The 138,208-nt window shown below is 30.8% G+C and overlaps 1 protein-coding gene across 1 annotated transcript; it reads left to right on the top strand.

Annotated features, from left to right (window-relative positions):
- Positions 1-36,050: 36,050 nt before the first annotated feature.
- On the top strand, positions 36,051-119,514 carry LOC121118695 (potassium voltage-gated channel protein eag). Its single transcript, XM_040713281.2, is given in 6 exon segments — positions 36,051-36,448; positions 101,105-101,380; positions 116,788-117,215; positions 117,217-117,462; positions 117,464-118,702; positions 118,783-119,514. Coding segments are annotated over 5 exon segments (2,712 nt in total). The 5' UTR covers positions 36,051-36,448; positions 101,105-101,136; the 3' UTR covers positions 119,338-119,514.
- The last annotated feature ends 18,694 nt before the right edge of the window (positions 119,515-138,208 follow it).

The following is a 138,208-nucleotide window of genomic DNA, read 5'->3' on the forward strand; positions in this document are numbered from 1 at the left end:
ATTACTTTTTATCAAGCATTTTCTTTTATAAAACATAAGTTCCAGCTTTTCTACCTGTGTTGGAGCTGGTTGTATCAAAACACATACCTTTATTATTGTCTACTACTCCCCAATCTTAAACGTTTCAAAAATTGCAGTAGCTTGCACTTAACATGTACCTGATGGAACCTTGCAAACACAAAGTATATCTATATTCAATTCTCTTACTACGAATAGTTCTGTGGTTGAGATCCAACTCATTAATGTCTTGGCCCTTACTCTTAATGTTGCTAATATAAAAACACCTTTTCGATTAGAAACTTTTCTTTGATGAAGAGCTGATGCAACTTCTTGAGTAATTACAGTTTTTCTTCTTCTTTTAAAATTTGATTGAGTAGACCCTAGTTCTTCTCAATCATTAACATTTTTGTTGTCTAAATATAATATACAAGTAGCCAATACATGCCAAATGGATTTAAGTTGTAAAAGAAGGTACTCCAGATGTACAGGGTTCAGAAGCAAATCGTGGACTGAATGACTGAATTTAGAAAAATGCCAATAATTGTATTTTTGGATTAATAATTTTGAAATTTATTTTTACAAAACTTTGATACACGACCTTAATGAACATGTTTACTCATATGCCCCCCTCAACAGCAATCACAGCCTCCGCACGATTGCGGAAAACCTTGCAGGAGTTGATGATGAACTTCTCGGACAAGTTGTTCCACTCCTTCAGAATGGCAGCCTTCAGGGAGTAAACGTCCGAGTGAGATGCCCCGTTAGTCTCCCTCTCCAAAGTGCCCCACACAACAAAGCACTACGGGATCAAATCCGGCAAAGATGATTGCCACATGCCGTTGGGCCAAAATCTTTGGCTTGATTTTCTTTTTCAGGTCCCCCATAAACTCAGAATCCCTTTTCAAGTTGTGTCCCCACTTCCTTCTTTCCTTGAGAGGTATTTTCCATCCTTTTTCATATATGGAGCACTTCACAATGTGCATAATCTCTGCCACCTTCATTTTGGCAGCCAGAAGTTCTGAGATCCTTTGCCTTTTTGTTTCTTGCTCACTCATGATAAAAAAATTGAGAAATTGTTTACTTATGCAGAAAGTACAGGAGATTCGGAGTATGCAGGAAAACCCCACAAAACCTCTCTATTTTAATTACATAATCAGCATTTATGAGCAGTCTACGGTTTGATTCCAAACCCTATATATATCAGAAATTATGTTTCATAGAGGGCGCTTTGATATTTAGGACACCATTGTAGGACCGATAAATGGGACTAATTTAACATTCCAAAAAAAGGACCAATACAATTATAACAGAGAATCATGTCTTGCGGAAGGGAATTAGTAAAATATTTTTTTCTCAGAATAGCAGTAATATATCTTAAAGTAAATTAAGTCATCTTTAAAAAATAAAAAAGATATATAAAACTTCATTTTGAATAGTTTTCACGATAATCGAGGAAGAAGAAATTTAAAAAAAAAAAAAAAAAAATGGAAATTCTCAATACTTTGAGGTCATTGAGCTATCTTTAAATATTCCTCGTTTTCCCTGAAACTTTGCCGAATGTATTTTTCTACCAATAGGAACGGATTTCATTTCAATAAAATGAAAAATAAGAAACACCCTACTGTTCATGGCTTGCATAATCACTAGCCTGACGTCCCGGATCTATACACTTTTCAGTAGGGCAAATAAAAAATGTACACTCCCTCCTCAACGGGTTTCCCAAAATATACCCATTATCTTGGGTCACTGCGAACGAGAGGAGACAGTACAATCCTTCTTTGAGTTACGTTCATAGTTAGGCACAAGTCAATATTCAGAATTGAGCATCATAAATACAACCCAATATTTTCGGACTCCCAAAACCTGAAAAGTCCCTAATCAAAGGGTTACTATGCTGAACAACATTCCTGCAGACGCCCTGCCCTGTATTTGTATGTTAATTGCCCTGAATGAGATTTTTGTATAGGAAACCCGATACTTATTCTGTTAGCTGAAAAATATTGGTATCTTAACAACACTATAGGTACCCCCCTTTGATATACTGTTGTTATTTCTACGGACTTGTGTAATTTATTTTTTGTTAAAAGTGATTCCTTGTTCTTGTGTGTTACTGTATTATAATCAGAATTGAGCATATCTGCTATGGAGAATCTGCTTTTTGACGTATTCAAAAATCGAATATACAGGATGGGGATTCCAGAACCAGTTTAGAGCTCAATATCTTGGCAACCCTCAAATCTATGTTTATGAAAGTGTATTCATCAGATTCAAATTACAAAACTGTATAAGAAAAACTCCAAAATTCTTGAAATGTCCCCCGAATACGAACTGTATCGAATACGAACTTGACAGGTGCACGCCCAATGATACAAATAACTCATTAGATATTGATACTGGAGAGTTTAAACTGATGTTTACAGATCCGGTGTCATGCTGGAATTTCTAATTGTTGTATAGTCCAAATCGAGTAATAGGCACTGGATTTATTTCGGATAATCCAATATTTTTAAGACATTTATATTTTGGGCAAAGGAAATGTGGCCTCCTAGTTCGCTTGGTCCGTTTGGATTATTATGTGCGGGGGCTTCTAGAGAGAGTATCCAATAAACACGCACTTAACACTATTGACTCTTAGTGGACTTCCATTCTTGAGGCAGCAGCCAATATGGACAAGGAGTTCCTCATCAAGGCCTGGACGAAGTTCAAGGTCAGGTTGGAGGCTGTTATTGAAGCAGAAGGTGGACGATTTGAGTAATGGACTTCACTATTGTGAATTTCTAAATTAATTTTACAAAAAAAAAAAAAAATGCACTTTAAATCATCTTTAAATTTTCCTGATATAAAATCACAAACCTGTATTTAATAACTTAGTATTTTCTACTGATTTTAGTAGACTAATACTCTTAATAGTGATTAATTTACAAAATATGAAGACAAAGTGCCCTTGACAGAAAAAATATCGAACAATTATTTACCTGAAGCTCTAGAAAATATTAACAGCAGGTATATTAAATAAAGAAAAAATCAAAAAATTGACATGGCTGTTAGCATTATTTTTTCCTTCTTGAGGAAGGAACATCCAAGTAGAAATTACGTGTGTGTGTGCTCATCAATGACAAAGAGTAATACTATTTAAGTTTCAGCTCTTGTTGGACTCAAAGTAGAATGTAATTAAACGTCTTGACAGCAAAACAGCTCTTCTCCAAATAATTATCAAAATAGTAAGGGTTAACACGTCATTTTTGGTTTCTTTTTTTCTTTTTTAGCACACCGCCAGATCATATTTTCTACAACTCTATACGTACCTATATCCTTGATAATTTTAACTGATATACAAACTAATACATTGAAGAAATACGTACAAATTATAAAGTTGATTGAGCTTTTTTTTTTGTTATTTATTTATTTAGACATTTTGTTTTATTAGGGATAATAATAAGTCATTGTATGTTTGTACAATAAAAAGTGCCTTTCATGCATACATTTTCTCCTATTCCCTAAAATCTTGATAGTGAGTTTACATAGTCTTGATTTTCTTGTAGAAAAGGTTCATTATTAATTACTATTACATATTGTTCCAAGATTTTATGATAAAAATTATAGGAGCAGCAAGTAATGGAAATAAATATCTAATTACTTAAAACATGAATGAAGGTTTTTACGCCATTTCTATATATTATATATGAAGATGAATATTACATACTTGAGATACTTGAGGATTGAGTATTCGCGTAAAGCATCAATTCCTTATTTTACTTTGCAAACGCAACATCGTGAATTGTTTTGGACAGAGATAAATTAAATTCCTAATAATTTTTCTTCTACATTACTTCCAAAAAGTTTTTCATTAGGCCTTCTTTCAAATAAAGAAGTGCAAGAATAATTTATGAGGCATTATTGGGAAAACAGCCTTTACACTTTTTTGCAAATACATACAAGTGTTCTATGACACATGTTATACCTTTCGTTTTTACATTGACATTCTTAGAGGTCCTTCTGAAAAAAAAACTTTAATTTAAAATATTTTATGAAATAATGTTAGAATTATCTTTCACACACAAATGTGGACTCACTGATGTCCTCTATAGCGGCTGCATGGGACAACTTGTACGAGTATTTTTGTCTTCAACTCCTGCATGGCCCTCTCCAAACTCCCATCTAGAAAAGTCCAGTGGGTTCAATCTGGTGAGGAAGGTCACTTTGCACCAGAATCGAACCATGTTATCTGCGCAGAACTTTTGGCACTTGGCGGAGGTGTGAGATATAGAGCCGTTCTGAGTACACACGTAGTTGCCCTCCGTGCAGTTGGTCTTCAGGAATGGCAAGATGGTGTACCTAAGCACCTTATAGTAGGCATACTGACCAATTTTCGGTCCAGCCTTGAAAAAGAATGGAGTCATCTTCTTTCCATCAGAGGCTACAACGCCGAGGACCATTGTTTTGGCCGAATATTTGGTGTGGTAAACCCCTTTGACCTGTTCTTTTTTTATTATTCAGTGGTCGTTCTAGTAGTTGTGGAATTGATCAACTGTGAAAATCTTCTTGTCCGAGGAAATCTTCACAATTGAATCATTTGTTTTGATCCGTGTGAGGATTATCTTGAACCTCTCGAGCCTCCTGGTTTTCATGCCCTCTGTCCGAAGGTGGAATAAGGTCCTTGTGATAGAAAGTAATCCCAAGTTGTACTTTATAGCCTCAGATAAGTTGTTGGCGAGGTGATTCATGGACTTAGTGGGAGCCTCCTTTATAATCTTTCCCAAACTTAACAAGAACTTCGTATCCCTCTTTCAATTATGCTCTCCACTTCCTCACATCCTGGAGAGGTGTTCTCCATTTTTTTTCATATTGCACAACTTAAAAACCTGGCTCCTAGATCTATGAGGTCTGAGATGCGCTGCCTTTTTGCTAGTTGCTCGCTTATGATGATGAAATGACTAAATCATGTTTTGTATAGTTTATTTATATAAAAAGAACAACGGAAACAGACTATTTGCCAAAATCGGTTTTCCTTCCCAAACAGTCGGTACGATACATTAAATTGAAAATTCTAGCAATAGTGACGTCATAGACTATGAGTGATTGGATGTTTTGTAATAATCTCTTTGTCTTGCCTAGCAGTTGGTACGGTACATCAAATTGAAACTTCTAGCAAGTCCGACTATATAATGATCTGACCTTTTATTTCTATTAATCTTGCCTGAGTCAAACAATCACAAAACTGTAAAAAGTTTTTATAGCTAAAAATCTTATCTTTCATACACGATGCAGCGTTAAGCGATCGCAGTAATACAACTAGAGACACCCATTACTCAAGCCATATCTAGGAAAATTAATGGATATCTTTTTACTACACTTATTATATACTAACATTGTCAGCTGAATGAATAGTGAATTTTTCTTTTCCGTTCTTCACCGTATCTTATCACTGTAATTATTATCTATGCTTAAACCTTTACTGTCTTTCAAAAAACTCTCTATTGCCATGTGTTATTATATTTCGGAGCCTAATATGTCTATAAAATATTTTCTTACATCATTATAGATCATTATTTCCGTAGTATTGATAAAAAATTAACTAGTCAATGTTCATCCCTGGCATCAAGAAGTATTTGATACAATGTCTTTATTTTTATTTTTAAAGCCTTTGGATGGAATTATATCAAGATTAATTGGAAATGCGTACAACTGATACAATTAATAAATCTACTCCAGGCCTATAAGAAGACGTCGCTTAACTATGATGCAATCTGTGATGTCCGTGAAAACGTTTAACAACCCTCTAGAAGATTTTGAAATTCCTAATTAACAAGTAACCAAAAATTAAAAACTAAATAATAATAGATGAAGTAATTGGGAAAGAACAAACTAAACCGTGTGAGCAAAAAAGCATCATAGCGGGCAACATCAACAAAATTATATAGAACTCAAACGTGATTAAGGTTACCACCTTGAAATTGATTAACTAGTGAAAAAACAAATCTTCGTTCATTAAATTTAAAAAAAAACTCCACCTTTAGCCTCAGTTCCAGCCTCTACACGAGGTCGGAAGGCCTTGCACTCTGATGGAATACTCATCAGACATGGCCCTCCATTCTCGCACAATGGATCCCTTCAGCACAACGGTATTTTTGGAGGGGAAAGCCCAATCCTTGGCCTCAATGGTACCCCAAACCCTATAGTCAAGTGGGTTCAAATTTGGTGAGGAAGGAAGCTACAATGTCCTGGGTCACAAATCGCCCTTCATACAATTTAGTTGTTTTTTTGCCCTTGGTCAATTTGGTTACCTTTACCGTTGCTTTTATGGGCTGGTATTTTTGGCAAACCTAGTTCTTGAGGCCCGTGTCTTTTACAATATTCTTGATCGTCCATTAACTAACATTGTACGTTTTTGCAATCTTGTGCATCAAAGTTTGAGGATTTTCCTCAATACTATCTCCCCAGGCACTCATGAACTCATTCCATCGCTTTATGTTTGGTCCCAATCCCAGGTCTCCGTTCATAGTTACCATTAGCATCAAACGCTTTCCTGTTCCTCAAAACAGTCGACTTGTTAACTTACCACAATCGTTACCACATAACAAATAGGAACTCACTCGTGGAGCAAATCATGCACTCGACATTTCTTCGACAACATCACAAAAGTGAATTCGTTTACAAAAAATTACTTAAAAGTAAAAAGAAAGGTCTCAAAACTTTTATTTCAAAATGTGTATGCTTCATTGCCCTATGTTAACTGGTTTGGAATTTATTTAAGTTTTAAGCAAAAGATCTCATATTTAATATTAAATATCATATAATATACGAAAATATGAAAGTATTGAATCCTTAAACGATAAATATGATTTTTTTCATGAATCTAAAGTGTGTCATAATTTAATTTACATTTTGTACATTCAAATCAAGCAATATAAAATCTTTATGTATATAATATCATTATGTGCGTGCATTTATTGGCAATTTAATGAGAAAGTCTATAATATATATTATTGGATAGTAAATTATATATTTACGTAGAATAGTTTCTTTATGTGCTACGCTATGCTGAATAGGAATGAATCACTATTATTTCATCAAATTAATTGAGAACATTCTTCACAGAATATGTTCACTTCTCTTATAGGAACCGTATTTAATGTCATGCTTACATTCTAATGCCATGTCATCTAAAAACGTAGTTACGTAAATACATACATTTTGGTGAAATGTCAAAATCATGAATAAGTGAAAAGATTGAATAACTTGCACGCAAGAAATGATATAAACGGTGACAATTGATGTATTGGTTATTTTATTTACATATAACTGTCCAAAAAAATATTTTACAACAACAAGTAAAAACAGCTCAAAAAACGGATTTAAATTTAGAGAGTGAAGATTTTTACTGGAAAAAAGAACTGTATTTTCGGAAATTATATGTGCATGGAATTCCAAGGGATAAGCCAATTACACATTCTGAAAATCTAACAATTTTGTTTGGTACACCGCTACTATAGATAAACCGGGCACTTGACACATTTTAAAACAGTACTATATTAAATTTATATTGGAAATGGTACTTAGAAAGCACTATGTAAAAAATATTACTGTATCACTCCTTTTTTTTTTTGAAGTTGACTTTATTTTGCATTACGTAAATTAAAAATTAAAAACTATAATAAACTACCTTGGTACATACAAGATTAAATAATTAATAAAGTTTGATGTAGGTGTAACAACATAATTAAGACACAAACACACAAGGCCCAGAACGTATAAATTATCCATGAAACATTTTCAACTTGATCAAATGGGCAGATAATGTTCTATAATTCCAAAGATTTTTCCTATATGAAAGGGATAGATTTGAACTACTTGTGATAACATTATACGTCTTTGTTTAGTCATTTTATCAATCATATTATATTATTTATAGGAATATACGCAGGATTATATTGGCTTGGTTCATGTAATTTTAAAAATTCCCAAATTAAATTCAAATGTATAAACTTTTCGAAAAAAAAATTCATAAATCCACAGCTATTCACAAAAACGAACATTTATTGGAAAAAAATTTCAAAAACCCATATTTATTCTCAAAAAGTTCTTTTTATTTTTTGGGCTGTTATTTGCATTTTCGACATTTATTTACATTTTCCTGCCATTTTTACTCACAAAAATATTCATTTATTAAAGTAAAGGGAGGAATGAGTGCAAGTAACGGAGGAGGAAGGGAAGAAGAGGAAAGGATGAATCCATTCCCACCATGAATAATAAAGGAAAAAATACTCGGATATTCACAAAGATATTATATCCATCTTGCCACCATAGCTATTTATATTTTTATAATCCGTTTTTTATCTTCTGGATGCCCCCGTACAATTTATTTTCAATATATCGACATTCATTCAAAGTGAAATACAATCTTTTTTAAACATACAATGCCTAAGATAGTAGATCACTCATTAAGGAGCTCGGTGCGCCAAGATTTTGACTTTTGGGGCTGAAGTATTTGTTATACAAGCCTTGTAACTTAGTGCTAAAACCAGCAAGAACTATGTCATTGAAATCTATGAACAGTGCGCCAAGCACAAAAAGAATGTAGATTTAAACAACCAAGTAGACAATGCTATACAGAAGGTGCTCAATGTCATCCCCTCTAATGATAACAGCGATGGCGTCTTCAATACTGACCTAGTGAAGACCTTGGTCTCTGTTAATATCTCCCTTGCCAAGATCAACAACAGGGAGTTCAAAGACTTCTTAGAGAAGTACTCTACAAAAACAATGCCTAGCCACAACACCATGACAAGTACAATGGAGAAAATAAGTAAGGTATTGGAGGTAGTTGACAAAATCAAGAAGATACTTAAGAATAAGTTATAGTTTAACTCCATTGATGAAACTAAGACAAGCCTGGGTAGGGCCATATGTGGTGTGCTGACAGGATCTTTGTACGATGCATACCTGGACAAGCCATACTTGATCAACGTGGTCAATCTAGGTACCACTAACAACCACACTGCGCAGCAGTGGATCAACTCTTCTCTGTTTGAGCTCCTTGGAACCGACTTAAACTGTGATAAGTTACTACTTTTTCTCACAAACGGTGCTCCCTACTTTGTAAAGGTTAGAAAAGGTCTGAAAGAGATGTACCCTAACCTCATCCACTGCCTTTGTTTCTCCCATGGCCTCAACTCTGTTAGCGAATTAGTTAGTTACAATTTTCAAAATGTGGACAAACTCATTACTGAAGTGAAGAAGACTCGTATTAAGTGTGCCCACCGTAAGTTGGAGTTTCTTGCCTCCTGTAATGTTCACCTCCCTCCAGAGCCTGTTCTTACAAGGTAGTGAGCATGGTACGAGGACGCCTTCCACTACTGCGAAAACTTCAGTACTATCAAAGAGTTTGTCCAGCGAATGTCTGAAGACGAAAGCAGTGTCATCGATGAGTCTAAGAAGCCGTTCGAACATAATACCTCTCCTTAATCAAAGTTAATTTCAAGTTACTAAAAGAGAGCATCACTCAAGTTGAACAAAGGCTACTACCTCTTATACATGATAATTGATAATATCCGCGAGAACCTGACCTTCGCTAAGGTGGCCACAAACTTGAGGAGATACTGAAAAAAAATCGAGCATATGAGATGAGTCTGATTGGCTCAATGCTCTCTGGTGATAATGTGTCTGGCATGAAGGAGGGGTTTAACACCATAACAAGGTTCAACTGCGCCCCGATGACATCCATGGGCTGTGAGAGAGCCTTCAGTCTTTTCAAAAATATTCTCCCTAAAAAATACAAACTTTGCTTTCAGGGGCGTAACAGGATTATTTTTAAGTGGGGGGTAATTTTTTTTTTTTTTTTGTAAAAAAAGTCCAAAAATTAAAATTTATAGGAAAACAATATGAAAAATTACATTTTTTGAGAAACATTTTTAAATATACAATTTTAAGTTTAAAATATTTAAAAAATCTACAACTAATTATAAAAAATAAAAATAATAATAAAAAAATTTCAAAATCTCTTAGCTCTTCTAAAAAAAATAATTTTTTGGAGAAAAATTTCCAAAATCCAAGTTTCTTGACAGAAAAGAAATTTTTTTGGAAAAAAATTTCAAAAATCCACAGTTGTTGTTTTGAAAAAAAAAAAATGAATTACTCAAAATAAAATTTTTTGAAAAAAAATTCAAATATCAAATGTTTCCGAGATAAATTAAAATATAAATAGATATGCATAGAAAGTTACATTTTTCCAGAAAAAAATTAATTTAATTTCAAATATTAAATTTTCTTGTACAAAGTAAAAAAAAAAATTTTTTTTCTTTGAGGGGCTATTTTTTTTTCTTCATAACATAGAAAAGTAATAAATAAGAATTGAAATCGTAAATTAAACATTTTGTTCCCAATACCGATTCTAAAAAAATCACACCATTTTCCGCATCCGAATGATTGTCCCATCACTATTAAATATACATGTTCTATAATCTATAGTATCTATTATTTTATATAATATACGGTCATATGTAACAGCTTAATATGCCATTTTTAACGAAATAATTTTATGATGACAATAAGACTAAGAAAAGAATGAGATGCTCATTATTCAGTTTTATAGCAGATATCTTAAAGGACTCAAATTTATTTTTAGGCACATTGTATATGACTCTCAGAGGTCAGCTAGACCATGAAAAAAAAAAACTAACTAACATAAATTCCAAAACTGTTAGAACTATATTTACGTAAAGCTCTTTTTTGACTATAAAAACATTTTTTTTTAAAAGTATGTAATACTGTTTGCTCAATAAATTACTTTACATTCTAAATAACATAATAAATTGAGGATTTACTTTCACAATATTAGTTCCACATAGTAAAAACTAATTTGATCAAGCACGAATTTTTATGAAAATAAGGAAACCTAAATGGGATGTAATTAAAAAAAGTTGTTTCATTAATTTTACATTAGAAGCTTATAACAAAATACTATTTAACACCTTCAGTGAATTTAATCATGCGTTTAATTAACTTTTATATTCTTATATAAATAGACACAACCTCAAATGTAAGAAGTAAATGATGCAATTTTAAAATGTTAATATTATTATCAAACTTTACCAGATTAAGAAGCTTTATTGCAAGATTGATGTTATTTATTTTAAATGATTAATTGACATATTAAGATATATTAAGGTCAGACTGATGCCTTGTATTTGTCCCAAAAATTAAAAACTAGAGATATTTAATACAAATATTTACACAAAGGGTTCTCCTTGCCCGGGAAATTGTCATTGAGCGGGATCTCGGGTAAATAAAGGGATCCCTTAAGTAAACAATAAATACTGTGAAATTTAAGTAGACCTTTTTATATATTAATCTGAAATGATCAACCTTAAGAGACCCTACTAGGTGTGACGCTGAAATCTGAACACTAAGCTACTGGCAAATTGAGAGGTTATGCTGAGTTTTCAGAGACGGACAAAAATAAAGTGATGACCTTTGAATATTTCGTAATACTTTGTTGAAATTTCATTTGTTTATCGTTTTTTAAGTTATCAAGAAAATTGTGTCTGAAAGGGTTCGGGCTGACTTCCCAGATGATAATTTGGTCCTGAAACAAGACTGCTCATACTGCCAAGATAGTTGAACATCAATTTCCTTGCAAATGAAATATGAACCCGTATTCACATGACAGCACACTGGACTACGCCTTCTGGACGCATACAGAGTCCAGGGCAGCTACCCTTATGCATGAAAACATCATTGCCACGAAGGCCACTGTAAACAAAGAAAGACCGAAAAGTCCATAGAGAATATAAGAAAGACTAATCATGCCTTCAAGAGGCCATCGTGGATGTCAGAGGGGGATTCTTCGAAGAATAGAGGAGACTACACAACGTTATAGCTGGTCTCCAAATATTTTTTGTACATGTCTAGTAGCTAAGGAAATATTTCTAATTAAAGCTAAAAGTATTGATTGTTCAGATTTCAACGTTGCATCCACTCCTAGGAAAGAAGTGAGTGCCGGCTAAACTTATAAAGAATAAAAAAAAGAGCAGAATTCAGGGTAAATAATGGCTAACCATTTGTGCGTTGGACAAAACTAATAACTAATAATGTTGCCTTATGACAATCGTATACTTTAAATTACTGTTTCTTTTTGAGCTTCTAAGGAAAGGTGCAACAGTTTAAATTTTAATAAGATACAAAACATGTTTCTGAATTATTTTAACTTATTTAGGCACCTTCATCCAAAACGAACAAGAATGGGGGGCGTTTGTAAAAAAAAATAAAAAAATATATGTACTCGATCCGAACACTACAAAAAAATTTAAATAATAAGTGATAGAGGTAATTTTTGATAGAGTTGAAATTTGCTTTGATCTGGAAATCATAAACCATAAAAACTGTATACCGAGTCGTACTTTATTTAGAATATATTCAATGTTTAATTTAATGAACTGTGTATAATCAAATTGAGCTTATACATTAAAATAATTATACACAAATTTTTTTGGTTGTGTGGAACCCTGAAAATTTTTGGGGAAAAAGGATCCAAGAATCTTTGTGGATCTTGGCATTTTTAAAAATTTGATTCTTTTTTTTTTTTTTTAATTATAGTTTTTACTTGAATTTGAAATTGATTTTCCAAATGCTATACTTATTCCACATTACACCAGATATAGTATGAGTATAGGTATAAACAAGTCCCAAGACAAGATGTCAAAAGAAGAAGATTGGACATTCTATATATTGAAGAAAAATGAAGAAAATTTAGACTCCCCTGCAGGTTAATAATTTGTGTTTTAACCCACTTTTTTTTTTTGGTATCAGCGTGTTAAGTAAATCAAACTTGACAGTTTGTATCCCTCAACAGTTTTTCTATCAACACATCAATTCAAGATGGTGACAGATCTTCACAACGTACAACTCTCAACTGGAGATATTTTCCATATGGTTTCCTGCTCCAAAAGGCTTGAGGCTACTCTTAAGAAGAGTATAAAAAGTTTTCAAGGGGAAGCTGGTCGTAGCAAATACAACAAATACAAACTGATAAGTTACTCGCCAGTTTATTAGCAAATATAATTATGGCCAAGTCAACGACAAATCTACAATCCCTAGCCAAGGAGCTCCAAGTCGATGCACAGACGATTTGATCAGTTGAGAGGGAGTGAGAGAATACATCTACAGATTTCGTTGTGCATGGTGCTCAAGTGCCTTGCAGAGGCAATGTTGGCTTTAGAGAAGGGACATTTGAAAAAATGGTAATCTCGAGCAAAAATAATTATTGACATAATTTTTGTGGTTTATCAGAATCAGAGTGTTAAAGTTAATAGGGAGAAATGTTTCAAATTTAGTTACCAACACTCTGTACAATGTACATACATATATATAAATTATTAGATACATTCAAACATCAAAATGTTATTTTTATATATTTTTGTCAATTTATCAAAAACTTTCTCGGGTTTATCTTCAAGATTATATGTTAATAAAGTTGACCAAACATATTTATTGGGCCCCTACACAGTTATAACATAAATTAAAGTGCTGTCTATTAAACTTGAAGAATGTATTAGGCACCAGTCTCACTCAAACCTATATATTAGAGTGACAATAAAATCTTTTTTTTTTTGAAAAAGTAAAAGGTTTATAGTAATTGAAAAAATGGTTCCTAACTGTCAAAAAAACACTTAAAAAAGTTTGTACAGTTTTAAAAATATTTTATGTTAGCTCAAAAATTTTACATTTAAAAAAAATCATCTGTGTATTTGCTGATATAGTGTCTATATACCTCAAATTAAATCTTTTTTGTAAATACAATAAATTGAGCTCATTAAAATAAAATATATTCTTTAATTATTTCAACAAAAATAACATCTATATGTTCAAAATAATGCCAATTGAAATGGATTAAAATTTAGCTTTTGACCCTTCTTGTATTTCTTTAGCATATTGCAACCCAACAGTTGGAATGATATGTATGAAAATTTTCAATTACTTTTAATTCATATTAAATTTAGAGAGTTTTTATATATAATCATGGGCTGCATGACCTTTTCACGGAAAGTGACTATTTTAATTTAATTTTAACTCATGAAACCAGTAATAAAAATCGAGGTCATCCTAGTCGAAGATAGTACCTACGAAAAAGAAAAAAATCATTTGGCTACATTTTTGCTCTTTTTCCTTGATGATATGTCAAATAAATGAACAAATACTTAATTTATTTAAATTTACACATTTAGGCACAAGATTTATTCAGTTCAAATTATTTCATTTTTTAATTAAATTTATTTTCAGATCAGTAATCTCGTATTTGTATTTTCTTATAAGCAATAATTTGCTTATTTTTTGCCTAGTAATTTTTCAAATAGAACACAAGCTCTATTATTTTTACTGGTATTTTAATTTTTAATGTCAAAAAACATTACTTAGATGTTCTGTTTAATATCTTATTCTTTAATTGCTTTAAATACAGAATAAGATTGTTCTTTTTCTATCCCAGATAAAAGTTTGTGCTCCAATAATTGTTTAGAAATTCAATTTCCTGAAACTAGCACAGGTAATCAATCATTTTTTTCAGTTATATTAATATTTGGAATAATTTTTCCATCCCAATATATGTATGTATGTAAATAAGTTCTAGTAAAAGTTCATCTTCTTCCAAATATTCTTCAAATTAAGTGAGGTGCCATGTTAATTTTCAATTTTTATAAGCTAAAAGTGCTTATAACATACAATTCGATTTATGAACAATGACAAGTATTAGTATATAAGCTCAAATGACATGGAGAGGAAGAGATTTGCATGTTGGGACACGCCGTGCTGCTACTAAACAACCCTACTAAATATCCAGAAATGTGTATCTAGCACTACAAAAATACTTATACAAAACATATTTGCATTAATATATGTAAATAATCCGAGAAAATTTATGTTACACCTTATTCTAAATAACTCATAATTCATAAAAATACCTGTAAAAATGCCTATATATATATATGTAGCTATAAATTAATGAATAATTGATGTTCATAACTTTGAAAATCTACTTGCCAAAAAGCATAATATACATTTATACGAAATTTTACATGATATGTATACAGGTGTCTAAGATGAGTAAAAAACATTCAAAACTTGTATAAAAATGCATCTTTTGCTTAAATGTAAAAGTTTTACTAGGCGTATATAAATTATAAATATCGGTGGATCCATATCGTGATCTGTAACATTTTTGCCTTTGTTAGTTTTTACACATACATTTAACCTATCGGAGTTTTTGCCGCAAATCCCCGTATTTTTATATTTTTAAACAACAGGTCTGAACTTTACCATTAGTCTTTACTATTCTATCTGAGCTATCTGAAGAAGAAGAAAATAAAGGAAAAAAATGAATTAATAAAGAAAGAAAAGTGCGTATAAGGAGTCACGGATCCAACTCATTGTGATGCAGCCAATTTTCCAAGAGAAGAAATCCCACAAAGTTTATGCTGTAAAATCGAGGCAAAATTACCAAGAGCGAGATAAATATATATTTGAAAGTCGTGCATACCATAATGTGTTGTCCATTGAGCAATAAATGAGTATTTAGTTTATCTTTATGCGTTGATGGATATGCAACACTCTTTTTCGACTTTTTTTCTTAAAATTTACAACTCTACCAAATAATTCGTATAATATGATAAATAACTATAATTTTAAAATATAATTTGTGGTTAAAAACGGTATCAAAAGACAACAACGATACCGATGTTCATTAGAGAAAGGAACACAAATTGTATAGGGGAGGTCCGACAATAAATATTCAGGGGAACAGCTTGGTCTATTTTGATCAAATGGGATGGAATGTGGGAATTTTGTTTTTATTGAAAAAAAAAAAAGTTGCTGTGTTTTTATATTGGTGAGTAATATTTTATCAAAAGAGTAGCAATACATTTGGGTTTGTATATGATACCCAAAATATATTTATAGAAATTGTATTCCTGTCCTTTTGGAAACGGAACATTAATATATATTATAATTTACAACCATTTATAGAATATAAATGAACAAACTACCTCACAAAAAATTAGAGAAGGAAAAATGGTTGTTGCGTGTGCTCATTCTTCTTTCTTGTATATTATTAAGTAGGGCTTTGCGGTGTTAACTTGTCTTTCTGGTGTAAGCATTCTCGCCCATCTAGTTTTAATTCTTTTAAAAATGTATAATAATTAAATATATTTGAATTTAATTATTATTACAATATTTTGCCTGTACTAATTCTATTTTAGATTTGGAAGGTTCTCCTCTTTAAAACAGTAATTCATTTTTGCTCCAAAATTATATAAGAGGCAGCTGATATTAACAAGAGCCTTAATTCAAGTGTATCAAATGTCTCGCTTTCGCCTACTCCTTGCCCTCTTTTTTTATTACAAACTACTTTACTTGAATTATAACTTTTTATTCTGTTTCCCATATAAAGTATCCGGTTCACATGGTCCATTATATAATCTTGGTATACAAAAATTGTACAACCATTCAACGTCCTTTTAAAAGTATATTTATTCTGCACACTAGAACATCGAAAACTACGTTCCATTTTGATTGTTTATTTTTATCTAGAATATTGAAATAAATAGTATAACTATGAAATAACATACTTTAAATTCATTTTATTGTCATATACATATCTATATTTAAACTAAAAAATAGAAAGATATACTTTTGATAGGCAATAGGATTTAAATCTTTTTGCTTGTTTGTCCCATTTTGACATCCAATATTTCAGTATTTTTCTTATATATATATTAATGAAACTGGTTTTCATTATTATTAAACTTGGTTTTTTAACAAGGTTTTGTTATAAGTTTATTAATGTTAAGTATTTTTTATTAATCAATTAGAAGTGCCCTTTTTTTTTTTTTTTTGTCATAAATGATGTACAAACTAAGTTCATAAATATACGTGCAGATTTTTACAGGGAACAGATTTGTTGACATGCCAAGATCTTTGAAGTTCATGTGAACACTGTTACTAACATTAAAAAGGAATTTCAAGCTACTGGAACTTTTAAAGCTGGCGGAGTAGTGGAAGACACCACATAGTCCTTACGTAGGCCAACATAAAGGAGATACACTCTATTATTCAATATCATCCTTCAACTAATATAAGTAAGCATGGAAGAGACAATACCATCGCTGCGAAGGCATAAGGGACTGGACAAGGAAAGATTTGGATTAAAAAAAACCTTAAAAAGTGCTAAATCCGAATGGGTACTATTTTACAACAAAAAAGAGTTGAAAGATGCCGGCGGATTTTAAACTTTCTCAAAAATAAGAAAATACAAAAGAATATATTTAGTGATGATAAGATTTTTGTCGTTGATAAGGTCTTCAATTCTCTTACAGACTGGTATCTATACACATAAGCCAAGGCTGCTAACCAAAATTAAGGTATGTGGTAAAGTCCAAACAACCTGCCAGAGTTATGATGTAAGGCTATGTCCGCATTAATGAAAAAGTTTCCCACCCATATTTATTAAAGACTTATTAAATGCATTCACAAAAATCACCACATCCAAAAAGTTAATCTAATCCATGAGGCTACCTATGTCGTGGGCAACTCTATTTAGATCCCGGATGATGCTGTTGCACATACCAGCAACACAGTTCAAGCCTATTTGATTTAGAACCTGAAGTCAAGTGGATTTTGGTGAAAGGAGTTCTTGCCAGCATCAAATCTAAGCCTGAATCCAATTGACTCCCTTATATGGAAGCATGTGGGGAATTGAGCCTGTCACATTTATCATCATAATTTCACCAGCCTAAAGTTCTCCATTGCAAAGCAACGTGTCCAAAAGTATATCTGAAAGTATGCAAGTCCTTTCACCCAGATTGGAGGCTTGTATTGGAATTTATACTTAAAAAACTGTTTATAAAAATAATTTAGCAATGTAAATATTATGGAAATGATTGATTGACATCATTTGTAAAAAATAAAATTATAATTTATTGGAAGCATACAAAAATTAATTTTTCGGTTTTAAAAGAGTTGCAATTGTATATGCGTGCTTCTGTGTAGTGGGTCTAACGACGCAGAAATATAGAGTTATATAGATAAACATTTTTCTAAAGAAAAAATTACTACAATGTATAAAATTAAGAAATTTTACACGTTTTAATTTGTACTTATTACAAAGGTATTATCTACTTTATAGCTCCTCTTTATCAGTGTTCTGAATGTTAATTTTGTTGAACTCACATAATAGGTACCTTGTCAAGTAGATAAGTACCAAAAACATCTTTATAGACGATTCCGATTCTGTATTTTGTTTAAATAATTACAGCATGCGGTAATTGTTTAGCAACGAACATTGAGCGCCTGTGACTACTGCGCATGCACAGGTAGGACGTTGTTTGTTGTTTTTGGTGGCTAGTTGACGCCAGTTTAAAAAAATAGCATTGATCCACAAAGTATTTATTCAACAATCGTGGAAAAGGCTGTTTCCTTGTTGGGATCCGGCCAGACGAGACAAACTTCTTTAACCTGGACATGACATTTGTCTGGAGAGTAAGGAAGGAACTGGAAGAGTCTGGATGTGACAGCAAGACTCTGGTCCATTGCAAACTGCAAATAAAACGTTGACTTGATCGTCTTTTATATTTTGTTTTATTTTGTTGGATCCAGTGTTAGGCCTCCATGCTCACCGGACCTCAACTTCATGGACTTATTTGTGCGTGACTGATCCCCTTGTAACAAAAAATCCGAGCTGGTGTCCAGGGTCCCGGAAAAATTCCAGAAATTTCTAAAGGAGACTATAATCAAGACATACTCCCTTTTCCAAGGTCGAGTCGAGTCCTTTATTGACATCAATTGCAATTATATTTATATAATTTGAGTCAGACTTTGAGAGCCACATCAAATACATTGAGAGAGGTATTTAGAAGGCTCTCATGTTTTAATTTATCATTGTGTGATCCAAAAGATTTTCTTCTGGATTTCAATATTATTATGCATCTTTGAAATCCTGTAATGTTATTGATCAATCGTTATTAATTTGGATTTCCGTCTATATGTGCCTCTGAATTGTACAAATATTCTAAAAACGTTACTTTTTAAAAAGGCTCTTAAGACCACACTTGGATCTACTGAAGATTTTAGAAGTCATGCTCGAGTTATACGACTTACAATAAAAATAATAAATGCAGATTCATGTTATGACTTGAATTTTATTACCCGGGTCTATTATTACGAGTCCCTACATAAATGATACATATGTTATATAAAAATTGAAGAGAAAATAATTTTATCTGAGGACCCTATAGGCGGAAGCACCTGGGGTTACTATGATCCACACCTCCTGTTATTGTTTCACCATTTGAAATAATAAGATTTAGAAAATTAGAAATATATTTTATTCTGTTTGCTTAAAATCTAATATAAATAAGTAGGGTAAGTTACGCATCGTCGGACACATCAAAGAAGTGTTTACGTTTATGTAATTTGTATAGACATTGTTCGTTATATTTGATATTTTTTTAAATAAATACACTAACAAAATATGTACGCAGGGCAATCCCTCATTATTTGGCAATCCTTGAGATGAAGTATCTCTTATTATTTTATGAGAAAAAATGGGGGAGGAATATACAAACGGGAAATAAATTATAATAAAAAGAAAAAAAAATCCTCCGACCCTCACTCATTGGTCGTATTAATATAATTTATTAAGGATCATATCTGTGTTTCTAACTTTGTCTTGAGAAGGAAAATAATGGACCCAATTCTGCGATATGATCCCATCTATTAGATGGATACCTCCAATATCTGCGTAACTGTTAAATTTCTAATTGGATTCAAACTTAGGAAAGTATCGCATGGAGTCTTTCCGAGTAGCTTCACTTTAACTTGTTTAACCTCTAGAAAATATTAACTTTTCAATGATGTGCTATAATTATTGGGTCTTGTTTGCTCTTATTGTCAACTCCAGATAGTTAAATCCTCATTTACAATAGTATCTTATATTTCATTGAGGCTCTTATATTATCCTGATAATATGTCCGATCAATTATGAAGAGGAATGGTCTTCAACTCTAAATCCTTCATTAACTTTAAAAATAAAGAGTTATCATTTGTATTCCGATAGATGATGTTGAAGGTTCTATTCTTTTACAATCTTTAATTTCATTTATCAATAATAATAATTAATTAATACACCTTTGTCTCCTTTATGCATCATCTTTGCATTACCATGTTACAAAATTCAAGTTGTCCTCTTTGTTAAGAAAGGTTTCATTAACTAAATTGGAAGATTCATGTTCGATTTGGTTCGACTTATTAATCAGCAAGGAAGTCAATGTATATCCTTAGAAAAAGTGACTCGCATCTTAATAGCTTTTAACAATATAAAATGCTTGGCTCCTTCAGGATTTAGGAACCAATAACTTACAATTTACCACTCCGTTGCTGCTAAATTCAATTTCTCATTGATTTGATAATTTAAGATTTCATTACTAGTTGTCTGATTTATTGTTTTGTTAATAAATTAATGTAATATTATATTATAAAGTTCATATATGAATTAATTTGAGTTCTTAATTGCATAATTATTTCGAATATATCGCCTTGAATGTGCAATACACCATTGGGAGAGGTGGAGCTTAATATTGGCTAATAATCATCTGCCACCTTCTCATATCTTTCCCTCAATAAAAAGTATTCATCCAAATTACTTCAAGATTCAACTCCACACATTGACAATGTTCAAGTAGAATTGTCGCATATATCGGTCAGACATGATAGGTATTATTCGTATGAACACCTGTAAGGAGATCCAAAACAATTTCTGAAGGTGATCAGTTAAATGCCATGGACTCAGAGGCATAATCTTATCGAACTGAATCCGTTATTTTCCTCCTGAGACCGAGTTGGAAGCACGGATAATTTCCAGTTTATTAATACCCCTGTGGTGTTGGGGTAAAAAATGAAGTTTTTATGTACCGTGCATCTGTTCCTCATTTTATTCTTCCTCATCAACAGCTATTTCAATGATTTTCTCATTGGTGTTTAGCTTTTTATTCACCTATTTCGTAAGCGATTATTTATTCAATTTAAGACACTGTCTGATAATGTGAATTTCTTAGTTGTTTGGTTTATATTATCAGACAGCCATTATTTCGAGATAAAAATGCAGCAAATAATTTAACTTACTTATGTCCAAACTCCTATCGAACTCGGACATGGCAATTTTGTTTCTAATATAACGAAATGAAGACGAAATATCTCCACATTATCACACACCAAAAAAATATAGGGGGTATTGAATTTTAACTGAAAATTATTAGAACCTCAAACTTTATAGTTTTGTTCCTCAAAAACTATGACATTAAACGATTTGAAATTTTACCAGATTATTTAGAAATCTGTGAAAATTACTTTTCATATCCTTGGTTGAAGTACTAAAGAATTGTTGTGACCTAAACATTTAGTGTCAAACGATGTTTAACTTGCCCGATATCCCTTTTAATTTCATTCTCCCCCTCGTCACATCTGATTGTAGCTGATTTAATGAAACGTCATAGTAGCTAAGCTGCTCTTCTCCAAAAAAATCTTCATATTGTCAGGTTATCATGTTGATTTTCGATTTCTTTTTTTTAACATGCCCAAAATCCTCTCTATTAGCATCACTGTGTATAAGTGGAATCGTTAGTATTGAGCCAATACTTCAAAAAGGCCGATTTGGACAATCTATTGTTAAGTAAGTACCATATCCCTATTATTATATAAATAACAGTCCAACAATTGGATGGAATGCTGTAATTTGCCACATGATTTTAAAATTTATTTTGATTGTTTTTTCCAAAAATGGATGAGATGTGACGTCATCAAATTTCTGAGCTAGTCCTCTCTACCTACATAAAAAAAATCCGGGAGACAGCTCTGTTAACGTTTGTGAATTGCCTTAACACCATTTTGTTTTATATTCTTATTTGAAAAAGTATAGAAATACCGGAATTGAAACCGATTTGATAAAGAAAAGGATACTGTATATTTGGTCAGCTGTCCATCTGTCTAATTTAACTCTTACTTGTGCTTTATTGTTGAAGTATATCTTACATTATTATCTCCTTGCGGATGGTGGCTTTATCCTTGGCTTTGCCAACTCTATGAAGTAAGAATTATCGCCTATCTTTGGCGTTAATTGATTTAAAAATGCATAACAAAATAAATATATATGAATTTAAATATAGTTATAATATTTTCTATGCATTAAGGCTATTTTAAATGTAAAAAGTTTAAATACTGAGAAAATTCAAATAAATAAATGTATGTAATGATTACTCAAGATATAATTGTGCAATTCTTTTAATGATGCTACTTATAATTATCTATAGTAAATCTTTTTATACCCTACATATTATATAAGTGATCAAAAATCCCAAAATCATTAAATATGTTAATTTCATAAACAACTGCCAAGAATAACTTTTTTAATCAATATTAAATACACATTCTATTTTATGTAAAATATATATATACAATATTTTATTATATATTTTAAAGTTCACTAAGACAATAATATGTTTTATATTTACTGATTTTCACTCTTTTATATTATAATGAACTTTGCATAAATAAATAAAAATTACACATATGTATCTTAAGTTCTATGTTAGTTCTTTGCAAAACATATTTAACCTTTGTTCATTATATTTCTTTCATGATAAGCCAAAAATGAGTTTAAAAAATCATTTCATATGTTGTGTACATGTTATGATGATAAGTTGTAAGACAATTTCTTTGTCTTAAAATGACTTATTTAATGACAACATTGGTCAATCCAATTACCAACTATACATTGAACCTATCATTTCATTTTCAAAATTACAGAATTATTATGTATTTATGAGTAATATAACTGTGTCCCTTTGAACTTTATAATGTGCCAATAAATACTTATATTTTAGTAGTTTGTAGTAAAATAGCCAAAAATAATACCATTAATATATCGATCATCCACGGAATATTTAGTTATTGTATGAGCCTCATCCCAAGTAACGCAAATCCTTCATTTAAAATTATTCACCTCATTTTTTGTTTGCAACTTGTACAGCTTGATTATACAAGTTACAACTTGTACAGAACATATATACGGGGTGTAACGGAAGAAATTACGTTACACCAACTTTATCTACAACAAAGAGCCGTAAGAAAAAATATATTGGAATTGACAATTTTTATCAATATATTTTTTAAAGTCAGGACAAACATGAATTTTATTCATTTGATATCGGTCCAATAAAATGCTCAGACATCCTCCAATCTCTTTCTGAAGTCCTTAGAGGCAGTCTTGTATAGATTCGGGATTATGGGCCCATTACACATTGCGTGTCACCTTCAGGGCATCATTTTTTGGGTTCCAAAGTGTACCAGATTTCCCCTGAATTTTTGTCTAAAAAGTTTAATCCAGAAGTTCTAGATCGAGGCTTCAGTGGGTCAAATTAACACACTCTGAAATGGCCGAGTATCTTTCAGCAACTTCTGGGCCACTTTTGAGGTGTGGGCTGAGACATCATCTTGCTATATGTCATAGTTATAATTATGGAATGATTTTTGTTTCAATTTAAAAGTCCTTTAGCACTTTGGAGATGGACATGTTTAATTTTTGGAGTAAGAAGGGGTCTTTCCAACAACACGACAATGGTTTTTGCGTGATTTTAAGCTTTTCCTTGTTATTGTCATCTTCGAAACGTTGAATTCATCTACATAGACACACATACTCTTCCGTAGGCTGGCTTGATTGTCCCTTTCACAAAACAGGATCTAATTTAGGCTTCCTTCCAGGAAGTCTACCCTTGCCTCCTCGGCTTCCATCGTTATACAGAGAGAGGACCCAAAACTTGGAGTTACATATCTAAATTACGAACAATGTGATTCTTATGACAACTCAAAGCAAATTCCATTTCAGATGAGACGTGCAGCAGACATTATTCTCAAAGAAACCCCAAACTCTAAGGTCAAAGGTGTTGAGGCCAGGGCTGGAGGTGGGTGACATTGAGGCAGGCCAGAAGTCAGCCATATTGTTGCTCCATAATTTTTGTTCTTCTTGGCTGTAAGGGCCTATAATGCACTTCTTGATGTTGTAGGCAGTCCGGATGAAGATGTCAATAGTCTCTGCAGTTTTCTTGGCACAGACACCCGCGGAAAGGAGATTGCACACGCGTTACCTTCTTTGTTCCTCCTCCAACATTTTACACTTAGAGACAAGTTTTGGGTCCTCTCGCTGTATATAAATATAATGCAACTGTTCAACGATTTGAAATGATTTGTGTGAGATGACTTTCTTCTATGAAATCCACAATTTCCACCTATTCAGTCATAATTAAATTTGAAGGTCTTCAATAGCATTTTTCTTTAATGTTGTAGTATCCCTTTTATTTGCTGAACAATTTTGAAATGTCCCAATAAGACATTATTATTCTAATCCATCTATAAAAAATGAAATATGAACCAATATTTATCATAAATATGTTAAAATACTTAGAAAGTTCACATCAAAGAATTTCGACGAACTATGTTTTAAAGGAACAAATAATTACTGATTGGGGATCATGGTGCCAGCTACTACTTCAGTTATATATGAAAGATTTCTCTCCAAATAATTGATATTGGCACAAAAATATCCATATCTGTAGAGTCCTGATATACCGGGGCGTTTCTAATAATTATGACGTCATATATACTCACACAACCTTTTAATGTAATTTAATTTATAAATATATATTAATAATGTTAGTATAAATATATTGGCGATGAATGGCCCCTATCGTTCAAGTGCATAAGGTTATAAGTGTCAAATAGAAACAAAAAAGGAAGGAAATAATGTAGAAACCCAAAGTCTATTATAGAACAAACAGGATCCTCTAATGTAGATAAGCCTGAGGACCGTAAGGGATATAACAGGTCTGGGAGTTTAAATGTTGTCACTTGTAAACTTATGAATCCTTGCATTGAAACGAATTTGACCAGTTCTATAGTGAAGAAGAAACTGTATAGCGATTCAAGAAATCTGACAATACAAAGGGTAGTAACTCTTTTTCAATAGTGATAGTCAGATTTTGGTTGTTAGATACAACAGTAGCTGCTATATGTAACTCTCTTTTAAAAGATATTCAATTAATAACACTTTAAAATGAGTTTAATATCCAAAAAGTTAAAAGGAAAACATAGAAGTACAGGAAAGTTATTATGAAAGAGGAAGTAATGTAAATAAAATGTATTAGTTTTGATTGCAAGATTGACCTGAACAACGTGGTTAAAAGTTTGAATATCAAGAGGGAAAAGGACACCTTTAGATCAAAAATATCTTTCTCATAGAAAAAGAGTATATTATATGTACATATAACTACAAAGAAAAAGAAAATTGTTTAAATTTTTATTCAGTATATATAATATACAGGTCTGAAACTTGTAACATTCATGTTTTGAAACTCGAAATTAAAACTAACAGTAATAACCTTTCTCATTCTTTTTTTAAATTTAAAAACTATATACGAACAAGTTCATGTTAGTCTTTTTTCAATTTAAGAGCACTGCCATAAATATATAGATCATGTTTCACTATGAAGTGAAAAAACGGAAGATAAGTATTATCTCTGATAGAAATTCCCTAGAACACCAATTTAGTAATTTGGTCCGGAATAGTAAGTAGGCTTGAACTTTTCCTTCAATGACTGATGTGTGAACTGTTTATGAATGCATTGACCTTGAAGACGTTATTCCAACAAATATATAATGGGCACTAAGGGCCCAACAGGAAAAGCTATGAATACAGACTTGATAAAAATTTCAATTGTTCATTTGAAGGCAGTTCCTGTAATGGTAAAACAAATAAGATATTTTGGTATATTTCAATAAAGACCAATGATCCATTTATGACATTCCCTTCACAATTCATTTAGATAACATGCTTCCTGATTTCCATTTGCCTGTTATGTCAACAGGATCCTTGTACAAAGGTAAGATGACTCACTGAAGCTCCTAAAATTTTGAGATATTTTATATAAGAAAAAAATTCAAAAATCTCTTGTAAATAGTAGAAAATATTCTAAGCTTTTACGCTCCGATAATTAAATTTCAAGCAAATTGCTTTGAAGCATTTCCAGTGTGAAATTTCACTATCTTGACACATTGATCAAGATCTGGTCCTTATGATATAAAAAGTACAAGTAGAAATACATTCTTTGCTTACCGTGAAAACATATTGTGAGGATTCCAGAATTTGTAAATATACATTAAATCAGTTAGTGAATACAAAAATGCAATATGACCAAAATAGATTATTTATAGGTCCTAATGAAATTAACTATGAAAGGAATCCTTTTATGAGCTTGATTAATCGGTCCAAGACAATAATCTAAATGCCTCATATATTGAAATATTCCTCTGATGAAAAACTTATGATTATGGAATTCGATAAATATCCATGTCGTTCTCAATCTATAGAGAGGGCAGTAAAACTTGTTTCATAGGCTTTCTGTAAGGTTTACGAATAGAATCAAAGACATGCATTCATTTTGTCAACTTTAAAATGAAGAACATAGTTTAAAAAATTCAAAACAAATCCAGAGTATCTGGTTTGATTTAATTATCAATATCATAGAAGTAGAAATAATATTCATGCTAGATTAAGGAAAAATTATACATATTTGCAAATTGACGTGGAAGTTAATGTAAAATGTAAATTATAGATATATACTATTTAATATTCATAAATGTTCATTTACTAAGTAATATGTAAAATAATCTACATATACCTATATTATTTTTTGTGGGTGGGTCTTTGGGGTAGGGCAGATACAAAGTGCACAAGCTTTGTACATTTGTCACTTCTTATTCATATTAATAGATCAAAGTCTGTTTGACTGGATGGAAAACAGTCACGTGCCACATTGTATATAGTGCCCCCTGATGTATATCATATCCATATTTTAATCTAAGAAATGACAATATAGTATTTTTTGAAGGCGTGTGCATATAACATGGAACGTATATCCATGGTACACTGAATATAGTTCTCATTGATGTAGGTATATAATTTACACATTTTAATACAAGAAATTTCAATGTAGTCGTATTACCGTAGCCAGGGACGGTTATAAGAATTAAAATAATCAAGTTTGAGTTAAAATTTTAGAAAATTAACTAAGCAATACTGTTTGATGATTGGATAACCTTTCAAGCTGTTGAGATATAAAAATTTCAATGTATGATAATAGATTAAAATATAATTGTGTATATTTAATTAGAGTCCTCTGGTATATGCGAGTACCCTTTTAAATGCACAATTAATTAATTAAAAACTGCGTTTATTCATTTAACTTTTTAAGTGTAATGCCAAACCTATTTCATAAAATTATTTATGTACTCTACATAATTGGCAATGACTGGTTCCAATTTTCTTCATTCCACTTCTTCATTTGTGTAAAAATCTTTGACCACTGATACATTTTTCACACTTGGGAACATGAAATAATCCCAAGGTGGAAAATATGGCGAATAGAGCTTATGAGGTAGCAATTCAAAATTTTAATTAATTGATTTTGGCCATTGTAATAAGGGAAATGTGAACTAGTAAAATGTCTTGATGGAACAACGTTTTCTTCTTGGCCAATTGTGTCCATTTTTGCTTGATTTCTTTGCTCAAAAGTTGCAATGAATAACCATAATACTCAGCATGGATCGTTTTTCCTTTTTCAAGATACTGAATAAAAATTCTCGAATGTGCATCCCAAAACCGACGTCCTTATCTTGCCAGCAGATGAAACGGTCTTCCGTTCTTTAAAAACTGGTTGTCTCTTTTGATTCCATTGTTTTGGATTTTCTTTTGTCGTAGGTATGAAATGATACGTACACTAGGGCTTAAATGCATTAACTTAGAGGTGAATCAAATAAATGTTGGTGAACCCGTTATTACAAAAAGTCAATTTATGTTGGTATTTATTACTATGTGTCTAAAATTTAAAGCGATAAAATTAACGCATCATTGTTATTCTTCGATATTCCGAGAGGCGAAATCTCATTACTCTTCTTCTTTATGAAAAAATTGTATTTTTTTTTATACAATCATATCATTAATGAATCCATTTTCAAAGATTGCTTATCAAAACAGATACTTAATATGAAAATGCACAAGCAATAACAATTTGACTCAAGTCCTTCGTTTGAAAGAGGGATGGAGCTTTACATCATCAATATATGCTAGCATAATTAATTAAATACATGCATTTATTCCGTACAATGCGTAAACAAGTGCATGTTTACGCTCTACTTATGTACATACAAACAATATCTATGCTCTTTTTAGTTAGCAAATAATACTTTAATATATGTAGGTATAATTGGCAAATACAGTCAAACCTGGTCCAACGACCCTTTAATAAATTAGAGGGTCGTTTACACCGTTTCGACGCAGGAATTAATAACATGTGAATTGTGTCCCTGCAATCCCCGTTCAGAAGCCATACAAAATTATGTTGTAGTTACTACATCTGTTGATAGATGAACTTGTTCTTAACAGTCACTAAATTTTTAATTTTCATAGATTTTTGAGTACAAACAAGGATGGATTTTTTTTGTTGTAGTACGATTTGGAGATGTGAAAATAGCTGAGGTCCCAGGAAGCATAAATTCAACCAAAATAATATGTCTAGTTTACTGGTAATTGATTATAATCCCTCCTTATTTTGAAAATTCAAACGTACTATTCAGCAAGCAAGGATTACTAAAGTTCATTGTGATTTTTCTCAATAGACATTTCTTTGATCGGCATTCAAACCGACACGCATATTAATTTCAGCTATGGAAGTTTAGATGAAAAATACATATTTAATAAGGCACAAGAAAACTAACAATTATATATATTATCCGTAAGGTGATGTGACTCAATGTAGCTGGGTATAGTATGATAAGTATTCATAAGTTACGAGCGCTACGTCAACTGCTGTACGCTCCCGCTGTATGCTTGAGATGTTTTCACTTAATTAACAGATTTAATTTATAGTTATTCAAAGAATATTACTTATCAATAATCATATTTTCAAATTGCAATATTGTAATATTTGTAGCTTGTAAGTTAGGGATTATTATAATTTATATTATCTTGTGTTTTCTTTGGTGCTCGAGAGGAGGATAATTGTGATTCACTTCATATGAAAGTATATATCTTAAATGACAAATTCCTCTGAGACGAGAATGCGTTAATAGTTCACTCTGGAGGCCATCATCATACTCTGTATTATGTGAACAACTTTTAAAGTCAAAAGATTTTCGAGGTGCGAGACAAACTCTAGCCTCCATGGGAGGAAAAAGATACTGCCATTTGTAACAAGATTCAGTCCCAACCCTTTTTCCTTGCTCAAAATCAAGTAAAAGTCTAGTTGAAAAAAATCATCATTTGATCAAAAGGGGGCAAGTTTAAGGTCTTTAAATCTTCGTAAAGGTATTTTAAGTCCAACACCGGACGAAGATGGTCAATCGGACATGCTCACCACAAATGATCAATTTACTTAAACTACTTGTACCAAAAAAGACCTCCTTCCACCGATATTCTCGATCCAAAACTTTGTTAACTATCGATCAGGTAGATGAATAAAGTCACTTCAAATGTATGTATTTTTCTCTTGGACCGGCTATTGATCATTTAAGCTATAAATATGATTCTTTAACATGAAAAGACGAGTTGTTCTTTACACTGATGAAGTTACATTAAAATAAGGATGATCTTGAAATTGGTATTATGTTTAAAATGCCCCATAATCCAGTCGGAAAAATCTTTAAAACATGCTTGAACTTTATGTATTATCAATTTAAGAAAATTGATATTTTCTCGCCAGATGACATCATAGACCTCTACATGCCAGAGTACTTTAATTCAAAATTCCCAAATACGAGAATGATTTTGGATACCACTGAGGTCAAAATCAACAAAACAAAAATGCTCCTATCCATTTCTAATCAAATATTTTTAAGAACTGTTGAGATCCTCATAATCACATTTCAATTTCATCATCCTAAATTATAAAATTATTTGCATATTGCTCTCCAGGAAACACATCTAATATACTTTTCGGTCATAATCTACTTATTTAAAAACACTGAAATATAAAACTGGTTTAATTTTTCTTCTACATTAATTGGACTGTAAAATAAGGAATTCAGGATATTTAATGGATTGAACATTATTTGTCAGTAATTTGAAGTTCCATAAAAATTAAACAATAACCTTAGACCATGCATGGAAATTTTTTTTCATTTGCAGGTTTACAATATTATTTGTCTTGGTCTTTTTGGTTTTGTCGTGTTATCTTTTAAAGACTAGCTCCAGGCTAGGAGTATATAGTGCATGGACAATGAGAAAGCGTATTCATTAAAAAGTCTTCTACTTCCAGTCTTGAGGCCCCAAAACGTTTAGATTGTCATAGAACTATGACTCATATTGTTTACACCATTTATATGAAGAATGGGATTGAAGGGTCAGGGAACGGAATGATTTATTTATAATATTTGAACATGTTAAGATTCATGTTGTGAGGTTTATCACTACTAGGCTACTGATGCATTTAAAATGGTACTTCCTAAATTAATATTGAAATACTAAAAATAAGTTAACTATGAGAAAAATCTAATGATTACGTGTTACTCTATAATTTTACTCTCTATTTTATATTTAGACTTGTTTACTCTTAGTAAAACTGAAAACCTAAAGGAAATCACGTTTCGAAAACTTTGCTCTTTCCATTTATTACTTAAGTGGCTAAACTTCCAAATTTACCAAGTTAATTTATTTTTAGGTACTATATAGTGTCATTCACTCATTTAATGTTTTATAAATAATCAACAATTAATTGATTTCCCAAATGGGAACAAAGGGCATTTGTATATTTATATTTTTAGAAAGGAAAACCTATTCATATCAAGATTCATAGATAGAAGTGTATGAAGTATGTCCTAGAAAATAGGAGTAGCTCTCTTTAGTTGGCAACCTGAACAGGCTTTTTTATTTCCAAATCTGCTAGAATTATCCCAATACACATGAAAAGAAGCCATAAGGATGTTTGTAATTACCAACCGTTGGAAGCCAAATCTCTTGTCTAATGAAAAAGGTAATCAATTCTTTTTTGATAAAGACAATTAGATATTTCCCAGATAACATGAACTCCGAAGTGGAAGGTATTGTGTTACAAACCTGTTATCATTCTGGGATGATGTCCCTCGAAGTAAGGACTCCTCACTGGATACATATGTCTTATTCTTTGACTTCATGAAGACGTTCGACAAGGTGCTGCATGGTTGACTCAAACACAAACAATATTGTATTGGGATTGGGGATGAACTATTGTAGAGGATTGCATCTTGGCTCAGAAATCAAGAACCACTACTTCTGATAAACGGCATTGGATCAGCTTCAATAGCTGTCCCATCGTCTGTACCTCAGATAATTTATAATGTGGAGTGACTGTTGGAGAATTCATGTAAATCTTGAAAGAAGCTCCTTTATGATTTTTCGGGAGTGGTGTTGTTGACCTTGGAAGAAGGAAGAATGTGGGTGTCTTTAAGGATCTTGGAGTGCTGACATCTTTTAATATGAAATTCAGCTCTCACATTTACAATATTGTTAGAAAAGTAAATAGAGCGCTTAGGTTTATTAAAATAAGTTTTAAAACCATAAATATGAAGCTGATGAAGAAGCTTTATGAAGAATATGTTATGCCTATTTTAAACTACGCCTCTAAGTTGTGGAATCCAATGTATAGAAAGGAAATCAAAGCTCTTGAAAATGTACAGAAACGCTTTATTAAGATGGTATGAGGTGATGTATCCTATGAGGTCGTTTCATATCTTTTCTGACTGTTGTAGCTTGAAAAGAGGAGGAAACTTCAGGATGTGGTTATGATGTTTAAAATTATAAATGCATTGACTAATCGTAACATCAAGCCCAAATTATGTAGTAAGGTGTACAAAACTAGGTCGTTTTCCAATTTTTAATTAGTCCAGCCATCGGTAAATACTAATTACCTCCAACATAACTTTTTTAATCGAACTCTTCGTATTTGGAACTTCCTCTACGAAGATGTGAGAAGAACGTCGTCATTTTAATGTTTTAAGATACTTTAAAAAAATAATCCACATCTACTTTAATTCCACACTAGGAAACTCACATAACATTTTGTTTTGTTTATCATTTTTGCTTTTATCACTAAATACTAAGAAATAATTTTACTAGTCTATTTTAAAGCACAATTTCCCCTTATTATTTCATCTTATCTTATTCATTTTATTTCATTTAATTCTACCAAATTATGTCATTTCATTTTACTGTATTATTTAATCAGATTTTATCATATTTTTTAAACATAATCTATCATAATGTTTTATAATATTTTATCATGAGTCGACAATATTGGGCTTCTTTTTTGGCACTAGTCGAAAGAAACAAAGAAAAACTATATCTGCTCGAGATCTTAATTAATTTTTTTTGTATAGTCAGTCATAGTTTTTATTCCTCTCTCTGCCATTAATCCCCCGAATATTATGTATCATGTAGTCTTCCTTTTCTGACCATGATGAAACAAGATCTTGAAGCCTATTTTACCTTATATTCAGTACGGCTAAAAAAAGATATAATTCTGGACCAATAAGATAATATAATTTAGTTTTTTAAGTTCTTAATATTGGTTTTCCTTTTCTAAAGCTATCAGGTTTTTTATTCAAATATGTCATTTTAGGGTTATATTCCTTTTTTATCATTATGAAAAATATTTCTGAATAGAGCGAACAGAACCATCTCCTGTGTCAAATACTGCATGGGATTATGAATCTTTTTCATGACGGCCTCTGCTAATTATTTTCATTTTTTATGAGCAATAGCATGTCAAGGTAAAATTTCAAGTCATTGACGGGAGCATCCATTGGAAATGCTGAAGTCATCAACGTTGGTGTATAAAACACCTCCAGTATATGGTACCTACTTACTAGATAAGATATTTTTTTGTCTACAAGCTTAGCGGCCCTATTTGAATTTCACTATTACTGGAAGGTGTGTCAAAAAACAAGAGAGTAATCCTATCCATGAATTTCCAGTTCTAGAATAGATCTATTGATGCAAGAAAAAAGTCACTCTTCTTTCTTTTATGCCCCCCTTCCGTTCCTTTGTACCTCACATGTCCGATATGCTGATCATGAAGTTTTACAAATAGTTACAAAGATTTAATCATTTATTTTCTTTGTCTCTATTCTAGTGCGATATCTAGTCCAGGACCTGTCTGATGCTTGTTTCCATGCTGCATTTGAAGATTTTTGAATGTTTCACTTAAAACCATCAAAATTCTTGCGTTTATTCATAATATAATAACAAATAAGTAGTCTTATTTTGCAGTAGCTAACAATGTTGCATTCGCAGTATAAATCAAGAAGTACTTTTCCCAACTAATTTCATTAATCTTTATTAAGTAATAATAACAAAAAAGAAGCTAATCTAGTTTGATAATAACAAAATCCAATGAATAGTAGATGTAAGAGAAAATAATAATAAAAAACGGGAGTATAACTACCATTTTAGTATTGCTATCCAATCACCAAGCTGCTTCTCTTCACCTTCTTTGTACTAGGCGATCTTGATACTTAGACAATAAAATATAAAAAAGTATTATTTAAAAATGATTAGATGTTAGTTTAATGTCTTTTTTGACATTCAATCGTGTCTTTTATATATTTTTTATTTTGTAAAAAAAATACCTAAAATCATCATAAACTGTATTTTGGTAAAACTTTAAAACCGATAAGACAGGCTATTTAGTTCCCTAAAAAAATGATTTTTGAGCTTCTTACATCGTAGTATGGGAAAAAATGCGGGAATATATCAAATTTCTAAAAAGTGTATTTTTGAATAGGTCTAATGATTGATGTATCACTATCCACAGACGTATTTTTCCCATCAGGAACATGCCATACTTCAGAAAATATATACAATAAAGAAAAAATGTTGACACGTATACAAATATCATTTGGATCATTTTGAGCTGAAGTATAAAGGAATAACTCATTGTAATCAAAACTAATAATATGGATCACTAATGGTTTTTTTAAGAAGAATTTGTTGATAGAAAGGGAGGATGACACTGTTCAACAGCAGACATCTCACAAAAAACGAGTTATACTGAGATAAGGCGAATTTGATACTTGATTGGATATATCCTCAGTTTAGTCTTTAGAAAAGGCAATATTTTAATTAGTATATTTAAGATTCAATGGTTTTTAAACGATTGTTTTTAAAGATAGAAATACATTAAATGAAATATTTAGAAGGATTTTTAAACCTTTTAGAAGGTATCTATCATGCTTAGAACTCAAGTTATCGTTCTTTAAAGTTGAAAATCAGTGCCTTTTCTTCAAAGGTTTATAGCTGCAGGAAGAATAAATCCAGGCAGTGTAGAAATATCTCTTTTCGTAGTTGAAAACAAAACCATTAATTTTTTTAAATACCCCCTTCAAAGGTGCTGTATATCGTTATCAATTTGAGATAAGGCCATAACATTATTTCTTTAATAAAGCTAATTTTAAATTGATTTTATAAGGTAAGTCTATTTCTTCAGCGGGATATGGGAAGAAAAGGGATGCGAAAAAGAAATAAACACATATGCTGAAACAGAAATAGTGAGATAAGGTGGGATAACTTAAAAGTTGTAATTTAAGGGAGTTTCTTTTGTGGAATCCCCAATCTTTGATCCGTGTTCATCATTGAATAAATTAAGTTTCATAATTGACAATTTTAAACTACAAATACCTAAAAAAATGGAAACTTCACAATATGGGTTTCTTTACTTAATTAATCTAAAAAGCCAAATATTTCATCAGCATATAGGACATTTTGGTAAATTATTAATTTTACATTCAACCTCCAGGAATGTCTTGATAATATACCCAGGGATATTAGCTATAGTTAAGAGCCTTCATTTTAGTTATTGTATTTATTTGACTCTGATATGACCCAAAATATAAAAATATGATTCAGTTACCATGGGAATTCCAATCGTTCATTAATTTTCTTCCACGGCATGGACATGGCTGACCTTCATTTTGTCTGTACGGATATTTCTTTTGCATGCTTCATCCTCGGGTCAGTCTTTATGGTCCTGGAGACTGTTGCATGGACTACTTGGCACTTTTTGGAAAAAGGGTTAATTGAAGTGACAGGATATGTTGAAGGACCTTTTCAGGCCTACAAGGAATCTTGGAGTACGTTTTTTATCACTCCAGCACTTATGCGATTTTCTCTTATGTGCCCCTTCCTCCTTGCAAGGGTTGTAGATGTCGTAGACAGTGCTCATTGTAAACTAAATGATATTCTTGATTAAAGCTGGACTGTGTCCCGGGCAAGTAAATTAAAATGATTAGTGTACCTCCGGGTTTACTTCTTCGTACATACTTGTTTGAATTTAAAGTTGTGCAACTAACTTAAAGCTAACGCTTAATCCTTTCTTTGGCTTTGGCTCTTTCAGCATGATGTGTGTATGTTTCTTACTTAGGTTTTCTCTGTATTCTTTCCACTAGACTTTGTAGAAGAAACCACACATCACCCGCTTAATGAAGCTTTTAGGCACTCCAACCAAGTCAAAACAATTTATTCTATAAAAATATTTTTATTTTGTATATCAATACAAGTTTGGACTCTGAATCCAACTTGTATATCATAAAACTAGTATAGTTGAAACAATGGTATCTAAAGGTGTTACATATAACCTTTTCTATCCTAGATATAATTTCAAGTTCCTAAAATTTTATACAACCTTAGTTAGAAAGTATTGCAACTCTTTTTCCTCTATCTCACAGAGTATAATATATCCTTCATACCTCCAGTTATTTTCTTTATTATCCTTATAAAGTAAGTGATGATATTCCCAGGTATATGATAGGAGAGTTGTAGTACCTTTCAGAGGATGATGAAATTAATATAATTCTCGGATTTGATGGATTAGAAAGCAAGTATGTAAATTATCTGATCAACATAATTATGTAAGTATATACTTATAAACAGTAAGCAAAAGAGAACATACATACTAGGCCCTCTCTAAAATATATGAGTCTATCACTTTCTTTGGAGGAATAATAAGGATTTTCTTTATGTATTTAACATAAATGAAAAGCGCTGTTTATATGTAAAAGTAGAATGAAAGAACGCTCTCTTTTTTTTCGTTTTACCCCCCTCCCCTTTAATTTTTCTTTAGTTGTTCGATACGAACCGTTACATCATGAACTTCCTTCGATTGCAGTTTTTATTCATGTGGTTTTATGTTTAGTGGGCTTTTATTTGAGTGAGAAGTGAATCGTCCTTGACGTAATAAAGATTTTTATCATGAACATCATCAGCATTTCAAATGAAAATATTTTAGTTTGTTATTTCCATTAGACCATACGGTAAACGAGGATTTATAAGGTAAGCAGGACAAACAAATACATTTGCTCTCATTATGTAACCAATTATAGGTAAATATTAATTAAATCATCTCCCTATGATTGAGGACAAAGCTCAACCAATTCCAGAACCATAGTAAGGCATAGAATTTGCTCTCTAAAAGTTATGTAAGTGAGAGGTGAATGAATCTATTATTTAGAAATAATGTTGTCAATATTTTTTGTACTGGTTCCGCTTTCTAAATTGGTATAGGTTTTTTTTGATACTTTTTCTATAAAAATAATAACAAATTATTTTCCAATAACAGCAATTTTTGAAAATAATAAATATAAGGTGTTGTAATTTTGTATCAACTTATTGATTCTTTAAAGTGGATAGAATTGTACTATATTGTTTAGTCTAATAATTCTATGACGTCATTGCATCCTAAGTACCAGTTATAATACACATAGACCCGGTTGCACTAGCTCGACTTATGATTTATACTTTCCCTACATTTAAGTTGTTTTAATTTTAAGTCGAGTTGGTGCAACCGGTCCATTTAGTAGTGTACCTCTTTCAATGCACCAATACCCGGGCATCACTAATGGATCGGTATACCGAACAATACTTTTACGAAACGATATAAACACTGCCTTAGCCTCTCTGGCTAAGTAAATAAACTTTAACTAAGAAAAAGGAACTCAAAACAGATTTAAAAATAATGATAGTGTTCCCCCATTCACAAAACCTCAATCAAAAGGAGGTTAAACTTTTGTCGAGCACAATGAGATAAAAATTGTAATTTTTTTCAACTAAAGTATCACCCATAAAAATGACGCAAAAACAACTGCATAATTAAGTATGGGACAGCCAAGTATTTAAACTTATCCGAGTTGAGTGTGAAATTTATGCCATTGATGAATGCTTGTTGCATCAATCCTCATAGTATCTTTAGGTATCTCTTTATTTTTTAATAAATTTATAAATAGGGGTTTAAATTCTAAGAATTTTCTTGTGTGCGATATTTTTAGTAGTTGGCATTCGGAGCAGTGTTTTTTTTACTCTCCAAATATGCTACCATTTAATCCTTGACGAAAATAACATCAACATATAAAGTAAATATAAGTACGTGCCCTCTTGAAAGACGGAGAGAAATCCTAAGAAAATTATAAGCGTAAGTCCTGGTTACACTCACAAAAGAATTTAGGATTGACAACAGAGTAATTCATTCATATATTCTTGCTAGATTCCGTGTAGGATTTGTTCCTTCTCTCATATCCGCTGCTAGATAATCTAATGGAAAATCATAACAGCAAAGCTGCTCTCCTTCTAAACATCCTTCAAATTGTCAGGACTACCATATCCTTTTTCGGTTTCTTTTTCTCTTACATACAAAAAAACGCTTAGATTGTTACAATGTACATAGTTCATGACAATTAAAAAGCAAAGTAGAAGTAGGTAGAAAATCAATAGAGGTAGTAGGATTGTGACAAGGGCTTATCCATCATTTATCACGAGACCTTTCCTATGTTTTTTTTAACTTTATGTACAAGTAATGGAAGAATATGTAAATATTAGTGTTAAAACTATGGTTAAGACCGAATTTTTTTTTATCAGTTCAGTCTTTAAAATCGGTCCACGTTTGAGAAAGATTACATTTCGCTCTGATTTATTGAGCGAAATGTAATCTTTTTCAAAACGTGGACTTATTTTTTCAGTCTTAATATTTAGTCCGATTTTTTAAATACATCAATCTATGAATCGATTTTCTTCCTTATCCTGATTTATGAGCTGTACAAATGTAATTAATATTCATATGACGTTATTGTAGGTCGATGTTCACAATTTTGGGACACAAACAACATCATCAACAATTCATCAGCAGAAACAGTCTTGACCGAATTTTAAATAAGACCGATCCATACCAAATGATTCTTTAGAACCGATTTAAACCATATCTCTTTAAAGAACCAAATTAGTTTGGTCCACTAAAAATCATCATCATCTCAGAACAGAAAGAATTTTCAGAGCACTTTTCATCATTGTGAAACCCTAGACGTAATTATATACTTTTTTTACAAAATATATTTCTAGGGAATTTGATAACATTTTTTTTTTTAGAAAAGACATTACGGGATGATCTTTTAAAGAATATATTTCTTGATAACCTTGCAGACCTGATTTGGAACCAGTTCTCTAGGACCTTCTCGTAATATAAACGATTATACATCATGACACAAACTTTCTTATATTATACAAATGTGTACAAATATTTTAGCATTTCTTCCAGAAACTTCGACTGTTTCTTAGATGATTATTGCAATATAAAATATACTATAATACGTTGTTGTTACTATGCATCAAATACTAATCAGGATTTGATAACAAATCAAATGGATTAACATGACTCAAATATGTATATAAGGAAAACAAAATGCCTTATAATCTAAACTGTATTTAGTCCTTTCACGAGGTAAAGTGTTCACATCCCAATTTTCAACAGCAATAAATATACAAAGAAGCCTTTTGAAAAAAAGATGTGTTTTTTTATTTCCAAATAAAAATATAATATATAGAAAATAATCATAAAATTTGTCATAAACTACTGGCAAAAATATGCCATTTTAACTTTGTGTCTTCTTTATATATACGAGTGTATACATATTTATAGGAGGCGTAATTAAATTTAGAGATCATTTACCTTTTAATATATAGATATTCGTTTTGTAACGGTCGATGCTGTGCTGATTATAGAGCAAGGAAAGAGAAAGGTTTCATAGGAAGTGGTTCTTGAATGAACTAACATGTATAAATCGTTAGAACGCAAGCTTTCACATAACAATGACTTGCACGCAGATATTTAATTAAATTTGATGACATGAAACTTGTACATACAATGTGGGGATTTTAAATCCGGAAAATTTAAGGATAATTTATATTACTATTTATTTCGCAAAATCAATTAATCACTTCAAAAATCTTTTACTCTTTCATGAAAGAGTCATAGTGAAGTTAATCAATCAAACCAACCATCTCCAACTTCACTCACTGCCTCAAAACTGGTCATGAGCCTATCACAGGCCTTGATGAGGAACGCCTTCTCCAGGTTGGCCACTGTCTCTTGAATGGAAGGTCACAAGGAGTCAACACTTTAATGTACACGTTTATTGCACAATCTATCCTAAACACTCCACACAGTTTAGTCCTAGGTCATCAGATCTGACAATCTAGGAGGCCACATTTCCTTTGTACTAAAGATAAAAAGTGTTAAAATTGCTGGCTTTTCTGGAGTAAATAAGTGACTAATTACCCGATTTGGACAAACTGGACCGGATCTGTTAACCTAAATTTTATCTATCTAGGATGATTATCTATTGGGTTATTTACGTCCTTGGGCGTGCGCCTGGTACTAAGGCACACTATAATGTCCACTCGGTGTTCGTATTGGAGGGCATCTCAAAGATTTTGTTTTTATTTATCATCACGTTTTGTCAGCTGAATTAGATGTGCACATTTTCATAAACTTAGATCTCAGGGTTGCCAAGATATTGACTTGTTCCGGATTTGAAATCCCTACTCTGTATACTGTACAGTGTACATACTATATGAATTTATCTATATAACTCCCAGGGAAATTGAGCCTGTTAACACTTTTTATGTCCATTTATGAAACAAATCTGTTCAGTCATTAATATCTTTTTGTTCATTTTTTTAACAAAACGACGAGCAAAGGATTTTTGTCTTCGTTTAGTTGGTTTAAAAGAATGAACGCCATTTATTTTTTGCTCAATATCTAAGTTTAGTATTTTCATTGTTAATGTACGTATGTCTTAAAACGGACTTGCCGAAATGTTGAAAGTTTGGACTTGAAATTGAATGACTTGACAAGAACTTAAGCGAAGTATTATATGAATCTTCTTGATACAAGTTACAAAATATCTGTATTCAAGAATCGAAAAATTATATTTATTTGATGAGGAAGTAATTAAAATAAGAAATTGCAAAAATGTTAACTATGTATATTTATATGTACATCAGAAGGCGTTTACATACACTTGTCTACAGGTATATATTCAATTTTTCTATTTAATGGATGTTTTCTTCCATTATTGTTTATCCTTTTATATAAAAAAGTACATTACTGTAGTTTTTGAAAATTAAAAAATTAATTAAATACTTAATTATTGTTTTTATATATCAGATGTCAGTCAGTGTCCTGTTACTGTCTAAAAAGTGTTTGAAGTTATAAACACATTCAACAAAAAAAAAAAAATCAACTAATTACCAATCGTCCACAAGAACTGGCTTTTTCAGTTTTTAGTCCTTTTCTCCAACAGTCCTTGCATTACTCCATAATTTGTAAATCGTCATGTTATGGCGATATTACGTAAAAATACTCTATTTCATGTATGATCATTAATATAGCTTTCTAATAATCCAATATATTAAATATATATTCATTTATAAAAATGAATTGCCCAAAATTATAGATTATATATATATTTGATTAGCAATCCTTTTTTTCTGTGGGATTGGAATGTCTGAGGGTGCAATATTTAAGATAATGAACTTACCTATATGATCTCTCTTAAATAAGATATAAACTAAATTGGGGATATTTGATTTCCAAAACTCACCTTAGGTAATGATGTTTTAAAATTTCATGGCAGACTATTTATCAAACCTATACATTACATTATGTACAAGGTCAACATGTGCGGCATTAACTTTTTAACTTGTAGGTGTTGTAAATAAAAATCACATCGATGATTAATGTATAATGACTCAATAAAACGTTTTATTACACTTGCAATTTGATTAAGTATCATTTATTAATTATCGTTCAAATATAAATATAATGCAAAGGAATCACCGTTAAATAAACTCAACCATGACTAGAGTAATAACTTAAGCTAATAAATGGATGAAAAGGAAGGGTAGAAGTTGTTGGTAGTTATGTGAGGAGATAGAAGAGGATGATGTGCATTTATTCCTAAAGTGTTCATATTCAAGGGTGGAAGAATGAGAATTAGACAATATTTGGGAGCCGACGATGAGGGGGATATCTACTTGGCCTAGGTCTAAAATTTATAGACCATTATAAATTTACCAGAAACCCAAAGCTTTGACTGGAAGTTTAATTGACTTTGCATGGTCTATTTTAAGTTATAAACTAGTTTTAGATTTGTAAATACTTTAATTCGGCATTTTAAAGTCCATGTTATTTTAAATATCTCTATGTTGATTATTTTCGAGGTTCGTTTGGTTGTTGGTTTTAGAAGATAATTGTGCTGCTGTTACTATATGTGTTTAATTTGAGGATAATAAACCACCCGAACTCTAGGCCAAGAAAAAAATATATATAATCATTTTTTAGATTTTAAAATTTAATTGTCCAGGATCTAAGTATAAATTGGATGTTCATCAGAACAATTTTCTAAATAAAAAATTACAAATATTACTTGTTAAAGGTATTACAAAAAAATTAAGGCTTAATCACGATGATTTTTTTCATTCCCTAGTCTGGAAATGACAATTCGACAAGGTCTTTTTTTGAAATATGTTCAACGCGCCAAGAAATCTCAATCCAATCTTTGGTTAAGAGGCCTTATGATTTCATAGACATAATAACTCAAAGTCAATACAATAGCAATGAATTGCCGATATTTTGTCTTGAATTAATTATGATGTGCACATGTTTCAAGAACTACAACTGAATAAGGATTAGAATTTATGATTTCATTATTTTATTTTTTTTCTTGGTACTATTATGAGATATAAGTCTCTCTCGGTCCTCAACACATCAAGATGTCTACTATATGGAGCCATATCAAGAACTGGAAGTGTTCCTTTTCTGTGATTTTGATTCTTAGGCTTCACAACGACGTCAAAGAACCTCAAAGAGATTAAATGTTGACTGAGAGAAGATTCCATTTCCTTGAAATAGATAAAAATCTTCATTATCGGAAATATTAATTCCTGGAGTCCCAAAGCACGTACATATTAGATGACAAGAATGGATAAAATCAACGACAAATTAAAAAAATTGTAGATGTGAAAAATGTAGTTGTGAAATGACGTCATTATTTGCCATCTGGTATGTTTCTGTTCCCTCCCCATTATAGTAATAACTATTAAAAGCTCACTGAAAGGATCTTAGATGAAAAGAACTTGCCAAAATAAATATCTATAAAAAAACTTCGTTATATCGAGCCTCGTTCAAAAATCTTCGCTATAAAAAGTGGACACTGTTTAGTTCATTTTTATTACTTGTCCAAGTGAGAAGTGTCTATAAAATTATAACTATATATTTGTATTAAACTTATAGTTACACTTGCAAATTGTTTAAATAAATACTATTATTTTCTATCATTATATATCGATTCTATATTAACTTCTTCCATCGATTGAATAAGTTGGTACAAAAAAATATAAACACAAAAAGGGATATTACTTGCTGCAAAAGAATTAACAACTACGATATGAAGAAGTCAACTACAAGTTGAAAACTCTTTTAAGCTTTACAAAAAAAAATTTCATATGTCAATCTACCAGCTGAGTTATTTATCACAAACAACTAAACCTACTCTCCATTAACCTTGGTGAACAGCATGTCTTTCTTTGATGACATTTGAACATTAAAAAGCAGGGGTAGTAATATACGTCCCTCCAAAAAAAGTAAAAATACATAAATTCAAAGTTAAACATTGACAAAATTAAAGAGTGACCAATGTTCTAACGTTTTTTTTTTTTGATAACTCTAGATATAGTTTTCAACTAATTCTGAGTAAAATTAGAGACTTAAGTGATACAATTGTGATAAAATATATTCAGTAAAATAGATCTTAAATATATTTCTTTACAAATGTTGGAAGAACAACGTCAATATTTGTTTTTGTTTTATGAAGAAAAAGTATATTTTTACTTAAAAATAGTCACTATAAGTCCAAATAGCGAAATTTATTAAAAATAAATAATTTTACAAGAACAAAGGTAAGGTGAAAAGTTCTCGGTCTGACACAAAGATAAAGCCGAAAATTGGCAACAAATTATGTTCCCTACCGGATGCAAGGGCCATACGTTTTTATAACTAGTTTCAACTGGTTTGCTCAAGTCGTTTGTTTAGAAGCACTGTTCCATTGAAACATATATCCAGCTGTTGTTAAAATTGAATATCGTAGTTATAAAATGCTCCATTGTGGATGGGTAAACCCATAAGGAAATTCATAACTGATTTTTTTTTTTTTTTGCTGAATCAAGTCTGTGGAAACTAAATCCGGTATATTTTTTAACTGGCACGTTTTCTCTTGTTGTTTTTTTTGGAATTAGTAGTCTGAAGAATGAATTTTATGTTCCTTAGCAGTTGTCATTACTATTTTCTTTAATTATATTTAGTATTTACTATATAGAATGAGTAATTGATGATTATTTATGGAATATGAAGAGGATCGATCTATAATTATACTTTAATATTTGTTTTCTTATATTGATTGTACAATGTAGGTAACATTGACGAAAATTATAGCGGCCTCATTCATCAGTACACATTTAAGTTTAATATTTTTCTCGCCTTAGACGAGACTAAAGGAAGATCCGAACAATAACCTAACAATGACCAAATAGAGGACCAATCAATATTGTAGCCATATATCATAGTTTCGTCCAAGACAAGAAGAGTATGATTTGCTACAAGTTCTTTCGTAATCTTTGATGACACTACTTTACTTAGGGACTCTAGTTACTTTATGATGGTGTAGTGAGAAGGAATCGCATTGCCAGTATAAATTTTACATTATTTAGATGACTATCAATATGGAGTGAGACATTGCAAGAGACATGCATCTTGTTCATATCCCACATAAAATTAGAAGTTTCAGGACTTGATTCATATTTATTCTTTTAATAATATCTTTTTATTAATTTCAATATAGATTTCTTTTGCTGTTGAAATCCAAATGTCCTAAAAGTTTGGATCACAAAACCACAAAGGCCATGTGACAAAAACCTTTAAGCCTTGTCATAATTCTTTACTTTTTCTCCTTTTATATAGGGGAAAAGGAATTAAAATGATATATATATATATAAATATAATGTTATAGAATAAATTTAATAGTTATATTTATTTTTTCTTGTTACATACATAATACTATATTTAAAAAATGTTAGAATGTTCATATGTAATATTGAAATTGTAGGTCCAATACATTTTACAATAAATACACTTAAAAAATAAAACTTCCAATAACATACGCGTTATATTTTATACAAATAAAAAATTGTATAAATTTTATCTTGCATTAAGGAAGAAATGCTATTAAATTAACATAATTTTTTATTTTTATATTTAACATCATATTTATTTAAATTTTTAATGAAACGATAATATCCATCACATTTATACATTTTAACAAATTTGAGGGGGGATTTGATGATGATGATGGAATTGTTCTTTGACGTCCGAACAAATAATTAATTAAAAGAATTAATAATTATATAATTTAAGAAGCTCTTATAATTTCAATATTTAGAAGACATGGCAGTTTAATATTGTAATATCAAGGTTCCATATCGTCTACTCTTCTCATACTTTTATTGAGAGTTTTACCATTTTAGGAAACAAATGATTTAGAACTGGATCCTTTTCTTCAAATTTGAACATTTGATAAGACAATCAACCTTGATAAAAAATGCGTGGGATAATTGATTAATATTGTAACTATTTTTAACTATATAACATTGCTTGGGAGGTTATAATTATGCTTATAATATAAAATCCTTGTTGGACTTGGACTAGAGTTTAGGAACGACTCCAAAGTAATTTTTGGCAATGTTTTTACAATAGATACAGAGTAGGATTTGTATTTATTTCCTTTCCTACCCTCTCAGAGCTGCTCACAGTATACTTCCCGACAGCTAAGCTGCTCTTCTCCCAAAAAATAGATTTTTGTTAAATTAATATAAAGGTATTTTTATAATATATATACGAGCATAAAGTACTTATATTGTGAAGCTATTTGATTCCCTTTTGATGTTATTGCATCATGCCACAGAACTTTCTTGGCTTCTTTTGTTTCTTTGTCTTTGAACTACAATTTTCTTCCATATTTTCTCATAATCATATTGATATTGTGTGATGTAATTAGGCTTGTAAATCCTAAGCATTTTTAATTGTGGAAGTTTTTTAATGTTGGTAACCTAACCAAGACAATTTGAAGAATGTCTTGAAAGGAAATAAACAAATAACTCTGTTGTCGATCCTGAGTTCTACTGTAAGTCCATCAAGGACTAAAATTCTTAACTTTGCACCAAATCCCCTGGAATACTCCTAGTTTTTTATGAGCACACACAAAAGTTCAATCAAGTTTTGAATATAATGACAGTATTAGAAAAAGAAGTTCACTCCTCAGGAGTTAAATAATAATTAAAGCAGCTGAGGAATGGAAAATTCATTCTTCGGCTTAACAATTCCAAGCTTATATGCTTGCTTGATAATAAGTGGAACTTGTGTTTATTTCTTTCCCTTTATAGCTAAACGTCTGGACAGCTAAGCAGCTCTCCTCAAAACATTCTTTAAATTGTCAGGGTTACCACGTTAATTTAAGGGGTTTTTTTACATACTGAAAATTCTTACGATCTAGACATTGCATATATCCATATAATCTCTTATAAAGAACCCAAAACATACGGATACATAATTATAATAAGTAAATACGTATTTTTACTGAAAATTATATATTCGAGCAGAAGTGTTGTTATTTCTTTTTTATCGTACATATTTAATAAACTTATATATATAAATGATTATATTATGGCCTTGATAATTTTTGGGCCTAAGCACTTCCAAATGATGAAAAGCTAACAACTCCCCTGTGTTTGAGTATGTTAACTAATTTTTATTAAAAACTATAGATAAAAGCTAATGGTATTTATTTGAGAACCATTTTTATCAAATTTTTGAGTGTGCAAATACTAAACACAATCCACAAACAAAAAATCGCAAAGGTGTGTTGCTATAATTACATATTTGAAAATACAATAAACGCCCAAACTCCAAATATTTAACATACTACAGGTTTTGTTTTACAAAATTAGCTCCATATTATTTAGTTAATATCCAGCACTCATTTTTAATGAAGAGGGTTTTCTTAAAGTAGGAAGGGTACAATATATCTGTATGGATTAAATTGACTAAGAACTCATCTTCAAATTGTAACCCCCTGCCCACTATTTATAGGTAGGCCTATTATATATAGACAGTTTGATAATAACTAATAGTTGACCTTATATTGCCCAACCGACATTTTATTACCTAAAAGTACAAAAACAATATGAACTAATTTTTTAAATTACTTAACCTTTGAATGCCTATAAGTAACTGGTAATTTGAAAATGCTTAGCAAGTTTTCCTCTATATTTTTTCACACCTAAAAAGTGGATTTTATAACTAAATAATAAAAGAAAAACCGTACACAACTGAACTTGTGCTGAAACAATTCATATTTAATGTGAATTTTCCAATATGGCTTGTTTAATTTTTATCATAATGACAGTATCCTTCTACAATAAAGAATCAAATTTTGTAATAAGAAAATCTCCTTAGATTAAAAAGGATTATATGACAAGTGATTATAAAAAGCCGTATCTAAAATTATAAATATCATTTATTTTGTAAATTGTGTTATTAAAACTTTTTATTTGTGAAAATGTATTTTTATAATAAACAATTAATGTTTGTGATAACAATGCCTCTTTATTTTGTAAAGTAAAATCATAACATGTTACAAGTCCAAATTACAAACGTCCCTTATTATGTATAATTTTAAAAGGAAGTAGAAATAAATAAAGAAATGAAAGGAACGACCATTTTAATAACTTAAATTTTCTTAATTTTTACACACGCTAAGAAGCATATTTCCACTGAAAATATGGATGAATTTGTAAAAATCCCCTTTATTATTATTATTTATAATACAAAATGAGATATTATAACCTTAATATTTATAAAAATGCTCCTTATTCTTTGAATCTAAATTTTATTGCCAATATGTTTCATTATGATCCTGACACATTCAATTTCAATATGTAATTCTTTATATATGTTGATAATGCGTTGTTAAGGATTTATTTATCTTTTTAGTAATTATTAAATTAAATTAAAGTTTAGTTAATATAATAACCTAAAAGGCTTAAGAGCAAAACAACAAACAAACAAAACAATGGATCATTAAATGGGAGGGGGGGGGAGGTATGAATTTTTATTTAAGACGGAGGGTCTTAAATAAGAAGTTCATTGTATTGTTGTTAGGTTATTGCTACATCAAAAAGTGCACAAATCATGTGTTTTCTTAAAATGTCAAATCTAATTTAGAGGTGTTACTTTGAGAAAATCAATTATTTTTTTAATAAACGCCACCAAATACAGTAGTTAATAATAAAATTTTAGTAATTAAAAATAATAATTTAAGGCCAAAACTCAGCTATATGATTTAAAAAATGGAATAACAAAAACAATTAGGTTCATGGAAATGGTTAAGGACTTTCGTTGTGCAAGAAATTAGACAATTCTGACAGCATTATAAACTAGCGGGCGTCATAAGATTTAAATGCAATCTTCTGTATTTTTTTTATTGTTTCAACTTCAATCAGAAAGAACCCAAACAATAATAATAATTGAGTATCATTTTTAAATACAAAAATAAATTGTGATTAGTTGACTATATTGATGTATAATTGTAAAGATAAACCAATATTAAAACCTCTGTCAACGAAGTTGAACAGAGGTTATGTTTTTGCCTCAGTTTGTTTGTTTCTTGGTGTCCAGGATTACGGTAAAGGTTATTTTGTTTTCGTAATCTATTTTGATTTATCTTGGTCACTTCTCATGAGGACTGTTCGATATAGCCTTGAGCTCTTCTAGCAATATGTAATCTCCTCAATCATTGCAAATATCCGTTTAACACATATATTTTTTGTGTTTTTGGAACAAGAAAAAGTCAATTGGTCCCAAATTCAGTGAATATGTTTGCTGAAGCATGCCTGCAATGTTGTTTTTGGCCAAAAATGCGACGATTCTTTGGATCAAAGTTAAAGGGTTTTGAAATAAACTTTGCTGACACTCGACTCATGCCTAAAACGCTCAAAAAAGTTTTATATGACGAGCCAACCGATATGAATCTTCAACAACTTCTCTCATAGTGATTCGACGGGTTTCAAAAACAATTTTCTTCACTGCTTCGATGTTTTCATTTGGTGTTGACGTGCTTGGCAGTACAGAGCGAGGCTCATCATTGGCGAATTCCATGTCATCTTAAAAGAGTTTGTATTACTTTTAAGATTTTTTTTACTCAGAACAATTTCATTGTATGCCATTCTCAATATTTTAACTGTTTTGGAGCACTTAGTTTTATTTTTTATACAAAATTTGATGCAAATTCATTGATTTATGTTCTTCAAAATCGCCGAACCCACAAAATAATTCTAAACATTACGCCTCTCACAAATAAAATAAATATATTATATAGCTGAAACAGTAAACATATGTTCGTGGCGAGTGTACAAACATTAAAAAAAATTTAAAAAATCGAGCATACAAAATTTACCTTGTCTGCAAAATTTGAAAAGTCTCCGAACTTTATGAATATACCTTGTATATGGTCACAGTTAGAGCTCATACAATTTTTAGAGGCCAAGTTCAAGGTAGCCCAAAACGTCGCTCAAATTGGTGTCTATCTGTAGGTTTATTCAAGATGCTTCATATAGAAAAATTACCAAAAGGTGGAGGCTGCCCCATTCTAGTCAAAAAAATAATTACGGTAGTCAGATACCCCAGGAAAATAACAAAGGGTTAAAAATCATAGGTCATGTAACTGTAATTTTACTTTACATTACGTTGATAAATGGATGCAGTGCCTATACTTATATATATATATCTAAATGTATTTTTAGAAATGAGGATGATTTGCATATGTTTTTAGTTCAAGCACGCATTAAATAATATGTAAATTATATATGTGGGAATAAACATTTTTGAACCTAGCACTTTTATTATTCAGAATAAAAATAACTATATAAATATATATGGCCCGCTTACACAAAACACAAAGGAAAGCTGGAAAGATTTTTCTCAACATTAAGCCGTTATCACATTTGTATTGCTCGACGAATTATTGTAAGTTTATATCAACAAAAACATATCATTAATCCTTTGGAGGTGCTTCAAATCCCATTTCAAGTAACCCAAGTTGATTGTCCAAAAAAATGTATGAAAAATTGGTAGATTATATTTTTAAGTTCATATCGGACCAATAAAAAGACTCTTAAACTATAACTATAGAATTTTTTTAGGTTGTCTCAAATTATCCCAGAAATTTGAATATAATACCTATACAAAATTATTGGGATTTTCTCTTTTTGTTCAAGATTGTTTTTATATTGACGTGCCAAATATGTGAAACTATATTTACAATCCATAGTTAAGAATGGCTGAACATTCCCATTTCAATGTATGTAATAACATTTCTCTTTCGGGATCCTGGGATTTATCACCCTGTTCATTATTTAATGGGTGGATCAGGGTTATTGAATAGAAAAAAGGGCATCTTGTGGAGTCTAAAAATAACTGCACACTATTAGTGATAAAGAAAACATGAAAAACATGAGAAAATTTAAGAATCACTAAATTGGATTAGTTTTTCTCAAAGTATAAAAATAAATTCTTGAATTTCACTTTATTTAATATTTTCTAACGGAATCCCGATATTTCCCTGGATACTTCCTTTTTAATTTAATCCCGCAATTTCCCGAACAATGAAAGACCCTTGTACATACATACCTACACACAAGGAAAATGAACGTGTTAATAAGATTCACAAATGACGCATTTTCTGATAACATTCTTTTATTGAAAGGAAATATATGATTATTTTAGAACCATCTCAAGTACAGTAAACATAGCGACCAGTAATTTTCCCAAAAAACCTTTTCGCTGCCAGTGAATGAGTAAAATATTTTTCACTCTTGGTGATTTTGCCAACCTTATACTTTTATATTGAAGTAAGCACTCACGTCCGGGATCATGAGTCCATTTCAAAACCATTGACTTGTGTTACTTTAGTTACAGTCATGATCGTAGTTGATGCCTGAAGAAAGGCAATGAATAATTACTAAATTATTTACTCAAGGTAAAGATTTAATCTATAAAAAATTAAAAGATGGTGAACCTGTCATGCCACACAGTTTTCCTTCATGACTCTTTCCAAAGAATCTGTATGTATATACATAACTAGAATGTACCTGTTTTATATATTTTATTACGAAATATCTTACTATGCACATACTAAGAATACTAAGAGAAACTCGCTAATCCTCTTCTTTCCCTTCATTACAAATTATGTTATTATGCACATAGTAACATAAACTTACTAATCCGACGGAAAGAAAGACACACAGTATAATATTATACCGTTGGGGCAAGGAGGCTGACACTTTGTATTAGTGCCTCTTTTAAACTTGGTTAGGCTAAGACAGGGCTCCCAATTTACGGGGGAAGGGGTTAAATGGGGACTTATTCTATACCCAAAAAATGTATATGAGAGGACAATGAGACTAGATCAAGGCATCTATAAATAAATAAAACTATATGCATAAAGAACTTTTCTAAACTTATTCAAAATCAAAAAAATTATGGCAAAATAGAAAAGAAAGAAATTGTTGAAAATTGCACTTTCTTTTTTTTCTGGTGAAGAGAAAAAAATTGATTTCCAAAGGAATATCGAATTCCTAAATCTAATATAAAGTTTACAAAAAATCACTTTGTGATTTGTTTGCTAATAAATTTGATATAAAGAAATTGATATTAATTGAAATAATTTTTAATTTTTGTCTCTTTTTTTTAATCAAACGTCAATTTTCAATTAAGCAAAAAAAAAAAAAAACGATGCATTTTGGACATAATATTATCAAACCTAACATTTCAATAAAATATTTTCAATATTAGAACATTTTATTGCATAATTTAAGTTATCGAGAGTTATTTTTTGACGACATTAGTCTCCATAACTTTTTGTTTTTGCAAGTACGAAAAATTTGTAGGTTTTTGTATCACTTTACAATGGCAATAAATAATATTTAATACTTTTTATTGTGCAAAAGTAGTGCAAAAACAGTTTTTACATCTCTCTTTACGAATTTTGATTTTGCAATTTTTTGGCAAAAATAAAAGATAGATTTCTCATTTAGACATTTTATTTCCTAGATATATGTTGCTATGTTATTTAAAGTTTTTTTTTTTTTAAATCATAATAATAAATATATATATTTTACAGGTGCGATATTATAATGCTCGCCCACGCCAAAGAAATATAAACATTAAAAAGAACTACATTGATCATTGTCAATGTGATTTCCTGCTCCTTTCTAGGCCTCATCAATGCCGGGTAACACTTTGCTAGTACTCATTAAATAACTTTTTTAACTGAAGTATATTTTTTAGAGTAGAAAATCTGCCGCATTTTAAAGACAACATTACTCCATCAGCTGATGTCTGATCTGTCTGTTTTTGGTGTTAAACATTTTTCTGCGCCATAGGCTTTAGTTATTGTCTACCACTGGTAGCGATAGCATCATTTTAAGTGCACAAGAAAAGTCATTATGTTCAATGAGAGAGATTGTAGGTGCGCAGCTATTCAGATTATGCCTAGTGATCACATGAAATTAAGCAATGCTGACATCTCTGGCCTTCTGTCCATGCCAGTTAGAAAGGTCAGAAGTCTCAGAAAGCAGTTAGAGTTGTAAATTCTATGCATTTTCTAGCGAGTGAGTTTTGTAGTAGTGTCAATCTGAGCCATATAATACTAAGTTATCTTTTTATTGTTTTTTTTTTAAATTCCTGAGCTGTTTAAGTGAGAACATTTTTCTAAAAAAAGCGTGTATTCTTAAAAAATGGAGGGTTACACTGAGGGTTTGTTGGGAAGTTATGATTCTTTGTTGAAATCAGAGTAGAATATAGAATCAATATTATATTGTCCTAGCTAGATACAGAGTGGGATTTTTGTTTATTTCTTTCCCCTCACGACAGCTTGCAGCTGGTGTAATGAAATGTCACGAGAGTTAAGTAAGTATTAAATGCCTACGTGTTCTTCAAAGACTAAGATCAAACTGATAATTTATTATGGAGTTATAAGTGAGAGTCTTTGTTGAAGTTGCCAAGGTATAAATTTTTTCTTATACCATATTTATAAAAAATATTTAAAAAGTTTCTTTCAATACTTTAAGACAATCATTACACAATTATTTTAATACAATATTATTTTTTATTTTATAACTATTCTACTAATAGAAAATATCTTTCTCTATCTACAAAGTATTCCATGTTTATTCCTTGTATAAAAACCTAAATGCTTACATAAATAGTTATAATAGGATGAAGGAATAGAAAGTAAAATGAATTATAAAATGGTTCTGGATAAAGTAAGTTCTTAATATTGTTAAATATAAAGTTAGACACAGACATATATTTATATGCACATATATTAATACTGTAGTTGAAAATAACTTTAAGTTATATGTAATTTTCTCCGCCCCATCTCTTCATAAATAGATGATTTATAATGATACAAGTTTGTTAACTTTTTTCTTTTCATATTAGATTTTAAATCCTAATTCCTCAAACCGTATATGTAATTTATTCAGAGACATACCGAACTGTTCAAAGACTGCTGCTACTGCTACATAACATTTATATATACATATACTAGAATAGAATAATACCCGGAGATTTTATAATCTTTTGAAGAACAGTGTTTTATTTTCAAAAGCTACTTTCATTAATTTTTCAGGGCTGTACTTTAATTTGTTTACTTGTCCTACACTTTGAAAAGTTGTACTTTATGCATAAGCGAGAAATGATGACGCTAGATGTAAATTTGTTATCATGAAGCAGAAGCCAATGATTGTTTCATAATAGAATTGTGTCAAATTTCAAAACGAACTTATTTCGCATAAATTGGGACCACTTGTCCGTTTGGACTGAATATAACCACACTTTGTTAACCTGCCCCAAAGAAAGATTTACCTTATTCCGACAAGTGTTAATATAAAACCCTATCTTTAATTCTTGAGAAAAGAACATCCAAATAGAAAGAGCGTGAGTTCATGAATGACAGTGACTAAAACAGGGATTCAAAAATCCATAGCCATTTAGAAAAAATTTCTAAAATTCATAGATATTCACCAATAATTTTACTTTTTGAAAAAAAAAATCATATATTAGATTTTTTGGAACAGAAAAAAATATCAAAAATTATAAAAAAATATAAATATTACATTTTATGAAAATAGTTAAAATATTAATTTTTTTTTTTAAATTCAAAAATCCAAAGTTATTCACAGAACATGAAATTTAAATATTATATTTTTTTTATTTCAAAAATCCATATTTAATGACAGAAAATTAATTTTTTGGATAATATTTCTTTTTTATACACCCCCTCCCCCAGCTAACCCCCTGGAGACGTGTCTGTCGAAGGTATTATCGTTGTATTTATTTCCTCGTTGTGAATGGATATTTATTTATACAAAAAATCACAAAACTTCTATAAATTGAAATGTTTTTCGTGAATGTTTGAAGTTCAAAATAAGCATAGTGGTCTGTTTGAAAATTTACTCCATAAAATAGCATGTTGCCTTGTGTAAGTCCATCTTAAAGATCACGATACACTACCATTATTCATTTTTGTCATTCAACATGAGATCCATTCTCAAATAGTATTCCCTCTTAATTTTAATAAGTTCGAATAACTCTTAGTTGATATAGATCAACATAATTACATTTTCATAATCATGTAAATGTCTCATTTCGAGTTATAGTAAATTTACTATAAATATAATTATTTATTTATATTTGCCTCGGAATGTAAATGAAAAAAAAAGCTCTTCATTTGCAATTTTATTTCACATAGATGACGTCACATAATCATTTTTCCTCGTTACATATGCCAATTTTGTTGTTGTGGAACTTACTTTGTAAATTTATGGGGGCACATAGTTAGTTATTAAATCCTCAGTGCACCTAATGGGTAAAAAAAAATATTCTTGTAGTCAATTAAACTGAACAATCACTTTATCACTTAATTGAAGCTTTTTTCCAAAAAAAATAAAAAAATAAACATACTTTTCCAATTAAACCCATAAGTGAGGATGCTCCCATTCAGATTCATTCTTAATTTTTGCATACTTATTGGGACTGTTTGTCCTCCAGGACAAGTTTTCTGGAAATATGGGGCGCCAGTATTCTTGCAAAACTCAACAGGATTTTAAAAGAAAGGCAGAAGATCCTTCGAAAATATTATAATTTTGATGGACCTGCAAACAGGGACTCGTACTCCTGCCAATCTAACATTTCACACAGGGTGCTTTGTTTGTAATAACAACCCAGCCAAAGATATGTACTTTTCACATTGAAAGTATCTCCCAGCACCAGCCCCCCCCCCCTTCATTTTTTCGATAAAGATTATTGCTGTAGTTGTTTTAAAAAGTGCTGAATAGGACAACACGAGAAAGTTCGTACACTGTACACAATATTTTATTCCCTTGGCAGACTTTTTATATCATTGTCTGACACTAGGTAGTAGAGTAATAAATCATACAATAAGAAATGTCATACGTTTTGGCTGCAAGGAATCAATTTACATAATACAGGGTCTCACAGATAAATTAGGACTGAATTTATCTGCTTCTAGATCAATAAAGGTTGCAAGTCGAAAAAAAGTTTCACGATTCAATTTTTTATATTTTTATTGACAATTCAATGTGATCTTCACCTTTAGCAAGTATTCTCTCAATTCTTGGCCTGAAGGCCTTGCACACCTTTCTCAACTTCTGCAGGATCAATAGCTGCCAAGTGCTTGGTAATAGAGGCCTTCATTTTGTTTATGCTATTGTGGCTGGTAGCACAAAACTGTTTCTCTAATTTCCTCTAGAAGTAGAAGTCCAATGCTTGTGGCTCCAAAAAAATGTATATTTTATTTTATAATAATTAGAGATAGGATTTTGGTAGAGTGCGAGGAGAGGGCAGGGACAAGACTTATAGTACTACTGAAATAATACTCTTGTTAACTCCAGCTATTTTATTTTTATTTTTGGGGGAATATAATAAATAACAGCTATAGAAGAAGGATTTTCCTTATTTAAAAAATACATTAGTATAATGAAAATATTGTAAAATTGTTATTAAATTTATATATTAATAATTTATTATCAATTTTTTTTAAAGTGGTAATTAAAAATTATTTTTTCAGAGAAAGAGTGATTTTAATACCCCGACATAGAATGAACAAAAAACTGGGGTTAGAGTAAACTCAAATGGGCTAACAACCATAGATCATGTGAAACCTCTTTATATCGATCTTAATTAAGGGTCACCACCATTTGTTGATATATTTATATATGTTGTGTACAAGTTGCAACCAATAAAATGAGATAAATAATTACAAATGAAGGATGTACACTTACAGTACTTGGGATAAGGATAATGCATTAATTGTATATACGATCTATATATAAGAGGTTTAATTTTGTCTATTTGAATACAAATAAATGATATATAAGTATTATGTAGCCCATTATAAAATTCAAATGCTCACAGATATAATACTCATAAATACATAATTTGTATATATTTATAAATTTAATGATAGTATCAATCAATAGTTGATATTGGAATGCCCAATGCTTTAATTAAATAATGCATTTTAAGATTAAAAAATTGCAACTTGTACAACTTTCTAATACAAGTTAAAACTTGTACATACACTAACATGTATACGGCATATATAAATAGTGAGGAAGAACGGGGAAAGCATACGTACCAAACATTTTTCTTTTTTGAATAACAAAATTGTTTTTTTTTTTTTTTTTTTTTCTCTACAAAATCCGAGTCCTAATAATAATGTATTATTAGGGCTAGGAGGAACAGTATTTCAATTCTTTCAATTTATTCGGGTAATTAGCACTTTGGAGGGTCTTGAAAGTAGATGGAAGTGAGAGATGATTTATCTACTGAGTCATGAACACGGAGTTGGAGTGGATTTCTTCTTATTGGCTAATACTAAACATATAATTTATCACTGCTCTATATGATATCTTCTGTTGGGATCACACTTCTCCTTTTCCCATAATATATTGCTGAATTCGATTGACAAAGATATATTCTAATTATTAAAGGGTTCTGACAACTGAATTTCAACTTTCCGCATACCCTGTCCACAATTTCAAGATAGAAGGATAAACTATGACGTTTGGGCTAATTTGTAAGCCATACTCATGGCTTCAACTCAATTATTGTAGGCATATGCAGAAAAAAAAGTATTTTAAATTATTAATTAATCGTAAAAACAAAGAATACAAATAAATACCTACGTTTATTAATGTATTATCCGATTTTGTAGATCGATGGAATGAATTTTTAATAAAACAAAGGAATACATTAATAAGAGTAAGCCTTTACATATAGAGGAATTAGAGCGAACAATATATGAATATAATGTACAGGGTGTCTGAAATCTCGTTGCAAAATCCAGAGAACATGAATACAATGAAATATCTATTAAAAAGAAACCTTTACTTCCTCATGCTATCCCCCCTCTGCCCTCTCCGAATAAATCAAATATAACTTCAAAAAGTAATAAAAACTGTTGACATGGGCTGAAAAGTACCCGGTTTAACAATAAAAACAAACACTTTATTTCGATCAAAATTGTCTTATTCATCAATATAATGAAAACAATACAATAATTCCAGCACCGCTCCAAGATTTCAATGTCACTTTTAAAAAACGTCTTATGTTTTGCCTTAAAATAGTCCTCAGTTTCAGCGATTACTTTTTCATTTAAGCGAAATGTATTAAAAGCAAGCATTTTTTTAGACCTACAAACAGTCTGAACAAACTGGGAGCCAAATATGGAAAGTAAAGTGGATTAAGAAATTATTTTAAGTTCCATTCTTGTGGTTTTGCCATTGTTTTGATTGACTTGCTGCACAGTACGGTTATCCTCCTGAACCAGCAAAAATGAACAATGGCTCGTTTTGAGACATTAATGTGTAAGGGTTGAACACAGACTTGGAACTTTTAAAAGAACCATATTCAAATTTTACGCCGCCCAACTTGTGTTTTCACTTTTGTCCAATAGAAACTGTAAAATAACTGTATTTTCTCTTTGTTCGCGTCCATCGAATCTGAGTCAAACAATTTTAAAACTATCTAAAAAGTTTTTTATCACGAAATCTTTCAAACTTTTGAAACTTCATTAAGCAGGTTTAAATTTCGAAAATTAGCCTTCCAGAGCGTGGTGCATCTTTCACATCAAAACGGAACTGAAGCGACAAAACAACACGTTATTGGATATTCAGGGCCATAAACACTCTTTACATTTTCTGCCACGTGGCTGGCATTTTCGCCTTATTTGAACAAGAACTGTAAAATAGAGGTATTTTCTATAAAACTAATTCAGCTCTAACTTTTTTGATGAGGACTTGAAGGAATGGGAAGCATGTGCTACATGAATAAGTTTTTACATTATGGAGTTATGTATCAGAAAGAAAGTGAAGAGCTCAAGACTAAAGGACCACCAACGACTAAAGACATATCTTTTAATAAGGATAATAAAAACCACTAAACAACAATAGCGATATCCTTAAGCATGACAAAAACATAATAGGTATTTTATGCATATGAAAAAAGTATTTTAGTATTATGTCTGAATATCATCTGTTTATCTTCCTCTCTTTCAGATTGTGATTGGCTTGTATCACATTAAAGAAAATAGGCCCTTATCTCTCCTCTTAAAATAAAAGGAGAGTAGAAATAAAAAGAAAATTTGAAGCAGTTTATAGGTACCTACATAGTACTATTATATGGTGTTTTTTTTCGAGGGGGGGGGAGGGGGTAAATGAGGATTAACATAAAATAAAGGACCTTATATTGTATGTACTTCTCGCAATCGCGCCAATGTTTGTTTTCATATATGCAAATTGCCCATTTGAAAAGGAAACTTCATTCAGTGTTTTCTATCTATGACTTAATGTCATCTGAATAGGGAATGAGCAAACTAAAAATAAAAAAAAATGTCATTCACAAGGAAGCGTCAGAGTATGTAGCCTGTTAAAAAAAAATGGGGACTGCTCAGAAGGATTTTCACAACGCTCTCTATGTGATTAACATACACTATGTTCTTTTTTGCATAATATTATCCTTCTGTGAGTTGTATTCTTCCCCAGAAGACGGCACCACTCTCTGTTGCTTTTCTATTCAAACGAATATAAGTAGACACGCTCATGCTTCATTATTGACTAGTCATGGAAGTATAGATACTTGGAATAATAACATCATTTTTCCTTTTACCAAACGAGTCAATTTTCTTTTATTGAAGAAGAAGGATCCAGCACTCAATTGAAAAAAAAAGGATATTAAATATACGTCGATAGACTTCCATTTATCTATCATTTCATTAAGAAGTTATGTCTCAACTCAAACAGTTATTGACTTGGTTCGACAATTCCTTGACTCGACTCTAATGCTGAGTCGATTTTCAAAATTGAAAAAAAGCACATTTGACTTCATATTTTATTTAGTAGTCAGATTGAAATCATTAAATCTCATCAAATGTTCAAAGTTTCGTGGTGCTTTCCCTCAGTGAGTTTTTAATGAGAAGACAGATTCAAAATATACATTCTATGGTTTTATAACACATTGTACAATTTAAAATTGACAAAATATATATATATATATATTAGTCGCAGAAGTACTTGAAAAATAGGTAGGTGGCGCATAAAAGTACACATTGAATATAAATTAATTAATAAATAGGCAGTGGAAATGCAGTAGAATATTCTTAATGTTTTTCTTTTATTTCATTTTCTAATTTAACGACTCAGTTGTATTCTATTCGACTTAAGTCGACATAACTCTCTCAGGCTTTCTTTCAAATAGAAACAGAAATAAGGCCCAACATGTGATGATTGTTAGTTTATTACGTCGAATAGATAGGGATATTCATAGTGCTGATGGACTTTGGTCTGGAAATACTAGACAAGTCTCACACTGTTATAAATTTTGTTTACCCGAACAAGTTTGTTCCTTTAGAGAAGTTTTGCTTGGATCTGTCTCATATGCTACGGCCTTTGCTCGGAAACATCAAAATACCTAGTATATTTTGTTGTCATCGTTCGATTCCCTCGTTTACATGGATACATTATGGGTATTTCATAATTTATTATTTCTCATAAATAAACAAAGTAATAAACTTATGCTTTACTTATACTCCGTTTCCAAAAGAACACGAATACAATTTTTAGTTGATGCTTTAACTGTATACCTAATCCAAAATATAGTAGTACTTGTAAATAAAAGCTAGCACCTGTTGACAGTTACTCACCAAAATTTCTGCCATATTAGACCTGTAGTTGTTGTGTAAAAGTCATTGTACAATTTAAAATTTACAAAAAAAAAAGTGAGTTGATGTGAGTGGTGTTGTGAAAATGGACTAAATCGAGTATTGAGCTGTCATTAAATAATTGTTTTTATGAATGAAATCTTTAAATATATTCGAGCAATAGTAGACATATAAAAAACTTGTTGTTCTATCTTTGTTAGATCTGGAACTTTTCCGACAACGCTCGTATATTGGCTATTTTATTATTTCTATAAAGCAATTTGGTTATCATACACAAATGTATAGATAAGATTTTAATAAAATATTATTACACAATTTTATCATACTGTATTATCATTCTCTAAGAAAATATTATGTGATAATTTAATATTATGATATACATTTATGTCATTCATATTTCAAAATAGTGGATAATTAATACGACAATTATAGCCTCGGATTACTTAAGAGATAAATATCGGTTGGTATGATTGACTTATTTGTCTAACTACCATATGATTTTGGGCCATTTTTCTATTTCATTTTTGAGAAAAGAGGGTGTGATACAACCACGGCAATGACGTCGTGAGAAACGAAATGAAAATGGATAGTTCATCTACAGGTTAAGATAGTATAATCTCACTGTTCTACTTACGTCTTTTTATCAAAGAAATAATAGAGATTTTATATAAATTTCTGTATTGATGATCATTTCGTTTTCATTTTACATACTTAGGGATTCGTATAAGGAAATAAAGGATCTAAAGGCAAGCCTCAAGGTATATATAATTATTCATTTTAATTCTTTTAAAATTAAGTATAATTTTAGAAATATCCTTATATTTTATACAAGACGATCCAATACAAAGAAAAAATTGATTTTAACCCATTAATGCATATCGTGATCATATGAACAATGTAATTATCTATATGCTTTCATCAATGTCCAATTAAATTAATATTTGTAATTTTAAAATATAAAGTACTGTCATATTTTATATTCTACAACGAGTATTTGTGATAAATTTCAACAGGTTTTTAGTATATTTTCCGTTGTGTCGATTTTTCCCTAGACTTTATGTTGAACTATTCATAAATCTGAACCAAATTTACTGAAATGCATATAGAGTCTTTTTTTATTGGTATACATTCATGTGTAATTTTTTTGTTCTATTGGTTAAAGTATTTTTCTTTTCCAAGGATGACTAATTTCGGGGGAAAATATTTTTCTCTTTTATTTGCACCATCATAAACCAAGTTAACAATTTTCATTAAATCATATTTGTAGACTTTAATAGGTTAACGTAAAAAATATGATCTGTTATTATGGTTTTATTTTGTTTTGAATATATCGTATTGGTATTTCATCTAATTAACATTCAGTTACTTTTTTGAGCACATCCGCCAGTGAGAAGTTGTTTGTTGTTTTGACGGCTAGAAAAATCTGTTTATTTGTGATTTGTTCCACAAGTGTGAAAAAGTAATATTGTCCTAATTGCGACTCACGCCGGGCGACACAACGTTGAAATTACAAACTTCTTAAAACTGAACATGTCCTTTGTGTGGACAATATGTAAGAAAGCTGGAAGGTCATTAGTCTGATCCGTACCAAACTTCAAAGAAAACGTTGACGTGGTCGTATTTTTTTTTTTTTTTTTGGACCAGTGATTGGCCTACATGCTCTCCGGATCTCAAACCCATGGACTTCTGTTTGTGTGGGTAGTTGAGTGACACATCAACAGATCCTCCTCCAATATAAAAGAAGAGCTGTTCTCCAGGATCTGGGAGGAATTCCAGAATCTTCCAAAAGAGACAGTCATCGAGATCTGCTTCTTTTTGTGAGGTCGAGTAGAAACTGTTATTGGCGCCGAATCCAATTACACTGAATAATAATAATTTTTATTATTCAGCTTCATTTGGCATTTGCTCGTATTCAAATTAAATTGGATGATAAGCTAAGAGAAAAAAAAATGGTAGTTCATTAGATGTCGCACCCTGTATAAGCATCAGTGAACAAATCAAATACTAGATCACCAGATATATTTTATACATGTAAATCAATACGATATCCTGAATAAAGATTTTATGTTTGATACAAAAAATTGGGTTTAACTTATAAAAAGTATAATAATATCCATAAAATAAAAATAAATTCAAACCTAAGTAAAAAACCTGATTTAATAATTAATCAATATGTAAAATCCATATTACATTAGGTAATTAATGCATCAAGTACCAACACACTTCAATTATGTAAAAAGATTATCCCCTTATCATTATATACATTTTCACATAGTAACGGTGAATATAGTCGTAAATCTGAAGCATTTTTGGTATGTATAATAAAATCAAAAAAAAAGAAAATTTGCCCTGACAATTTGAAGAACATTTTGAGGTGAGCAGCTTAGGGTTCATGACGTTAAATTAAATCAGCTTCAAGTATTTATTGCAGGATTGGAGGAGGAAAGAAATTAACATGGATATTGGAAGGAATTACTCCGATCCTTATTGTCGATCCAATATTCTACTCTTAGTCCAACATGAAATTACACTTAAAACTTAGCAATAAATTATCAGGTTACTCTCAGTATTTGATGAACACAAAGTCATTTTATACTTATTTGGATGCCATGACATTTAATTAGATTAGTTGTGAACAGCTATGAGAGGAAGGAAATAAACACAAATTCCACTCAGGTTTTAGCAAGGCCATATACAGAAATGACTCCATTCTACTTTGAGTCGAATAAAGACTTACTCTCCTCTCTCCTCATTTGTTGCTTAATAGTTATCTCCTTAAGAACTATAGAATAAGGATGACACAATTCTTGATGTCAACTACAAAAAAACTCGTACGCTCAATAAAGCTCAGATTTACAACTCTAATGATGAATATAAAAATACTTACATGTAAATAAGAAGTATGAATATTCGATTAATATTTGTTAGGCATGAATGTATGTAATATAATTATTGATTACAAGGATTTGGAAGTTAATTTTGCAAGAAAGAAAATGCATAATAACAAAAAATGGACCAATTATGGCCTTCACAAAGTAAATATACTAAATATGTACGCTGTACACTTATGTACACAAAAATGTCGTTAAAAAATGTATTACAATTGAATTATATTATTGCCTTTAAAACACATATGCACTTGAAATATGTTAAATCGGATATTTGGATAAATATTTTTTTATACTCAGAAAATGCTTTGACATACTACGTTCACAGTATTATATTTATATATCATAGTAATATTTTTACATCTCTCAACTTTTCTTCCAATAAGAGAGAGGGAGGAAATCACGTCAAACTCTTACTATTTTCAATTCATTTAATAGGAAAATGGCATCAAGTTATAATTTAAACTCAAGAACTAAACATTTATTACACTAATAAACAATAATGTACCAAGATCGATATAATTAAGTCGGGCAGTAGAAAATAAAACAGTACGATAATGACGTCAGTGGCGTAAACAGTTGGGAATATGTTACAAAATGAAATCGTGCTGAGTATTGAAAAGGAATGTATTTTAAGAAAATATTATTTCGGGAAAATAAATATATTTGAACCAACTTTTATTGTAATAATACATTCGAAAATTTACAATATATTCCCAACTTGATATCTCAGTGACGTCAATACTATATAGTTCACATTGCTAAGAATCACTGTTTTCTTTGCTACTACCCATACTTTATATATATGCATTGGGATGTACTCTGTTCCAATTAAACAGTTCTGGTCTCGATGTAACAAGAAATATGAGTTACTGCCCCAATAACCCCGATTATTAAATAAAACTTAGCTGTCATACAATATATTTTAGTTGTTTGTCACAAGACCATGAGTTTCATAACACTATTTGGCTAATCCATACTTACATATAAATAATACCTAACAATTTATACTAAAATTAGGCTATTTAGGGATACATAATATTTGTAGAATATGGGCCTATATCTTATAAATATAAGAGAAAGACACACAATGCAGGTGACGAAGATAAATAAAATTAATTTTCTTATGCAACCTTGTACCACAGATTAACATGAATAATTAATATATGAAACCTAATAATTATTTTATTATAAACCCTAATTTAATCATATACCTTAAAAGCTGCCTCTGAATATGAGCATCTTGCAATTTATTGAATCGAGAGCGACCAGCAAAATTTTTTGGTATTTGTTTGATTTCTTCGGCTCTTTTTTTAGCAGTTTAAGAACCAAAAGCACCGCTAGATCAATATCAATACAACCATAATAATACAAAACAATAATAGACAAATTGATAGCTGATATTTCAATTAGATAAGAATCAAGTCCGTGACTACGGGTGTGTGTGGATAAGAGTTGTTGATATTTGAGGATACCATTGTCATAGGTATGTAAGTGATCTGCAATATAAAATTAACTATTAAAAAAAACTGAAAAAATAAAAGCAATCGATTTACATTATTTATAGTGTTGAAAGTCGGTAATTTATAAATACACATATTGTCATCCATAATTTATATATAAAATGTATCTAAATTGAATTTAATGTGAGATTGATCTAGACAGAACTTGTTAAAAGGACCAAACTAGTTCGGTCCAACAAAAATTATTACTTTTACTAAATGGAATATCCACTCTTCGTTTCTTTCTTTTTACGGCCTTAGTTGAAGTATTAAAATATTTTTTTAAGATTGATGCATTTATTTTTTGTCGTCAAAATAATCTATAAAATAAAACAAAGAATGTCTGCATATACAAAAAACGAGTCACTCGGTATACTGTACGAGTATATCCTATAAACATATTTTCATCTGAGAAACAATAATGTAAGAAATATTGCAGGTGTGTGTATATAGAATCGAACTTGATTCTCGATTCTTTCATTCTTGAGGAGGGAACACGTATTATGAGTATTATTGTATTGAGTTGTTACGTGGGAGTATGCTCATGAAAAACAAATTCCGTTACTACCGCTTTGTAATTAATAAAGATAGTTATTTGAAATCCTTAAGTGCACTATTTATTACACGAGTGTTTCAACTCAATTCCCCCTTTCATTTCATAATTATTCTACAAATAGAAAAAAAGAACAAAAAAATATTTTTAATTGGTAAAAAAAGGTATGAAAAAAGGAGTATATATGTTAGAAATAGAGTATTCCTTATCTCCACATAATAACCTTAACAATTTTAGACTAAAAATATTGAAAAGGAGGATAATAAGCTTTTATCATAATGCAATTAATTCTTCATTTCAACTATATTTTGACCAAGATTCATTTCCGCGCAATATTGCTCTAAAGTTGTAACTGCGTTCAAATATATTTGTGTACATACTATATCATTTACTAAACCATGGTAATATTCATTTTTTTCTTACTTGTTAAATGATCTCTATATTTTATACTCTATCTCAGTATAATATTCTAGTACTTACAGTAGATAGCATTGATTTTTGACTGTTTTGAGAATTTTCAAAAATATTTAATCTATACTAAATACTAAGTAACTGGAATGTTGAATTGAAAATCACGATACTTCCTCCCAAATTAATTAATCAATAACATTGCATGTAGTCATTTTCTTTTAGAAATCACTGTACTTTGTTTACTTATGAAGGTACTCTTTTCTATATATAGATTCAATCTTTGAAGAATTATAATTATGGAAACATGAATAAAGAGTTAAAATTGGATTTCCATATACAACATAAAATTTCTGCTCATTTTCATACTATAATTAATTTTATAATAATCAAATCATAGTTAAGCATAATTTTTTAATTAAATAATTTCATTAGGATTTTTTTCCCAAAAAGGTTCTTTAGTTCATTTATAAAAAATTGTATATTCCATTTGATACTCGTATTTTTTAGTTCTACACATTTTTGAAAGTCTTACTCATTTTGTCATAATATTTGACAAACTTAAATACCATTAAAAAAATGGTTTATTGAAAGTGCTCTTTTTGTATTAAATTCAAGATATGTAAATTATTCTTCTCTATTAAATTAAGTTTTAATCATTATAGTTTAAAATGTGTAGCATTTTATCAACGGGATAACATTTTTTTCGTTTTAAATAAAGTTGTGTTCAAAGCAGCAATATCACTACAAACTACACAGCAAAGCTTTTTGTTCCCCTTCATTATCAATCACAGTCTTTACACATTGCCTGAAAGCCATGCAAGAGTTGATGACAAACTCCTCTGACAAGTTCTACCATGAAGAACCTATGAAGGACTTCAGTGACTCCACATTTGGGTGTAAGGTTATATAGGTTTCCCTCTACAAAAAACCGGATATACTTATACAGTTCAGTGTGCTTAAATCTGGTGAGGAAGGGGCCATATCTCTTTGGACCAGAATCAAACCATGTTATCTTGGAGAACTTTTGGCACTTGACGTACGTGTGAGAGAGGGCACCATCCTGAGTCTAAACGTAATTACCCTCCGGGTAATTGATCTTCAGCCATGGTAAGATGATGTACCTAAACACATGGCCGATTTTCTGTAGAACCTTTAAAAAGAACGGAGGAATCAGACCATAACGACAAGGACCATTGCTTGGGCCGAATATATGGTTTGGTAAGCCCCATGGACCTCTTCTTTTTTCCTTTTTTTTTAAATCCAGCAGTCGTTCCAGCAGGTTGTGGAATTGATCAACTGTGAAAATCTTCTTGTCCGATAAAATTTACACAATTAACCCATTTACCTAAATCCATGTGAGGATTTTCTTCTACCTCTCAAGCCTCCTGGCTTTCATGCCCTCCCTCATAAGGTAGGGTGGGGTCTTTGTGAAAGAAAATAATCCCAAGTTGTGTTTTATACCCTTCTCATGGTCCTAGGAGCCACAGAGTATTCGTTGGCGAAGCGATTCATCGACATAGTGGGATCCTTCTTTATATGTTTCTCCAAAATAAACAAGAACTTTGTATTTCTCTTTAAATTATACCCTCCACTTTCTGGTATCCTAGAGAGGGTTTCTCCATATTCTCGCTTCTTGGCCAACTTAAATACCGGGTGCCTAGATCACTTTACAATGTCTTTAACCTTCATCATATCAACTGCAGCATCTAGGAGATCTGAGATGCGCAGCCCTTTTGCTTGTTGGTCGCTCATGATGATGAAATGACTACATGATTAGTATGATTTGCTTATGTAAAAATGACAGTGGAAACAGAATATTAAAAAAATAATTACTAAACTTCTTCATAACAATGAGAAAATAAACATTAATTAAGAGACCATGTTTTGCTGCCCTACCCTGTGTATAGTGTAAACATAACTTAGAAACTAGTAGACTGAGTGAATTGTTATAGCAGATGAGTACAAATTGCATCAGTTTGTCCACAAACGAATCTACACCCTTGTTTAAGCCATAAACTTCAAGTGATGTATAGTTTTGACTCATGATACAGGTACATTTTTAAAAGAAGAAGCATATGCCTTATTCAATGCACACGTCTACATCTTCATCAATCCTAATTTGTTTTTTCGTAAAAAAAAAAGAACAAAAATTGGCCGTTACCTTCCTTGAAGATGGATGGATGATTACCTTTCTACATTCCATCATTCTGTATAATAAAAAATATCCAATTCATCATCATTGTCAGTTTATTTATAATTAATGAATCATATTTACAATAACTACTACACCACTGTAATATGTAAAAGCCTTGGTAAGTCAAATTAGAAAAGTATATTATTCAATTAGAGTTGTAAATCCTAAGCTTTTTATTGGCAATCAGATTAGTGTTGTTTTATTTTCTGGAGCTGTTATTATTATTCTTTCATTCTTGAGGGGAAAACATATAAATATAGTTTCATAACTAGTGTGTGTGCTGCTAAGGAATGACGGAGAGTAACTCTGAAGATTGATTGGGGAGTTATAACTATGTGTAAGACCTTGTTAGATTCAGATTAGAATTGAGGATAGACATGGGAGTATTTTCTTGCCTACAGGGTGAGGACCCAACATTAGAAAATTCTAAAACCCGTTTTCATTTTTACATAATTGTATATTGTCCCGTTTAAATGGCAAACTTTTGATGGAAAAGTTGGTAATTCAACAGTTTTCTACACTTTTTATTCAATATGTCACCCTCCATTCTGAATGCTGGCCTTGATTAAGTCTGATGAAGTCCTCCAAGACGCGCCAAACAGTGAAGTCCAGGGGGTTTACGTAGGGGGAGGACGAAAGCACCCATGTTCTCCCTGCAGAAATACTACACCTTCTTGGACGTGTGTGCCAGGCACCGTCTTGGGTGCGCACACAGTTGTCCCTGGGGAACGTTCTCTTAAACAATGGCAAGATATGGTACCTGAGGACCTTGTAGTAAACGATTATTTTGACTTTCTCGTTACCCTTGATGAAGAAGGGAGGCATTTAGCTGCCGTCGGACGCTCCAACACCGAGGACCATGACATGAGCTGGATGTTTGGTTCTGAAGGTTCCCTCGACCTGAACTCTTGATTCAGCCAAGAAACAATCCTTTTTTCTGTTTAGAACAGCATCCACTATGAAGACTTTCTTTTTGGAGATCGTGTTGTGCGCGGAGGAGACCGCAGAGTCTCTGCCATCTGCTTGTTGCTCGGACATTTTTGATTGTACAAAAACAAAACAAACATCAAATTGTAGATTTTTGTCATTTCTTTTGAATGGGACCAAGTACAAAATTGTAAGCCTTTTAGAACTGAGGCTAGAAGGCTTCAATGAGGAAACTAATTTGTGTGTCCCCACCGTGCGTATTCTTGATGATACGCAAAGGGATTATTATAGCATCTAGTAGCCATGTCATTTTTTGGTTTATTCTTTTAGGTAGAGGAAGGAGAGAGTTCTTTGAACTACATCGTGAGTTATGAAACTTGGCAAAGCTTATAGTAATATACTATGCACATTAGTTATGATTACTATTTTATTAAATTGTTTAAATTTCATCTCTAAACTGAATGATTAAATATAAACAAACATTGCACTAATGGAAGATTACATTATCTATTTGAGTAGCATGGAATGTTTTGTAATATAAGACGCAATTTACTACACATCAATTTAAATTAGCAAATAATGACATAAAAAGGGATATTTTCTGGTACCTATTTTAAAACGTCATTAATTTTTACTCAATATTAATGTTTGAGAGGAGACATGGATATTGTTTGCCCCAGGGTCCATTTTTGAAAGAATCCACATTGGATAGATTTTTTGAAATTTAATTATCTTATTCCTTTTTTTAAAGGTATAACAAGGGGAAAATAAAAGAATTAATATTTTTTCTTAAAGGGTGATTCAATAAAATATACAGACCATGTACTAAAAAATCCGTATGACAAAATAGTATATGTAAAAAAGGTCAAATTAATGGAAAAAAAGGTTTTGTGTTTAATTTCAAATCTATTAAACAATTCTTCATTTGTTTTTGTTCCAAATAAGCTCAAATTTTATAGACGGACAGAAAGAACAGAAGTCAGCACATTTATCTTTCCCTTAATCCCGTGCTCACGCTAAAAACAGCCCTGACTTAAGTTCAAAATATTGCTAAGGAAATAAATGTTTGGGGTCTTCAAAAAAATTAATCTTATAATTCCAATGTACTTTCCTTACAAATGCCTCTTAGGGAAGACTCTCACAGGTTGACTATCAGCACAACTAAACTCAATGAACGGTAGTTTTATACGAGCTTTTACTGAAGATAGATAATTTTCATTCTCCTTCCTTCTTTTTTTTTTTTCATATTTTTCATAAAAGTAGATGAGAAACATGGGAAGAGCAAAAATAAACAAATACATTAGTCATCATAAAAAAATTAGCTAGGTGCACGTAATAAATTATAGAAATTGTTTCAAACAATGGATATTTTGAAAGCTTTTTAACAAATCAGACCAATAATAAGATTTAACACAAAAACTGGGTAAAATACATAAATAGAAAAATAAATTATTTACTAAATTTCGACTTATATTTCGTATACGTAGAAAACCTTTCTTATTAAAGTTGTTTAACCTATAAATTTGCGTTAAAGGATCCCTCTTTTCTGTAACACAACTTCTTATTTTCTCAGCAATGACACTTGTTACGGAAACTATTGCCAAATGTGTAGTCTTCTTTAATAATTATATTTATTAAGCATTGTTATACATCCATTTGCTGATTAGTGGACGAAGCAAATAAAGATTGATTAATCTCCAAATTTACCTAAAATTTATCATTGGAGGATATCGATTATTATAAATACAATAACAGTTATACAGTTTTATATTTTCTTTGCTCTGAGGTAAAACCTTCCTTATCAAAGTTTTTCCCAATTATAACTTTTCTGATGGTGCAGACAGGCCTTTAAGTATCTTGGTATTTAGAGGATAAGTCTCATTGGTCATACCTTTTTTAATAACCTTTATTTTTTCTCTGATTTCATTCTCTCCTTGAGATTCAATGAGATCTTATTTTCTCTTTTTATGGTCAGGATGAGCTATTTACTACCCCAGACAATACAACAGTCTCACGCAAATTAAAATCTAAATTTTAATAAACATCTCTTAAAAATAATGTACATTGAATGAACAGTGTATATTACGTGATATCACAGAAAAGGGAATTTTAATACGATTAATGTATAGGATATTATTTTCTGCGTTTCAGAAAAATATTATTAAAAATCTTGATATTAATAGCTTAGAAAAGAATAAAGTCTCACCAACTGGATGAAGAATGTATATGATAAACGAATAACTTAAATAGAACTTTGAAATAAAATATGATAGTAACAAGCTATTTAAAAAACAATTAAGTGTTTGGGGTATATAATACCCCTTAAAAATAATGGAGATGTTAACTATAATTATCAATTTGTAGATTATTGAGTAATTGCTGGTCGAATGAAGGTCATTATTTTCTCAATCATACAAATATATATAACAAATTGTAACAACCTGTCCTAGTACTAGGTAATCAAATATTTAAGAACCGGCATGACTCGTATTAATCAGTCATAATTATGACCAATAATAATTAACTTCATATTGTTTTATTGTTGCTTCCTTTTTTCTCATAAAAATGATTTATTATTCCAGAGGAATTATCTCTTATTTCTAGGTTTTTATTTGTCTCATTCATTTCATTTGTGTTCAATAAATCAGTCCACAATTATCTATATAATTTAATCTGTAAAAATAATCTTTTACAGTATTTATTAGAATAAAACTTGATGCGAGGAAAAACTTGAGGTACTTCACCTTTTATAAAGTTTCTATAAACTGTGCTACAGCACTTTTAACAATTAGTACTTTAAAAGTATAGTGGTCATATTTGTAATGAAAAAAACCTTTTAAAAATTAGATAAGGGCAAAAGGTTTTAGTGTGTGCTCTTCCTTTTGTTTTGTTCATCATTTAATTAATCCTGGGTATGGTAACATCTCCCTCTGAAAGAAAAATTCTCGCTTATTTTCGGTGTAAATTGTTTTAAAAGTACAAAATAAAATAAAAATATATATGAATCTGAATATAGATACTTTGCACTCATGCTATTTTGAATGTAGAAGGTGCTCCTCTTCATAGTAGTGATTCATTTTCTCCCCAAGCAGCTGATATGAACTAGGGTATTCATTCCCTAATATCATATGTCTTGCTCCCCCCCTTCTCTTCACTCTCTTTTTTCTCTTACAAAAATGTCTACTCTATGCGTAAACTACGGCTCTTTGAGGTTGGCGAGTATGCCCAAACCTGAGTTGTCACTCATTTTGTTATTTACATCCTCAGAGTATTTTTTTCCTTCCTAATAAAAGTTCTTATGAGACTAAAAATAAGTTTATTTTCTTACACTCCTTTTATTTTTTGAAAATAGTAGAGGTTAATTTAAGATCATATTGGAGATAATAGGTTAAATATTCAGGGATATATGTTTCCTTAAAGTCAAAGAGTAGCAAGGGAATCACACTAGTTGATGCAAAAAAAAAAAAAAAAATTAATCACCAAAAAGTATAATAGTGAAAATCCTCCAAAAAAAGTTTATAAATTTGAAATTTTACCTCAGTTACGTTAAATATATTAATTATGTTTATGTTTAAAAAATAATAATTTTCTACAAATATGTAGGAGGGCCATAAAAAGATCCTGGAAACACTTTTTGGTGAGAACTTATTCTGTAAAATTAACTTTTTTTTTCACAAGATACTCTTCTTTAAATTATATAAAGGATATTTTTCGAATAATTAATTGTGAGCCCAACTATTTACGATTATATTTGAATACTTATAATAAACTATTAAGCTACTTCCCTTCACTTACTCTTGATTTTATATGCAAGAAATTGGGATGAAAACAGAAAAAAAAAATCAAATTCAAAGTGAGACCAAACCACGAGCAGAGTTGGATAAAATTCTATTTTTTCATTTGTTAACTAATTCAGGGAGAGTGTTCCTTCCCTTAATATATTGGTTTTTATTTACCAAGGCTGTCATCATTATTCTTTTTCATTCCTCACTACACCATCACAAAGTCAATGGAGTCCATAAGTTCATTACTGTTGTCAAAGATTAAGGAAGAACTTGTGAAAAGGATATCTTGCCTTAGACAGAACTACAGATAGATCCTGAAATTGCTTATTTTTCCATGTACACGGAGCATGAGGACTTGTACTCGGAACCCAAAAAACCGGCTGCATGATTAGATAGGATCAATAAAGACCCCGAGAAACTTGATCTAAACACTGAAAAGATGAACTCAAATGCAGATCTGAATATTGGATCTTTACTCTTTTCCTTAGTTATTTTTAGCATTTACTATTTAGAATGAGTAATTAATAATTATTCATGAAGTATAAAGAGGATCTATAATGAGGATACAAAATAAGTAATTAGAATTATGAATAAAGGTACATACGATTATAGTATTATATCTTAATATTTGGTTTGTTATATTGATTGTACCATGTACCTAGGTTCTATTGATGATAACCTCCATGGAAATTGAAGCAGCCTCATTCATCAGTACACATTTAAGTTTAATATTTTTCCTACTTAGACAAGACTACAAGTAGATTCAGATATTACTTATTTTCCCATATAACTGGATCATGAGGACTGGAACTTTGCCTGAACATTAAAAAATTGGACTCAAATACAGCTTTGAATATTGAATCTAATGGATTTTTACTCTTTTCTTTGTTTATATTTATTACTTACTACACGACCGATACAGTTTTTCTTTATGTATTTAGAATGAATATTTATTTATACAAAATGAAGATGATCTAAATGAATATACAAGATAATTATTTAAAATCACAAATAAGGTAGATACGAGTATAATATTAAAACTATATCTTAATATTTGGTTTATCATATATGTAGATTGTAAGTTTTATTGATGATAACCTCGAGGATAATGTTAGATACCTCATTCATCATTACATATTTAAATTGTTTGTACAAGTTTCACTATAAAAAAGGTATTATATAACGTGAATGGGTAAAGTTATTGCTATTAATTTATTGATGCATCACTGTTTTCCTCGATACTATTGAGATTGAATTGAAGTGCTCGGCCTACTAGTAAACCGTTTTCGATGACAAGAATGAAGAAACAAAGGTTTTGCTTTCCTTGGTATGTTGAAGTAATTGGGAAATAGCGTTGCTATTTTATTCAGACCATGCAACGAGGCAAGTGATATTCAACATCATTTGGAAATTTTTCTTATGGTTTTTAACTGATTTTATACCATAATCTGTGCTATTGATAATGAAAACCTTTAGTCTCTTGTCACAGAAATCTGTGGCAAGAGTTTTGCTCTATTATCAGCCTTCTTAACATCTCTCATGTTTATTAAATAAGGGTAACTTAACAATGACCATATGGAGGACCAATCAATACTGTAGCCATTGATCATAGTTTCGTCCAAGACAAGAAGAGTATAATTTGCTACAAGTTCTTTCGTAATCTTTGATGGCACTACTTTACTTAGGGACTCTGGTTACTTTATGATGGTGTAGTGAGAAGGAATCGCATTGCCAGTATAAATTTCATAAATTTTACATTATTTAGATGACTATCAATATGGAGTGAGACATTGCAAATCTTGTTCATATCCCACATAAAATTAGAAGTTTCAGGACTTGATTCATATTTATTCTTTGAATAAAGCTTCAAATGATCATCGTCAAATGCAAATTTTCTAAAGGCTTGAATTCCAAAACCAAAAATGCCACATGACAAAATTGGGAAGCTTGTCACAATTCTTTACTTTTCTCCTTTTTTATCGGCGAAAAATGAATTAAAATTATATATAACAATTATACTATGAAAATTATATTTTTAAATGTGAAAAATATATCAAATATGACTGTTACATTTATTTTTTCTTGTTACATATATAATATTATACTTAAAAGATGTTAGAATTCTTCATCAGAAAAGTATATAATATTAAAAATTGTAGACTCAATGCATATCAAAATAAATGCATTTAAAAAAAAATTAAACAATCTATAATTTATACAAGCTTAGCTGTCATGATGTAAACTAGATTATCTGTGAGCAGCCCTGAGAGGGTATGAAAAAAAGTTTAAAAAAATTCTACTCTGCATCTGGTAAAAATATTGCAAGAATTACTTCGGAGTCGTTCCTAAACTCTAGTCGTAGTCCAACAAGGACTTTTTATCATAATCATAATTATAAGTTCCCAACCAATGCCGTTTAGTTAAGAATAGTTACAATTTTGATCCATTATCTCACTTAGTTTTTATCGAGGTTGAATGACCTCTTCCCCTTGTATACATTCTAATCGTGTATAAAATCACTGATCTCCCCATTATTTGTGCCAGTAAAAAAGATCTTCAAAAAATCTTAATCGAGTTTATATTTGAAGGTTTCCTCCTGCTAAATTTTAACCTTTAAATACCAGATAGTGCACCACAATAGGAACAAACTTTGACCTCATCCAGACCCCGAAAAAATGAATTATGCCATTTTTTTCATTTATTTAATAAAATAAATGGTAGTAGGATATGAATTTTCAAAGTAATCTCGGCTTGTCTCAATTATCTCATGAACTATTCAGCAGGCTTTGATGACGACTGCAGAGGGGACATTTGCAGCTTGTACTTGATAGTGGCCTTGATTGACTTCAATCTGTTGCGTTAGGTCTTGCAGGCGTGAATCTCAAACTTCCCCTTGATATAGAAGTCCATGGGGTTCAGGGTTAAAGGACCCTTGATATATTTATTCAGTCCTTCCTAGAAGGTAGGAGTCGGCTTATTCGCCCAATACATATCCTGATCTTTCATGGTCATGTTATCGGAGGTATCCAGCTTCTTAATGTACCTCCGGACTTTTTTTTATGGGGGTAAAAAGTAAGTTTGCCGTTGGCTTTTGCACTGAGGGCAGTGTTGAATAATTCGGTGATCGTGTTTCCTCTAAGGTGCTCCATTTCAACAACTGACTCAAAATGAAAATATCCGGAACTTTATTTCCTTAATAACCTAACCTCTTGTATGTGTAGGAAAATCTCGGCTGTGATGCACTCATACAGGATCAGAAGGAGGTTAAAGTTTGTTTGAATTGTTGTGTAAGACCCTATATCTTGTATATATAAGACTTCCAATAAACTTTCTATAAATACACCATTCATGAGAAATTATTATTATAATTTATGTGAGTTCATTGTATGAAGATTCTTTAAAAGATAGCAAATCTCTCCCTCCCTCTCTCTCTTCTCCAACGAAAATAGGAAGCCCTTTCATTATAAAAAAAATCAGATGCTAATCGGAGCTATTTGAATGACGTCATTTCACTTATTAAAAGTCATTAGTTTAATTGTTTCGCCATGCTTTATATTAAAGGGCGTGTCTTTTCACATACATGCAAAGAAGGGCATCTCTTTATTTTATGCCTTATAACACCAGCATCTTTGAACATACTGCCTCTACACATATATTATAAAATGTAAATTGTCAACTAAAATACAAATCTATATTTAATCACTTTTAGCATAATTTTATGAGTTGTTATCAAGGTCGTAGTCCTTCTATTCATTGGCTATATATTAAATATGGAGTATTCTCTTTTGATTAGCTGGTTATCTGGGATTTCAATTGTTCCCTTGGTCCAGTTGATAGTAAAGGGAACTGTATAAAGGGGTTCAATTACGAACAGGTAACTTTTTGTAGGAATAAGTGCTTTGAGATGTTTGCTCTCAAAAATAGTTAGAATGCTTGGTTCAATAAATGATGATTTTACTTGGCATTATCACTTTATTGACTAAATTAATTCATCAATGTTTTTTAATTTTTTCAAAGTCGATACAAAGTTTAAGGCATTTACACTACAATTTCCTGCTAAATTAGTGATACATAGATTATAGGGATATTTAAATTACTGCATAGAGGGAGACTAGTCCTATTCTTAGGACCAATAAAGATCCTTTGAGGCATCAAGCAAGGATATTCCATAAGAAACGGTGCGTACCAGCTGCACTAGAGACTTCAAGAGGTTCAAGACTGTTGGTCAGACAAGAGGCGGCATATTGTATAAAATTGTGATATATATTTTAATTGAATATTAATAAACCATATTTTTGAATTTTTGACAGTATAGGATATAATATATCATTGTTTCCATGTTTTATTAACAAAGTGGGGCATTGTGTAATCACCTTTCAATCGGATATGAATAATTTCAAAATGTTAACTCTCAATTTATATCCAGTACATTAATTTATCAATTTCTATTTTGATGTTGTCAGTTAACAATTTAGATACCTAGGTCTACTCTCATTTTGAATTTGGATTATTTTTTTTTTCTTTCTTGCTTTCTAATTTCTTACATAAAAAATCAAGAGGAACCAAAGAAAAATAGCTTAATATATATACCTATATGTTATATATTCATTTTAATGTTTCTTTGATTGGTCAGATAGAGTTGTACCGATTAAGTATAAGTAAACATTATTATACTTACTCCATCTGACCTAGGAATCCTGTGTTAAATCCATTTACATAAATTATATTTCTTTCACTAGGAATGACTGAGATGTGAATAAAATAATTTACCCCGTCGCGTTGTCCATTGAGTTACGTCAATTTAATTTAATTTTAGGGTTCAAATATAATCATTAAATAATCGAAAAATATCACTAATATAATTTAAAGAACAGTATCTAGTGATGATGGTTAATTTTACTGAATAAATTCTACCAATAAGTATTTCCAGGATTTTTTCATACTGTTTCTAGACATATGAACATAGTTGTATTAATAAAGACTCAAAAGCAACATTTCTGTCATAAAATTGTTTTGTTGTTGAAATATGAGGGAGTAATAAATACAACATATTATGATTGGGGGACATTTCGAATAATATATTCGTATGAAACATATATTTTAGTTTGAAAGGAATTACTTTAATCATAATGAAAGAAATTAAACATGTACTGTCCCAACATAAAAATAATTTTGATCAAAACTTGAAAAGAAGTAATAAATTCCCAATTTATATCACACTAGCGGTATCTTGCAAAAAGTAATTAAGCGTTAGCTAAAAGACAAACTTTTCTCTAATACAATGGAAAATAAATATTGATGAGCACACTCACACGTAACTACTCAATACTTATATCAATTTAAAATAAGTGCTCTCTCCTAAGAATGAAAAAATAATAATAATAGTCTTAGAAAATAATATGATGTGATGGTTGATGAGTACTTTAGTCTCTAGCGCGCTCACTAATAAAAGCAAAATTCATTTCTACATACCAGTGCTTATATTTAATTCAAATCTTAACATATACTGAAAATACACATGAATTATGAGAGATAGAAAAGGCAACTAACAAAAAAACAACAACAGTGTTCTTTGTATACATGTATACATACCCCTGCAATATATTATATCAAAATATTTATATATTTTACATTAACGAGCAATATATAGAGTGCACCCAGTGACTGATTTTCATACATTCATAAGAACAGACAAACTTTGTTCTACTAATATAGACTCATGGAAATATTCTCGCACATAGTTATTCAATCAATACTAAGACGTTCTCTTCTCAAGAATAACAAAATAATTATAATAACTTGATAAAAAAAAGGGAGTTTTTCAGCTCATTGTTAAACCTCATATAAAGTCACATACATTTATTATTATTATAAAGTACTTCCTTTTCTTTTCTTTTTTATATAGATGGCCTAAACGCCTCCAAGACTTGTTCATTTGTATACACCTTTTTCATACATTTCCATAAAAATACTTTCTTTTTTTCTTATTTTTTAAAGGACACACACGCTGGATTGTATTGTTATTTCTTAGACCCCGTATTTACACCTTATGTCTATTTGTAAGAACAATTATAATGAACGTTAAAGATTAGTAGAATAATACAAGAGTAATCCAGACTCTATTTTGAGAAAAATCATTCTAACTTGATTTTGGATTTGAGGGGCCATATATGTATACATATATATCTTTCCTATAAATACATCAACAGTTATTACTACATATATTTATATACAAAACTTTTTGATGTATTACTTTATCGACTTATATACATACATAATGTAAATTCATTTCATTTGAGGAAAAGTCATTCAATACATTTGAATACTTATATGAGAATAGTCAACTCAAAAGCAAGCTGGTAATATTTTTTCTCAAATTGAGTCAGGATAACGTTTGTACTATTTCAATAATCATTCTTGTTGACAAATGGAATTGTTTATGGGGCCCACTCTGATCTCAATACACGGCCAAGAAGAAAGCCTCTTGTTTGTTCAAAAGGGCTCAAAGAAGATACAACAGTCTTGAGAGTTCCCGAAAAGAATTAACCTAGCATAACGTTATTATTTAATCATCCCTATTATTCAAATTTTGAGAGTTTAAGATTAATTTTTTGTATAATTTTCCTATGATAAATGTTGAAGGACACATAATAACCTGTCGATTGGTAAGAAAAACCTTTTTCTAGTCGCCAACACGAGCATACAGTATGAGGGGAGGATTGAGATAGCGTGAGTTTGCCCCGAAAGGCATTCAAGTAGCTGACTGGGGCCTCGAGGAAGATGGTTTACTATGTATCCTATGCATAGAGACATTGTAACTCGTTTTGAGTAAATGGGATGAGGTATTGTTCTTGACATTATTGATAGGAGAACACAGTGATTAGAAGCAGTATCCCTCATTAATACAGCTCCTCATGTACACCATTGCTGAAAAAGTATCATAAATCAGAAAACGGGCTCTACATATTGCTAACTTATTTATTGAGCTTATTTCTTAAATTTTTGAGAATATCTCATTTGCTTGATTTTTGTTCAAGATTTATTTTGTGTTTACAAAACACATATATGCATTTTGAACTTTTTTTTTTAAACTAATTAATTCACATTGAAATTCGAACTCCAATTTCAAGTGGTTTTAAAAAAAAATTGTGGTATAGATTGTAAAATAATCATTATGGTAGGTACTTTCTAATAAATAAGTTCTTGAAAGCAATTAACTTTTTCATAATCATTTTTCTAAATATTTTACCAGAAGTCAACTTCAAATTTTGGGTTTTTTTAACAAAAAAGGTCATTAAACAATTTCAAGGTTAAATATGTACCTCAATTTAGTAAAACATCAACGAAAATTATGATCTTCCCTAGAATTTTGAATATTTCTCTAAAGAAATATATGGTATGATTACGCAACTACTTCTACTTCCAATTAAAAGCTGATTTCAGGAGTAGTTGATCTGTAATATTAATAGAGAGATATTTTACTAATCAGTCCTATACCTAGGAACTTAACTAGCAATTACAAGTAAATGGTTATTGGATCACCCCCAAAAAGACTATAAATAGTACTTTTTAAAGGAAAACATAGACAGCTAACGATGTCTTACATACAATCCGCTGAAACAGTTGTATAAATAATCAATAATCTTCTTTATCCCACTTTTTAAAGGAAGTGAAGGCTTAAGTCTCTAATGGCATCTACCGTTTAAAAAATATACACTATAGGTTGATAAGAAACAAGAGACCAAAAATTGGCATTGTTGTTTTGACATTTTGAGAAATATTTGAGAGGAGAGCAACTCAGCAATTATTATCTTACATTTGATTAGTTACAAGCTGCTAAAAGAAGATGAATTAAACACACATCTCACTTCTTATCTAGTTAGGGTACTTTGAGGTTGATCCTCAATTACACTCTTGTTCCCACCCGGACTTTCCCTTATAACTCCTACACAAATCCTCATCGTACACTCTATCATTCATAAACACATGTACAAGTGATTACTTAATACTTAAATGGTATCTCCTCAAAAATTAAAGAATAATGATAACAGCTATGAAAAAGATTGTCAACTACAGAAAAATTTCCACGCATTTAAAGTCATATCTTTTTAAAATTATAATAGTAAATGTCGTCTCTTAAGATTACAATATTTTTTATAACTCTTTCTCAAGATTTTTTTTTTTTGTTTGTGTCTTTTTCTTCCTACGACTTTGTGCTATATTTCATCCTTACATATACGTGTTTAAAACTACAAAATAAAAAATGTAGAGTTAATCAATTTTTTAAGCTAAAACTGTCATCTCCCATCATGACAATCAATCACGATTTATATCATTTATTGACCTACTAATGAGAATGTCCCATGAGCTTTTGTGAGTCTATACTTTGATAATGATTGAATAAATCTTTTATTTTTTGGATGTGAAGAAACGTAAATGTATACAGAGAGTTTCAAATTAGACACACTTAGAATGATAAAAGTGTTTCAATAAAACCAAAGATAATTAGTTTGCTATGTGTCTATTAAAAAAATTCACTCAGCATAATCCTCTAAATAATTTCCTTTTGGTTAACAAATGTACGGTATACTGAAACTATAATTTCTAATCTTTCTGTTGTACATATTTATGGTTTATATTTATCAATCAAATTTAAAGTTAAAAAATTATTTTTCGTTCCCACTGTATAAAATAATGTATGTAAAATAGACTGTTCCATTTTTGGGTTAATACAAAATTGGGGAAGTCTTTAAACTGCAGGTCCATGTTGAGTCTTAACTCACAAGTACAAGAAATTACATCAATAAATTATTAATTTTACCATGATAAACATAGCAACAAGCATTACATTTTATTCTTCATAGCTATTGTGAATTTTCTTTCATTCTTGTAGAGAGAACATATCAATTTGGAAATACGCTGACTCTTTTAGAAGGTGATATTTTATATGTGTGAACTGAATTAAATTTACAATTCCGTGATTTTTTTAAATGTTAATAATGCAATGTAAGATACAGTTTTTATATTGTATAATGAAGAAAATAATGAATTTGTACTTAAGTACCAAAACAAACAAAAAGAAAAAACTTCACCAAAGTTTAAGGTTTCTCATATCATTTTCCTCTGTAGCAAGAGATTGTTAAGCTTCTTCTACCACCCCGAATATGATGCTGTGAGTACAGGTGGGATTTTTATTAGAGCAGGAAAAAAGGTGGGAGCAAGACATTTGGTACTCCTGAAGTAAGCCCCTCGTTAATATTGGCAGCCTGTTTTATGATTTAAAAGAGAAAAACTTTATACATTTAAAAAAGCTTTAGGGAAAATGTTCTAATTAAATTTCATTTCATATACATTTATTATTTTATGCATTTTTAAATCAATTTACACCAAAAATAAGTCAAAACTCTTATTTTAGTAGAGATGTTATCACAGAACCATTAAATAATTAACAAAAAGAAGAAAAAACTCACTCATTAACCGTTTTAACCAGTCTACATAGTTTTTCCTTTATACACATCTCCTCCTTAGCTATGAGTAAAGAATTAGTTTTTGGTTTATCAATAAAAAATATTGAGCACTTTAATTTAAATAATTCAAGGATTTCAAGGTGTGTTCAATGCTTTGATATATCCCTATTTTATGAAAGACAGTGAGGAGTAAAATGTCTTTGAGGGTAATAGGAATATCAAACATTGCCAATGTTGTTTTTTGTCCCTAGAAGAAAAGTGTATATTTGCTTATATGACTATAATGTGTATTTGTTTGTACAATCTATAATCAAATTAAAATGAGTTACTTAACTTCATACTATATTCTTTTCTAAAATGTGATTTCCCTGTCAATCAAGTTCCTATTTTCTGTGCATGTCTCTTTCAGAAATCAATTTACAAAATGCACATAAAATAAAACTCTTATAAAATGATGAATGTATTTATATTATTGGAATCCCGTTTCTCAAGCCCTCCTCCCTACCCTTAAGAAAGTAATTGATTATATCTTCTTTTTTTCTAAATAAGGACATTTGCAATTTTTAAAATTTTTGGGACTTATTTTGATAATATAATTTGATCTTGATTTAAGAAATATACTTGATGATAAAAAAATTCCGGCTCCCTAAATTTTCTTCAATTTCCCCTTTCTTATTGTATCCAACCATCAGATTGAGAGACACTCTATTAGAGTAGACGACATTTGAGGGAACATGATAAATACATACATTAAGTAGTTTTTTTGTTTTTGCTTTGTATTCTTCTTTTGATGCTTTTTAATGCTAAAGTCGTTTTGCATTACTAATGTAGTAATGCAAAAAAAAAAAAAAAAAAAAAAAAAAACTAATGTCACTTTGGGAATTCTAATTACATTTGCTAAAAGAGAAAGATTATTTAGGGGAAAAAATATGACTTTCTTATTAATAGACTTTTTTTAAATATATTAGCAATAATTTGTTTTAAATTCTAGTATTCCTCGAACTAAAAATACCCTCTACTTTAACCAAGGCGAAAATTTTCTGAAAGTTAATTAAACTTCCTCAAAATTGATATGTGTTGCATTTTTGTTTGAAAATTCGACTGAACTTGAGCTTAAATAATTAAAACTTTCGATATTCAAGTAATGGTTAATCCAATTTTTATTGTTTTATTTTTTTTTAATAACTTTCCCCTTTTTTTTGGAATTGGTAATCTGAAGAATTAATTTTATACTCTATTGTCATGGTTATGAAACACCTGACTAGTGAACATTCTTTTCTTCTACACTGGATTATATTCAAAAATGATTAAGCATTCGTGTGTGATCATAAAAAGAGAAAGTAACCTAGAGGATTTTTGTGGACCTATAATTGTAAGTTTTTGTTGGACTCCGAGTAGAATTGAGGATTGACATCGGAGTAATTCTTGCCTTTGCCCTTGTTTACTTCCTCCTCCCTTGTCAAATCGATTGTACCTCTTCAAATGAAAAGTCCTGACAGCTAAGCTGCTCTCCAAAATATTTTTCAAATTGTCAGGGTTACAATGTTGATTTCCGTTTTCGTAAAAATAAAAGAAACAGAAAATTAACTTGCTAACCCTTATATAAATTTAATTGATGATGTAGTAAAGAATGGCATACGTCCGGATAGTTGGTTCTGTGTAACAGGAATGTATTATATTCTTCGTATATAAATATTAAATGCTATTCCTAAATCGATTTTGAAATGAAAACAGGACAATGGAAGGAGATTACGCGCTTGTTATAAACTATTCTCTTAATCTCAATGTGTGTGGGTTATGTGCATGGTCACTCGAAGAGAAAGAAATATACTTATTATCTATTACATTCAAATACACTTCCTTTGTCCGATGGATTAATTGTTGTACTATAATTTTTACTTATACGTAATCAGTGCAACTCCGTCTGCCCAATTAAAGGAACATTTAAAAAAATATACGGACAGTGTATAGCAGCCAAACCCAAACTGATCGAATGTTAATCAAATAGATTACACTATGTAACCACATTTTTTCTGAGTCTGAGCCACACATATATGTTTACTATTTAACCCATCAACAAGACAATGGCCGTTAAATAAATAAAAACATAATTTTGGCCTCTAAAGCCTGTTTTTAAAAAGAAACAACCCATATTATGGCCCTTTTTATTGAAAATCTCTTAATTTCACTGTGACGATGCATTTTTACATATTTTACTTACAATTTTTGGTCCCTTCAAAGGATTCATAAAAGTAATATATTGATGGAAATTAACGATAATTATTTGTCGAAAGATAATAACGTACTTCAGACACCTTTTTCAGAAAAGTAATTCTACCTTGCATTTTTGCTACTGGATTATATATGTATTACGGTATTAACTCTTATTCTTTAAAAAATTGTATCTAATTGCGAATGATAGAGCGGCTATATTTTCTAACTTTTACAAAAAGAGATATAGAGATCTTTACTATTCAAACCCATATTTCGATATGAAAAGACTATATATGTATAAAAATATTGTAGCATTTGAAAATAAATAATTTAATACGTTAACTTCATTACAGTCCCCCAAAAAATGTATCTAATCATAAATTAAATTGAGTTAAATGAAAAAAAAATATATTTTAAGCTAATATTTTGTACATTTCTTTTCAAGTGTTTTATATCATAGCTAAAATGAAAGAATATATTTTATATTTTAGTAATAAAAAACTATTATTCTTTTGATAAAGTAAAATAAACAGAACTCTAAAAATAGCACAAAGATATAATATTTATAATGATTTATTGCAATTATAATGACTTTATCATAGAGCAAATGTCATATTTGATCTTGTATACATAAATGAACAACATAGTCAATGCCAGAACTTGGCGCGTTCCTCACATGAGTAATTAATTATTTATCACCAAACATGCACGTTACAAAAATAGTGTTATCACGATACTTATATTTTTGAACAGGTTCTGGTAACTAAACTAGTATTGATACTTCGATACATTTTTGACAAAAGATAATAGAAAAAAAAAAATGCTGTTAGTGACAATTCACAAGCAAATCCTATCATAATTAAACCTATTTATCTATTAAGATTTAGGAATGTGGTGAACTACTGTCGTGTATTTGGATGTCCAAATAGGACAGACCAATAAATTGGCTATAAGTTTTACATTGTATCAAAAATATATATCTCTAACTTATATTATTATTATAAATCTTATCCTAATATGTATGTAGGTATATAACAAAAAATTTCAATTTCAATATTTTCATTTTAACCTATTTTGCCTGATAAATAATGTTAAAAAAACATTATGATACCAAAAACACTGTCTCTAGCTTCAATATTAAGGAAGTTATACCCAAATTATTTTAGGAATATTATCAATATTTTCCCTACTGTTTATGTACTAGCCTACAACAAAATCTGTGGTCTTATATGATATTTCAATAAAACAACACAACTTTCTTAAATATCAAGAGAATTGAATGAAATTTTCAGGAATTACAGATTACAGTTTTGTGGAAAAGGTGTTTTTTAAACACATACACTTGAAAAAATATAGACGATAAAGTACTTTAAAATTGTGCATATGTCCGGTTGAAACTGATTTCCTTTGAATAGACAACTTGTTTAAAAACTGAGAATCTATTGAATCTGAAGCAATCTATTGAAAAAAATTTAGAGTGGGTAATAGATTTAGAATTTATCCACATCAAAAATAGATGACGTCAAATTGATTTCTCCAATTTAACTAATGAAAATCCAGCATTTCTATGGAGCTCAAAGAAAAATTGAGGATCATCATCGGAGTAATTCTTGCTAATGTCCTTGTATATTTCCTTCTCCCCCTCCTCGCTTATCACAGCTGATTGTAACTGCTCTCCTCCAAAAAATTCTTCAAATTCTCAGGGTTACCATATTGATTTTTGGTTTCTTTTTTTAACACTGTTTATGAATGTAAATCTTTGAGTCACGGCTATTTTTGACTTTGTTAGTACATATATAGATCTTTGTGGGCGCTCTTTCATAGCTCATAGACACCCCCACATTAAAATGGGTACTTCAAATATATGAAAGATTATTTATTCTTAGTAGCTGTTACATATTAAACTATAAATATCAGTAAACAAATATAATACTTTTGCCTAGTGAATTCATTATCTAAAATTGTAGTTAGAGAAAGTAATAATCAATTTGTTAGACGGACGAAGATAGATTATTTCTGAAATGATACATTATTATCAAACAGGACTTGTTCCATACAGACTGAGAGATCTCCCCATCCCCTTCTATCTCCCTTTTATCATATCCATCGTTAGTGTGCATAAGTAATTTGAAAGTAGGGAAAATATTGTATGAAACCTCCATAGTTGATTCCAGAATTCGTTAATAACTCAGAAACTAATGCGATATTCTTCCAAAATCAGGAAGTCTATGATAAATTGAGAATATTCATAAAAAGGATGAGCAAGATTTTGATACACACAAGATATTAGTAGTAATGAAAATCGTGTGTATAATGGACATGTAAAAAAAAGAAACTGAAAATCAAGATGGTAACCTTGACATTTTAAGAAATATTTTGGAGAAGATCAGCTACAATCAGCTGTGATAAGGGAGGAGGTGGAAAGGGAAATAAACAAGAACATTAATAACAGTTACTTCGATGTCAATCCCCAATTCTACTCTGTGTCCAAGAAGAACTTAAAATTATAACTCTGTTACAAATCATCAAGGTTACTTTCTGTCTTATATGAGGAATAAGGTTTTGAAAATAATTGAATCTATTTAGAAAAGGAAGTACACTATTCAGGAACTAAATAGTAATGAAAACTGCTAAGTGAAAGAAAATTCATTCTGCAGATTACCAATTCCCCCAAAAATGGTTAATTTACAATATTAGGCTTCTAATTGCATTATTTTTTTTGCTTTTTTGATTAGTGTTTGATTTAAAATAAAGGATGAGTTACTGTGGCTCCAGATAATTTACAACTTCGTCTTTCCTTTGTTGTAGAGAGCTTCAACTGCATTCCTTAATAAATGCATTATTTTGTTTCTCACCCTTTTTATATCTTTGGTCGGAGCTGATTTTGGATTGAGTTGAAGCCAATCAGATTGCAGTCTGATAGATAAATCAACTAAAAATCTCGCTCCAATTTTGTAACTTTTAAAAATTATGAATAACCTTATCTAATACATGTATTATAATGGTACATGTTCCATTGACAATTTCTCCCTAAAGGGGGTGAATGTAATGTAAATAAAAAACATTTTTTGCAGCTCATTTAATACATTTGTGTAGGTTTTGCAAGTATTACGTATTTATGATAGCGTTTTCTTACATATTAAGCCGTGATTGCTTATAGATATAACGGAAAGTTGTTTGAAAGAACCACTTTACAATTGCTATATATGTGCCCTACATCCATAAATGTAACAACCAACAATTTATAATATATAGTTATAATTTAAGTACACAAAAATAAGATGATCACTTCCAATTTTCCTGGAAAATGAATCTGCCCATCAAACATTGCATTGGAATATAGGAAGCTATATCTATTTGTTCATATATATTGGAAGTTGTTGGAATCTAGCTTCCCGTACTTTTTGATTATATTTCGACAAAAAAAAATATTTAGGGCATGAGCAAACCAACAAAATATATTACCTACAAGGTGGTGTGACAGTCTCTACCTTGTTATTTACATTAGTTGTTATAAAAATGGACATACTGAGAAGAATGTTCACATTGTTGTCTATGTGAGTAACATAGAACAATATTTTAAATGAAATAATATCATAATTGAGGTAGTTGTATTATTTTACCCTAAGACGGCACCACTCTCTGTCGCTTTGTTTATAAGCTTATATAAGAAAACAGCGTACATGCGCCATTGGCATGCACTTACAGGTAGTGTTGTATCGATCCTTATTTATTCGGTTCAGTAACATCTTAAGTCCTCGGGACTGCCTATATTAGAACGGATTAAAAAAGAAAAGATATAAAGTTGAGGGACGTTATCAAGGCAGAATAATTTTTTAGGACTAAATGGAAGGGACTGCAGTCTTCAGTCCTAAAGGAGAATAAAGGAGATAAAAAACAATTGGGCCTTTATATTAATGATGAAGTACAAAAATAAATTGCAAATTTCTTATTATCTTTACTTTCTGACATATTGTTTCCAAATTATTATTATATGTTTTTTGTTTTTTAATTGGATATAATTCTTGACTATTTTTTGTAAGAAAAAAAAAAGTTAAATTCAATCGTATTTTTATATGTAAAATTTTTTAATCTATAGAGTTTTAAAAAATAAGGAAAATAAAACCTTTGTTTTTTTTTTAGAACTTTTAATTTGAATTAATAACATATCTATTTAAGAGTCAAAATAATTTATTTGAAGCGTAAATAATTGATATTATAGTTTCAAAATGTTGATAGAAAATATCCTATAACAGCAAACTTGATTTGATTTCCATATTTCTAGTTGAGCGTAAATATATAAAATAACATGGAAGAATAAACAATAAAGGGAAAGTTGAAACAGGTTTTGAAACAAACCTTTTGCAGTAAGCAGTAAAAATAATTTCAATATAAAATGTATATACAGATTAAAAAGATATTTAAATGTGTCATGGGATATGGGATCTCCTTAAATACAACAAAAATCAAGAAAGATGCACAATTTCTTTTTAAGCTTAAAAAATTGATCCTTTTTGGTCACAAGGATAAAAATCATAGTTCGTGAAGTAAAGTGAAGTGATGCAATTTGTATTGATTTTCAAAGAGCACCTTACAAAAATTGTTGTATCAAATGGTTATTTAAAGTTCAAGTACTTCCTTAAAATAGATATTCAAGTATAAAAAACTTTACATGCCCAAAGTAAATTATTACAGAAACTATTATATGCATCACTGAACAAATGAATACTTTTTGCCATTATATTTTATATTTGTGAATCGTTAGTCCAAAATAGTATTTGGAAAACAGAATATTAAATTGATTGGACTATAGAGTATATATTATTTCTAAATTAATAACTTATTTTTAAACAAGACATGTTGTATCCAGAATAAAATAAAATATCCTCATCATTAGTTCCATAATCTGTTAATAACTCAGAAGCTTATTCTGTAACCTTTCATTAAAGTTGTATACATGATGAATTAAAAAATATATGGATGATGGAGAAAAATTTGAGATATCCTTATAATATCTTGTGTAAATCCAGACTGGACCGAATCAATAAGGACTGGCAGAACACTAATATTCGCCCTCCGTTACTCCATTACCTCTATGGAGATATCATTGTAATATCTTATGTTAATCGATCTCCAGGTAAGTAATGACGGGTGAAACTTAGAGTTGTATCAGTCCTTATTTTTTCGGTCAAGTCCATTCTAAGGACCGGTCCTTTGGACTATCAGTCCAGGCGGTGGTTTATTAAGCTGAATAAGTTATATAAGATATGTATTAATGTCACTTCACATTAGCTCGTTTTGTTTTTCAACTTTTGTTTTAGGGTAATTTGTATAACATATCACAGCTTTTCACCACTAGCTATTATTGACAATTAAAAAATACCGCCCTTTTGCACATATTTTGTAAATGTTTTCAATTTAATGCAAGACAAAACGGACATATTATGCGTAGGTTGCTATTTATATTTATGGTCTAATAATGAAAAAAACAAATATTTACAAGCGAAATTAGCACTATTGCTTTTCAAAATATTCTTGATAGAGATCAATACCCCTTTGCGTAAATTTGAAGCATTTTCTTCCATTCTGCTTGAGGTAACTCCGAGGCATAGGTTTTGAATGCACCAGTGACTTCTTCTGGTGACAAAACCGCCTAACACGTAACTTAATTTTTATGTATAAAAATAGAAAAAAGTCATTGGGGTCTATATCAGAGATGTACGGAGAATGATCTATCATTTTGATGTCTTGATTTGCCATAAAGTTCATTGTTTTAGCCAAGGTGTGGGCACTTGCATTGTCATGATGAAAGATAATTTGCCTATTCTTCAGGTGTTTTTTTTGTTTGTTTTTTATTTATCGGAAGACTTAAGGATCATTAAGAATTAAATGTTCTACGTTGTTCTAATGTCACTGAAGCTACGTGACCTTCCAAACCAAAAAATCAGGCAACTCTTTGCTTTGATGTGATTCTTCCCCGAAGAAGTTTTGTTGGACTTCACTCATCTAGAAAGACCCATAGAGTTGATTGTTTTGGTTTTATACCCATGTGTAATTTTTTTTCGGCATTTCCTAGCACCAATGAACACTTGTCAGATTACAAAGGATCGTATGTGAACAATTCTTCTTTACAGCCAAATTTTCATGCAATATCCTACTGATCCCCAAAGATTTCTCCATCTTCTGGTAAGTCACATGACAATATTATTTTACTGCTCAGACACAGCATCGATTTATTCCAGCATAGCAACCGATTCTGTACGTCTTTTATGAAATTCGACGTGGAGCGAACTATGGGCTAGATTGACTTCGTAAAAAAGTTTATTATTAAACTGTGGGGCAGTGCATGGTCTCTATATAAGGAATTAAGTTTAATAATATAATTAATCAATCCTATTTCTTTTTTTTTTCTTGGAAATAATATTTTAAATCAGTATAAAACACTTAAATAACCAAGGTTAATAGAAAAACAAGGTTAGACCATCATGTAATCGGGCATGCTAGAATTTTCAATCTGATGTATTTCCGACAAAACCCGCAACCACCTATAGTTTATGACGTTACTATTGCTAGAATGTTCAATTTTATATATCGTACCGACTGTTGTGGATGAAAAACAGATTTTGACACAACATGCAACCACTCATCTACTATGCCGTCAATATTAAAAGCGTGGTGGAAGTCAAACATAAGTCGTAGAAGCGTTATGGTATAACCTTGTATTTCTATTAACCTTGAAAATAACGTGTAAATATCAAAATGTTATAATAAAGTTGATACTTGAAAATGTCATGCCTTCATACATGAAATTTGGTGATTGTTTTAAAGGAAAAGAATGACTCTGAAAGATAATAGTCCCAAATTACTACAATCCAAGGTATTCCAGAATTCAGATGAGTGAGAGAAAAACTAAGATCAGTTTTGGATTCTGCACTCAAAGATAAATTCATTTTTGGCTTGAATTCATTTGTACAAAATGAGCGTTCCCCTGTGTAATCATACCTTAACCTAATTTTATTCTCTTGCATGTTTAATAGACATTCAGTATATACATTTCTGTATAATAACTATTTAATGATTTAAAAGATTTCCCAATATCCTTTCAATCATATTTAAATTATGATAAATTTTTAGTAATGGTTTTTCATAAATGTTTTAAAAAAAGGCAATTGAGTCAATAAATGAAAATGAAAAAAAATGAGCCTACCGTTTTTTTCCCATAGAGAATATATTATTTCTTCGGGGGTACTTTTTGTATAAAAAGTTGTTTTTGCTCTTTATGATTTATTGAAATACTAGAATGACAAATGTGTTTGTATAAAAATCCACTAAATACATTTTTCTTAAAGCTATATATAAGATATAAAATAAGACAATTTATCAAAAAAAATCATTAATATTTTTTGACATGTTTTTTTTTAATGCTTTTTTAGTTGTCTTATGAAATATGATCATATTTTGAGGTCCCTATAAATATTTGGTTGCAAAACTTTTTAGCAAAATAATTTTTTTTTATACTTTAACTTTTTTGCATGGAGAAATAACATTCTTTTGGTGTTTATCCTCCTCAGAGACTAAAATATATCTTTCACATATTCTATTTATCATGTTTTTTCACCTCTTTCTTTTTTAAATCATAATTAATCATTTACTTCCATTATCCATTTTTCGGGGATTGAACTAAATCAGTTTCTGGGTTATAATCTAATTCTGAAATTAAATATCGAGGTTACAAATAATTCTGTATGGCGTCTTATTTTTCTACCCCTGTATTGAATAAGAAAAAGATTTAAAATATGTCTTATTATGAATAAATCATCTCTTTTTGTGTGCATAATAATTTATGAATTAAGAAATAATTTCCAAAATTCAAAAAGACTATTTCATATTATGAATTCAAAGGTATAAAATATAATAACAAAAAAGTATTCAATATGTTCATCGATGCATATTAGGACTGGGACGGTACGCTAAATCCACTGTTCTTACCTGACTGTGTTACAATCTTCACGTACGTGGTACACTCTTTCCGTACGGTAGTAAGTATAGTAAAAAAAAATTTTTTTGGTTTTTTTAAATATTTGATTAATAAATTATTCCTAAATATACTTCACTTCTTTCAAAAATAATGGTATATATAAAATATACACGGGTAATATAATACTATTATTAAAAAATTTATAGATTTTTTTACAGAAAATGAACTTTTAGCGGTCACAATATCGTCAGCTGTCGAAAAAATTATTTATGATACATATATACCTATTGTTGGGAAGTTTCGTGAGGCTAACTTGGAAACATTGGAAAATGTATCTAAAATATCCCTTCACCAATCATTCACTTTTCGTCAACTATCATTTTTTTCATTTTGTACGTCATTAACTCTATTTATATTTTTTAACTCAAATTCGTAGGTATCATATCAATGTTTAAGTCGCGATAAATATTTAGGACGTAAAATGTATGTTCAATTTTGTAAAAAATAATAACCAACGCAATTGGTCCTATTTATAACTTATGGTGGATAATAACCCCAGAGAAGTACATGCGTTGGATTTCGAAAAGGATTAAGGCATGGTATACCTTTAACAACTTTCAAGAAAATATGCGACTTTTTGCATTAAATGCATACTATCGGTTTTGTTGTATTATATAGGTAGTTTAGTGTTGATAATTTTCCCCCATCGATTTGGTATATTTTGGGCACGTAGCGATTATCGATAATGGTTTATCGATATAATTGAAATAAAGTTTAATTTAACAAAAATATATATTATTTGGTTCGTGATCTTCTTCTTTTACGTATACTATGTTTCATAAATCAAAAGTTATAAGTGTATGTAAAATAGTGCTTCTAAAAAGATATTTTAATGACTTAACTTAACATTGATTTGAAATTATATTTAGAAAATATAAGATGTAGATTTGTTTAATATGTATAAAATAAAAATAATCAATTAAAAATAAACCCAATTAGCATATGTCAAATTTAAGCTCTACTCTTAAGTTCAAATACTATTACCAAACTGAATAATAAGCCAATTAACTCCATTTAATTTTTAAATTAACAGGAAGAATTATATTAGTTTACATAAATTATCTGCAAAATTGTGTGTGCAAGTAACGTGCTTGTCATCTAAAATGTAATTACCAATTTTAGATCAGAATACAAAAGAAATTCAATCATAATACAAAATTTTTGTATATTCCTTTTTAAGATGAATTACAGGCGATTTTTTTTTCTATTGGTAAAATAATTATGGAAGGAAAAATAGAATTGAATTAAAACGATAGTGTAATAAATGTGGAATTAAAATAACTTTTTTTGTTCATTATTATTCTGATGACATACAAAAATATGTCGATCGAAAAAAAATCTCTTAATTCACTAAAATACTCATTAAACAATTGTCTTAGGGGCATTTTATGTCAAATCAACGAGGGCATGTTGTTTGTTTTTGAAGGTAGTTATGTTACTGTTACTTTTTTGTGTTTATTTTGAAGACAATAAACCGTCTTAACTCCGGGCAAAAAAAAAAACAAAAAAAAACGAGGGCATGTCACCAGACCCTCTCAGATTTGGATGATTTTTAGCACACAAGCTCAAATTTATGGGCTAATAAAGTGTGCCAAATTTCATTGCATAACTCTGAGTCGTTTCTGAGATATAGATACTCGTTTCAGACCCAAATTTTCAATGTCGCTTTAATGTCTTTTTACCCAAGGCTTCTTTTTCTTGCATATTTTGTATCCAAAAGAGCTACTAACCTCTTGAAATTTGATACTTAACTTTTTTGAAGTGTGAGAATTCCTAAAATGAACTTATTTATTTTTCTTATGTTCTCAAATTATGAAATCAAAATCTGAAATACACGAATAAGTACTTGATCAACAATAAGCAAAATTGCCCAACTCTTATGAATATGAAATTTTGTCAACATGTTCTACATAAATAGGTACTTAAAAACGTGTTGGCTTTTTTAACATAGCTTCAGGGTGGGATCTTAAAGTTAAGTTACTTTTTTCTGGAAATTTGGTCCGTTTTACTAACGTTTTTATATCTTAAACTTATTTAGTACTTGCTAGTGTATAATAAAGTATTTACAAACTTATTATTCAAAATAAAATATTCATAGCTTTTGGTTTCTTTTCAATCCATAACAGTCAACAAATTATAAACACAAATTTCAGTCTAATAATCTTAGCTCTCGACAAATCCGACGACAAGTAGATATCTCCCTCATCAACAATTCCAAAATATTGTCTAATTTATATTCTTCCATTTTGTGAATAAGGAAGATTTAAGAATAAAGGAATATTATCCTCTTCTTTCTCCTCACACAGTCTACAAATGCTTATACTTTTCTTTCCCACCCATTTATTTGTAGGCAGCGAATTTGTAATGAGCCTATGATTTACCAACCATGTATGATGGGAAATCAGAGGGCCGTGAATATTTTTTTAAATCAACTTGACTCATTTTTTGATCCCTTTATCTCGTCCTGAATTTTTCGATAGGTCTCGAACCAGATAAAGGTTAGTGGAGTTATGTGGTTCTTGATCCTCTCCTTCTAAAAAAAGAAATGAATTGAAAAATGAATACACAAGTCTTTCTAGACAAACTATGAAATATTTTTTTTGAATGCGTATATATTTCTCAAATTGAGACCATCATTTTTTTAACTCCTCCAATTTTATATCCTCCGCCACTATCTATCCTCTGTTGGCCAGTTTCTTCTGTTCTTTAATACTCTTGGGTTGCGAACTAGAGGTTCTGCTCCATTCATACCAAATAAAACCTTCTCAAGTAACTTCCAACATGTAGCACCTATAACAATCTAAAAGCTTCCATTAATTTTGAATAGTTTAAATAGGTTGACATTAACATATTCAGGCTGGTGATGAAGATCCTAATCATATATTCTTTTCCTATCCACATTTATTATGTTGTCGATGTACATTCACTCCCATTCAATCTTCTAAACCATATAAAATTACTCATAATCCAGCGTTTCGTTATGTCTACTAGCCCAAGACCCCACATAAACTTTTTTCATGAAGTCTAGTTCATGCTTTTTTTTTCATCCTTGCCTCTGCAGAATATGCGGCGACACAGACGGCCCAAGGTCACCGAAACTTCAATTTAATACAGTAACCCGTGCGTATACCATATACCCTGGAAGTTAAGGTGATGTAATCATCACAATGTTATGAGTAAAATAAAATCCAAAAGACAACGCTTATATAAAAACTTGAAACAAACATCACTTCCAAATCAGAACATAAATTGAAAATAAGTGAAACATAAATCTAAAGACCCCATAATGAAAATAAGACTGTGTTGTAAAGTAAAAACACATCATGTTATTTCAAGACAGTTCACAATTACTGTCAAAATCTCAAATTTCTTTAAAAACATCCCCAAAAGGACCAGTGGCAATAATTATATCAATAAAATATAAAATGTCTTTCCTATTCCATTGGAGATATTGGCTAAATTCCCATATACTTCTTCTCACGCTTTCAAGGCTATCACATCTTCTCCACTTAACCTGCATGATTATTCCACTACGTTGCCCATCTTCTATAGATGTTTCGTCAAGGGACTATGAGTAGCCACAAAACATACGCCCTTTTTGATTGATGTTCTTCTCTCTTTATTTATTTTCCATCCCTTACAAAGACGAGGAAAAAAGTATTTTGTTTGCTGACAACTTAAATCGCCGTTCCATTCTTCCAACCCGAGATAATTAATTTTGTTTCTTATTTCAGTTTTTACTGTGACCAATGGGACTGTCAATGTCGATTTCTCAGTCATTATACATCCCATTTTAGGCAGTGAATCCATATAATAACTGCCAACACTTATTTCTGATTCAAACAATTGTCCAGGGGATTTTATTATAATTTCTAAATCGTTCTTCACCTTGTTTTCTAAAAAATGGCTCACAATCAGTTCCCATATCTTTTTACTATTGAGCCTCTTGGCATAAAGTTTCCCTTTAAACAAAAAGTATTTTTGATTTGATTTCATGTCATCTATACATAGATTAGTATAGTATAGATTTTGTGAAAGTAATATAAAAAAACTTATTATGGTTACTTTTTTACAACTCTTTTTTCTATAAATACGACAAACTCTTATTGTCCTGAAAGTTGACAAGAAATGATAACAAATCAAAATATAAAGTGACACTAATTCTACCCTTCAAATAAGTTATTTTATAACTTATCATATAAATAATCAATTTGAATATTAATGACGCACTCGCCCCGTAAAATAAATATTTTTTATTGTGTGTTTCTCAAATGACATCCGTCCATATAATTTAAAAAAAGTAATTGAGATAAAGCTATTTGTCGATGGGGCTTCTACTTTTTAATTCATCAACTCTTTTTATATAAAAAAGGAGCTATTTTTTTCTTATTAAAAGTATGTAGATGTCAAGATAGCAAATCGGAGGGAATCCAAATTTGGATAAGAGGTCCAGGAGATATTTTTATACAAGGGGCCCCAAACTACAAGGTACAGAAGGTTGAGGTTAGGGCTGCAGATGGGTCACATGGAGGCAGGCTGAAAGTAAGTAATATTGTTGATGCAGAAATTTGGGATCTTCTTAGCTATATGGGACTGTAATATACTTCTTAACGTTTTAGGCAGATCCCAACGATATCTACAAACTTCTCGGGACTGACACTGGTGCGGAAGAGAAAGCCGAGCGTCTATTATTGACTGATAGAGTGAAAATTTGTTTGACCCTATTTTTACCTGTTGATGAGGGTTGAATCCTTTTAAATGTTATACAATCATATTCACGATTGATTGATTTGGCATCTAAAAAATTACGATGTCAAATGAGAGGTTTAAAATTTTGAACAACCGTGTACATATTAATGAAAGATATGATGCCTACATAGAATATTTTCCGCCATTAAGGCTCATCTATTCAATGTTACCATGTAGTTATTTATGATAAGTTAAATAAATTGTTTCATAAGATTTTCATAGTGATGGTATAATTTCATTCAAATCCACTAACATATATATTAGTGTGTGCATTAAAGTGAGGCTGGTACCAAAAAAGTTCTTAAATTTTGACAGATTAATAAATATATTTGTACACAAATCTGGACCACAAAGCTGATGAAATCTTCCAATAAAGGACAACACTAAAAAAACATTTTTGGGTTTTTTTAATCTTTTAAAAAAAAAAAATACATTTCAGATTAAAATACAATGCTTAAAATATACAATAACCATTTTCTGGAAAACTTGTGATTCATTATCAAAAATTGAAAGAAATGGAAAGAAATATCAATATTTACTCCATGGGCTAGGCTGTTTTTAAATTTTTCGTTTTTACTTTAAAGAAACACTATTTCACGAGTAAATTTTTAATTTAAAAATGTTTCTAAATTAGATTTTTCCATATTTATTTAAAAATTTCATGTTAATATTAATATAAAGGGTGGATCATCTCAACATTTGCTCGCCGAGAAAAAAAGTCTAACGCTGATTTGACTTTATTTCTGAACCGGTTTTATTAAAATTTTACAAAAAAAAATTGAAATTTAATCAATTAAATTGTAATTAGCTTGACAAGACGTTCACAACGTCCTTGGAAACGTCCCCAGCTTTCTTTGCTGTACCAATGGCTCAAGTCTATAATGCCCTTATCCCAGCTCTCGGAGATCCCATAGTTCTTTGGGAACCTTCATTGGAAACCCGTTCAGCATTACCCCAATACAAAAAAGTCTTAAGGGTTCTATTCTGGTGAGTTAGGAGACGAAGAACTTGGCAGGCCGTAATTAAGAAAATTGAGTGTTTTCATCTGGTGTAATAGAGTAATAGGTCTTGCTGCCACATCCAAGGTTGGTCTTTTATGATGCTACAGATACAAAGACATACTTTGGTGCGCAAAACACTGATGTAAATATTGGCATCGACCTTCAGACCCACCTTGCCAAGCATTTTTGAACAAATTTTAGTTATCAGGCTCATTCTAGCGTGCATACATCATCATCCAAATATATAAAAAGATAAAGTGGAAATTAGATCAAAAAGATTTGTATGTAGAACGCTGAAGTAGTATTGCATGGTCACATGTCAAATTTATATATTTTTAAGTTTATTTATTCGTTAAAACTTGTACATGGTCTTCCAGCCATAAACAAATATATACTTAATTTTTATAGAAGGATAAACTTTGTTAAAATCACATTGAATATTCATTGTTATAAAATTGTCTAACTCTGCTATGAACATCTTATAAATTGTTAGTGATTAGAATTTTGTAGACATTTTTTGACCGAGGTGTGATACTTACATATCCAATCATTCCAACTCTTTATTCAAAAGCTCTTTAATTGTATTTATTGAAGGTTTTAGTTTTCAAATTTGTCAATATAATTTTGAGCAATGTGTGTTTGGTTTTTATTAAATCAAATATTCAGCATTGAATGTCACTGCATATTTGTGTGTAATTAGATATTTTTGGAATTGAAGAAATAAATAAGACCTGAATATGAAAGGAAAGTGAGCAAGAGGCCTTTTGAATTATTTTATGTGACTAGATCTTATCTTGTTTTAAATATAACTTCAGTTTACAATCTATTATATGATAAACATTTTTGTTTATTTGGGTTGAATTGATCCTTAATTTGGAACTTAAAATCGGCCTCGTCCCATCCCTATTTATTATTGGTACTATTAGATTTTCGAGAAACAGTAGAACTTGTTATGTCGGTAGTTGGTGCAAACTAATGAGGCAATAAGGAAAGAGGGGATATGCTAGTTCAAATAATAATGAATCAACAGACATGGACCTGAAATAAGAATCAACTCATGGATAAGTAACGCTGTTAAAATCTGTAAAAGCGCAGGGCAAACATGCTAGCTCATGACTGACAAAGCTGACTTGCATATTGGTCGCTATATATATACCAACAAATTGTTTACTGGGTTGCCATCCTTCTTTATTATGACTTAATTAAAGTAGTTATTCATTAGTAATATGCAAATTGAATACCTGACACTTCCAAGATAGCTCAGATAGTTTGTTGATGACGTCACTGATTTATTTATATTACTAAACCATCGATAAAAGTTTGTTGCACTGCTTTCTGTCCAATTCCGACGTGTTTTTAAAATTTTAACAATATTTACCTTTTTATGTTTTAGAGCTATTTCAATATTTTGTTTTCTGAATCTATTTATAAATATATTGGAATTTAGTTGGAATTCTAGTAGCTTGTTGAAATATCTAAAATAATTTTTTGAAAGAAGACTCTCATCTCTAAAAACATCATCACAACTCTTTTCCAAAATTCATATTTCTATAAAATGTTTTGTAAATCTTTATAAGAAATACATAAAATAATTTTAGTTCATAAAATAATTAATTTGATAATTTCCAGGGAAATTATCATACTAAATATATGTGTAAAATCCTAAGAAAACGAGATTCCCAGATTTTTGGAGATAAACTCTATTATATCCGCTATTAATCCTAATTTTAGTCAAATTGAATACAAACCATTGAATAACAGGTTCTTAATTAATAAATTTTTAAATAAATAAAAAAGAGGAATGAATTAGAATTTTTTTTTAAATGAAGCAAAGTAAATTTATAAAAGTATATTTGAAATAAAACACAATAGTTTTTTTTTGTTTTTTTGTTGGATTGGTATATTTTTGCAATTAGAAACATATATATTTGGAACAGGATTGGGGTAAACATTTTTTGAAATTGTGGGATCCCGGGAAAATATGGGGATAAATAATAAAATATTTGACGTTTTACTATTTTTTTTAAAATATTTTAAGGAGAAAGAAGAAACTTTAAGCTAGTCTTATCTATAGTAATGAAAATCGTGTGTATTTTTAGCCCACCCACTTTTTTGGAATTGGTAATTTGAAGAATAGATTTTCTTTTCCTCAGCAGTTGTCATTATTATTTAACACCTGAGTAGTGAACTTCCTTTCCTACTATATTCAATTACAAATAAAGACCTGATTGAACATTTGTGTCAGCTCATAAAACTTTGAGGTTTGGTTAAAATGGTAACTCTTTGGTGGAATATGAGTAGAATTGAGGGTGATCTCAGAGTAGTTCTTGCTCATGTCCTTGAATATTTCCTTCTCCCCTTTCCTTCTCGTCACAGATTATTGTAGCTAATCTAAGAAAACGTATCTCATTCAAAACTTTTTTTTCAAATTGTCATGGTTAGCATGTTGATTTTTTTTAACACGTTTAATATACACACGATTTCCATCACTATTATTTCTCTATATTTTCTCAATTTTCATTTACTTCATTTTTATCATTAGCTATATTAGTGTGCGTGTTGATTTTTGTAGTAACCGTGATACCTTCTTTTCAAAAATTATGAATTTCCATCTGACCCTAAACAAAAAAACTTATATTGGAATTGATAAACATGCCAAATTTAGAATCCATGTAAATATGAGATATTTGAAATGCCAAATGTCATACTCTTCTATAAACCCATTTAATATACGGAACTAGTGCACACATATGGAACAGTTTAGAAATGATAAATCTTTTTTTTTTTTGTAAATTTCTTTAAATCCTTTAATATGTGTTTCATGCTTTAATTAATCAATTATATATAAATATATAATAAAATATACACTGGAAAGAAAAAGTTTGGAAAAAATGGAATTTCACTTATTTTTCTAACTACCTACGACTTTGTTATCAGGTAACAGAGTAATTTGGCTATTAAATGAAGAAAATATAGATATAACTGCTTTACAGACATTCGGTTTTATTGCTGTTAGATCACACAGGATACTCAGGTGTGATATCATTCCAAGCATTCTTCAAAATGTTCCACAACTCATTTTTACTTGCGGGGCACTTTTTCCATAACCATTGTAATGATAACCATTCTGAATCTTTTATACTTACCAGAGAGATCCATTACAAATGAAATTAAGTCTGACCAAAACAGCTGGATTTTTACAGACAAATAATTAAAAAATATTTTATTGATTTATTTTTTTATAATAATTTCCATCGGGTTAAAGTAAAAATATTGTTAAAGTCATAAACATTGATAAAAATGACGAAAAAGTATTGTTTTGCATATCTTTTTCTTCCCATTGTATATTATTAAACAATTAATTGCAGGATTTCTCGGTAATTTCTGGCAGGTGTAATAATCCGAAAAATTCCGGTAAAATGGGATCCTAGGATCCCACTTGAGAACACCTATTATTTAAAATGTATACGATGCATTATTTTTCAGATGCAGGATACTAATTGTTAATTTTACTTTCAGGTACAGGTTAGACCCATAAGAATTCAAGTGTCATGCCAGGAGGAAGAAGGGGCTTGGTTGCCCCTCAAAATACTTTTCTGGATAATTTGATTACGCGCTTCTCAAACCAGCCGGACACGAGTTTCCTCCTTGCAAATGCACAAATTGTAGACTATCCCATTGTTTACTGCTCCTCGGAATTCTCAAAGCTTCTTGGCTTCCGTCGTTCTGAAGTTATGCAAAAATCCATCAAATGTGAATTCATGACGGGGGCTCTCACGGATCGGGAAACTCTGAGTAAGGATTTTTTTTCTTCTTTAACTCTGCAAAACCCAAGGCTATATTTTGATATTCAAAAAAGTATATTCTTCTATAAGGTCTGTAGAATAGAAAAAAAACTTTGTAACAAGCTAACAATAGCCAATAATATCGTTATTACATAAAGAACAGACATTAAATGAAAATGTGACACAGGTGTATTGATAAACTTTACAATAGTTTATACACATTATTATTTTTTCCGAAATTTAGTTTACAATACATAATAGTTTAAACTAAAACATACTATATTATAAAAGCTAAAATTTATATGCTAAAATAAGTTGGTAGAAATTTTGGTGCAAGTGCTGTCACAACTTCACAACAGAACAGGCTAGCATCAGAATATAAACCTTTGAACCAATATTATAATCACAAGAATTTAAGTATTAGTTTAAATATGTTATATTTATGTTTCCATGATGACCAAATTTGTTTGAATAATATGAAAATCTAACAAATCTCTAACCCGCATTTTTATACACTTAAGCGTACAATCAAACCTGGTCTAATAGTCAACAGATTTAACCGTGTCACAGCAGTAAGCGGTCATATCCAGTTCCCACGCAAGAATTTCATAACATGAAAAAACTCTATTAAATGTGTTTCTAAAATTACTGGCAGTCACAAAGATTGTTACATAGTACTACATAGGTGCATAGATGAACCTTCTGTTAACAGTAATATTTTTAAGTGCTCAAAAACAAAAAAAAATTGTGTATTGAGTGTTTTTAAAAAAGCCATAAATTTAAAGGCACTCATTGACGAATTAATAATTAATATATGCATGAATTCATATTAGTGAGTCCGGTTGGTCATTACATCCCTTGAGCGTTGCTACCTTTCATCATTGGGGGGAAACTAGCTCCAAAAATCATCAACACTGCAATATAATTACTTACATAAATCGGTCTATTATATACCTATGCTGAATAAAAGTTGTAATTTTGTATAAATTGTACAAGCAAGTTGTACAAGTTACAGCCAAAAAATGAGATGAATCATTTTAAAAGAAGGATTTTCAGTACTTGAGATGCTGATAATGGAATAATTAAATATTCCATGGATAATAGACATATCAGTGGTGTAGTTTTTGGGCATTTTAATACAAATTACTCCAATATAATAATTATAATAATATCTGTAGCACATTATAAAGTTCAAGTGCCCACAGATATATTAGTCATAAATACATAACAACCATATAATTTTAGTAGATAAAAATAAAATGTAGGCATTAATTAATGGTTGGTTATTAGAATGAAAAATGTTGTAATTAAATAATGCAATTTAAGACGAAGAAATTCCTAGATGTACAATGTGCTTATACAAGTTCAGACATCACTTGAGCCCCAAAAGAGACTAGCGACGCCATTGCTTCCCAGGCATAAAATCAATCGTTGATTGTATTCTTTTATGTACTATTTTCAAATTTTGAATTGTTTCAAAATACCAAACCTGGCTTAAGGGATCACTTGTAGTCACTTTTATCAGTTTTCCTCGCCTAACCGCTTAATACTCGTTCAATTGTAATCATTCTATCCTTTTTCTTTTCTTTTGTGTGACTAAAGAAATAAAGTTTGAATAAAATGATTATTATAACGATGGCCTAGAATTATGTAAGTTAATAAGGAATATTGATTATTAGTGGAAAAGACGAATGGGAAATAAATACTAACTAAATGTATAATATTTGTAAGCCATTAATTCACGAATTATGTGTTTTTACATAATATTTTTTCATTAGTCATTTAACTTCATCAAAGTTGGACGTTTCATGTAACAAAATAATGTGAACAAAACAAACTTTCCATTGACGAATGAATGACTTCCCTTTAGAACATCATTCTACCGTCATTACATATTAATATACCATGTCACATCATCAGAAAAGATATATTCAAAAAAAAGTATTCTTAAGTTATAAACGAACAATAAAAACGAATACAGACTTTTTGCAAATTTATTCAAAAATAAAATAAAGCTGCAAAAGTATACATATGCAGCCTGGCTCAATATTAAATAGACTATAGAAAGCTTGAAAGGCTTAGAAATAGAGTATAATGATTTGCATTTAATTTTAATAATTATGAATAGGATCAATTTCAATAAATTTGCATAACAGGATTATTTATTGGGCAGTTTCATTTTATACTAGATGAAATCATTGGCGGTAGTTACCGGTATTGCCTACGAAATAAGGTGTTGATGAACAGACAAACACCTCTTTAAAGAGCAATTATGACAGCTTGATATTTTTTTAATATGATTTAATGAGCCAGTACATTTAGTACAAATTGTACTAAAGTACTCTCTCTATATTTATACTTACTTTTTCCTTTCATATAACGCACACACTCAAATGGATTGTTTTTTTTGGATCCTTTATCTTCACAGTCCTAAAACACACACAAAAATGACTTTACGTATTACATACCCAAATATAAATAAACTTTCCTTTATCAAAATATATAATTATATATAATAAAAATGCACTTATAGTTAACAAAATATAATTATTTACTACATAAAATACTTTCCATAGCTCAAATTAGAAAAATCGCTAATTAAGTCAACTTTCCCCCCTTTTTTTGTTTTCTCTATTTTTCTTTTGAAATTCATTTAACATTGCTTTTTAAACATTAAAGATACATATCATGAGTGATCCATCGAAAAAAAGCTATTGACATGACAAAAACAAAAAAACAAAAACATTACTGAGTATATTAAATAAATATAATATTTTTTTAGTTGAAATTGTTTTTATTTGATTATTCAAATAATTATGTAAAAATTGTGGTTTTTTCGGATATAATCACCTTTTAATTTGAAAAATAAAAGTTTTCAAATTATCAGGGATTGTCTGTATGATAATTATGATTATTGCATCACATTAAAAGCCAAATGTAATAGTTTTATTAACAAAATATTATTAAATTATATTACGATAGGGTTTTTTAAAAATAAAATCCTCCCTTAAAGAGACCTCCAAATTCGAATAAATCTAGAAGTCGTTAAGATTTTTACCAATATAAACTTCCATTATAATTTTATTTTATTCTTCCTATCAGATACAAAACCGTGTGTGTTATAGGTAGATGGTAAATCTTCACTTGCTACAGAAATCTTGTTGTCAAATTTGTCGACAAGAGAAATAAATGTATATCGTCGAAATTTGTCAATATTTTTTGTAATTATACACTAGTATGAGCCTGCCCGTTCGACAAATGCATGGGGCGCATTTGGACACAAAATGGTGATCAAATAATTCATTAATTCGAATAAGTAATGTTATTCATAACCTATGTTTGTTTATTTGAATCGAATGTTAACGTACCTAATTTATTCTAGAACAATAATTGGAAACCCCAAGAACCACAAAAAAAAAAAAAAAAAAAAAAAAATTGGTAGCCTCCAGGGTTTGATATAAAAAAAGGTTATGTTCGTCAGCATTACTCCTAAACAGGTATTGTATACGGTGATACTCCCACAGTTACACATGCTTTGAAGACAACCCAACAAATTGAAAAGATAGAAAATAATCAATAACACTAAACAATCTACAGATGGCTACGTAATAATCCTCTCACTATGTACTAGCTAAACCAAATTTATGATTAATATTTTTTTTGATTTTTTTTGCTGATATTTTTTTTTAATCACAAACAAAAAGTTTATTATAGTAATCCTTTTAAATTAAACCTTGTTCAACCCTTATGTCAATAAACTAAACCACTCCTTACTTGCCTAAAGTGAAGATTGCTTAATACATGCACCAACTACAAAACAAAATTACTTTACCTCCAAATAAATTAGTATCCTGCTTAATATCCAATGCTTCAAAAGAATGCATATGGGACATAGGTACTTCAAAATATTACCAAAGTAATACGTCAAATTAGTTATAACTTATACAATGTCACTATTTGCTTTATTGAACAAATTAAATTATCATAAGTGCTCATTTGAATTACAGCGATCCAAGACGAATTAGCTGATTAATGCAATCTCCATTTATTATTATTGAACAGATTGAATTATCATAAGTGTTCATCCAAGAAGAAAAAAAAACTATTGCAAGGCAGCAAAAAAAACGGAGGAAGAGGTAGGTGGAAGCATATAGATATGTTTCTTCTTGTATATATAAGATATTCTATCTAATAAAACTATTATTTTCTAAAAAAGGGTAATATTTGGCGTTTGAAAAAATATTCTTTGTCAAATTTGCCTTTTTTAATAATATAAAAAGATCAATAAAACTTTCTATTAAAATGGTCAAAGCTTAGCCTAACACCACACAAAAAATCGTAGTAAAGGCTCTGATCAGATGATTGGTTCCAGAAATATTTGATTCTTTATTTTTCAGTACTAGAAAACAGTGATATGTTCGTAAAATATAATTTCTTCTTATCTTTTTAAACTTTTATGATATTTCAATAAACAATGTATATTTATAGAGATAAAGTATGGTGAACAAAGTTTTGTTCTGAACTTATCTTTATATTGCTTTATTCTGGGAACATAACCTTAAATGTCACTTCGTGGATCAAGTTTTATGTTAGTCAAATTGATTTTGTTTTTTAGAGCTGATATAAATACCAAATATGTAAGAATGAAAAGGATAAAAAAAATATTTTTTTGGATAGGTTTCAATTTAAAGTCCAGGTAGGTTTTCTACTTTATTTTAAACCTATAAGAAAAATAGAAAAGAAGTTATTTGTGCCATTTGAAGCCCTTGCAACCAATACCATCATGGATATCAAATTTCCACTTTCTAACGAAACCTCAAAAACGGCCTAGAACCTGGAGTAAAGGTGGTAATTTGAAGTAACGATCCTGTAAATATGTATCTTGAAGTAGTGATGGAACGATTAAAAATAAAATCCTGCTTTTACATCAGATTTCCACATTATTTATTACACTAGTAAAGGTTTTTAGACTTTTCTACATTCTATTATATTTTTACTTACCTCAAACAATCACTGGTTAAAGAGTAATAAGTACACTTGCGTACTTTTAGGTTGACCGATGTTACACTACAATGCTACTAATCAGTCTAATGAGTAAGCTAGTTCAGTACAATGATCATGTAGAAATGTTCGGTACGGTCCCAGATATGAGAACCCATACATTACATTAACAAAACGTAATGCATTCAAATAACAATTGCTCCACTGACAGTATATGCTTGGACCAGAGTTTGTGATCAACTTGTTTCTTCTCCGTTTTGAGCATATTTTCAGCATAAATGATTTCTTCACGATATTTTATAAAATTAGAAGACTAAAGTAATCAATTGACATGGTATTTTTCTCTATTTTGACTGACATTCATTATATATATTTGTTTAAAATATGGAAAAGTAATGAATAGTTAAATCCCAGTAATCTTTGTTAATAAAGCAAAGTTTATCTGCATGTATGTATGTATGAAAAGCAGTCATAGGGTACACAGTTTATAGTGCTTCCTCATCTACATCATTTAACATTGTAGTCTAAAGAAGGAATAAGGGACTACAAAAAAATTTTATAAAAGGAGTAAAATCTTGCAAGCGTTATATTCAACTCATATTCAAGAATAAAAAATAGAAAAGTACTATATATATATGTGGCTTTAGATGATGTTTAGCAACAAGTTAAAGTACTATTAAAAAGATATTATCAAGCTGGTATTATTTTTCTTTTTTAACCTTGTAGAGAGAAAATCTTAGTATTAAGTGAGTAGCTACGAGTGAGTTTGGTCACGAAATACGGAGAGATACAGCAAGGATTTGTTGGGGAATTATCTTCTGTATTATTAAAGCAAAGTTTGTATGTTCGTGGGTAACTAATTACTACGGGCAATGCCGGGTACTACAGCTAGTAAATAATAATAAATAGAACAGGAATTTAAACCTTATTTGATTAAAAGTACCCGATTTTCATATTCCGATTAATCGTTCAATCCCTACTTTAAAGATAAGCTTAATAATTAAGATTTCCACATCCGAAGATGCGTTGTCTATGAGGATTCCAAAACATCAGCAATTAAATTCATCGGCCTAACTCAAAGGAGAAAGAAAAATAGCTGAATCCTAGATATAAATTTTTCCTTTAAAGGGGATGATGTTTGTTTATTTTCCCCGTTATAAGTATGTAAGTACTTATTTTATGCTTATTTGCTTACAACTACTTGCCTTTTTTACATACACCAGAGTATGCAATAATTATTATTGTAGAAGTTTCCTATATTTATGAGTCCAATAAAAAATAACATTCATATCTCAAGTAGTATATACTCGTACTATTGATTTTATTTATATTTTGATCTCCTTGGGGAGTATCTAGGTCATAGGGGTCACGGGTAATGCTTTTAAAATGCTCATTACATAAATAAATTATGTTAGAGTCATAGTTTCTCAAACAAGTATTGATAGTACTTACATTAGCTTATCTTAAAAAAACAATCTTCAATAAGCAAGAACAGTGTTGCTAGGTTCGTCAATTTTGGCTAAATATAGTCCATTTTGTCTCATGTTTAACCTAAAAATCTAATTTCAAGTCGGTGGACAAAAAACTTAGCTAATGTTTGTAGTATATAGTTGAGCAGATTTGTAGACATTTTGTTGTTGAAACTAAGGCTTTTTAGAGATAGATATAGCCAATTTTCTTTTTACCCAACTGGTCAAGAAGATGCCTTGATTATTTTTATATATTAAATGCATCTAATATTATAATATATCTTAGATTGAATATATAATAGTTTGCTTTACTTTATTCTCTATAATTTCCTATCTAAAAGCTTAGGAATACTTCATTTGAGTTCAATAGATCTGCATACAGAACAAAACGAACGGTCAATAGCAGAGGAGGGATCAAAAAGTGCATTGGAACAGTTGATATTTTGTGGATACATTTGTGTTCTAGAGACATAATTTTACCAAACCAAAGTAAGAAACGTTACAACAAAAAAAATTGATGAAACACTCCAATAGTCACCGCCTCGGCCCTGATAGCCCAAATCCTCTGTGTTATTCCTTGACACAATTTATAGAACCTCTGGATGGTGTAGTTGATATAATTCTTGATAAATATGTAAGCCTTTAAGGCGTCAACAATGTAATGTACCTATGCATTTTTCTACGCTTCAAAGATGGATAATAATAGCATTACATTTTCCCTTTCCATAAATTTGCTACTCACTTTAGAAAAGCAAATCAAAATTGATAATTGAATAATGTGAGAGCAGAATCAAAGGGTCTTAAGGTATAAGAAATTAGTTATACGTAAAACACACAACTGTCATAAAATATACTGTGGAAATACTGGATCCATATCACAAAAATATTGTTTAGAAAGCAGGATGACTTGCCGACCGTTGAACAAATATTTATCAGGTCTTGTGAACTGTAACGTTAGGACATGTGAAATCCTTCTCCTGTGGATAATTAAGAAAAGTGATGTCGTTCACTAACTATGTACGAAAATTTTATCATTTCTAAACTTATTTTCTCTCTTTTTTTAAAGAAAGGCTGAATGATGCTATATAGGCTTTTTAGCCAATATTTGTTTGTCTTCTTTTTCTATAAACTTATTTCCCCCTTTTTGAGGGAGGGTCGAGGTTGAATTCATTACTCATGCTGTACAAAGAGAAATGAAAAAATAATTTAGGTTAATGAGAGGAGCCTTTGATATCAATTATTTACTTTCGGTTCGTAAACTCTTCATAAATAACTTCTAGGGGAAGAGGAGATGATCTTGCCAACAACAAAGAAAATAATATTTATATACGTTCAGCTCTTTTAACATTCATATTGGTTACATCTGAAGAAAAATAATATATATATGTACACTAAGTATATATATGTTTTAATATGCACCAATCAATTTTCTGTTGCGTATTGATATAAGAAAATGAGAAGAAGCATTTTCACTGACATGATAAATTCATGATTAGAGGCAAGTTCGTTGCTATCTTTCATAATTTGGGAGCCTAACCCTCCAAAAATTATCAGCACCAAAATAAAATTACTTATATGAATGGGTTTATTTTATACATATTGTGTACAAGTTGAAATTTTGTATAGGTTGAAACTTGTATAAGCAAGTTGTACAAGTTACAACCAAAAAATGAGATGAATCATTTGAAAAGAAGGGCTTTGAGTACTTGAAATGATGATAATGGAATAATTAAATATTCCATGATAATCAATATATCAATGGTGTAATTTTTGGCCGTTTTAATTAATAGTTGGTTATTAGAATGACAAACGTTGTAATTAAATAATGGATTTTAAGACGGAGAAATTCCTACTTGTACAATGTGCATCTTGTACAGACATCACAACTGGTACACAACATATATACATGTAAAGATTGAGAAGCGCCCCCAAACAAAAGAGGCTTGAGATGCCACTGATTATGGGGAACGCCATTTTGGAGGTTCATAGTTAGTATTTTGACTATATAAAAAGGACAAATTTACAATCTATCCTGATTAAACTCCATCAAATTTTGTTTGGGATGATTTAGGAAAGAGAAAAGCAGAGTAATATGAGAAAACTATTTTATCTTTGGAATAAGTAGTAATAGTGAATGGATTGTATAAATGATGGAAATAAGACTTTAATAGGATGTATTAACATATTTTTAAAACATATTAGGATTTGAGATATAAGCACCTATTATGTAATTTTTGATATATACCTAGTAAACGTGAAGTCCTTACATTTGTTGGTCTCATTTTGACATCCACATATAATACAATAGCTTACTATTAATAATAAAAAAATATTTTATTCTTATAAAATATGATTGGTTAAGTTCTCCAAATGGCCAACATCAACAATTCTGATGTCACAGGGAAATTGTTTATTTCCAAAGTTGTTTTGAATTTGATTCATTTTGGGAAAGGTTCTGGAACTTGCAGTCTTGAAAAAAGAATTGTTTATAGTGTCAGAATTTTGTCATTTAAGCTCATTTAAACCATTTCAATTTTATAATTATCTACAAGATATATTTTGTGAGTATTCTTTGAGTTTGTGTCTACTAAAGTCTCGAAAATATCTAATAAACAGCAGATTTGACTGGAGTGATATACGAATGTATTTATATTTCCTATAATATTTTTTCACAGATTATTTAATTATTAGTCTAAGTCAAGTATACGCTTTGATTGAAACTGAATGCTCGTTCTTTTTTTATTTCTTTAAATGATTATAGCATTTAGGTATAGAATCAACATGAAAATAGCTCATGCATGTTCATTTTTTTATGGTGACTTTTATGGTTTCCATGGCAATTTATTGTGGAAAAGGAGCTCGGCAAGGGGATCCAATATTAATTTACTTGTTAAATTTGCAGTTATTTTTTTTTTGTATCCTAGAACAACTATATTTTAATTTATTGTATAATATATTACTAACCAAACCATTTGGTATTATTTACTCATCTGGGATTAGACTGGGACCTCGAGGAAGACGATTTACAATGTTTTCATCAAGTTGAAGGTCGTAGAGGACCTCAGACGCTCTTAAGGAGTAGGTAGGAAACCTTCCTTGTGAGCCTTGAGTTGCCCTTTAAGAAAAAACCGAATCTTTCAATTGCTGAAATGGCCAGTAATATGAATAAATCCCCATCAGCGGTGTACTGATCGAAAAAAGGTAGGAGGAAAGTCTCTGCAGCCTATTCTGCGGCCTCAGTTGTGAAAAGTCAGTATGGAACGGACAAAAAAGATCCTGAACCACTTCAAGAGAACCTGTGGACTCATTGTGATCTTTTCTGATGAGAAGATCTTTACTGTTGAGCCTGTCTTCAACAGGCAGAATGATAGAGAAGTGGTCCCGTAATCCCATGTGGTTACCTTTAGGATAAAGGCTGATAACTGACGACTACTGTAAAATTCTGAATACCAAATTTCTTCCATGTATAAAATCCATTGTTGGTTATTCTCCCTGGGTTTTTCAACAAGATGGAGCACCTGCCCATACCGCAAAGAAACACCCAGAGTAGAGGCCAGCATGCACTTCTGACCACTGAAGAGCCCAGGACTCAACCAACTAGACTATTCATCTAGACGCACGTGTAGTCCAATGCCTCTGTCAACAATGCCAGGTCCTTCATGAGTGTCGAGTACATCAAGAGGTTCTGCAGTAGCTACTGCCAACACCTGGTGTACACCATGAATTCTGAGGGCAGATCTTTTGACTAAAACATGTTATTTGTGTATCAATTAATAGCTAATAAACTTGTTCCCAATTTACCCAGGATCCTCTAATGGACTTCAATACTTTGTAGTTAAAATGGGTAAATAATAACGGTTACCCGGTTAAAGTGAGGAGGTGAAATTACAACTGAAGAAAAAAAACTGAAGCAAAATATATAACAAAATCCCATTTTTATAAAATCTTTTTCTACATCTCTCAATAATTTGGGCATAATTATGAGGCAATGACGTTCTAAAGAATTTAAAATTGTATAAGATGCTCTGAGCTTTTGCAGCAACACAATTAATTTATTTTTGATTAGGACTAATATAAAAATATGTAAAATCGGAAAATCAAGTAATGCATTTCGTACATTTGAGTGCCAAAGCCCTTATTGGCAATAAATTGGTATGTGGAACTAATTCTTAGAGAAATCCTAAGAGGAATAGTTGTGTCTTCTGCAGCAAGATATGGTGTTTTTGTATTGAAAATACAAAGGATGGGTGTTGATTCCTGGAACCATGCTATTGACATTGTCAAATATAAGTTGTCAGATTTAACAAGATATAGAACTACTTAAAAAAATTCTGCGGAGGTATGAACACTTTCATCGAGTGAGACCAATGGATTGATTTTTATATTTTTAGTGTGTGATTGTTTTTTATGACGGTTTGAAAGTTTAACTGTTTTTAGGAGTAGATCTTGGCTAGAAGTATTAATTTTAACCTAAAATGCTTATTTATATTAATACAACGCAATTCCTCCTAGTAATTTCATATTATAATATTTGATGCCTTGTATAGGTATATCTGTATATATATAGATATATCTCAAATAAACACTAGAGCACTTTCATATTACTATTTTTCTGGAAAGGTGTTGAATGCCAAAGTGTGCTCATTGGTTTTGCGGGAAAATATATGTTCAGTTGCATGCTTTCCTGAGAGCATCAATACTGAAAAAGTAAGAGTACTGTCGTCAAGGATTTTGGATATAACGAGATTGGGGAAAAAGGACGATCGGAAATATCCTTCTGTGCATTTAAAAAAGCTTATTGTAAGCTTAGGTAAGAAGAATGAGCAATGAAAATTATAGAAATCGTGAAACACCATTTGACCATATTCTCGTATATCATGCCTAATAAATTGAGGAATAAAACGTTTAGGATTTTACTCAATTATTCTTTCCTGTGAGGGTCCATAAAACATAGAAAAGGAAAGGAATTCTTTTACGAAGAGTCAAGATCACGCCTTTGAGGAAGTGAATACAGCTCAAATATTTCCAATTCATTTGTTTTGTTTTACTTGTTTTTTATATGTTCTTATCTATTTCATTTTGCGAATTTGAATTTCAGATAACATAAAAATTAACAGCATGGAAGGCATTAAAAATTTAACGGAGTGATGATAAAGATTCCTAGATTGCTGGGTAATATACTTCACAGAAAATTTCAATTATGCCACTGGATGTACGTTCGAGTAAATTACATTCATTGCAACTATTGGGGAAAAATCACTAGCTCCTGACAATCCCTAATTCAATACGTTCTTCATAATCTTGGATTGAAATGAACTGATAAACTTCAATCTAAGAATTGACAAGGGGGATTAATTCTTCACTGAGCAAAATCATGTATCGTTTGGGCAACTGCGAAAAAAATCAGTGGAGATTAGTAACAAAACTTTTTTTTTACAAATAAAAAGGATTCGAAAATTACCAATCAATTTGAGCAATTAGGTCAAAATTCATTTTTACATGGTTCTAAAGAACATGCCTCCATCAAAAAAAATGAAAAGTGATCTCAAAGGAGAATCTTGTGTTGTAATAGTTCGGATTCGTTTAGTTTATGGGCACAGCAGTGGACGATATTCTTAATAGAACGTGAAAAAAAATTGCAGCTCTTTCACACGTACTAAAGAAAAGGGGTTTGGAAACAGGTTGTTTACATCATCAATTTTTGTGAACAAATCTAAGGAAAATAAATGTGGAAACTATCTGAGAACCGAATACGTTGTAAGTCTAGCAATAAACTCCATACGGCACCCCATTAAGATCTTAATGTTCAAAGAAGAGTGGATTATTTTTACATCCTAGTTCTTAAAGAAGAATGTAAAGTGTCAAGAATCTTCCGTAACTTCTACAAATAGTACTCCTATACCTCGATAGCTTATTTTTCAGACGTTGGAACCCTTTAAGAAATTTGATATTCTTAACATTGTTGAATTTCTGACAACAAAGAGATACAATTAGACGACTTTGCTTTATTGATAGTTTGCCATGTTATGATAATGACTCTTGTCTACTTCTTTGGTGGCAGGGAATACCCAAAAAAAAATGCTCACTGAAGAACGGAGGCTAGTTTCGGGTGTTAGATTTACTAGGCTTTTAATACCGTTTATATATTAGATAACTAAGGGGTATATATATGTACTTTTTATTTCTTAAACATTAAAAAATCCGAAACTATGTACAAAAATAACCAAAAAAAAAATTAAATATATGGATATTATTAAAAGATGATTAAATGCCCTACTATAAAGCAAAGTTATAAGGAAATGCAGCAACAGCTTCCACAACTAAAATGCCCCTAAAGTTGAGTTTTCATTATATCCTCAACGTTACTATAGGGATTGTTAGGATTAATATTTATTTGATTCCCAATTATAAAAATTCAAAGTGAAGTATAGCGTAATTCTCCCTTCGAATAATTGATATTTCATTAAACAAATGAATAGGTCAAGCACATCTATGAATAATTTACCTTTGCACAATACACTGTAAGGTATTGAGAAATGTTAAGTTACAAGGGTTGCAAATTTGTCCTTTTAGGCAATAGACATCTGTTTATAAATTATAAACGGTTTTGAAAAATATTTAAAGCTAGCACAACGGGTCGAAAGGTTTAAAAAATTTACGATTTTTTTACAAAAAAGTGTTTTGATCTGAATATCAATTAAACCTTGAGTGTTACAACAAACTTTATTATACAAAAAAATTTCAGAAGCACATGCCTTGAATTTGATCACGTATTTTCTGTCAAGAAAAATATGAACTAAAAAACAGTGCTCAGAAATTTTATCTCAGTTTAAAATTAAATAAGCTTTAATTACAATACTTATTTATTAAGATTTGGATATCAAGACTTTTTTAATCAAGTAAAGGTCAGAAGAAAGTCAATTTTTATGTAATGAGTATTTCTTAATACTCAAGTACGAAATTAGCTTATAAAGTCTTTTTATTCAAAAAAAGATCAGTAAAAGATGGCAAAAAGGTCAAATTTATCCTAACTGAAACTGATTTTTCTATTCCATGTAATAAATTAACAATTACTAAAGATTTGGGATGCATTAATTCTAATATGGGTATCATTTCATTTAACGAGCATCTGATGGACATACTGCAAAAAAAAAAAACAAGTTATAGTCTTTTCTCTTTTTGACCAATTAGTACAAAACGTTAGTGAAAAAACTACACAATATTTTCCATAGTAAATTTGTTAAAATAAATTTATTTTTCAATAAGTTTTGTTGTAACACTAAGTGTTAAGATGATACAAAGATGAAAAGTCTCATTTTTGAAAATATCGTAAAATTTCAAAAATTTGAAGCCATTGAATTACTTCTAAATATTTTTTAAACCCGTTCAAAATTTGTATATGATGCCTTTAGTCTAAAAGGAAAAATTTGCGACTCTCGCAACTTAACATTTCTTAAATTTAAAAAATAAGCTCCACCCTAATACACTGTCCCGTTTTTGGGTAAGTCTAACATGTGCACAATGATTAGTGGTGTTTCTATTTCATGATGCATAACAGAGAAAAATTTAACTATAGTTTACTTGATAGATATTGATAAAAAAAGAACATTATGATAGATAAACAGGCCAAACACAAATCATTCAGCACATCCCAGAATCCTGAAATGAAAAAATCAGGATTAAGAATATTTAGTTTGACTGTTAAATGAAATATTTAAAAATATAAAACGTACTACATATGACTTTTACATTATATTTAAGAAAGTATAAGAGGGCTAAGCATTTTCACGCTGACTTAAAAATAATTCTATTTTGTTCAATCTGAAATGGCCTATGCCACGCCAAAAAATGTCCTGAGGAACATAACATTTTTCCAAATTTAGTGTTTTGATTGTCCTAGGACAATGGAAAAATATGTATTAGCCCAAAAATGGAACTTTCGGATATATGTACAGATATCTAAAGATTTCTTCATCGTGTTCCAATCCTTCAAGTACCCTCATTTTTACATCGTCTCAATGAGGAAAGTCTATAGCAATGTAATTAGTTAAGTACTTATGACGGTACCCTGTACCTTTATAGAAATATTATATAAATCGTAAACATTTTTGGTATGTAAAAAAAAAAGAAAACATGGTACGCCTAACAATTTGAAGTATGTTTGAAAGAAGATCAGCTTCACTGGTATGACGGTTCATTAAATTAGCTTTGAGCAGCTTCAACATGAAAGAAATTAAAATAAATCCCAATCTGCATCAAGTAAGGACAAAGACAGGAATTACTTTGTTTTCGATGCTCCATTCTACTCTGAGTCTAACAGGGACTTACAATGACAGCTCCCTCAACAAACCCTGAGCGTTACAATCTGTCATTTATGAGCACTCACTCGTACGTACACTTTATACTGAGATGTTATCTCCTCAAGTATAAGAATGACAATAGCTTTAGAAAATAAAACAAAAACACTTTTCCCCTTCCCAACAACAAAAAAAAAAAACTTGCACGCTCAAATAAGCTTCAAATTTTACAGCCCTAGCAATCGATTTTTTACTGTTTCCTCATAATCTCATCAGATATTAAGTACACATAAAATATTTACAAAACCCAGCCATGGAAAGAAATAAATGAGGTATAATATTTGTGTATATTATTTTGCATAGTTATTTCCAGGTAGGATGGAAATGAATAGATATAATTCTATCTGAAGGAGAAGTTAAGACTGGAGGGAGGGGTAAATTCAAATATCATCTTTGTAACTGGCAACATGGAAAATTTATTCTTCTTCTTTGAATCTGTTAATAAAATAATAATATGCAAAAGGACATAAATAACAAAATTTTAAATCTGGAAACGACAGACAGTCTTTATATAACCATTTTTTGTGACTATTTATAATTTAATATACATATATTCACATTATAAAAATAACTTTTTTTATTATTTACAGAGAAAATGGAAATGACCTTTGAGGGTCATCTTCCAGGAGGATTTGAAGTGCTTTACTACAAGAAAAATGGACATGGAGTCTGGCTTCAAGTTGAAATAACTCCGATTCGAAATGAACAGGAAATTGTGGTCATTTTCCTTTGTGTATTTCGGGATATTACAGCTTTCAAAGAGCCTCTTGAAGGAAATAATGTAATGAGCAATTTGAGTAAGTTTGCAAAATTAGCATGGACTATGACCCTCAATCGCTCAAATCTAATTTCAAACTCCAACGCAAACAACAATAACAACAATGCCGTGTCGAATACTTCGAATCAATTTCCTCCGACTTTTATCCGTGACAAACAGTCATCATTCCTCTGTGATTCTCTCCCAGAGTATCGTCATGAGCCACCCAAAACTCCTCCACATATCCTTCTACACTACTCCCCCCTTTAAGGTTGTATGGGATTGGGTTATCCTTGGACTCACTTTCTACACTGTCGTCATGGTTCCTTTCAATCTCGCTATCAATCGCACTGCTACCAACGACGACATTACACTACTTGTGGCGGACTCCATTGTAGATGTCATATTCTTTATTGATATCATATTTAATTTCCATACTTCATTTGTCGGGCATGATGGATCCGTCATTGTGGACGAAGTAAAGATAAGAAAAAACTATCTCAAGTCTGGGTTTTTTGATTGATGTTATGGCTTGTTTGCCCTATGACGCCCTCAACTTCTTTGACAAAGGGAGTACCTCAAGTACTTATGGTAATATTTTTTCTATTCTCAAAGTTATGAGACTCTTTCGGCTCGGACGAGTTGCACGTGCTTTACATCGATTCCTGGAGAGCAGCTTTGCTCTTCTTTTATTAATGTTGAGTTTTTACATGATAGTCGCGCATTGGTTTGCTTGCATTTGGTATGTCATTGGTCGAGAGGATTTAAAAAATGGAGTCCAATATGGGTGGCTCTCAGCTCTTGCAAACAAGACTGGGAGTCATTTTGTTCATAGAGGTAATACGAACATTACTGCGCTCGTGATCATTGAGGGAGGACCTCCAATAATGAGCATGTATTTAACGGCACTCTACTTTACTATGACTTGTATGACGTCCATCGGTTTTGGAAATATTGCTGCTGAAACAGACAACGAAAAGACGTTCAGCTGTTGTATGATGATCATTTCATCCTTACTCTATGCTGCCATATTTGGACATGTTACCACCATTATTCATAATATGACCCAAGCAACAGCCAAGTACCACGAGTTACTCAATTCTGTTAAGGAATTCATGATCTTAAATGAGGTTCCAAAGAATTTGTGTGAGAGAGTCTTGGACTACGTTGTCTCCAAATGGGCCAATACAAAAGGCGTAGATCAAAATAAAGTTTTGTCAGTGTGTCCAAAAGATATGAAAGCAGATATATGCGTTCATTTAAATCGCCGTGTATTCAACGGATGTCCAGCCTTTCGACTTGCAAGTGACGGATGCCTTCGCGCCCTAGCTATAAGTTTCGAAATGATACATTCAGCTCCTGGAGACTTTATATTTAGAAAGGGAGAGAGTATTAAGGAACTAGGGTTTGTCGTCTCTGGCTCACTTGAAGTAATTCAGGATGGGGAAATTCTTGCATTCCTTGGGGCTGGAGATGTGTTTGGTGACTCTCATTGGAGGGAGAATCGTGTTGGAAAATCCGCAGTTCATGTACGAGGCCTTACCTATTGCGATATCCATACAATCAACGTCCAAAAACTCAAAGAAGTTCTAGAATTCTACAAAGCCTTCGCTCAAACCTTTGCTCGCAATTTGACTTTGACTTTCGATCTAAGCAAGAGAACAGTCTTCTACAAAGTTTCAGATAAAAAGTTAGAGAGAGTCCTGAGTGAAGTTCAGCAGTATGAACCCCCTCTCACACAGGCTCAGGTGAGATTCCTTATTCAAAAGTATTTTTTTACCATCGATAGCAATAACTAATAACGTCTATTTTTAATTCACTATTTCAGGTCATGATGCTCAAGAGAGCCATTTCAAAATTTCGTGGCCGTGTAAGTGAAGGAGGATCAATTTGCGGGGACTATACGCGAACCACAACATCCCCGCAACTCCTAAGGGAGAGATTACTTCAAAGACTTCATCAGAATCGAACGGCTTTCGAATCTATAGACAGTGATTCGCACAACCCCCCAGAGCCACCTGCTCCTCCATCCCCTTCGAAAAGAACAACTTCTCGGAGAAACTCTTCAAAATTCTTGGAGCCAATTCCTTCCCACAACTCAATTTCCCTTTACAACGACTTAGATACAGAATCCAAGGTGGATCATCGAATCAATGCTGTCCTGGCAGACTACAAGTCAGAGCTTAGGCAGAATTTACATGCCCTAGACGAAAAAATAGGACGCTTAGAAAATGTGATAAAGAACTTAACTGATAGTTTACCTGATATGTTGAGGGAAGTTCAGAGGCGCGGAGCAACCCTGAGTCGAACACCAAGGAGGTCTTCCGATGATGAAGAGGAAGAAGAGGATCTTAAAAGCACAAACTTATCGACTAAATTATAGCGACTAATATCCCGAGGCTCATAGACGACTACTATGTATTTATTCAATAAACATAATAAAAACATAATTTCATTACAATTTTATATATTTCATTGCGTTTATTATGAGTATACCTGCATAGAAATCTGAGGCAACAAATTTAGTTGAGTTAAGAATAAAACATCATGATTATAATTATTATTATGTTAGTGTATTTAATGAAAATTGTGTTTTCTATCACTGGGAATAGGATGACTAACAAAACCATCTCAATTATGATGCTTTTTTGTCCAGGCTTCTTTACATTTATCACGCAAAATAAGTTTGATATTTAACACGTCCTTACCTTTATTTTATCTCAAAACCTTACTTCGAAAAGAAGCAGAAAAAATGGGCCAGAATCAGTTGGTAGCAGTTAACCAAGCCTTCCTAAATACAAAATTATTATTCAATCAACAGTGGGAGTTGTTCACAGCTGAACTAGAGCTAATTCAAATTAAACCAATCAACATTCAGAACAACATTGAATAGGGAAAAGAAGCAGAAATATTCACAGCTAACAACAAAATACAGTGGAATTTTTTGTGCAACGCCGTATTAAAAGTCAGTTAGTATTTATTTGTGTTAGATTTGAATACAAATTTTCGAGTTCGAGTCTTTGAGAGTTTCTCCTTTTTATTACACCAATCCTTTCTTTTAATAAGAAAGGATTGTAGTTTTTCATTGAAGTTTTGAGTTATACTATGTAGAAATTTGAATAATAATAACTCGAAAGTTCAAGTTCAAATAAAATTCGAACTTTCAAAAACAAAAATATTTCTTGCAAGTACATACATAACTTTTAGACAATTTTCGGTTGATGTATTGTTGAGTTTGTTTGTTTTTTAGCTTGAATAATAATCGAGTTTAACACTAATATTTATTATTATTTTCAAACAAAAGAGATTTCATCTCTTGCATGTGTATGTACAAACATAGCAGAATTAAGTTCTAAGGGAGAGTGGGTTTTGATTGTTGAAGGACAGTTTTACATGCAAGGGCTTTTAGTCAAATGAGTCCACATACATAAATATAAGTATATCTATTTTTACATTATGTCATAAAAGACATGAAGGGATCTACTACATATGCTTCAATCTATTTTTTGGAACGCTGTAGTTCTAGGAGACAGATAGCCCTATGTATTGTATCTCTCAATCTTTCCTTCAAACAGACAAATAAATTATTCAATAGGTCAATGCTGACATTCATCCCGACTATTGGCCTAAAATAATTCTTGTAATATTTTCTAATTGAGAAGTTAGGAACATTACTTAGCTAAATTTACCTATATTTTATACCTTCAATTATTTTTTTAGTGGATAATACAAGTAGATGGACTTGGAAGGTGCTAAGTCCTCCGTTAGTGAACTGGGATATTATACATCCATAGCTTAATAAAAATGTTTCCTATTCCTACATACACAATCTCATCAAAACTGATGAGTACTAATTAGATTCCCATTGTTCGGATAAAAGAATGGACATTTCTTTTACAAATAATATGTATATATATTTTCAAAGTTTTTACTTTAAGAATAACAAATTATACTTCATGAAGCCTCAAAACCATATAGTTAAAATTAATATTAAGAAAAAAAAAATTTTTTTTATCATTGTTATATATTCATACAAGTATTTTTGGCATTTTAACTTAAATTTACGTGTGCAAAAGGGACAGAATAGTTAGAAAAATTTAAATGACATAATTGTTGTAATCAATTAACTGTTTATCATGTAAATAAATATGTTTTATTTTTTGCGTCTATTTTTTACCCCGTTCCCTAAAAAGATGTTCACTAACGAAGGCTAAATAATAATTACTTTATCTTCGGAGAAAAAAGTAAATGAATGAACGGCGTGCCAAATAAAAGGTAGTAAAATAAGTACATCTTTGCCATGGCATTATTAACTTTATTGCAGGTCATTGCATTAACACTTAGACAACCGTCGGGGACCGCAAATGGTTCTGTCAGACAGGTTAATATAGTGTAAATACTGTGCAAATGCACAGATGGTAATGCTTCAAAAGAGTCGGTTCATAGAGCCGTTACATTCACGAACGACACATCACTACTACTAGCATCAAACTATTACAACTGTAAGATGGGTAAACAAAATCTGACAGGTTAAAAAACATTTAATCTAAAGGGATGTATGTATTTCACAACCTAGCAAAAGACTATTCGAATTTCACCAATAAACGTTCAGAACACTGATTAAGAGAAGAGAAGTAGAACCATCGACAGTTGACAACAAAAAAATAGTCTCAACTTTTGTCTTAGTGAGATAAACCCGTACTATATATAAATGTTTCGTTCATTTGAGTAGTGGCATTAATGAAGGCTCAACTTGCGTGCTAAGGACAAAATAATACATACGTACTTCGTAAGGGGTCATAGGGGGAGGGGATAAAGAAGACTTTAAGAAGTCGTTTATTCACGGAATCTAATAATACCTTTAGAAATATTTTTATTATTCATAGCAGAGACAATTTTATCTTTCAGTTTTCAAGCAAACGAGACTCTAATCGATTTTTATGTGATGAGAAAGATTTTTATTTCATTTTTTAAGATTTTATAGATCATTTTATGATGACATTTTCTTACTTAAGAACTTGTATGCAGATATCATCGTTTCAAGGCCGTATTGAATCTAATTGAAAACGATAAGGAATATGACTTTGTAAAGGACAAAGTTTATAATCCATTAATAGTTGTTGAAAAAGAAATGAGAAAATGATCTATAACTCCCTAATAAATTGCCTTCATTAGGGTGTTACTCATCAATAAATATTGCAGGCTACAAATTGATAAGAATTTAAAGTGATCAATGCACTTTTTTGAAAGCTTTATATCAGAGGTATCTTAAAACTACTATTATTGTATCTATCGTAGATAACTTCTACCTAGACGGTCGAGGTCACTATTGTTGCACTTATTTTGCATACAAAACAAAAAAAAGAGTCAATTTAATCATATTTAAAGACAAATGCTGATTAGTTTCCTTTGATGTCAATATAATTTATTTTGAATATTAATTCAATTGTTTGGTCACCAACTTTTTTTTTAACCAGTAACAATTTATTCTGGTGCTCAATTAATAACAATACAAAAACAGTAAAAGTATATAATTACATAGAATAATATATAGACCATAAAATTTTTCCAAGAATAATAAAATGACAGACCAAAAAAAGAAACAAAATAAGTAAACCCCCAAATGCATTAAAATTTTTAAATAATTTCTTCCAATGTTTAAAACACATGGACCAATTTCCATTTTCTTTGTTTTGATGTCATACACACAGTACTGTAATTTTACGATTACTGCATACAGGTTTACACGTCACTTTTTGATATTAGAACAAAAAAATCTTGTCGCTTTATTGGCCTTCCAAAAACAACTTCTAGTTCTTCTGCCAATGTATCATATATTTACCGCATTGCTTTACATTCATATAGAAGGTAAGATGTTGTTTCGTGTTATACCCTACAAAAGGAGCAAAGTTTGTCGTTGCTTAAAAAAGCTTACATTTCCAGGGTTCCAGTACTCACCCGGTAAGAAAATCATTTTTCAGAAGGAGTCAGCAATGGGTGCTGAAAACTATTAGAGGCTAGTCTTTCTGTTAACTGCAAGTTTCCCCACTTTAAAACCTTTTAATCAATGGTAGTGATGGTTCACAACAAAAAAAAATTTATTGATACAACCTTTATCTTAGCCAGCTGGTGTATTAAATAAAGCTCCTTAGAAAAATCATAAGTATGCCTATGTCGTATCTTCTGCATTTTAGAAATTTTTTTATGCGTCATCATAGCTAAAAGATTATCCCTGTAATTAAGAAGATCATCCAAGAAAAAAACTGGCATTTTCTGAAGAGATGCAGCAATTTCTATCAAGGCACCTTTAAATAGAGCGTGCCCACCCATGACTAGTTAAAGAGTATAAAAAGTATCCTTTACTGTGTTAAGGAGGGAGCGCCAATATTTGAGTTTACATAAATTACTTATTAGTGAACGTACCCCATAGTTGGAATATTGGAGATTAATATTATCAGAACATACTGAAGATTTCCAAAAGTTCTCTTTTCTTACACATTTCAGAATCCATCGAGCTAAAAGAAAATTTCCAAAAGCTTCTTAAATCTATTGCTCCAAGCCCGCCTAGGCCTTTGGGAGTAGTGATTCTTTTTATAAAGATATTCTGTTTGCGTTGTAGGTCTAGAAAGTTCATCAATGTATCATCTATCTCTGAGCAGATTTCGATGTCATACATACATATACGTAGAAGAAAAGTTACCTTTGGAACTATACATATATGAGTTCCAAATTTGAACTCGCTCCCACCTATGAGAGTTAAGTGATTTAATTAGATTTGTATTTTTCTTTATTTGGGAAATAATTTCCTGCTTATTGTAGTCCATTGAATCCTTCCCAATAACAGCTCCAAGCACCTGGATCCTTGATTTCACATGCAGGAAATATATTGAGTTGATGTCATTATTATTTGATATTAGCTCCGATTTTTCTTCATTAATTTTTAAGCCTGACAAAATATCGAACCATGACAGAAGCCTTTATATTTCAATGATGGATGCTATCGTTAAAATTCCTCCAATCGCTATGATAGCTGATGTATCATCTACATAAGCATAAATGAATTCACAGCCACTAATCCTTGTTTTTTTTTCAATACATCGTTATCCTTCATTTGTAACAATAAGGGATCCAGAGCAACTATAAAAAGAATTGCTGCTATGGGATCTCCTTGCTTACATCCACTTTCAATACATTGTATTGCCAGACATGGGCAGTATATTTTCCTTCCTCTATGAGTTCAATTACTGGAGAGACTGATGTCATTGGCTAACAACTACATACAGGGTTGGACCGATAGGTTGTTTTAGAAATACCTCAACAATATTTTGTTTTCAATATTAACAAAAAAATATGACAAAACTTGTAAACAAGGCCTTGGCAAACTCGTTCACTCAATATGGCTACAATTCAGTATCAATCAGAGTCTTAACAAATCGCGGGAAGGCCGTGCAAAAGTTGATGGCAAACTCCTTATATAAGCTTTCTCACACAGTTACTATGGCGGCTGTCAATGAGTCCATATTTGGGTGCGGAGTTTTGTTGGTTTGCTTCTAAAAACACAGCAAAAATATAGACCACCTTGAAAACCAGGCTGTTTGGAGTACTTTACAATGTCCATAATCTTCGCGGCCTCAACTTTAGCATTTAAGAGTTAAAAAAAACAAAAACATTAAATCTTCCTATACTAATGAGAAAATAAACATTAATTAACAGTCCACGTTTTGCTGCCAAACACTGGAATAATTAACTAGTTAGCTAATATCTTTCAAACTGTGAGACTAGTTTTCATTTAACCTTCCTCAGTTTTTGACTTTTTGGTCGCACCTATTATGAGTTTGGATAATTATTCCTTGATGACCCAGATCATGTTTTTGCTTAAATATCTCTAAAATTTATTTATATTATGTTAATTTCTGGTATTTCTTCCTTTTCATTAGGGAGAAGAAAGGTTGAGAGATATAATAATGAAGATTGTTACAATTTGACATGATTCAATGCCTTTTTCATTACGTACATATTTGTATATACTGCCGTCATCAAAGTAATTTGTTTTTGATATATTATATATAATACATACATAGGGGAAGGCCTTGAATCTAAGGCTTTTACATACATAGATTCACATGGGATTGCTTTCAAAATGGATATAGAAAATATTTTTTATGACTTTTTCGCTTCTTTTTTTTATAATTGACATGCACAATATGCAAAGGAACTATATAATCATTTTCTGTTTTTTTTTGTCTATAAATAAACATTTTTATTAGTTCTTATTTGTTAGTTTTTTATATATATTTTACAATTTTTTTTTTTCAATCGTGAAATCAATACATTTAGGTCATAAGTATAAAATCAATAGTAGTAATCGTGAAGGGGGGGAGGAGATTATAAAAAGGTTCTCTTATTAAAGAAAATATAATATATATACTATGGAATTCTCTAGAATTTTCTTTATTTACAATATACTTAGTTACATATAGAGTTGTAAAAAATATTACCAAATAATAATAATAAAAACGAAAGCGAAAACCCATATGTGGTAATCCTGACAATTTGATTTAGTTGTTGTATTATCTTATAATAGTTGTATTTTCCTTTATTTTAACAAATTTACATCGACAGCCATTATTTACTACATATACCGGGTGGTCCATTGACATCTGAATACCTACTTATTCAATGATTAGTGAAGGTTGAGTGATTGAAATTAATTCAAATGCCATTTATTAAAGCACAAACCATTAGTTACAAAATCAAACAAACTTGAGCTCTTTAGCTTAGGCACAAGTAGAGAAAATGAGACTTGAACGTGATTGACAAATTTCCATTCGCGACGTTCTTGATGCTAATCGTCTCCAGGACCACCGTCTATACCGTCAGAGGAGAGGCTGCTTTTGACACCAGCCATGAAAGAAACCCATCTCCTCCGCTACAAGACTCTGTTGAGTTCACCACAAAAAGTTTCACGTACGTCTAATTTCATATTTTTTTACAAAGTACATGCATACTTAATAAACCATTTTACGGCAAAGGTGGAAATAATAAAGATTTCAAACTTGGTCTAGAATTGGTATATCAATTAGTCATATAATATAATTTATGTATTAAATATTTCTGTCCTTGTCTTTCAAAGGAAGGGGGATTGTTAATTTCTGAAAATGAACACTTTCAATTTTACCCAAATTTTTCTAATGCCCAAATACCTTGGGATTATATTGATGAGAAGAAAATAATTAAAAATGGCCGGGACCTCACCCCCAACCCGAAAATTTACTTTTTTTAAATTTGAGTTCGTTGTTTTTATCTGATTTTTACATTAATTAGGAAACATTCACGAATGTTGTTTTCCAGTAAGCCCTTCCATACTTATTTATAATATTTTAAATCAATAAAGTATTCTTTTAAAGTTAAAAGGTTACAAAAAAAAGGTCAAATTATACACATATATAATTAAAAAATGGGATTTTATACTTATTTGATATAGATAAAGATCAAAATACACCTTATAAAGGAATTTATTAATGAACCTGGGGATGTCATATGAGTATTTAATATCGTGGCATTAGGCCTCATACAAATGAAGTACCTCTTAAAGCTCTTCATGTTCATACCGTGTTAATATGTCTCATAGAAGGACTCTAATAAAGATGTGTTGAAGTAAGATAACCAACTTGTGTAGACTTCTTCATTAGTAATCCCAAAGTTTGAAGACAATGGCAATCACTAGGCCAAAAGAACTTTCTTCAGAGCTCTCTGCTGTGGAGGTTGGAAAATGCTCAAAATCCTACAATTCAGCCCGTCCCAGATGTACTGGCGTTGGTACACTCTCAAACACCAAGGTACGCCTTCTTCAGTTCGATGAAGAGGGAGGACGTGGAAATCTGGTTCGTTAGAGTGGATTCAATCTTCACGACATACGAAATAGTACAGGAGGAAGAGAAGGCAAATGTAATGATAGTGACGCTACCCTACCATATCCTCAGAAATTTTCTGAAGATTTGGGAAGTTATTACGAAGAAATCAAGGACTGTTATATACAGAAAACTTCTCCCTAAAAACAGATTCGGAGTGTCCTTGATCTTCTGAAGGACGAATTTCTTTCCTCGAGTAAGGTAAAAGCGAATGTTTCCTGACTCCTCTGCCCGGCATTTGTACAGGACTTGAGGGATTCTTTATGTAGGGAAATAGTGATACCATACGTCCCAGACTCACACAAACCCATGGCTCTGGCACAGGCAAACATGAAGTACGAGGAATTTGAGAAGGTTTGCGATTGTTTAAAGGAAACTGCTCCGGCTCGGATATCATCTTTTGATTTTCCAACTCCAGCCTGGATGAAATATTTGAAGCGTCTGTGGTATGAAGGAAAATAGATTTGCATTGGAAATAAAATAAGAAGCAAACTTCAACTGACGGCGCTGAGGCAAAGACGTTCTCCGGACCCCCATGTCCCTTCTTTTCTCTCACCTAAAAAAACAAAGTACTTCTCAGCTCTTCATGGCCGAGGTATTAAAATAAGTCAAGGATATAATTTATACGATCAACACTTAAAACAAAATTAAGTTCCTAATCGATTCAGGAGCTCAGGTCTCTGTTTTACCCAATCAAAATATGCACTTAAGGGTTTTACAAAGACTAAGCTACCGTCCTTTGGTCGCCTTCAGAGGACATGAGTTGTTCCTTTGGGGATGCCGTCCCTGGATATCGTCTTGGACGGGAAAGAATATTAAAGTGGTAGACAAGGCTCCTCCAATTTTGAGAGTGTATTTTTACGACGTCACAATTCAAGAATTGACCTCATGAGTGGCTCTCTCTTAAAAAAAACCGTCGTTCCTCCACTTAAACTAGCTCACACTTGAGTGAGAGTTCACGGAGCAGTTTCCTTTGCTCTTCTCTTACTTGGATTCTCACTAACCTGTTCAGCACTCGGTGAAAAACTCAATAGTTACGTCAGGGACCCCTGTTTTGCTGGGCCTGGGAGACTCATTGACAGAAATGGGCTTTTCTGAAGGAAGAGCTAGACGAGCTCCTAGAACTTGGAGTTCCGCAAATTCCAATATCTTCCTTCTTATCGCCAGCGTACATCGTCTAGAAGCAAAATGGAGGATTCTGGCTCTTTGAGGAATTTCTTCGCCTGAATTGCATGTTTGAGCTATATTGCTATCCCCTTTTAACATGAGGAACTTTTCTCAAGGCCTTGGGGGATCCAAAGTGTTCAGTAAGCTGTAAGTTATACCATGAGATTAGTCGGCCTCTTGGCGTTAAAAATGCAGCACAGTCTTTCCAAAGATTAATGGATTCCTTATTCTGAAATGTGCAAGGAGTTTTTGTTTATTTCGACAATATCCTTTTCTCGTCCATGTTCAGAGAGGAACATCGATGGTAACTCATTAAAATGCTTTCGAAGCTCCAAGAAGCAGGTGTCCTTCTCTCGGTAGATAAATGTAAATGGGCAGTTCATTCTTTAGATTTCCCTGGGACACCACGTATCGGCAGAGATAATTGAACCTCTTTCAAGTAGAGTCAAGGCTATTCAAGTTTTAGCTCTACCCAAAAAATCGTAAAGAACTTTGGGCCTTTTTGGGGATGGTTCAATATTATGCAAGGTTCATATCGAGCCCCAATAAATGAAAGGAAGCATATATCCCCGATTGCGAAAGCATGCCAGTTTGAATTAAAGGAAAATCAGCAGGAATCCTTTCAAAAAACTAAAAAGACTCTTCCTGAACGGACCCTCTTGGTCTTTCGAGAAGACAGAGCCCCTTTGGTACTGACAACAGATGCATTGTTGATTGGGATGGGAGTTTCTTTAGAGCAAGGGGCATGAATTGCTTGGACACCATTGGGTTTAAGGTACAAATCCTTGACTCCTTTGCAACAAAAGTACTGGGCATTTGCTAGGAAGCTGCTTGCAATCAAGGTCAAGGTCTTTTGATAAAAAGAAGTTAGGAAGTGGTGTTTTGGTCAGTTTTGGGACGAAAAGAAATTTTAAAGCCTTTAAAAAAGTTACGTAGAAAAATATTTTATTTACCTCATGGTCTTTCATACCCAGGTTTTAAAGCTACTCATATTTGTCATCCCATCATTTTTGGGATCGTCTCCCCACTTGTCGATGTTGTTGCCGATTTATCTTATTCTCCGAGTGACAGGGACCTTTTCAATAAAGTGAGAAATATGACTCATTTTCTGTCGAGAATTATTTCTCAGCCTTGTAGCCGTGTCCAGATTTCTCTAGTTGCCCTCAAAAAGGTGAGGTATGTGTCTATTAAAAAAAACAGCTTTGTCATTCAAAGTATTGTCTAAATCCGACAGGACTTTCAAAATAGACTTGGGTCATCGGTGTAGCATTGTATCGGACGAACATTTGAACACTGCTTTTGGTATTCAGTACATTTTTCCTGCTTTAAAAACTTATTTTAGATCCTCCACCAAGAATTTTACCATGCATTTCAAAATTTCATTTTACAATTTTATTTCAATTTTCTCATTTTACATTTTTATTTGAATGCTCTCAGTTATCAATGTTTTTATTTGCTCATCATTAATTAATGTTTTTAATTGATTGGTTTTTTTAGCTTGGCGTAGAATCTAGGGGGGGAGCACTGAAGGACATCTTAGACACCTTATTGTCTATACTGTGTTAATATGTGTCTCATAGAAGGACTCTAATAAAGATTAGTTGAAGTAAGATAACCAACTTGTGTATACTTCTTCACTAATGTACTTATTGAGGCCGATAATGAGGATTTTTGGCTTATTATTGGTTAACTACTAGTACTGAAAAGCGTCTAGTCGCCATCCTTCGGTAAAGGCGCCTTATACAAAATACGATTATAAAAGTTGTAGATGCCTTAACGCATCTGATATTTTACAAACAGCTATTTGCTATTGGTTATAGTGTATCCGATGAGTATCCTCCCAAATATATAAATCAGTCAGCTTATGCTAACAAGGATATTATTTAATAAGTCAATAATACTAACTGCGTCACTTAACAAACATAATAATGTATATTGCATTTTCTTTTCATCTGTAAATTTTTATGCTTCTTTCCCCTCTAACAGTGTTCTGAACAATTATGGGTTTATTGACTCTCGTTAAGTTGTGAAGAGCTCCCAACAACTATGGAATAATAATTCAAGAATCAGGAGGATTTGGCTTACTGCTTACAACTGGTTTTAGTCCTTCTTTCTGTTTCTTTTTCTAGGCAAAGTTGCAATGTTGATTTAGTCGGCTCGAAGGCGCCTAAATATACCCGCGTATACGATTTCTTTTCTTTTTTCTTGCCAATTTAACTAATAATTACCTATTAATATAAAGACTTGTTTTTACCCCTTATTGACGGAAAAATTGAAAGATTCAATGAGGATTGCTATGTGTTCATTTTCTAGTTATTTTGCAATAAAGGAAGGGGTTCAATTAGTAATCTGACTTATAATAAACTTTTTCGAACAATAAGATATAAAACAAATAACTTTATCCCATGGGATACCAAAATATAAGGCACGCGTATGTAAGTCTTTCGTTTTGCATTTCATATTGCCCGCGAAAAGGATTTAATAACAATAACAAAACAAACATAAAAAAGCTAAAACATTTATTATTTGCTTGAAGATATTCATTTAATGTTGGTATAGTTAGCTTAAATTGTGTTTTCATGGTAAGATTGACATGTACTACTTAATAATCTCGGGAGAATGTGAACTAATTGCTACGTCACCATCTGTATTAATAACCGGTTTTTAATCCGTGTTTATATTTTTTGACACCCTAATAAATACCTTATTCCTTTTGGGAAAAACCATAATGACTACAAGACCAAATAAACAGAAAGTCGATGCCAAAAATCCGCGAGATGATCCCTCATTTTGTCTAACGCCAAAAGAACTGGCAATCTAGAAAGGCAATTCTTATACAAATTTAATTAATACTGTAGGATTTTTTTTTTTTTTTTTTTTTTTGATTTGTACAAATCCCTGACGCTTCAAAAGAAAATATCCGTTTATTATTATGCGTAGGACTATTTAATTTGCGATGTAACTCTCTATTCAGCTTTGTTTTACTCTAAATCCCTTTCCAAAAAGTCCATTAAAAGTTATTTTTTAATCCTGTTGTAACTTCAAGTTTCAAGCTAGGCACTTCAAAGTTTAAACAAGGGTCTAATATTCTAAGAGTAATATTTTTATCTAAAATATGTTCTTATAAAAGTGCCTAAATAGAATTTAAAAAATGCATTTAATGACGACTCCATTACACCTTAGTAAAATGTGTAGAAGAAAAGATAGTCTACATTTAACAATATGTCAAAATGATTTAATTGCCAAAAATCAACTCAATTAAGGGATACACATTTGTTGTTTTACTATAAGTAACAAACTCTTCATATACCTATATTTAAGTATGCATCTATAAATAAGATATTTTTTTTGTTAAATCGTTCCCAAACTTTTGAAGGTTGTTTAATGTTTTTTTGATTTCTGTAGTCATTGATTTTGAAAATAAAAAAAAAAAAAAATATCGGAACATTTTTAGCCAATCAATATCTTATTTTGAATTTTCTACTTTGTTATTGCCTCAAGAAAAATAAGTTTCAGTTTCAATAAGGTCTCGACAATTCAAATTGAAAGAAATGCTTTTAAAATCAAAAGGTTATTACATTGTTATCACTAACAGATTGTAAAGATTCAATAAAAAATATAAAGAAATGTCAATTTAAATAAGGTTTTTGAAACTATTTTCTAGGTGAAATTAGTTACTTTTGTTGAAAATTTTGTTTTATATAATTTAAACTCATTTGTGTAAAAATATGCTTAATAATCCTGTGGAGCTCTAGTAATTCGGTGAGCCCCCGTTGGGAATCACTAAAATACGGTCAATGACAGTTGTTGTTGTTTTTTCAAATGTGAATGTATATAAATTTATCAGACTAACTCTTATACAAAGTACTATTCATAAGTTGTTATCAATAATAAAGGTATGTAGACTATAGAATTGTCTTAAAACCTCGAATGATGATTTCTTATTTGGCCCAGTATACGTGTGGTGCACGGAGTATGACCTGTTTAGACTTGTATGTATAATACAGACGGTCCTATTTTTATATTTTAGAGTTAAAGCCAGGGTTTGATATTAGAAAAAATTCTCGTTGCTCTAGTTTAGTGATTTCCAACGGGGGCTCAGCAGAGTCCTATAGTTCAGCGAGGTAATTAAGTCCACCAAGAATGGTTTTTTCCTAAGAAAAACAGCCATACAAAAAATTGGGCAAATTAGTCTTTCTATCCCTCCCCCCTTAATCATTACGTCTAGGTGCTAAAAGGGGTTAAGAATTACTATTCTAGATTGTTAAACTTTTTTAAGGTTCAATTTCTTAGAGTTGATGCATTAATAGGGTTCAAAACCCTAAGCATTTTTTAGCCAGTGTGTTTTTCCGTTCTTGTCAACTTGAATAGTGTTTTTTTTTTTTAATTTTCTAAAGAAGTTATCAATTTTCTTTCAATCTTAAGAGGTATATTAACACCTATTAAGTTGTCAATGATTGAGCACGCAGCCTTATAATCTTTTCTTGAATTCCAAGTTTCAGGGTCAGTTTGAAGGAAATTATTTGTTATATCCAAACATATAAAAAAGTTTAAGGTGTTTTTTGAAATAAAATTTGATAAGGATAAATGCCTAATATTTTTCATGTTTATTATTGCTCGCTTTGGTGTATTTGACGGATTAATGGGCCTTTCCGAATTGTTAATTGCTTTGGCCATATTTCTTTTTTCTTGAGATGACACTTTTGGGTCAAAAAATGCCAATGGTTGGAGCTTCTGAAATTTCTGGATATGTATTTTCAAAAAAAATTCAAGCTTAAGAGAAATTCAAGATAATGCCGTGGAGAAGATATAACATCAGGAGCTATAAACCAAGCTCTAATATATATTTTCACGATAAAAATAGAAATATTGCGAATTCTTCAAATTTCCTTAGCAGTAAGCTTGAATTGATCTAGAAACAAATAAATCTTGAGAGCGTACAATGCCTTGTTCATCCAACGAGCATGATGCATGGATCCTGGTGCAATAAAGTGTATACCTCAAGAAGGAATCCATCCAAGAAAAATTATAGCAAGTTCTAACAACTCTTTATAGTCATTTCTTATTTGAAAACTATGGAGTTGTCTTTTAGCAAAGTCAATCATACTATTATTAATATCTGAAATGACTTTCAAATCATTATTCATTACCGTCTTAAAGTCTGTTTTGTCGATATTTTCCCACTCCTTCTGAAACATTTTAAAAACTTGAATATCAGGCCCAGATGAGGGGCCCATACAAATGGAGAAAACACTTGCTAAACCAATTTAAATACATGATGTCGACAGGGTAAGTATATACGACTTCTTTTCAATTTTGATTCAAGTAATGCACATACACCATTGATTTTCCCAGTGTTGCTTGCTGTTGTATCAAAACATAGAGCTCTCACTAAATGTTTGGCATTCCAATCCTCTAGCAATTGATAAATAGCTTTTGCCTGGGCCTCGCGAGTTCCTGAGGCCAACTTAGGAATACCCAGAAGTTGACTAGTACCGAATTCAGATAAAATTACAGGTACATACACGATTGTTATGTCCTTCAATACTTTGACATCCCAATGCAAAGTTAAAGGAGGTTTAGGACAATAATTGTCTTTCAAGTTACTGTATATTTTATCCCTCTCATGTATCCTTGCCCTCCGTATCGATGATCTGCTGATGTTGAAATCCTGAATACTTTTGCCAATACTTTTAACTGTTGATGCAAATAAAAAGGTTGCATTTCGATCAGATAGCTTTTCTCTGTCTATCGATCCAGCCAATTCAGGACTTACAATACTTTTGACTTTTTTATGTGATCTGTGATGGACTTCATAATCCTTATCACTATCTACCAATGTACTTTCTTTGTGTACAATATCATGCATGGTAAGCAATAAATTCCTTTTTTGAGTGGATGTTATCGTGTTTTTTTAGCCTTTTGGATTATATATCTCGCCTCTTTGCTGCTTTCATTAGTTCTTTAGAATGGGCTTTATCTTCTGCGTCTATATATCCACGACTTCCTTTCTCTCTCTGCGCCAAAAGAAATTCTTTATCTTCTGGATTCTTGATGAGAATGAGTGCATTTTTATGTGCAATGTCAAACAAATCTTCTAGTTTACTCTCAAAGGTAATTACATACGATTGATGAGCTTTAGATGTACGATTTTTATCCTTTTTAAGCTTCTGCCACTCACAATGAAGCTTTTTGAGTTGTATAATAGCATGAGGTTTAGGACGAACCGGAATACCAACTTGTTCCCAAAAAAATATAACATCCAATATCACTTTTGAAGCACGATCATGAATGATTTTTTTCAATGTTATATGTTGATACAAAAAAAAAAAACAAGCAAAACCTGCCTTCTTGAAGGTAACTTTGCACCAGTTATTTGGGCTTCATCGTGTCCAAGTAACCAGAAATCTTTGGTTTGACTTCTTGTCGATTCTGCCATCACTTTAATATTCTTTGTTTAAATTGAACTGCTATTAATATTTTAAGTTGCAATATGACACATAAAAAAGGAAATAGTTGTGTGATTAACAGGATAATATGCAAAAGTACTCTTACAGCCAATGACATAGTATTTTATTAATAATCTCATGCAAATTTTAATAAAGGTTCAAAGTCCCTCTGATAATATTGTTCATTTTTAACAGTAAAGATTCCACAATATTGGCGTTAATTAAAAAAATAAAGATGGATAATGAGAGCTGTGAGTAATAGGTTAAAAAAAGTCCTTCACTACTATTCTGTTTAAAATCCATAAAAGCTAATTTGAAAAAAAAATAGTATAAATATTTTATAAAGGTTATTTCATTAGGTAAAACAAATTATAAAAAAAAAGAATCATATCTGCTAATGGTTGAAGGATAATAAAAGCAGAAGACAAAATTTCGAAAAAAACGTCAATTTTCAAAACTTTAAGTTTGTTGCGCGACCTCTAAAACTTCTTTTGAATTGTTTAAAAATTTTCATTCATCTATTTTTACCAAAATGCAAATTTGAGCCTATGACATCTCAACATTTCCAAAAGAAAGTGCAAATTGAACCAGTCTAAGGTATATCTATGAATTTGTACATTTCAAGAGGAAAGCAACTTTTACAATTGTGTTAAAATGAATAGATATGTGCTAAAATTGATGCTCTATTTAATTAATGGGTTTTAATAAAAGACAAAAAATTTCACTTATGGAGCTCCAGTAATTTTTTTAAATTCTTTTAATGGGTTGAATGAGGTCATTTAATTATTTTACATCAATTAAATATAAGTTCTAATATACATAAAAAGGTTCCTTATTGAATAAAATAAAATCTGCAAGTAGTTCTGAGTCAGTCCCCATTTATTCGGTCTTGTCCAGTCTTAGAACCGGTCATAACAGTCCTTGGTACCGGTCCTTAAGACTTTCCATCTTCCGGACTAGAGTTACTAGAAATAAGTTTTATTTTTAAAGAAATAAATTTGAGTGATGCCATCAAGGAACAAATGTTATAATTTTTGGAACTAAACTGGACAGGTCTTCAGTCCTAAATAAGGACTGAGACAACACTAGCTGCAAGGTTTTTATTTGAATATCTAGGTATGTAAAAATAAAAGAAACAGAAAATGAACGTAGTCACCCTGAAAATTTGAAGAATGTTTGGGAGGAGAATAACTTTTCATTAGATCAGCTGCAAGCAGCGGGGAGAGGAAGGAAATCAACACCAATACTACTCTGTATATAGGCAGTACTATAGGCTAGAATTACTTTGATGTCGATACTCAATTCGGCATTCAAGAATTAAATAGTAATGATAACAGCTATAGATAATTTAAACACTGTTCAGATTAATAACTAAAAAGCCCGTTCCCACCTTCTAGGATATATTTTATACACCTCTGCAGTTATGTAACAGTACGATACAAAATTACATCCCTGGTAAGTAAAAGTCCAAGATAAGATATTCGTTCCCAAAGCTTGTCAAATTGTCTTCCATTGAAATCTCTTCCTTTTTTAAAACAGTCATCTTCCTAACATTACTAAATTGGTATCAAATCGATAAATCAAATATTATTTATTTATATAAATTTGTCCATCACGAGTCAGCCTTTTTGAAAAAGTAAAGTATTCACCAACCAGTGCTAAAGCAAGACAAAGAGCTTCTTAAATTATTTCAATTTCAAAATTACCGCTCAGATTCCAGAGCTTTATAAAAGTATTGTCACTGAAAAGCTACTAATAAATATTTTGTTTTGACTTTTTTTTTATATTGTATCCTGGATACATGAATCTGTTGGTAAACAAAAGAAATCAATTTTAACAAAACATAACAAAATTTTCAGGGACATTATGATTTCCGAATAATATTGGATCGGAAAATATTTTGACATCAGCCCATCTGGACACCCAACGCGCTCATTTGGCCTTCTCTAATTATATTAATCCCATGTACAATTGAATACATCAACATTTCTTTCTCGTGTGGACGCGAAACTTTTTGAATCTGAATAAAATAAATTAGCAACATCATTTTAAAAACGTTACCTTGTGGACAGAGCCTTAGAGGCTTTTTGGGTAATATTTCTATATATACTTCTTAGATATACATGCACAATTTAACATTCCTGTTATAAAGATAAAAATGTTATTTTTACTTGCAATTTGTTTGCCTAAATATATATATATATTTATCGTTGATTAACAAATAGGTAGATTGTAATTTAAGCTTTAGAATGAGTCAGATTGTATATACTTAAATCAACAATAAATGCTTTTAAATTACTAAAAATGCAATATCTTGAACAACTTTTGTGTAATTGTTTGTAGTGTTTCTTTTTATTTTTAATTAGACGGCAATAGCAATAACAAGTATTTTAAATGTTTTATTTTGCCTTTAATTATTATTCTTTCTTTTCCATTGTGCATTTAAAGGCATAAAACCAATCAAATGGAAAATTAAAAGACTAAGTACAATAAACACAGATTACTTTTGGATCAGAATTCCAGATTTCAAAACAAGAAAACACAAAAATGTACTTTTCCTTCATTACTAGCGGGAGGACCCGGCATTCTTTAGGGTTTGTAGACATCAATTAACTTTGTTTTAATTATAGAAAATATGCTTTATATTTTCTATTTGAATTTGACACGCCGAGCTGTGCAACATCGCTATGAGGGCATTGTATATAAGAGATCAATTACTTTTATATATGTATATTAAAGGTACTTAGATAGAAATAAAAGAGTGGCAACCCAATGTGGCATAGTCGACAACAAAAAACAACTTATCCACGAATTAAGGCTAAATACATCTCGTCAAATTAGGGCATGCAAGAACTTTATGGAGGGGGTAGAGTCCTTGATACTGTAGAAAAGAACTGAGAACATGATGAATAAAGTCCAGATCATTATGACTAAAGTACAAGATGCCTTCCAAGAAATGGAAAAAGATATGATTTGACAGTAGAATGGGAAGATAAGGAGTCCAAAACTGAAGATATCAACCTATAAGAGATCTCCGAAACAGTTGAAAAATTAAGACTATCAATTCTAATGCTATACAAGACGTTCAAAAGCCTTACCGATAGAAAGCCCCTCTAGTTTCTAAATGTGAAACCTCAAAAAGTCAACATATTTAAATCCGGAGAAGCTCACAGAAAACACGAAACTGGCAGAATTTAGATCATGGCGGAGAAGTTTCGAGCAAATTCATCAATAACAAAAAATCTCTGTTTCTTACATTCGATGATTTACAAATCCATGTTTCGAAATTTAAAAAAAATAATTCATGCCTACAAAGGAGATGCATTATATCAAGTGTTGAAATCAGCTCTCATGAAGAATATGACTTCAAAAGAACTCCTCTTTCCCATCCAGAAAGATTTTACTCGAAACAGTGATGTCTTCTCAGCATATTTAATAAAAAATCTAATTAGTTTACAACGGTCATCGTATTGTGGTTCCCTCTCATTCCGTCAAGACATTGTCAAAGAGCTCCATACGTCACACCAAGGAATTGTAAAATTCGTACGAGAGCTGGGTCCCTATATATTTTTTTCCTGGAATATCAAATGAAATTCAGCTGTTAATATCAAACTGTAGTGCATACCAAGACCTTCATTACCTCTTAAGTCACTCGAACAATCTTCTGGATCCAGGTCTTTAGAACCCTTATTGTCTGAGCTAATGAAAGTCTACAGGAATACATATC

Source organism: Lepeophtheirus salmonis, chromosome 5, assembly GCF_016086655.4.
Source record: "Lepeophtheirus salmonis chromosome 5, UVic_Lsal_1.4, whole genome shotgun sequence".
NCBI lineage: Eukaryota > Metazoa > Arthropoda > Copepoda > Siphonostomatoida > Caligidae > Lepeophtheirus > Lepeophtheirus salmonis.